Here is a 131,480-nt window from a genome sequence, read left to right on the forward strand (position 1 = left end):
GTCAGGTTCTGTACAGAGCAGTGCGAATTCTGATATAAGATATTTGATGAGCCAAGTAATTTCCAAAGGATAAATCTGTAAAACAATGTATGGAAAAATTGGAGATTTTCACTGTTACAGAGCCTGTTTTTAACTGGTGAATACTGCATCAAAACACAGTCCAGATAGCTCATGGAGGCCATTTCAACCACAAAGAAAAATTAATATGCTTTAAGATTGTCCTTGAGTCCTTGTCACTTACGACCTTCATAATTCATATATTCATGACTCCTCCCTGATTTGGCAATAATTTAGTGTTGTTACTTTACAAAATATTTCACCATTCCCTGTTATGAGGGGAACAACCCTGTACACTTAATACTTTTTGATGCTGTACTTCTACTGAATGCCTGTTGTTTGCTTAGCCACCCCTCAACCTGCCAAATGCGTAGTGCATGAGAAGCAGTGCATGTCTGTACAGGCTCCATCAGGCAAACCTGAGCTTCCCTGTATTCTGAGCTGACCAGCTGTGAACTAGAAGACTTCTGACAGCTTATTAGTTCAGGGCTGCACTGTGCTACTGAAGCTGTGTGACTTCTTATTCAGCTGGCTTGCCTTTAGCAAACTTGGAATGTGAGCAAAACAAGCTCAGATCTGTCTGTTCAGCCCAATCCACCCAGATCCACTGAGAGTAGGAATTACATAGCATCTAGCTTATAAATGTCTGAAGTCCCAGTTGTGGAAATCCCCCTCAGCTGTCACCCAGTGAGATAGCAGCTCTGTTCCATGTAACTTGGTTATTTCACCTGAACCAGGTATGCTTATGGCACAATCTGAGTGAGATCCAAAGTGTTTTCATTTACCCAAACCACTGCAAGACTCCATTTAATGAGTGTTTTTAGACCTACTACTGCCCCTTGTTCCTTCCTCCCTGCCTTACAAAATATAGAGCATATTCCATTCTCTTCTCTTTTGGGGAAGGTTGAAACTTTTCTTAATTCCCAACGGATTGCTCAGACAGCAGGATGATCCAGGTGGATGGATAGATTCCACTTTGCCTCCTAATAGCAAAAGTATCTCTGATTCTTTAACATCATGATTATTGCTCTACTGCTTCAGTTTTTCATCATGAGAAGAGTTCCACCATCTGTTTCAGAAATTATGATGTATTTTGATAATAGTCAATCGACAGATAAAATACAGAAGCAGATTATAAATGGTACTGGATTAGATTCCTGGTTCTTCAAGAACAAATCTTTTAAATTGAAGTTTTAAACGTGCCATTTCAAAATGTGACTGTTGATGTGGTACAATAAATACAGCAGAGCAAGGCTTGGAATGTTTCAGTTCTTTGCATCACTTTGAGGAAAAAATTAAAGCTAGTACAGTATCATTTTTGGTTTTTTACAACCCTTAACAAGCATTAATTCTATAGAAGTAATTTATTTTATATGAAAAGATCAAATTCTAGTCTAGTAACAGTAAGTTGTAAATGGCAGCTACTTAAAAAGACTAAGAACCAACTTAGTTCAGATTTAGGTCCCATCCAGAACAGGGTATGGAAGCTGGGACTCATGAAAAGATGCACTGCCCTCAGTCTGATATCATATAAGAAAAGAAGCCCTTATTATGAGGCTCAATCCCTACTAAAAATAGGAAAATGTGTGAAAACACCTTTTATTGGCAAAGTTTTACAAACACCTTCATTCACAAGTATGGTGTAAAAGCTTCATCCTTTGTGAAACAAAGTATATTTGTCACAAATTACAAAATTTGAGGATTAACACTGAGTGCCTGCCTGCAAATATCTGCAACTCTTTTCCCATGAAACATATGCAAAACACATATTTTGTATAAAAATTCACAGAAGCAGTAGAAAACTATTTCCAGCTCCATCTCTCTTACTGTTGATTTCAACAGAAAGTGAAGATACTTGGACTTGAGTAGTAATTGTCAGTCTTCAGATGACATCTACTGCTTGGCCTCTGCTTCCATCTGAGTTTCTTGTGATTCCTCAGCTTCTGAAAGTTTTTCATCATCTAAAATTCAATATTACTGTTAGTCAAATATGCTTGGCCATATATACAGACTATATTGCAGAACTTGTTCAAACAAACAAAATAACATTCTTAAAAACTGAAGGATTATCTCTAACAGCTGTTACTGGAAATATGGGGTAAATTCTATAGTGTCAATTGAAGCAAATGGTACCAGATTGCTTCTAACCCCTTCTTTCTCTTTGTCTGCTAATGGTATATTTATTTTATACTGAAGCTGTGCTTTTCACTAAACTGCTACTTCCTCCACAAAACCCTGAAAAGTAATCTATATATTCACATGAAAATGCATTTTCAAGAGTAACACTTAAGCAAGTGTTATTAACACATAATAACAATAACCTTCTGCTAAAGTGCACCTAGGATTAACAGTTCATTCTGCTTAAGAAGATCTAGATGGCCTTAGAGAATGAAAGTCTGCTCTTAGAGCCATCTCTGCATTTAATCAGGTCATGCTCAGAGGCTGTACCAATTGCTCTGTCTTTGAAAGACCTGGAAAATATACAGGAAATATTTAAAACAATATTACCCATATTAGAGCACAAAAAGTTAGTGCTGATTTGAAAATATTAAGCATTTGTATGAGAAAAGATGAGTACAACTAATTCCTGAATTTAGCTCTCATGTCTGACAGTTTTAGCCCCTGCTCTATCACAGATTCAGTCTGAGTAGGTTGTCATTTACCTTCCTTGTATTTACACTTTTTTTAGTAAAGCCTCAAATGATACCATGGTAGTAGTGACATGTTCAAAACTAATGAAATAGGAATTATAAAATGAAATTCAGAAATAAGCACAATAATAACTCTCTGTAAGAAATACTTTCTGTTTAAAAAAAAAAACAAAAAACACCTCAAATGGCTATTCTCCATCCTCACACTTTAAAGAATTCTGTTGCCTACAAATTAACCTGAAGTTAGTCAGGAAATGGCACAGTTGGGTAGCTTGTAGAATAAAAAAAAAACTCAGAGCAGTCTCAGGCTCTGGACTACTACTGGGAAAAAATTCTGCCAATTCAAGAGGTCACCAGCCTCAATTGCACAGAGCCATTCCCCCTGCTGGAAGTTGTGATTCCTTTTGATCTGCTAAAACACAACCCAGTTATATCTATTACCAAAGAACAGCACTTACTCTCCAGGGTTTGCTGAAGTTCATGGATGGTGCTCAGGAGAACATGGAACTGCTTCCTTCTCAGCTCCAACTGGAATGATAAAATACATGTTGCAAGAAACAGAGAGCACATACAGCCAAACAACTCATAGCAGACTCTACATTAATTGTATTCCTAATAGACTATTACATAACCATCTCTTTGAAAAACTTACCTTATCTTCAACATTTTCTTTAATGTGAGAAAGATTTTGCAGTTCTTTTCCCAAAGCTTCTAGCTGCCTGAAGAGAGATTGTCAGAGTATTCTTAAAAAATTCTGTAAAATTCTCGCAAAACAGATTTGCTTTAAGTAGAGGAGAAAGAACTAGAAAATATACTGTTTATATAAACAAAACAAGTGAAATGATTTAGGGGTAAGGTCACTTCATGTAATTTTAAACTATTATGTTCTCAACTTGTAATTTCACAACATTTACAAAAAAATTAGGCCTCCAAGCTGGAATACAGTTGTACCCTGGGCATTTGTAACAATTCAGTCCTGACACAACATGTTATTTACTTGACCCTACAATACAAGTCAAAGAAGCAGATTCATAGAATTTTAGAATATCCTGAGCCAGAACAGACCAAAAAGGAACATCAACTCCAATTCCTGGCCCTGCACAGGATACCCCAAGAGTCATGCCCTGTGCCTGAGAGCATTGTCCAAATGCTCCTTGAACTCTGTCAGGACTGGTGCTGTGACCACTTCCCTTGGGAGTCTGTTCAGTGCCCAACCACAGTCTGGGGGAAGAACTTTCTACTCTCACTTGAGCTCACCATGGACCAACCCTTTTTGAGGCCAAGAACAGCAGGAACCATAGTATACCTTTCAAATGAGAATAGAGCACCAACTCTTACAGCCAAAGCTCCAGTGTGGTCCTTCTGCTTCTAATGCCTATCATAATTTATGCCCCATGCAATGACAGCAAACTGCTCCTTTAAAGGTGAAGTGGATTGAGGCTGATCATCCCTGATTAATTAGCAGGCAGAGTCATAGAGGGGTCAGCAAGGAAATCAACCTTTTTTTCCTGAAGCCATTGACAGCTGCTGCAACTAGTCTGGGTAGGGAACCACAAAAAGCTCTCCAGTCCTAAGTACCTCACTGTGGATGGGACGAGGTTATTTTAGTGCTGCCTGAGGATGCTGTCTTTTTTTGAGCCAGCATGCTTGGTACCTCAATGGGAATACCTGAGAGAGTTGTGTGTGACATTACCCCTTTCTTCAGTTTATAGGCTCATATACTGATTCTGGAAGCATTTGGTTTCTAGCTTCTGAAAAACTTCCATTTGGCCAAATCTTGCTGTTTACACTGTGCTGTCAGGTGTAAGCAGACTGTAAGAGGACAGACTTTTTTTTTCCTAGTAACATCCAAGCTACATCTGGAATTTTACTCCTTCTACTTTACATTCCAGAGACTCTTTGCTTAGCCTTCTTACCTTCATATCTCTTTTTGTAAGACTGTGTCATTTCTTGGTTCTCTGAATAGCTCTTCTGATACAGCATCTAATTACACTGTGGGCAGTGTTGTTCAGTACTTCTGCTCCTATCACTTCCTGAATTGGCTCCTGTGCACTACTTGTGACGAAGCTGTTAACAGCTTCTTTTGTGCTGTATGACTCCTTGTTCCAAGAAACAGACTCTTAAAAGCACAAAGAAAGTATTTTTCTAAACTTTGTCCTATTGTGCCAGATAACCTGCAAAAGCTGTAAATGTAACTCTTGCAAGAAACCCTTCTGTTTCTTCTCACAAGAAGTTTTCTCAAGTGTTTTTAGTGATTAAGAGTTCCATGAAAAGTGTGACATTGTTAGTGAGGCTTCCTCTGTTCTGAATTAAGGGTGGCCTTTGGTTCATTGTATCATTTTCTGTGTACTTTCCTACAGACTGCACCCTTATCAGCTATAACTCACCACTCTTTCTAGCTTTCCTTAAGAAACTTATGCTTGGATGTGTTAAGCAAAATTAGAATAATCCCTCCAAACCTAAACAATCCAGCATCCTCGAAGATAAAAAAGTATCACTTATCACAGAATTACAGAATAGTTTGGGTTGGAAAGGACCATAAAGATCATCTAGTTCCAACCCCCTGCCATGGGGAGGGACATCTCTCACTAGACCAGATCGCTCAGAGCCCCATCCAAACTGGCCTTGAACACTTCCAGGAATGGGGCAGTCACAACTTCTCTCATTTAGTTGTTTCTATTCTTAATTGATTATCTGAAAAACTGCATTTTTGGTAGTTCTTTATTACAGCCTCACTTGATAAATATCATATGCTGACTAATGAAGTAAGAAGTAGTCAAGCCTCATGAGAATTGCCTGTAATAATCAAAGTTGGGGTAATGAAATCAAGGCACAGAAAAACAACATACAAGAAAGAAATGTGTGAAATATTGTCAGTGGTTTATAGCTATAAAAATGCTATTATTAAGGTAATAGTATAACCAAATAATTTCCATTTGCTATGAAAGGCTATGGAATATGAAAAGACAGCCTCCCCAGGCAATTTTACTGAAAGTGGGAAGAGGCTAGGTGCACAGCTGCACTTACATGGGAACAGTAATCCCACACCACATCTTCAATCAGTTTAACAAACTCATAGATGCAGTAAATCCTGGAATGTTTGTATGGCTCAATAATCTCCCCACAACTGCCCCAAAAGCACAGACAATGATGCAAACCCAGAATGTGACAAGCAGCACTGTGAGTTACACACAGGACGAGTTGGACAACAGGTAGGTCTGCCCTGCATGCCAGGGCACGTTATGTGTGGCACACCACACAGCCATTTATAACTGGGCATGCAGGAACAACAACCAGAAGGAAAACATAAAAAAGAACCCTAGGAGCTTTCTCCTGCTCTCTCTCATTCCACCTTACTTGCTTGTGTGTTATGCACTTTGAGTGACTACTGAATCTGGCTGGTGCAAGTTAAAGGACTTCCCACCATCTCCCTTTTCTGAGATGTGCATTTACATCTCAGTTCACTTATTCACCTTAACAGTGGAAAAATTTCAAGTACAGAACAATTAGCAATGCTCCTGACCCATACAGATGGGAGATTAAGGAAATCTCATAAGGACACAGAAACACAGGTTTTTATTGTGTCAAAGGAATTATATAAACATGAGGAAAAGTCAAACTGAAATCAAGGAAATGTCAAGTCTGGTGACTTCTAGTTTACTGCTATATTATAATTTAATGGAGTTTTATACTTACTTCAGTGTTTCATGTCTGTCTGGGTGATGCTGTATGACTTTGGCCAATGCATCATATTCTGAAAGACATTTAAATAGTTGATCTAAATACTTCTGAAAATACAGATTCAAGAACCCAAACTCTGGTATGACAGAATGGCAGATTCTTTTTCCTTCAAAAACTGTTTTAATGTTTTTCAAAACACCTTAAGATAGCTCTGCACTGCTGCATACTTAGTCTTTTGGGTCAAAACTATCCACAGCATTGATCAAACAGTTGTATATAAAAGCTTTTGTGTTATATTTCTAAAATTTTTGGCATTTCATTTATCACAAGAAACCAATTTTTTGTTTCTAATCAACTGCTCATCTTTTAGAGTGTTGTAGCTTTCAATGATTTATGAGCATACAATTTTAAAAATAGGGGAAAAGTACACCTCATAAAACAGGTGTTTAGAAAGGACACTGTTTTAGGTTTTCCTGATGCTGCATGTCATTGCGATTGGGTTCAATCTTGCCTATGTCATCCACCCAAAACTTTCAGTAGTCAGTGGAACCCACCAGGCTGAATATAGTAATCATGATGTCTTGCATGTTCAAAAATTTAGAATCTATTTTCCAATACAATGTATTCTAAAAGATAACAAACCAATGAAGCCCACCACTGTAAATACAGATGTGGCACCTTACCCTGGCGATTTTTTCGAATCCTTTTTGCTTGCAGGATTTGTTTTTTGCACTCAGAGATCTTCTCATGGGCTGCAGCTATACTATTTTCTTTAGGAAAAAGAAAAAAGATATGGAATTATATTGAATTCAAACAATACATGTAAATAAGCTGTTCTGCTAAACTACAGAAGAGCTGTTTGTGACATGGTAGCTTGTTAGCTCGTTAGCTCCATCAGCTTAAAAACTATATGCACATCAATAGGTTAAAAAAGGTCCTGTTCGTATGTATTCTATGTAATTACAAGATGCTTATAGCACATATACGAGTGCCAGCTAGTAAGAAAAAAAAAAAAAAACCAAAAAACCTCCAAACCACTCATCAGATGTATGTATTATGTTCATCAGGTTTGAGCTTGTTTGTAAGACAAACTGTCAAACACAAACAAGTAACATTTTCTCATGTTTACCTATATCCTTATAGATTTTTTCATAATTTTCCATCTCTCTCAGGTTCATGTCATACACCAGAAGAGTCTTTCCCATTGAAAATTCACATTGTGATAAAGTACTCAGCATTCGTTGGTACTGGCTGTATCTGAAAACAGACAAGACATTTACTGTCAAGCAGCATAAAAATAGTTCCTAACTTCATAGAGCAAGAAAACAAAACTTCATGTAGCATAAGGGACAGCTATCACTCAATAAAGAAAACAATCATTTAATAAAGAAAACACTTCAAAGATTCAGTGTATAATTTTTTGGAAGAGCAGCTAGAAACACTGTACACATTAATTCCAGCATCATGTCCTTATCAGTGTAAAGTGGGTATTAAAGCAGTGAGCAGTTTGACCCAGAGCTTATAAATTTTCCAGCTCGGGTTGGTTCTGTGACCACCAAATTAGTATTTTAATACTGCAGTGCTTCTCGGTCTACACACTAGTAATATTGTGATCTCTGGGAATTTATATCCATTACTAACAGAGACCCCACAGAAGGCTGTCACTCGTACCTTACTAATTTAGACTTAAAAAAAAAAAAAAAGAGAGAGAACGACAGCAGCAGAAATACCAGCAGTATTTCCCTTCCCTAACAGAACAAACGCAGAACTGCCAACTAAAATATCCGAGTCATGATCCTGTTATAAAGAGCGGGACTCCCGGCTGGATCACGCAGCAGGCACAGCAATCCTGAGGGCATTCGAGCGGTGCGGGCGGATTTCAGGACACAGCCCACAGCCCGCAGCCCTCAGTGATTCCTGACCCGTCTGTAGCCCTCCTCTCCCAGCACAGTCCTCGGCGTTTGTCCTGGAAACACCAAAGAAAAGCAGCTGTGCGCATTTTAACGCGGATCTCTTCCAAATGGATCGAGCCCTGCTTTCCACTGAGACGCAAGCTAAGCAGTTCCAAGACTTAAAAAACCAAAGCGAAACAACAGATACCCTTCCTCCTGAGATCCGGAATTGCACCACTTAATGAAACTCTTCACCAACAAATTGATCCGCCTGTCGTCGCCAGCTCCATCGCCATCGATCAGCAGCCGCTTGCGGATAACTTCATCTGGGGAAAAACTCCCGTTAAGCCCTCACGCCATGGCAGCCGCCTCCCGGCGCCGCGCGCGGGGCTCTCCGGGCCCTTCAGGGAACGATTCCCGGAGCCGGAGCGGGCGGATCCGCTGAGCCGCGGGGCCGCATGGAGGGCCGCGGTGCCGGGGCCGCGATGGAGGCCCGTCTGCGGGGTGAGCGGCCCCGGGCGCCGCGGCAGCCGCTCCCCGGAGGGCGGGCGGGGGGCGCGGCGCTGCGGGGAGCCCCGGCGGGGGTCGCGGCGCGGGGCGGGAGGAAGGAGAGGAGGATGGAGAAAGGGAGGGAGGGAGGTCTCACCGTCGGTCACGGCCCCCATGGCGGCGAGTGCCGGAGCCGGCGGGGCGGCGGCAGCAGCGAGTGAGGTCAGCTTCCCACAATGCAGCCGGCGAGAGCGGCGGCCATGGAGGGGGAGGCGGCGGCTGCTGGGGCCTGAGCCGGCGGGCGGCGGACGCGCGGCCCGGGGAGGGCGGGCGGGCGAGCCCCGCGCCCCGCGTGGAACCGGCCCCTGGCGAGGGGCGGCCCCGCCAGGTGAGCGCCCGACGGGGGAGGGAAGCGGCGGTCCCGCAGCCAGGCTCCACCTCCCCGCCCCCGCCACCCGCACCGGCCCCGCCGCCCCCCCGCCCGGCCGCCCCGCCATGCCCCCGGCACATGGTCCCGCGCCATCGAGGCCGCCGGGGTCGGGGGCGCCTCGCCTGCCCTCCCGCCACGGCCCCGGCTCGGGGTGTCCTCCCCGGGGTGCCGTCACCATAGCCCTCGGTGGTGCCGAGCTCCCCGCGCAGGGTCCCGCACGGCCGCGGCGGTGCCGTCCCACCGGCAGCGATGGTGGCGATGGCACAGGGGAGCGGGCGGACGGTCCCGCCGTGCTGGCCATGACCCAGCGGGCGGGCGGATGGTCCCGTCACGGTGCCCGGTGTCATTGACATGGCACTGTGAGGGCGGTGGGGTCCCCTGTGGTGGCTGTCCAGCCCCTGTGGGTGATGGAGAGGAAGCGCTGGCTCCTCGGTGCCTTTCCCTGGTGAGGGTGTGGAGGATGTGCCCATGGTGCAGGTGTCAGGGAGCTGGGCTGGCCTCCCCTGGGCTCATCACCACTCGATGCTGGGAGGACAAGCAGCAGAGCCTGAGGTGTGCCAAAAATTATTCTGATGTTTCCTGGTAAGTTTGACTGTGATCAGCAGATAGGAACAATAGTTGTTTCTTCCTGTCCCGGTAAACTAAGCTGGTGCTGGAAAAAGTGGCTAGAGGCGTCTGGAGAAAAGAGATAGAAAGGTGTTACCATGTGTTGAGTTTGAGGCTGTTGGTCCATAGGCTTGGATGCTGGGGCAGTGCTGGTAATGTTACTGCAGTGTATATCACAGTAGCTGAGGCGTTGCCAGAGCCTGACACCTTTCTATTCCCTCTTCATTTTGGTTTGGACAGTTAAATGCCTCACTGCCTTGTTCTGCTTAGCACTATTCCTTGACAGTTTTAGGCTGGTGGGGAAAATCAGGATGAGAAAAGAACAAAGTTAATATGTGCTGTAATCTGTTAGTTCCTGGTTTGAGAGCTGTGAGAGATTAAAAGGCGCTTTCTTGTTCTGGATGGAGGCATCTAACAGCTCTTTACGGATCTGTAGATTGATTCAAGTCGGTACTTTGTCTTCAATAGGCAACTGATCAGGCCCTTTGGAAAGTGCTAGTGGGGCAGCATTACTGGGAGTGGTCATTAAAACTCCGCCAAAACTTTTAGGAATAAAGCGTTTCCAACATGGGAAACTTGGATAAGTGGCTTCTGTTCTTGAAGTTTTTATGTACTCTTAGGTGATTGGTGGGTGATAGTATTTTATATGAAAAACTAACGACCTATCCAGTTACCCAGGTTTGGGCCAAAGAATGGGCCATGCGTTCATGAATTGTGTGAGCTGTACTGAAGGTGCTCCCTTCTGTGAACTCTGATATGTTGCCATTTAGTTGGTTTGACTAAAATCTTTGTTTTTCTTAAGGCTTTGGTCACTATGGTACAGCCTAGTATTTTGCTAAATAGGGTGAGGAGAAGACCTAGCTGAACTTCTCTATGCAAATTTTGTACAGTTACCGCCTTTCTCTCTTTATGTACTTATTTCCTTTTGGAAGTCTTAAGCATTTTGAAACATCCCATTTGATCAAGACTTAGTATTTTTCTTACACCTCTCTGAGCTGTTTTCATTTTCTGAGCCCTTTTGGTTTTTATCACAGAGAGAAGTTGGTCAGAACTGAAGACTATTTTAGGTGAAAATCCACAATTATTTATTTAATCATCTCAGAACTTCTGTGTAATTTTCTGTCATTTAATCCAATACAATCTTTTCTCACTTTTTGTTAATCATTCCACTCTTGGTCAGATAGTCTTATTAAGGTCTCTGAATGACAAATAGATAGTCCTTGAGTAATTAATTTAGAATACAGCAGTACATATGACTAGTTTATTATATTTAATGACTTTTGTTCCATTCTTCATGTGTTACTATGAAATTTTTTGTTCTGGGTCTTGAACTCCTAAGAACAACTTTGATAACAAAGCCATTATTTTTCTTTTTAAGACAGGGCTTTCAGGCATCATCAATCTTCATTAACTTTTCTCCTTTAGAATGCAAGTAGAACTTGGTAAATATATCATCAAGAATCTCACTAAGGCTAGATATTGATACAACAGCCTGTTCTCTCTCCTGCTCCAATTGACATATTAAATATCCATGGGATGTTTTTGCTTGGGAAGCCAGTTCCAGCTTGCTGGGTTCCTATATGCATTTGAGAATTCATTGTATCTTAGGAGTTTTTGTTTTGCTTTGCTCCATTTCCAAGAAGAATTCCTCATCTTGTAAGTGTGAAACAACCCTCGTTTCTCATGTGTGGAGGGTGTTGCACTGGGCTGTATACCCAAAGCCATGTTTTTGCCATCAATTCAGTGTCATGGTGTGGATCTCTGGAACAGGATTGACTTACTCTTACTTATTTGTCCTTCACCACTTTGGGTACTCTGTGCAGTTTCTATCAGCTACAGCCTTTTATATAATCCTTCAGCTGACCAGCAGAAGCACTGAGTAGCTCTGGACCTTCCCTAAAGCATCAGTAGTGGAGATTCACACAATAGGAAAAAGTTCTTGCACAGGGGATAGCACCTGACTCTGTGCTAGCTCTTTTGGAACAAGTACCTGTGTGTGCTTTCAACCAAGCTAAAATATCACAGTTTTCCCTCTTTCCTTGAATTCTTTTATGTGTGCCATATGGTAAGACCCTGGAGCAGCTTATACATAATAATTTGTGGCACATCTGTCCTTGTCAAAATGTTAAATAATCCTCTGTAATGTTTCCAGGTGAGTCTAGGTGCAAGAAGTATAACCGAGGTAAATTTAGTACTGCAGGATGTTACACGTGTGTGGAACTGGCTTTGATTTTTCATACATATACTTTTTTTTTCCTGAAAATATGGCTTTTAAGTGCACTGATGGTTTTTTTATTCAGGAAATCTGTTAGCGCTGAATTTTTCTTTCCTGAGAAACAATCTATGAGAGCAAAAGTTTAAAGTGACTGTATTCCTCCTCCCTTTTTCTTTAACTGTGTGTGTATATGATTTTTTTCCTGGCCACACAAAAAGTTGAAGGGGAAGAAGCTTTTTATAGTATTCCAGGCTACAATGAGCTGTGATTTTTAAGAGCTAAGAAAACAGCTTTTAACTATTGACAAGGTGGATTTAAAATATTTTTCTTTAGCCTCCCTAATAATTTATGAGGTGGTTTTAGATTCCAGGTTTTCTTCATGTTGACTAACTTCTAAATCAGACTTTTGTGTAGCACTAAATCTTACAGAGATCTAAGTATAGTAGGTCAGAAACTGCAGGGTATTTTTATCCAGTCCAACCTATATTCTTGTCAGAAAGCCATACCAAATTTATTTAGCGAGACCTATTTTCTGTAAGTCTATGTTTAGCATTACTTTTTACCACCATCCTTTATCTTTCTGTTGATTATATACCAGAATTCTGTGCAAGACTGATACCAAGCTAACCTATCAGACTGCTTTTCTCATTTTAAATTATGTTAGTTTTATTTTCTTTGCAGTCTTCTGTAGCCTCAGCATTTACTGAAAATTAGCATCAGTGTTCCAAGAGCTTGTCATCTTGTTCTGAAAAAAATTCTAAGACACTGGCTGTCTAATTCTGCAGATATTAAAATAGTCACTCTTGGCAGATAAACCTGAAATCTTTCAACCCAGAGATTGAGGTATAAAAAGTAGTGAGTGGTTCTTAGCCTTGTAGAAAGCTTTCCTGACATGGACCCTGGTGTTTATGCAGAGCCAACCCATTTTCATAGAGTTACAGCAGAACGGGAGAAGGGAGGGTGAAAATACTTGTTGTGACTGTAGTGACAGTACCAATAATTTTAAAATGCAACGTTTTATTATCTGAACAATAATCAATTTTGCTGTCTACTGCCTGTGATACCAAGATTGATTAAATGTACTGTTAATCCCATACTTTAAAAACCAGGCTCCTATCAGATAATAGTGTAACCACAAGTTGTGGTCTACAGTATGGGTTTTATTTGTTATTTTTTATTTTGTAACTGAAAAAAGCCTGTAAAATTCCAGAAGTTTTGATGGAAGCACCTTGCAAAATATTAGTCCTGGAAATATTTTGTTCATTAGAAAGACATTTTATCACTACTTTTCTCCTGAAGGGAGAAAAGCTTATTTTAGTTTAAAAAAAAATAGTGCTGCATGGTCCTTTGAAATATTTTTTCCTAAGTAAGGACTCTGTGTCTTAGTTAATCTCAATTACACAGGTGGCATTCTGATATTGTCCTCTTTCAGCTATCTTCACAGGAATTATGTAACAGCTTTCCAAATTTCATATCCAGATCCTACTGAATATTTATGAAGCTTGAGGATCAATTATTGTACATTTTAGGATGATCTGTGACTAATTTATTAAAGCTTGTCAAACTCAGCTTGAAATTTCATGATACTGGAAGTGTAGGTACTGAGTGTAGGAGCCAGAGCTTTCAGGTGCAGGGATGCAAAGGAAAGTGTGCCCTGTGTGTGTGCCGAAAGGGGCTCTGTTTGAGGAGTGGGATTAGCAGGAGTGGCACCCTGGCTCATGATACCCATTCCCAGGGACTTGGTAGATTCCCACTTGGCAAGAAAGTCAAGGTGTTTTAACAGGTGTCTCGAGAAACTCTGTGTCATGAAGCCACTGCAGGACAGATTAGCTAGTTAGAATTTTCTTGTAATTTAAAAATCATTAGCGCTGTAGGCTGCCTGTGCAATGGCTCAGAGATCCCACATGATGTCTGCATTCTGTGATTTAAAGTGACTCAGGTGATTTTGGGGTGGCATTTCATGCTGTTCTGTGATTCTGTTTTATGTCTTTTGTAAGAAAGCAGACCTTATTATTTTGGAGTTTTTTTCAGAGGATTAGTCAATCATCTAGCATTCTCTTAATTTGTTGGTAAGATGTTTTCACTTTATTTTATTTTACTAAGGAAAGAGAACATATTTTTGTTTTTTCCTTCCTCAGTCCATAAGTTCATGCCTGTGGTAGTGATCAGTGCTGTGCCAGGGTTTTCAGAGGAAGAGGTGGATGTTTAATGAGGTTTTACCACTGACTTAGAAGAATTTGTCTTTGCTGGCATTGGGCCAAATGGTAAATATTTTTATTTAACTGTGGTTTGAAACATTGGATGAACAATAAGAGAGCTGTGAATATCATATTGACTTGCATCAAGTTTAAATAAATAACTGTTAGTGCTACCAAGGAAACTTTGCACAACGCTTGCAAGGGAAGCCAGGCATTTCCTCCTTTGGAAAGAGCTCCTGCCCGACTTCAGAGCGGTGTTCTCTGAATCACGTGGCCACATGCTTTGACTCAGCTAAGAAAGCTGAATCAGAGCTCTTGCACAGCTTCTGAGTCAGCTTTTTGAAGTTTAAAAAAATTGGTTGGTTAAGTTTGTTTTCTTTATTTTTTAAAAAGCAGTCCCAAACTGTAAAAAAGACATAGAAATTTTACAAGGCTTTGAGCTTGGCTACATTATGGGGAGATGTTGAAAGAAAGGCTTCTGTCTCAGGAGATGGAGAAAGAGTATCAGGTCTATTGATAAACATCTGCTTCTTGTTTTAAATTGGGTTTATATTTTGCTTTGGATTATTTAATTGTTTATTTTCTTGTAATAGAGAAACTCTGCCAGTGGGTAACGTTCAAGCACAGCTAAAATTAACTGTTCCCATTGAACACGATACACTGACACACGTTCTCACTCCCAATTTCTGAGGTACAAGCCTGAGCAGAGAAATATAAATAATTGGAGGATGATTACATGCTCGGGTGATGCCTGCTCAGGTTTTTGTTTGTAAAATGTTGAATGAAATACAAGTGGCACTGGTTGGGCACTGGAACAGGCTCCCCAAGCCTGCCAGAGCTCAAGGAGTGTTTGGACAATGTTTTCAGGCACAGGGGGGATAGTTGGGGTTCAGTGATCCTTATGGATTTCTTCCAGCTCATAATATTCAGTGGTTCTGTGATTCCATGATCCTGTGAAAACACTGAACTTTGTTAGCCTCTCAGTAAGGACTGGAAATGGTATAAAACCCCAAAGTGAAGTTGTGGCCTTAGGAAGATGGTGTATTCTCTTCACTTTCTTTTCCTGGTGTGCCAAATGCAGCTTCTAAACTTGCTTCAAATGCTGTCTAAACAGATGGTTTAAACAAATATTTCAAGAGAAATGTGATGAGAGGATAACTGGGCATTTCTAGCAGAGACTGTCAGACCCAGAAGGGGCAGATCCAGGCTGTGGCTCAAGCTGGTCAAAAAGGGAAGGCTGGTCTCCCTGAGGCCAGTTGGGTCATGTTTCCATGAAGGTGGGGAGCCAAATTCTTTAGTGTTTGTTGGTGCTTTGTTAAAATTATACCAGCCAGAAAGGCTTGAAGGAGATGATGAATCTGCACATTTTCTATGCAGTAGCTGAAGTAGGAATGTGCTTAAATCCTGCCTCTTGCCAGGGCTAAGCACCTTTCTCCAGGGAGCATTTTGGATTCACGCTCTCTTGAAATTAGGATCATAAGCCCTTTCTTTCAAAAAGGGAGCAAAGGTCAATCTTTGCTTTCAAAACCCTGGAGGTGGTGGTGGTTCTGGTTCCCTTTTCATCATTAGCAGAGCTGTTATCTGCTGGACTGTTCACCACATGTGTGGGAGACTTCAACCCAGCTATCCTCCTTCCTGAGGGGATTAATGCCCATAATTCTTTCCATCAGAGTGAATTTTGAGCTCACCAGACTGTTGACTAGTACGAGGTGGTGTTGCTGTCAGAATCACAGACTGAACACAGCAGTGAAACCCGACACAAAAGATACTCAGTGACTGAGGACTGAGGTGTTTAAGGGAGTAATTCATAAGAGCAAACCAGTAATTTCAGAAGTGCAAGAAAAGAACAATCAAGATAATTTTTGCATTGCAGGTCAGATTCTATTCAAAGATGTACAAGTGTGTCGCTGGTGATTTCTGTACTTTATTTCCATCAGGAATAGAATTTGAGCTTGAAAAGTACAAAGAACAGGAAAAAAAACCCCAACAAATTGTGGAATAAAATAATCTGCTTCATAAAATGTTTTGGTGAGTTACAAAAGGTAAATAGACAAGCTAATGTCAAACATCAGGAAACAGAGGAATTGGACACAAAATACATTGTCTATAAAGTATATGTCTATCCAATTGTGTGTATACATACATGTACATTTTCAATTGAGATATGGAAGTGGCTATATGTGTACCCAAAACATTAAGCCCAAAGTGTTATTTCTTTTAGTAATAGTTATGAAAGTAGGTAACAGTGTATCTATTCTTTCAATGTTTTATTTCAAGCAGGTTACAAGATAACTTTTCCTTAAAATGTTTTCTAAACAATTATTCTGATTCGCTTGTTGCATGGTTTGTTTTTTTTTTTGGCATAACATTAGTACAGAATGCTTCAAAACCACGATTTCTTTTTCATCCTCTGCTTTTAGCTTTTATTTTAATAAAAAAAATAAATTTTGATTATAGATAGAGAGAATTGAACTAGTAAAACAGGCAAGGCAGATAAATTGGATTTTATAACTTAGATTAATAAAGATTGGCTTGTAGGAGATCAGAGTAAAACAAAGCCATGCTATTAATAAGTATGCACCTATGATTTTGTGGCTCATGGTAGATATTTTCACTTCAGTTTCATTCCAGTGTCACTTTGGCAGTTATGAGTTGGTGGTTTGGGTTTTTTTTTCATTTTTGAGAACTGCTTGTGGTTTTTGCTCTGTGTGTGTGTATATATATATAAAGTTAGGATAGTGTTGAACAATAATATATCCTGAAATAAAATTGGGCACAGATATATTAGAATGAAACATATGAGATTTTTTTTTAAATGTCATTAGTTTGAAATTCAATTTTAGAAGTACCCAAATTGCACTTGAGCTGCAGCCACTTTGTCTGGATTGGAAGAGGAGCATATTTATTGTCAGATTTTCTGGTGGTGCTTTTCTATCCTGTTGTTATATGAAAGGCTTGCACAAGGAATGACTGACTGTAACTGTAGTTCATGTCATCAGACAAATGGAAGGAAATAGCTCAAGAGCTGTTGTTTTCAAATGTGTAAAGAAGTCTCTCCTGGTCCTGCAAGCCCCTGAAGGGATTTTGAACTTTACTCATCTTCTCAAATGTAGAATTAGTGTAGATTTATGATGATAATACAGGTAACAAATTTCCCAATGACTGGATTGTTCTTATCAAATCTTAATTTGTAATTGCCTCCCAGTCTTTCTAGGACTAGCCTACTAAATTTGGCACAGAATTTCAATTCGAAGACAGCCATTTTGCAACCTGCATTTTCTTCTCTTTCTGCTAATAGCAGTTAGTGAAATTGCTGCTCTGCATCTTCTTTTTGAGATGGATGCTATGAGAATGTGTTACTTGTTTACAAAGGCTTCTAAAAGTTAAGTTGTCTTCGAATAAGCAGTTGTTCTCTGCTGGCTTCTGTGCAGGTGATGTCTTTTAAGCAGCTGCAATAACTGGCATGGCTTGGGGAAAAATAAGTAACAGGTAGCCCTAGCACAGGGCACCTTCTGGGAGGTGTGGGTAGGATACAGCACCCTGTGTTGTGGTTAAGAAATGTACAGCAATTCACAACAAAATGTAATTTTTCTTTTTTACAAAGAAATAGGAAAATATCACCTTAACTATGTGTGAGTGCAGTTAAAGGAATGGTTTGTGCTAATCCCAGACTTGGCTATGCTCCATTATCCTTTGGTTGAGAAAGGAGGGAGGAGTGATTGGAAATTCCATGATCTCTGGAGTCAAAGATCTTCCCAGGCAAGTGTCTCATTGAGAGCAATGTTGATATGAGATACTGTTGTCTGTTGTCATCAGAGAATTTAAAGCTTAAGGGTGATATTTGCCTTAGAAAAAGAAATACTTCAAAAAGAGAAAACATAACTACACACATAAATATAGTACTGGAGGATATATAAAAGAAAAACCTCACTTTCATGTGGTCATATTTTGTGAAGATTTACTTTGAAGCTTTCTGATCAATTTATGACTTTTTATTTACTTGCCATTTGATGAGTATTTTTCTGTGTTTCTGGTTTTTCACTGCTGTTCTCTGAGCACCATCTCTGATAACAATGGGGAACTGCATAGTTTTGTTGCAGGGCAGTGGGGCCAACCTCTTTTTTATATTTGTGCTCACACCATAATAGTGACATTTTATTAACTCATGAACAGGATTTGAATTTTTAAAGTAATAGGAATATCATCTATGCTTTTATTTGTTTTGCTTATATGTGAAATCACTGCATAGACTAGGGGTGTATGCTGTGTTCTAGCTGAGCTTCCTAGACTTCCTTAGACAAAAAAACCAAAGTAAATCTATATAATATTAAGGATCCTGAGTTTGTGAAAATAAGTCTGCTTGATCTGCTTTAGTTTTGAAATAAAGTATTCATTAACTACACACATGGAGGACACCAGGTCTGTATTGAGTGAAATTAGGAAAGAGGGGGTGTGGAGATGCCAGTGCATTTGCTTGAAGATTTAAAAAAAACCACGGTGCATAAACACTGTGTGCCTGCCACAAGAATGCAATTCCTTACAGTAAAAAAGAAGGGACTCAGAGGCTGAGAACACAGATCTGTTGAAGGGCATTGCAAAGCAGGGGGCTTGTGGCAGGTGGAGAAATAAATAGGTCGCATTCAAGCAATGAAGATTGATCACAGACAAGCACAGTTTCCTAGTGGAAGTATTGAAAGGCTGGAATAATCACCCGTGGGACAATGTCTTATCCATTGCCCCAGGTTTTTAAGAACAGGTTTGATTACTTGTATTGTTCCCACCAGGTAGCTTAGTTATCATGCCTTGGGGCTGAGGGATGGACTGGCTGACCTTTGGAGGTTCCTTCTGTCTCCCCTTTGGTTAACAGATCTCTAACTGGAGACATTTTAACAGGATCACGCTGAAAGCTATTCTCCAGCTCTGTGACCTGTTCATCAGTTCTATTTCAAGTGGAATTTGTTGTATCTGTAAGAAAAGCTGTGGTAGTTGTCAAGGAAAGGTTGTGTTTTTCAACGGGTTTGGGTTTTTTGGCAGTTCTTCTTTCATGTCATCCTCCAGGACAATTCTACAGTGAGTCCCTGTCATCCTGCTGTTTAAATATTCTTCTCTGCTGCAGTATTGCATCTAGGCCAGTTGCAGAATTGTTATTCTGCTCGGAAAAATGATGGGGATTCGTGGAGTGCCTTGTGGGGGAGAGTATGTCCTGAGTGTGGATCAGAATGAGCAATTTTTCCAGCTGGCTGCACTCAAACTGTTGATTTCAGTAACTACAGCTTGACATTCAGTTCATATGTAGGTAGCTGTGTTCAACAGTGAGATTTGTAATTCCATTTAATTTCATTTTATCTGTGAACATGTATCCCCTTGGGAAAAATTAATTTCTTAGTGGGACTAGCAGTAAAAGGAGGGATACTGTGGAACCTGGAGGTTGTGTATCTAATGGCATGATAAATGTGAGCAGAAATCCTCTGTTTTTCTAATGCTCTGTTACCAGTCTGCCTGTCCATGAGCAGCAGAGTGAGGAAACTGGAGAACTGATTTCTTCACAAGGCATTATTAGTCATAGCTAATAAATTATTTTAATAGCTAAAGAATATGCTAACACTCACACAGCTTTGGCTTTGCAGCAGTGTATAATTCACAGAGAAGGGAACTGCTACTGGGAATATTTTAAAATGCAAATTATTATATTCTCCAGGTAAATGATAACAAAAAATCCTTCCTTTTATTCTGTTAAAGAGTATCTAGTGGTTGTTTGACTAATGCTTGAGAATTAGGCACCTTATTAATAGTTACAGAAGTAGTAGTTAGAAAAAGATATTATTTTATACAGTATAATAAGCAGCTATAAATTAATACAGTTTATAAATATGTGTTAAGCTTATAGTGTGTCAGCAGTGCTGTTTGCTTGGGAGGGCTTTTGTAGACATTCAAGCCACTGGTATATTTGGGTGAGTATGAGTGTGTTTCTTAAACTGAAAATATTAGGGTTTTAAAATTAACTTTCATGCCACTAAAAAGATGTTTCTTGTCTTATTAATATCACTAATGTCATGAATGTTAAAGCCTTGTCAGCATTTTAACACAGGTAGTCTTTGAAATGTCACTGCTGCATCTTCAGCTAATGATGAGATTCTATCGTCAGTTTTAGTATGGCCCAGCACATTTCTTAGCAAAGAAACTGAAACAGAGGATTTACTTAAAAAGCAGTATAGTGCTATTTTATATATATTTTCCCACATATGTGAATTAAATATGTGTAACAAAATGGCAGTTTTCAGAGAAAAACAGGGAGGCATGAGCCAAATGCTCATTATTCAGAAGGCATGTTAAGAAGAGAAACCTAACTAATTTAATCTTTTCAATTGGATGTAACTTTCTAGAGTGTGAGTTCTTGGTTTTTTGTTTTTTTTTCTTCTGGCTGGGGCTGACGTTTCTGTTGTTGCTGTAACATTTCTGTCCTGCTTGGTGCACTCTGGCTCTAGGTGGCAGTCACTGGTAGGCAAAGGGAAGAGTCGTTCTGGGATGGATGCTGGGCTTGGTGCCTGCACTGATTGGCTTCTCCAGCTGAAATTTTTATGGTGCTGGACAGCAATAAAAGTGCCACTTCTGCTTCTTTCCCTTCTGAACTGAGACAGAGATACTATGAAGAAAGGGGAAAAAAAAAGAAAAAGAGATAGAAAATATTGAAGTGAACTATTCACAAAGGAGAGCTCTGACAATATGGAAGAGATTTCTTTTAAATCAGCACAAGTATGTCCTAGATTAACAGAAATAAGTTTGTTTATAATGGAAGAAATACCAGTTTTTCACTAAATTCGATTTCAAAGAGTAAAACACACTGACCGAAGTGAACTCAGGGATAATAGGAGTGGAGAAATGTGTCATTGTAATTTCATTTAATTGAGTGAGGACTTCTCCGCAGTCTTATGGGCCAGTGTTGAAGGAGAAATACTTCTCTGTTTTGCTTAAGACCTTGTGTCTTCCACCCTACTCCCTGCATCCCATCCTCCCTTTGCAGTGTCCATCCTTTCTCAATTTTCAGGCTTTTCCCCATCATTATACAGATATTTCCCTTCCTTCATATTTGGTAGCTGTCAGTCTCTTAATTCTCCACTGTGTCTCTTCTCTATAAAGTAGGATGGGCTTTAAGGGTTTTCTTTTTCACTCTTGGTGTAGGTGCTGTTTGCCTCCCTAACTCCTCCCTGCTAAGCATTTTGATAGAAAGTTGCTGTTTGGAAAAGGCAGAGGCACCCAAGCAAATAAACAACAGTTTCTCACGCCTTGCTGTGTAGGGCTGATTGCACTTCATGAGATGAATGCTGCTTGATAAGAAAGCTGCTGTTATCATAAAATCACAGTTCAAACCCAGCATTAGTCTATACATTTTATTGATCTCTGATTTCAAATACCATGCCAAATTACAGTCTTGTTTATCTGTGTGCAAATCCCAAGAATCTCTTTGGAAAGATCTGAAGTAATTCTGGATGTACAGAGATATACTTAAGATCGTGTTTTGGCTTTCAGTTTTAAAAATAAAGAAATTACTTACTATTATTTTGCATGTTGTATTAACTACCAGCTCTAAGTACTTTGCAGAAATTTTGCAGGATATTTTTGCCCTAAGGAAGAATAACCGAAAACCAAAATATCTTGATTTTTTGCTTAATACAAACCTAGCAACAAGCTTTTAATGTATTAAATACTAGTTTTAACTGTGGAAAACTACAGATTTTTTAAAATAAAAAAACCAAACCACAAAAAAGCCACCCAAAGATCTAATTAGTTCTATACTTTCACATTTATAATGAAAAAGACCATTTACATTTCCAGAGCTGAGTTTTACAGCTCAGTCAAGTGCATTTCCAGAGCTAGTTTGAGAAATATGGACCATCATTTGTGAGGGAAATCTTTCTGAGAGTTAGGATTATTAATAATAATTTAGTACAGATTTCTGTGTGAAGTTTATGTGTGAGAAACACAAGATAGAGATAATTCCGGTATTACGTCAAGATTATATATTCGAGTGACAGGTATCACAGTCCCTAATAGATTGCAGAGGACAGAGGTAATGAAGAGTGATGCTTTGTGTTCCCAAGCCTGCCTTAGGCCTGGTATGTAACTGTAGGCAAATCACTCCTTCCTCAGTTCCTCTCTCTGTAAAAATGATGATAATGATGAGGATTATTTTGTGTTTTGTTTCGAGATCTTAAGGGAATACATGGAAATGAAGTGGTAGGAACATGAGAGGAAATACAAGGTAGTAAAATATTCATCTGTATTGCAGACAGCTTTGTTCTGGCAATTGATTATAAAATTATTGATTCTGCTGTTCTTTCCTATTGAGGGTGTCACTATGTACTTGTTCATAGGATTGTAGGAAAAAATCTTGCTGTTTCTTACACTTGCCTATCTTTCAGCTTCTCATTCAGAATTTGTGATAAGGTTATTCTGCTTTTATTCTTGCCCATTACTACCCCCATGAGGGACAGTTAAAGCTGTAGTTGGTAGAGGATAAGGACAGCAAAGGTCTGTCTGTCTTTATTTTCTCTATCTCCTCCCTTTCTATCTCTCTGTCTCTCTTTGGCCGTTGAAAATGTAGGTCATATTGCATCACCATAAAATGGAACAGTCAGAAAGGTGTCTGAAAAATGCTGACATCCTTAGCCTGGGGTGCATGCTAGTGTCCTTTGTTTACATTGGGAATAGTGTTGTACCTGTGTAGGAACCAGCATCTCTGTTAAGGTTAGTGGTATGGTACCTGAATTATGAGTCAGATTTTTAGGATGACTTTCCTCTGCCTGCAGTAATTTAAAATTAGACAGATAAAATGCAGCTACTCAAAATAATGATATACACAAGGAGCTAATTTGAAATCCTTAATCTGCAATAACTGTGACGGTGTCATTTGAATAATGTTACCTTTAACAGAGAAGCTCAGTAATAAATTTTGCAAATCCTATTATTCATGTACTCTCAATTGCCTTGATTAGCTGTGCCTTTCTGTCTTGAAAAGTATGTTTATATTATATGTTTGTATATTTTTCTTAGCTTTTTTTACTTCATTATTATTTTACTTCATGCACCATTTTAAGTGATCCAGTCAGGGGTTTTTTTAATTTTAAAAAAGGAAAATCCTGATGTCCAGTGTCTTACTGCTAGCTACCAGGCTTTCATTGTTTGTGTTTCTGATGTAATACAAGTTGTAATTGGTATGAAATATTCCTGTGGCTTAAAATGCAGAACATATATTTTGCTTCTCTACAGACATAAATACCATTTTAAAAGAAATGTATAAATATAATTTCAACTGTCCATATTTATCTTAGTTTGCTGGAATAAGATAATGTGTTTTAGGGATTGAACTTTGAAATAAATCATGGCATAAATAATACTGCAAGATGTGGGTGTTTTGAAATATAGGACAAAATACTTGCTTATAGAAAATCTTGCCTTATTTCTGAAATGAGGTATGTTTTTTACCTTTCTGTTCAATGCTTTGTGTGGTTTTACTTAAATTGTTGAAGTGGAATATGCAAAGGGTTCTTATGACTTTGTTAATCTTGCTGCTGAAGAAGACTTCTAAGTTAAAAGAGAAATTGTTGGAAGATAAAATCAGTGATGACATGATTTGTTGAGGAAGATGATGAATGCTGGTCTTTGCCTGTTGTCATTAGACAAAGGAAAATTACAGTAGTCAGAGTTAAGACCCATCAAGTGCACTTTGCTGTGCATAATCATTTTGCAATTTTTGTCAGTTTTCCAAAAGGTGTTATTGCTTCTCCATTGATTAAGGTATTAGTTATGTAGCAACTAAAAGATTAGTTATTAAAGTTTAATCCTTCTCATTATTAATGAAGATACCTATGTTTGAAATAGTTTCAGAATAACTTGTATCATTATTATATTTTACACCAAATATTCTGTGGCATTTGTGTTTGCACAAATAATAGTAAATATTTAGGTAAGTCTGAGAAACATTTGCTATTGGTATGCATAGGAAATACATGAAATCTTGAGAAGCTGTAGTTTTGCACTTGGTGTTTATGGAAGTTTGGTATTTAATCTCTGAATGGAGCTGGTAGTTATTTCTCAGTCTGTGAAGATGTGAAGAATTGTGTCCCCTGGAGAGACTAGCAGGGCCAATTATGCAACTGGTGGTTCTGATACCACCTTTGACCCCCTGAGATTCTGCAGTTGGTGGGTTCAGAGTCAGTCTCCAGCACAGCCAGGATTAGCCTGGGAGCTGCTGGGGTTTGCCCTGGAGTTGCCAGCTGGCCATAAGAGCAGCCCCTGGGCTGCTGCTGCCCTGCTCCTGCTCCTGCCTCTCCAAGGGGCAGAGTGAGACCTCCTGAGGTTATCCCCAGACTTAGAACTGGGTGTGATTATACCCTGCATGTCCGCATCTTTATTTATATAAATATAGCCTTTGTGTTTTGAATATTTTGAATGAAATTTGAATATTTAGTAGGTAACATAGGGGAACCAAAATTGTGGCACATTCTTTGGTGCATGTTTCTGGCACCTAAAAAGAAACAGAGTTAAAGGACCTTGGATAGCTGAGGCATTAGTTTTGATGCTTTCAAAAGTTAAGGATGCTCCATCACATACATTTCCATTTTCTGTATTTTAATGAATTGATTTGCAATTACAATTTTCGTGTAAATGTGTTTCCCCTTAAATGGATAATATGCATTTGTAATTGTAACTCTGCCTATATTATATGTAATCTGTGTGGATACAGTTTTGGCTGGGGTATATAGCTTTTGCTCTGCCAGGCTGTGGTTCCCTGCCTTGCATGTCAGTAACTCCTCAAAGTAACAAACAGCAATTTTGTCCGAGTTTCTTTGATAGTCAGGCAATGAGAGTGACATAGTACTTCACTGGTTTGGAAATGCAGGCCTTTTTCCATTTTCCTGGATTGCTGTTTTGGCTTTTTTTGGTCATTTTTCCACCTTTCACCCAGCTCTCCCTTTTCCAGGGTACCAAGGAGAGAGCTCCACCTGGCTTGTTCTCAATCATCCCATGACTTCCTTGTGTTGGTCTCTGCTGACAGTTGTGGTTGTAATCGACCTGCTGTAAATTCTCAACAAGAGTCATTCCTGTTCTCTGTCACCCATTATCCAGAGAAAGAGTTCTCTTTAAAGGGTCATTAAGCTGTCAGTTTATTCTTTTGAGACTTACTCTTTTAGCTTCTTTCAAACTCAACTGCAGATGTAATCCCTACAGCAAAATTCACAGGTGGTGACATAGTATGCTCTGATCTTTCATACACAGGAATAAAATTTTTGCTGATCCTTCCTTCACCCTTGTCCATTTCTTTACTACCCTATTTCTAGATTTGTAAGTCTTTGGAGATGTCTTCTGCTTTATAGGTTTTGTTTTCATTTTTGCATGAAGCAACAGAACTTGCCTTTTATAAAAAAGTTACATCAGGATAAAAGAAAGAATGTTTTGCGTGCAAAGCTCTCATATCCCCTAAAGAAATTGGGGTAGAGATGGAGGAGTGAATTACTTCCACAGCAGGTAGGTCACATGTTCAAAGGGCTTGGGACTTTGAGGCTAAGCACTGAATTATCTGCTGGGAAGGGGATGATCCATATCAATTCAGAGTATCCTGTCCTAAACTACTAAAGGATAAAAAGGATTTTTGGTAAACACTGCATTGCATTTTCTTAGTTAGTGGCAGCAGGAGTTGAAGAGAAAGTTTTATACTGTAGTATTCAGTGAGATTTGTATGTGTAACAATCATTTTCTGAGACTTCTACTAGTGTAGAAATTTACTAAGGATCACTTCTATCACTACTAAGGATAAAGCAAAACAGTGCCTGCAGAGGGGAGAAAAAAATAATATTGGACTTGCTCTTAAGTCTTGTCCATTGAAAACAAGAGAAGTTTGGATTTTATGCAGTACTAGAATATAATTAAGTGGGGATGTTCTTCACAGGATCAGCTATGTCACTGAGCAATAATCTTAGAAATAGTAAATATATCTCTAGAGGATCTCAGTCAAGGTAATGTTAGCTGCTTTGCTGCAGTTTAAAGGAAAAGATGAAAAAAGGGTTTATCCTCAGTGCATAAAAAGAATTTAAAGATATAAACTTAGTTGGCAGACATCTTCTCAGAGGAGCAGCCCAGAAGGCAGGAAAAGCTTCATTTGGCACCTTCTACTGGAGCAGAGCCCTACGGACTGGAAAACAGCTCGGGTGCCCTCTTGGACTGCATTCCTCTTGTCTGGACTTTAGTCCTTTGAGAGAAAAGAAATAGTTTTCTCTGAAGTGTCATCCAGTCCCAGTGCTAGGTTGGCTAATTTATGTGTATCTTCATGGCTTTTTACTGATGAAAAAAAAATCAGTTTAATTTCAAAGCACTTGTAAAAATCAATTAACTGATCTTAAATATAAGTTGTGCACAAAAATAGTTGAACTTTTTTCTAAGTTTTAATAGGGCTTTGGTTTGGCTTTAACTGGTTTGGCATTGATTTATGCTAAACCAAAGCAAACTGGGATTTAGTTTAGTTTATATAAACAAGTTTATAAGCATTGAATGAAAGGATCTTAAAAACCTGAGCTTGAGATGATAAAGGTCCTGTTTGTGGGAAGGCCTCTGTCTGTACATTTCTCTAAATTCTTCATCGGTGGTGCAGTGATAGTCCCTGATGTTGATTACATGAGGGATCATTTTTACCTCTCCATGTTCTGTGGCATGGTGGTGAAGCTGAGCTGTCAGTGGCTGCATGTTGAGAACCCCTGTTGTTGGGGTCATGCTGTATTTTAGAAAAACCCTGTGCAGAAAGCCCAGCACTGCTGCATTTCCAGTGTGTGATACAGACACAGCCGCGTGCTCGGGAACCTGGGCAGCGGGAGTCGGCGCGAGTGCGGTAACTGGGCTGAAGATTGAGGTTTCATCCGATGCATACCTTTGTGGTAATGTCAGGCTGCCATTTAGAGAGCTGCTCTGGACACAACACACCATAACAGCTCCCTGCTTACCTTTCAGTTTGAAATCCATTGCACAAACTGTGTTTGTAAAATTGATTAAATGGTTCGTATTCATTTTTAAATGACACATTCATCGTTAGGAAACGGAGTTAAGGTTTCAAATGTTTTAGTGCTGTACTCTTTTTCTTTTCTTTCAGAATTAATCAGGTACAAGTTAGGAAAAGCTTCCAAAATCTGAACAGATGAAGATCAATTGATAAATCAACCCAGCGATTCACCATACTTTCAAGGTACTGTGACATGCTTAACCAAATATTTTCCTTAAGCATAAGATTCTCAGTCTCTAGATGTGAGAAACATAGAGAACAGAATATTAGCAGAGTTGCAAAGCATGTCTAAAGTGTTACCAGATGCAGTGGGGAGACTTTTAATGCAGATGTTTAATGTATGTTTCAGTGGGAAATAAAGTGGTGTTGCAGTTAACCTAGAAGGAGTTCAACTTGGCATGCAACTGCCAAACTTAAAAGATAAAACTAAGCTGGATTATATCTTTCAATCAATGAGGTGATCTGGAAAAGTAAATTATGCCAGATGGGAAATATAGTAGAATCAATATTTTAAATTTATTTATTTATTATATTTTAAAAGAAGTAATCTTCCTTTTCTGAATAATTATTTTTTTCTATTTACACATTTCCATGATATGTTAAAGCATTTGAAGGCTGGTGGGCTCTGGCATATGCCATAGCCTACCACCTGCATCAAACCTATTATTTTACAAGTTCAGAAAGTGGAATTGTAATCTGAGATAAGACTGTACAGTTGCCTAACACAGTGGGTTTATTCTGCATGACTAGTGTGTATTGCAGAATGTTAAGAAAAAGAGAAAATTATGATAATAAATTGAAATTTTGTCTGAAGGGCTGCTAGTGCAGATTATTATATCAGGTACTGCTAATTCATTGAAAGATTATCTGTTTCTTTCTCTGTTTCCCTTACATTTATCTTTACTCTAAATCATCACCTGCATTTCACCATTTTGTATCTTTTTGCTTAACTCCATGAAAAAAAAGACTTCGCTCTTATGCACAGATATGAAGAATCCAGGCTATTACAGCCTGGCCAGTATTTGCTGGGCAAAACATCTTTTAATATACTTTAAAATAGATTGCAGCAGCAGAAAGGGCCATTATGATTAGTGTGGATCTGGCCTGCAGAGCTTATTTAAGTGGCAGAGTTAGCCTGGGCTCAAGAATTGTGAGGAATGTTTGTTACTGTCTGGATCTTGCAATATGTAACATTTAAAACTGTAATACCTGAAGTTTTTATAGCAAAATGCTTCCCTGGATTTTCCAGCAACCTGAGAGGTGGCTGTCTTAGTGGACCCAGAGTGTCTGGGTGCAAAAACTGGCTTTGTTCTTTCTACTTCCTTGCTCCTCATCACTGAATAGGGTCACAACATCTATCAGGCTTTCATATAATCCTAGGAAAGTCTAGATTGGAACAATGTTCTGGACATCATCTGGTCCAACCTTCTGTTTAAGGCAGGTTATCTGAGGCCTGGTCAAGCTAAGGATTAAATATTTTTGGCAAGAGAAAGTTCACAATTTCTCTGGGCTGTTCCAATATGTAATTGTCCTCACAGTAAATATTTTGTTGCATCTAGGCAGAACTTCAGAACCAACTTGTGCCTGTTGCCTCTTGTCCTGACACCTTGTTCCTTGTGGAGAGAGTTACCTCCATCTTCTCTATAATTATCTGTTACTTCTTGGAAGACTGTTACATCTCACCTGAATCTTTTCTTCTTTAGGCTGAATGAACCCAATTCCTTTAAATTTTTTCACAAAGTTTTCCAACTTTCTAATCACTTTGTTGGCTTTCTGCTGGACCCTGTCCAGTTTTTTAATGTGTCTCTTGAAGTGGCTCAGTCTTCCAGCCTGTCACAGTCACTGTGCATAGGGACACTTTGGGTTGATCTGTTTGTTTTCCAAGTTTTTGTGTCACCTGCAAACTTGACAATGTATTTATTCCAATCATCCAGATAATTCTAAAAGATATTGGATATGAATGAGCCCAATATTGATCCCCAAAGAGCTCTGTTTGTGGCTGATTGCCATTTGATTTTGAGCCATTCCCACCCTTTGAGCACAGCCATTTAGCCAGTTTGCTGGCAATCTTATGGTCCCCATCTGACCCTTCAAACTCTCTTAGCACCCTCATGTGCATCCTGTCAAGTCCCACAGACCTGCCCATGTCCAATTTGTGTAATATTTTGTTGTTAACTTGCTAAGCATGTGGTCAGACCAGGTAGCATCAGCAAAGCATCAGCAGGCAGCAGTCAAAACAAGAGAAGAAAGTTTAAATTTTAATGTCCTTGTGCCAGGGCTCTTGGGATCCTTGGTTTGATGTTTAAAGCACATCAGAAGTTCTGGTCCCAGCAGCTTCCCTTCAAGAAACTCGAGTCCTGTGAGCTGTGCTTGGACCCAGAGTCTTAAACTGGCAAGAAACCAGGCAGGGTTATGAAACCTTGCATGGCAGTTATGTTCCAGCAGATCAGTAGTACCAAATTGTCCATATCAAGTGCTTTGGTTTCAATAAATGGAAATCCAGCGCTAATGTTTTGTTGCAGTTGGCCTGAACAGCTGTGTACTTGAGTAATTCTAAGTTGTAATATCATATTCTCTGTGTATAAATGAGAATCTGAAAGGTCATACCTGCTTGATTCCTCTGATTGAAATGACTCATCTGCGCAGTTAGGTTGCTGAAATAGTTTTAACATTTCCAAATTCAAAAGGTAATTTCAATACCTTATGTAAAATTAGTAAACATTAGTTTCATTTCCAGATCATTAACTGCATTTATTTTGTGTAGTTTTGCCTATTTACCTTTAACACTTGGACACTTTGTATCACTACAGAGTGTTTTCTCTGTAAATTTCCCTTCTAGAATTGACAGTATGTGGTGTCATTAAGCAGGGCAAAGATCTGTGCTCCTCTATTCTAACTAAAGGAAGTGGTTGTAGCCTTTTGCTAGGTTCTTATTGCATGGTAATAACATTGATTGATAATTTGGGTGTAAAAGTGTTATTGTGATATTTGGATGAACATATAAGGGCATCTGTTGCATTCTTGCCCTAATGAAGAATTCTTTGCAGATGTACTTATTAGCCTCCATTCCCCAATTCTTCTTTCTCAGAAAAGGATTCCTTAGGTTAGTCCTCTAATCTTAATAATATTGTTATTTCCCCTGGTACAGGTGGTTTGTAATAGATATGCACAATAATTTATATTCCAGCATTTAAAGTAGCTGTATTCCAATTCTTCTGAGCATCTCCAGTTTCACCTTTGAAGTGTTACTCATAAATAAAATTATACACATCAACCTGTTCCCAGGATCCATGAGAAAAAGGATGATAAACTAGCATGATTTCTTATATATTTTTTTTATTGTGTGCTGCTTATGATTAGTATTATTTTTGCAGGATCACAATCCTATGTGTAGTTGTAAAGGGAGAAGTTGCTGATTTCCTAGGTGTCAGAGTGAACTACAGATAACCATAATGTGTTTTTCTTAGTTTATTAATATTTTGCCATAATGGGGTTTAAATTAAATGGTCTGTTTGATATGGCTAGGTAGTTCTGTCTTCATCTGGATGTTTTGATTTATGTAAACTTTTTATCTCTTACTTCCATACTTGCCCAGTTATAGTCTTACATTTCTCACACTGGAGATACATTTTAAAATGTATAGAATGTGCTCCCCATTCCAGCGTTTTCAGCAGGAGGTGATGGGAGGGTCAGGACTTCAGCATGTCAGCTTCTTGAGTTGTCACTTCGTCCTAAATCCCACCTACCAACAAATAATGACATTTCTTCTTAGTTTTTATGCCCTTCTTGGTTATTTCATATCTTTGGCTAGAATTAACTTACTTGATTTCGTTTAGTGCCATAATGCCCCCCCCTCAGAGCTTCTGCTTGACAGATGTTTTGTGAATTCACTATTTTCCTTTCTTCTGAGTACTGATAAAGTGACAGCCCCGTGGATTCTCCCTGTCTCTCCCTTTGCACTTCAGCTCTCACATCCTTTCACTCGCATTGTGGAAAATCATCGGTGAATGGAATCATTGTACTTCTGCTCTTAAAAGAGTTCGGCTGCAGATTCATCCTTCCTTTTTCATTCCAGTTAAGAGTTGTCATATCTCAGGTTCTATACAGAGGCTGTCATACAGATTCTAACTGAACAGCTGAAGTAGGTGTTCCCTGTTTGAACGGCTTTCCTGGACCACCTGGCAAAAGAATGAAACCTGCTGGTACAGGTGAAAAAATGCCTGCAGTGTCATGCCATGAAATAACCATCCGCTGCAGTTTTCAGCAGTTGCATGCTGTTTGTAGGCATACATTTAATCATAGTGTTGCCAGCCATGTTTAATCTATTGTTAAATCTACCTAGTGAGCTTTAAAACTGTGAGTTTTCCTTTTCTGTATGTTTTGTTTCCTATTTTTGTCTACTTTCTTTGCTTTTGCAGGCTGTGTTATATGTTTTGTTTGTTTATGCTTTCTTCACGTCATTATTTGACTCTTTTCTCTACATCATATCATCCACTGTTTTCTGCTGTTTTCCTGCCTCATATTTTTTCTTCTCTACTTTCTCTTTGAGCTTAACTTAACTCCTCTTTGTGTTTTCTCTCTGTTCTCCAAATACTTGTTCTAATTCACAGGTATGAGCAGTCATGGTTTTTCACACATTGTTCAGTCCCAGTGCTACTGCTTGGGCTATTTTGCTTCCTCAGATAAGTCTTAGAACCAACTAAGGGCATTTCCAAACTCCTTTTTGTTGTGTTAAAGGGAAGTATTGGCTTCTAGGCAGTTTTACACACTTGAATGTTCTCCCCACTCCTGGCCAGGTTCACCCCACTTAACTCTGGATGTCTAATGCAGGTGCCTAATTTATGTGTGTGGTCATCCATGGCTACTTCTGTGGTCAGTGGGAAGAGAAGGGCTTCTTCAAATAGTGGTTTGCACCAGGAGGGACCAAACTGATCCCAGAAGTATCCCTTCCTCTCTGCTGCCCACCAAGGGAGCTTTGGATGACAGCTCTTCTAACCGGATGTCTCAGATTTCTAACAGCCACCTCTGTTAATAAAGTCATGTACATGTGTACATGTGTTTTCAATTCTGATCTCCTTCTAACATGATGGATTTTCAGCGGTTTCCCTATTTTTACTTAAAATAATCAATTCATCCATCTACAGCATTATGGAAACAATGTAAGAAAATTGAACTAGTGTGCTTTAAAGAGCCCAAACAACATATTCAGCCTAATGACTTTGTGGGGAAAGAAAGTTCTTGCCACTTCCAGTCCCTGTAAAATTAGTTTTTCATCTGCCCCTATTCCTGCTGTCTGACTAATCGGTCTTGTGCACTTGAACTGATGAACTGATCCTTCTGCTGCCACTTCCCTCCCTCTGCTGGAATACTGATGTACTCACGGCACAGTGAGAAAATATTGCAGCAGCGGAAGGTTTAGTAAAGGACAGCCCGAGGCCCAGACTGCAGAATTAGATCTTGAGTGGGAATATATAGGCAAAGAAGAAAAGCTGTGAAAGAGGGAGGCTAAAAATGCAACAGCCAGATTGAAAGAGCAGAGAAGAGCCATAAAGGGGATAATCAGAGCTGTATGAAATAAAAGTGGCATGTGCTTTTACCTATGTGGCTGGCACTTCTGAGTAGCTTGATGAGTGTCAGCTTTAGAAACTAAGAAGTTGATAATCTATTGGCTTGTTAATGTAGTTAGTTAATTGATATAGTTTTGCCAATTTTTGCATAATTTGACGTAAATACATTGGTAATGTTTAAAGAAAAGAATCATGTGATGTGTGAACGTGAAATTGATCTGCCATGGTCAACTCTGTCACTGTTAAAGGGTAGGTGATGGTGTTCTATGACTCTGTTTGGTCACTCATCACCATATTTACTTTATGATTTATGTAAAGTAAATAATAGAAAAACCCTTTATGAATTTGATGGATGCTTGGACATATCAAGGTTTCTTTTTCAAACTGCAGCTGAGGCAGCTTTCTGACAGCTTACTCCAGGATGAAGGAAAGCTGCATGAATGAAGTTTGTAATATAAATGAGAATATTTGACACAGAGAATATAGATCTGTCTGGAACTTGCTTTATCCTATGCCTGGAGTCTGCATTCAGCTATGGACACTAGCTTAGACTCCATTTGTGAAACACTGTTAAAGAGCTAAGCTTGAAAGAAATCAGGCATAGCCTTTTTTTCCTATCTGGCTTCTACACCACAAAAAAAGCTGAGGTTCTGTTCAGAAGCTGTTCAGCACCTGGCAGACATTTTTCTTCCAGTGATGTTCTTACCTTTAATTATAAGTAGTTTTCTATATTATAAAGTATGCTATTTGACAATTACTCAAACAAGAATACACTCTGTTCATCTTTATTCCATGAACACCTTTATTTATCCTCAGGCTAAGATGGAGAGTTTTGGGAAGCTACAGGCAGGGCAGTGTAACTGTCTGACACATCAGGGCCCAGCTCAAGAGGCTGATGGCCTTTGATAATTAATCCTGCTGCAAATGTCTGCAGTAGAAGTCAGTGTTGCTCTCTTTACCTAAATTTTATGGTGTTGGCCTTTTATGAAGGAGCTAAGTTAGACTTCAAGTTGATCAGGAGGAGAGAAAAATCACGCTAACTGCTCTGTATTAGATCTTCAATTTTACGAGATACATTCTGAGTGTGACATAAATTTTCAGTTGGGTGGAACACTGAAACTATTCTTATAATTACAGCCTATGCTATTCCATCTGATGAGCTTGAATTTATAGATCTTTTATATGCATAAATTTGGAAAGAAACATCTCTAGCTTGTATAGTCCCATACTTGAAATAGAAAATGAAATATAACTGTGTGTATATGCACCTCTGCAGGTTAAACAAATTTATTCACAGTTCTGATTTCTGTGAATTTCTGTCTGGTTTTGCAAATACACGTATGGGATCTGTAAGCAGTTCCACTGACAGTGCCATCGAGTACCTGTAGAGGAGGCAGCACATCAGATTTACATATTTTTAGCTGTTCTTCGAGGATGTTGTTACTGACAGTGGCATCGAGCGTGGCCAGAAGTCGTTGCAGATCATGGCCTGACAGTTTGACATTGGTACTTGAACACTCTAGGGGAGAAAACTCTGTGATAAATTCATTCTAAACCCAGGGGTTTTAATCAAAGAACTTGATTTTGCAAAGCTTAGACTTTATTACTTGGAGTTAGCAGGTACGACAGCATCCTTTAATCCTCGCTTTTGACACGGCACGACGTCATTGCAAAGTTTAGGCAAGGGGCAGAAAAAAAAAAGGCTGTTTAAAAAGAAATGTGAAATAACAATGAGAAGGCCCTCCCCCTGGGAGACAGGTTACGGGCATAGCGAGGGCAGCAGCGCGCAGGAAACTCGCTCGGTGTCCCCCCTGTGCCGAGGAGCGGAGGGAGGGGACGGGAGGGAGCCCGGGGGCTGGGGACGCGCCCGCCCGGAGCGCGCTTCCTGCTCGCCGCTGCCTTTAAGGAGGCGCCGGCTTTAAGGTGGACCGGCGCTGAGGGCGGGGCGCGCCCGCCCGGCTCCGCCCGCCGCGTCGCCCTCCGGTCCGCCCCCCTGGCCGGGGCAGCGGGTGCCAGGCGGGGTTGTGATGCGGCCGTTGTTTTTGTAGGGTCGCGGGGCCGAGGTAGCGAGGCGGCCCATGGAGCTGGGGTGCGCCTGGCAGGCGGCGTAGCCCCGCTCGCCCCCGCTCCCTTCGGCCGCTTTGTTAGCGCGAACACAAGCGCGCCTCACCTACACGGTGAAGAGGAAGGCAGCGCTCCCCGCACAATAATGGGCACCCGGGCGCTGCCCCCCGGGCCGCCGCAGAGGTGAGTCGGCGCCGCCGCAGGGCCGCAGGTTCCCCGCGGGGAGGAAGCTGAGCGAGCGGGTGGGCTGACAGCGCCGCGGCGCTGCCTTAAGAGCGGGGCGCCACCTTAAGCGGCCGCTGACTTTTCTCGTTACATTGTAGCAGCGGAAAGAATGTCGGCGCGGGCCGCGGGTGACGTCAGGAGGGAGCAGCGCGGCGCGGCCGCCAGGCAGCGGCAGCGGCGGCCCCGCCACGGCGAGGGAGGAGGCGGAGGAGGCGGGAGCGGCGCCGGCCCCGCCGCCACCGCAGCGGCAATGGCGGCCGTCGGGGAGCGCAGGTCCCTGCCCAGCCCCGAGGCGATGCTGGGGCAGCCCTGGAGCCACTGGGTCGATGCTGCTAAACTTCACGGGAACGACGGTGAGTGGCCGCCGAGCACCGCCACCCCCACCCCCTTCCCCCCGCCCGTCCCCGGCTCAGCCCGCGGGTGCCCCGGGACGGCACGGCGGGGTGCCGGGCCCGGCGGGGAGCTCGGGTCCGTTCCCACCCCCGGCGTTCGCGGCCGAGTTCGTTGTGCGGTGCGCGCCCCCCGGGCGGGCTCGGGAGCGGCGCGGAGCGGGCAGCGCCTGCCCCAGTTCCTGTAATCCGGGACACGGTGCGAGGAGGTCGGAGCCGGTCCCCGGAGCCCGGCACCTCCTGCCCTCGATACAGCCTCGGCGTGGGGCGGGGATCCCGCCGCAGGTGAGGCATCCCCGCCGCTGACAGCGGCTCCGGGGCCCAGGAGCCCTCGGTCCCTCCGGTCCGTGTTTACGGTGCCCACGGGAAAACGGGCTACAGGTCACGAGCGGGGGTCAGTCCTACCCTCTGGCTTGTCCATGGATTGAAATCTTGTGGCTTTTTTGTTTTAGGAACAGCATTAGAAGAAAGTTTCAAGGAATACGGGAGAAACCGAGAAGCAATGCGACTTTGCCGAGAAGGTGAGTGCAATTCATTCTTGAGGAAAAGTGCAAGGAGAAGTTTTCTTCTTCATAACTACTTAGCAGAGGGGCAGGCACAGGAAAGAGAAAGGGTCAAAGTTTCCTGTTGGTTTGGATTTAGGACTGGTGGCCTGTCAGTGACTGGTGTTATTAGCATCATTATTAAATTAATACGTATTTTGAAAACTACGAGTTAGGGCATAGACTGTCCTTACTGTGTTTCTATATGTTGTTGTTTGTTTTTTTTTTTTTCTTTAGACTATAAATAGTGCTTAGGAAGCTCTGTGACCAACACTGATAAAATCTTCTCTTGAGTTACAATATTTTTTATTCTTGGTATAATCCATGTCAGTATTTCAATACCAATCCCTTCCTCTGTCATGTCATTGTGTTATGTTTATTGCTTGGTGCTCTGCTAAATGAGAGTGACCTTTCACCTGTGATTAGCAAAAGCCCATTACGGCCTAGTTTCTTGCAAGAGTAACAATGCTACTTGGAGTTGTAAGCAGATGATGAATGAAAGCTATAGATTATTATTTACTTTCTAACAGGCAGTGGAAAAAATGAAGCGATGAGTGTGATTTATTATGTTAATTTTTGTTTGTTTGTTTTTCTAGTTTAATGATTGTTTTAGAACAGAGAAAGTTTTAGAACCTTTCTTTATATTGTTGGTTCTTGGTTCCCTCCGAGTGCCTGAGACATGTGCCAGAGAACAGGCCCAGCTGTTTTAAATACTGGAGCAGTTAGACTCAAGTCATTTATTTGATGTTGTAGAAATGGAAGGCTGAGTTTGTAGGCAAGGTTTACAATCCTGGGAAGCAGAACTTGCCAGCGACCTTAGGAGATGATCTGATTCAGCACTTACAGACTGGTGTGAGCTGCAAGCAGCAAATGAAACCTAAAGCAAGGTGGCACAGGCTGGCAGGATTGGGAGGCACTGATCCATGTTGAGTCTGAATCAAAATGGCTATTTTTTGTACAATTCCCAGTGTTGCTAAAATCTAGAAAGTGCAGTTTCTAGGATCAGAGTCAGTGTCAGGGGCTTGGAAGAAAGATGCAGTAGGCAGCTGTGCTGTAGCGTGCAGATTCACTTGTGTTGTTTTGCCATCTTCTTAAGTGTATCTGTGAGTTCTTAGGCACTTGAAAAATCATTTCATTACTTCATTGCCAAGTTCCAATCTAATCATTGTGCTGGATATGTAATTCATTTTTCTGAATAGGCAAATCATTCAAATGCTAAAAAAGCATTTGCAACAATAAGCACACACGTTATCCTAGTGAAGATTTTACCAATAAGGATTTTCAAACATTTGCTCTTATTTCTACCTTTTAAAATGCAAGCATCTAAGGTTTCCAGATTCTAAAGATTAGCTGGCAGGGTAAAGAATAATCTATCCTATTTTTTTTCCCACTGGAGAGAGATCATGAAACTGTTTTTGTGCAGGCTGATCACTGAGACACAGCTTTTCTGCACTGACTCCAACCATGTGAATGATTTGTAGGGTTGTGAGTTGAAGGAATTTCATAAAATACTTTTGAGAATTAAAAGTGAAACTTAGTAGCCCTGTCAGGCTTCCAGAAGTCTATTTATTTTGGTTGCTTTATGACATATGAATGAGACACTGACTTGGCATATACCTGTAGCTGACCTGTAGGGAGCTTGGCCTGCTACACAATTAAGCTAAAATAGTATTAATTGAGTTTAGATTAACTTAAGGAACTAGGGGAGCAGCAAACATGCCAGCGTATGTATGTGTTATCAAACAAAACTTTGAAAATGCTGTAAATAATTCATTTTCCCAGGAAGAATTTTGCATTCAAAATTGAGGAACAAACGTGTATAAAGTAATTGGACTTTCTAAACCTTGGCTCTTAACAGAGAACAGTGAACCAAAAGTATAAATTTTGTTAAATCCACATTAACCTCAAGACTTTTGTCGTGGTACCCCACAGTATTTTAAATACAAGTACAGAACTCCTTGTGTAAGAAAGTTATTTCTCTACAGATTGGGAGTTGACTCTGAGGCCCAACTTCACAAAAGGATTTCAAGGTTATTTAGGCTAATTTAACCTTGCATTGCAACTCTTCCAGTTTGCATAAAATAATTAAATATTCATGGCCTGGAGAGGGAGCAGAAGAAGAAACACGACTTTACAGCCCACATATTAGAATTAGGTTCAAAACCAAGAACCATTTTCTTTATTTACCAATTGTCACTCTCCCACTGGCCTGTGTCCCCACTGGGCTATGGGTGGTAGTTGTTTCTTTTCCCATGTACTGTTCTCTGCATCTCCTGGTGGGAATGGCCTCATCCTCAGCATGCCTGCTGGCAAGAGGTGGATTTCAGCCTCACAGGCAGTTGAGTTTGAGTCTCTTGAATGAAGAGTGAGTGTTCCTCTTGTTGTAACACTGTATTAGAAAGGGGGCTTTAACATTGCCAGCTTCTCATTTTGTTAGGCTTTAAAGGCAAAAATTATGTATGCTATTTTAAAGGAATAAAGGAGGATGTAACTGTGTAATTCCAGGGCAATATTTGGAAGCAGTAGAGAGAGGCAGGATTTCAGACACACCTTTGTCAGTGGCACTTTCTATTTGCTGATCAGGCAGCTCCTCTCTCAGCATTTTAGTGGTTGTGAAGCCTGATGAGTCCTTAATACCTGTTAATGATGCTAGTTCCATGCAGGGATCAGGAAACATGGGGGGTTTTTGTATCTAATCCTCCTTGTCATAACCAAGCTCACATTGAAGTAAGAACTAGAATTTGAGTTTGGGCTTCCCAAACTCCCAGTGGTTGTGTCTCCATGTACTTCCATGTTTCTTTTTTGCTGCTCTTACATGCTTTCTGTTCTGCTAATACATAATATTAAATCATTCCTACTGGGATCCTCACTGACCTTCATCAAAGTGAGAAACTGGCTGGATACTTTCCTATATGTTGCTTTTTGAGACAGTAACAATTCACACTGAGCTTTGATGTAGAAATCAGCTGCAGGAATAAGGTATGGGCCCAGTGGACTTGACTTGCTCTTGGTATGGAAAATCCCCAGGAGATGGAAGTGTGAGAGAGGGATACTCAATGGGATGGGAAGATTTTACTTTAAAATAAGCCTTGAACTTTACTTTGACTTTATACACTGAAACCTTCCTCTGCTGAGCAATCCTATCAAGGTAAGAACATGTTAGAAGCAATTGTGCTCATCAGTTATTTTCATATGTAATTGATGTGACAGAATCTTTTGGCTCATGCAGTCACTTAATTACTTATTGCTTTGTGAACCAGCTGAAGGTGTGAATCCCCTGCCACTCGCTTGTGCTGTGATGAAGAAAGGATAGCATGTTGCATTGTAATATGTAGATGAATTCCAAAACAGCAAGGCAGAAAATCTCATCCTCTTCATGCACTTTTCCTGTATTTTAAAATGAAACTTTGCTGAAGTGCATCTTCCAGACTTGTGTGATGGTGGGAGCAAGTGCTATTGGATGCAGCCAAAATGTTTTCAGTCACTCAGTTCATCTTGGAGGTGCAGTAGATCTTAAAAGGAGTTTGATGTGTCTGTAGTACCTGACACTGTTTGATTTGAAAAAAAATTATTCTTTCATGTCAAACCTCATAATCAGTGCTTGAAACAGTTTTTCTGGAGATCCTTGCTAACTTGTGCTGAATTTAGTTTGCTTTTAAGGATTTTTCTAGCCCATTGTTGCAAAGAGGATCTCTAAATAGAGCTGTGCCTGTGAGCGTAGAGTTCATGCGTGGTAACTTTGACAGGCTTCAACAGAGGCAACTGTTGCTTCTTGCAAAATTTAATGACAGGTTGGCTCATTTTGCTCTGTGAAAGAGTGGAGAAGCTGTGGATAGAAACAGTGAGCACCAAAATTGTTTATTGGGGCTGAGGGCCTAGCCCTGTCCCACCACCAAGGAACTCTTGACTCTCCCCTCAGCCAATTGCTAAAGGTTGTCATATATGTTCCTTTAAATTAAACAAAAACGTGGGGAAAAAAAATCCAAAATAGGAAACCCAAAACCAAGCCATCCCCACCCCCAAACCTGTATTTGAGAGTCAGAGGGATACAACCCATGTACATCATCATTAAATACACCATTATTTATTAATTTGTGCAACCCTTTTGAAGTGGTTGGGATAAAAGTCTCTTGTATTCTTATACTGACTCATAAAATAACTTTGAAATACTTAAAATTATAAGAAAAGAAACTATGGCATCTCAGATGGGAAAATAAAAGCATGGGGAACAGAAAAAGAGATTTGGCTAGACAATTTAAAATTGATTGGTTTTTTTAAGTTTATTCAGTGCATGCTGAAACTATGGTGTCTTTACTAGAGCTTAAGCACCTCATTCTTTCAGTTACACACACAGCCCCTTTTTTAGTTTGTTTGGGTATTTTTGTGTGTGTTACATCCTTTGAGAGGTGAATCCCTTGCTGTTGTCTATTTCAAGCACTTCACTCGTATTGTCACCACAACTTAGAGTTAACTGGTAACAAAGTAGAGGAGGAGGAAGAGGACAGAACATCTGTAACCTGGATCCCAGGTCAGAGCTGGTGTTGGGTGTGGGGTGACGCAGCACAGTATGAGTCTTACAGCTTTTAAAATATTCTGTCTTATAAAGCAAGCAGTGAGTTTTCTGGGGGAATGCAGATTGTCAGTTTTTGGTGGGCACCTTCAGAAGGCACTCTGGAAGGTTTAGTGACAGTAGGAATTAGTCAGGAGAGCAGGTGGGAGCAAACTCTGTTCAGCGTTGTGTCACCTGGTAACAGCTCAACTTCTGGTCTTTGACAGTTAATATATCTTGGGGATAAAATAAAAAAGGCTCTGTGAACCTCTAGGGCATTCAGCAGAAGCTTTGAGGTTTGATTATATTAATTACTATTAATGGAAGTTACCAGAGCTGTACAGACAGTACTAAGAGCCATGTGATGAACCCTTGTTCTTCTTCAGCTCCTTCTAGGCAGGGCTGAGCAGTGAAATCCAGGCCTGGGAGGCTCACTAGAAGCATCTTTATCACATAGACCCAAGGTCTAGAATTTTCCCAGCAACAGGTTCCATAAATAATTAAAGCACTGCTGAAACTTCTGTTCCAATATTAAGTTGTAAATACAAGTAAGAGACAGCATCTTATTTCAAAATTTAATTTTTTTTTATTCAGCCTTGGGAGGTGCTTAGTCGAGTTGATTTTTTGTTATGTCAGATCATATCAGAGAGATGCTTAGAGGGCTCTGTAATCCTTGACTACCTGCAAATACACTTGTGAGAATTTTTAATAATTTGAAATAAATATTTTAAGGTAGCAGTACAAGGTGCTATGCTTCTTTTTGACATTCTGCATAGCTCTTCGCAGTCTGTAATCAGATAAATCTCTTCTTCATTTCATTGCATTTTAATTGTCTATTTACACAAATTGTTTTAAGGTTTTGTGGACTGGTTATCATAAAACGATTACAGGGAGACTTTAAAATTGCATTGAACTGTTTAGGAAGATTGTGGAGGTTTTATGAGATTGCTTGAAAAACATGCAGTTTGAAAGGATGCTTCTGAAATTGTCTGCAGTGATTGGCCCTAATTTTTTACTTGGTTCTTTTTTTCCTTTAAATCTAAGTTCTGTTTACAATATTAAATTATTTCTGATGGGATGAGTCAAGTGTTATAAATAGAATATTGTGATGTTAGACTGGAAGTTAGAACTATGTCATCTCATATGTTTTAAAGATACTTGGCAGGTTTTAGGTATTACCATAACATTAGTGTGGTATTGCAAGGCCTTGGGGACTTTGGCTGGAAGTGCAGCCTCAAGACTGTCTTGGTCTGTCCATAATATGTGAGGAGGCAGGATATTTTCTTTTTTATAAGAATCTTTTAAAATAATTGTCTGTACACACACATAACAGTCAGGAATTCACTGTTATTAAATCCTTCTTACGTGGTATGTATGATTAGCTAGGTTATCCCTGTGCAGAAGAGGTGATGTCTTGGTAATACTTAGTTAAATATTGGTTTTTGTAGTGTTTCTGTGCTATATTTAACAACAAAAACTCAGTGAGAGAAGAACAATGTAATAAATATGCAGAAATGTGACTTTAATACAAGGTGGTAACTTTGTCATCTAAGTAGAGCAGGAAAGACAAAAAAACTTATTGAAGGATACTTTTAAATAAATTGGGTTAAGAGGATGCAGATTACTCTCTCTAAGGTAACTATTTTAAAAGGTATTTCTTCCATTGCAGCAGATCTATAAAAGTGAATGTCTCCAGTTCTTACAGCTCTCCTGGCTATGCCCAGCCTGTGGCTGGAGCTGCTGAAGGTTGTCTGGGGATAGGTGTGATCTTTTGTCTCTTACAAGACAAAAAAGATTTCATCTTTCACAAACTATTGTTATATTTGACTTGTAATTAACTATTCTAAATAATCTCTAGGATGCTTGAAAATTTTTTCTCTTTCTGTGTAATGAATGAAATAATCCACTGCTGTGGAAGTTCCCCATATGTACAATATTCAATGTTATTTCCTAGGCATTCTTACAATGTAGGTGACAGCACAGAGATGAATAGAGCTTTGTACTTACACTTCAAGTTTTTTAGCAGCAAGTGTTAAAATCTGACAAAGGGAATTCAAAGTCTAATGTAGCAGAGTAGCATGATTATAAAAGCAGTTGTCACAGAAGGCAATAAATTTATTGTAATCTGTGTTCCCATTGCTAGAAGGCTTTGCTCAGTGAAAAGCTGTCCCTGCTTGTGCAGGCTGTGTGCAGCTGTGAGCCAGGACTGGTGCTGGTGGCTCTCACACTGTTTCTTGTGGCAAGTCAGACACTGTGGAAAGCCCAGGTACTACAGGGTATGACAGGATGTGACTTCATCAAAGTAAACTGCACATGCACCTGCTCCCACATGGCTTGGAGTCATGATTGCTGGGTTTGGAAATGGCAAATACTCTGGGCTATTGGCTCAGCTAGATTAGAAATGCTCAAATGCTCAGTTAGTTGTGTGTGCACATGCCCATCAGCCCTGTGGAATAAGCTGGTTTGTGGTAACATGTTCCAAATGAGAAAGATGGTTTATTTACAAGCTCACCCCCACCCTGCTCTCCACTTCTGATAGCTTTGGCATAGCCCATGGATAAACTTCATTGATAATATAAAGGATAATTGGTTATGCCTTGTTTTTCTGCTGGGGGGATTATAATAGGCAGAAAACATGCAGTGTTCTTGATCTGCTCTTCCTTCTGTTGCTAAGCAGGACTTGTCTGTAATGCAACAGAAAATGCAGCTTTCTCAACTGGCACTGAAAAAATATGTACAAAAGAGCTGAAGGACTAAAATCCTGTAGGGAGCAATTGAGGTTAAGTCCATATTGCTTTGGTTCTGAAATCTAGAGCTCTCATTGTTTTCTTTGCAAGCAAGTTGGTTGGATGCTTTCTCACTGATATAGTTGCCTGGAAGTCCTATAGCAGCTTGCCTTAAAATGAAGTGTGGAGGCTTTAAAGAGTTAAATTTGAAAATCAAGTCCTATGATGAATACACAGTAAATTGGATGTTTGCTTTCCATGGACATCAAATTCTGCTGTATTTTGCCCTTCATAAATTTAACTTTCAGTCTATGGTTTTGTTCATTGACTGCATAAGTGGTGTAGTAGATGCTGTGAGTAGGAAGATGAGAGTTCTGATGGTTTATTAATTGTTACCTGGGGTCTTGCTGTGAGGCACTGAAGTCAGCAGGGTTTTTCTTGTGACTGGAAGGAGAATGTAGGACTGGAAGGAGAATGTAGGACCAGGTTGTGGGGCTCAGTGGGTGAGAGAGGAGACAGCCATGTTCAGTGCAACCTCACGATCAGACAGACACCAAAGATACTTCACTATGCAAACATTTAATTGTCAGTCCCTAGATATTACAGCCATGGCTTTGTCAAGGTGTATATACCCTAAATTACACCCTCTGGCTATTGTTTCAGGCAAAACTACAGAGGAAAATCTATATCAGTTTACACCTAGGGTGTGGTTCTACAATCTTTTTTTTTCCTCCTAGTAATGCTGGATTAAGCAGCTCCCGTCTCTGCTGAGTGAAACACTTGTGAAATGATAGTTGTATTCTAACTGTAAAGTTGTTTCCAAAACAAGGTGATGGCTGCTTAAAGGAGAACCTTAATTAGAATCCATTGGAGTGTGCTTGATTATGTATCTTTTCAGAGTGAACCTGATCCAATTTTTGCATATCTGCCTACAAGACTGTATAGCATGATAGATCTTATATCTTGGATATCTTGAGTGTTAAAGATGTCATGTCAGTGAATAACCACAGTGTAAATCAGGACCAGTTGCAAGTGGTGTATTGTAAAAACTAAACAAGTAAGACTAGTTGTTGTTATTATATTAGTTAGTATTCTTTTACAAAATTCCTTTTTCATAATTAGTTATGTCAGGAGGCCAGGTAATAGAAATTGGAAGCTTTTCTAACATTCCTGAGGTGGTTCCCAGTAACTCTGTGAACTGGAGAAAATGCTATTTGAATTTGTTACTGTGCTGAACAACACTTACAGCATCATTTATCTTTTACTGGAGGGCTGTTACAAATTATGGCAAAAGGAGAAAGAAGCATCATTTATACAGTATACATAAAGGTGTTCCATACCAAATACTCCTTTTATCCCTTCAGAAGAAATCTATAGTTGTGTGGAATATCCAGAAGCCTCAAGTGCTGCAGAGATTTGAGTTAACTGGCAGTATTTTTGATGGATATGTCAAAGGAATAGGAAGTGTTCCCAATAATCAGACAGTATGGGTGTTGGATTATTGAGACAGCCATATAAAATAATTTGGAAAGCACTTTTCAAAATAATACATTTTCCAAAGAATTTCTCCACTTTTCCCAGGAAATGTTAAAATCATCTATTTCATTCCTGTTCAATTAGAATTACTCTAGAAATATATTAAAGGAGTTTAACTTGCCTCTGACAACTAGAAGGCTTTGCTAGGCTTTGGTTTATAACAAATATAATTTTGGGATTTAGAATAGTGTCATGGTTTGACGCTGGCCAAATGCCAGGCACCCATGACAGTCAGTCACTCACCCTCCCCTGCTACAGCTGGGCAGAGGAGAGAAAAATTTAATGAAGGCTTAATGAGTTCAGGTAAGGATCAGGAGAAAACACTCTAAGGGCAAAACAGGCTCAACTTAGAAGTACAAAGTGAATTTACTACTAACAAAGATAATGAGAAGTAAAAGAAGTCCTTAAAACACCTTTTCTTCTCCCAGCCATTCCCTCCTTCCCACTAACAGCACAGGGGGACAGGGCATGGGGGATTTGGTCAGTTCATCACTGAGGTTTTCTTTTGCTGCTTCAGGAGAGGAGTCCTTCCCCTGTGAGGCTGTGAGGTCCCCCCCATGGGGGACAGTTCTCTGTGAACTTCTCCAGTGTGAGTCCACTCTGACGAGCAGCAGCCCTAGAGCACCTGCTGCAATGTGAATTCCCCCCATGGGCACACAGCCCTCCCAAAACTGCTGCAGTGTGGGTCACCCTGCCATGGGGTGCAGTCCTCCAAGGACAGGCTTTTGCCCCCGTGGACCCCCTGGGCAGGGTGGATCTCTCACCCCTGGGTCTCTCCCACTGGATCCCAGCCTGTGATTCTCCAGGGCTATCCACCCACTCCAGCATGCCCGGGCTGTGGGTGGATCTCTGCATCCCCATGGATTCCCCTGGGCTGTGGGTGGATCTCTGCATCCCTGTGGATCCCCAGACACTGCAGGGGCTCAGCTGCCCCACCATGGTCTCACCATGGCTGCAGAGGAATCTCGGCTCTGGTGCCTGGAGCACCTCCTCACTCTCCTTCACTGCCTGTGGTGTCTCCATGTTGTTTCCCTCACATGTTCTCACCTCCTCCTCTTCTCTGGCTAGGAAAAAACTGTGTCCCACTTTGTTTTGGTTTTCTTCTCAAATCTGTTATCACAGAGGTGTTGCCAGCCTCTGTAACTGGCCCAGTTTTGGCCAGCAGCATGTCCATCCTCAGGGACTGGTTCTGCTGGGCATGGTGGCAGCTTCCAGCAGCTTCTCACAGAAGCCACCTCTGTGCCCCCCAATACCAAAAACCAGGCTGTGCAAAACCAACACAGATGTTCAGATAATTTGTTTTTTAAAACGTAGAGTCTGTATTTGAAGGTGTCTGTTCTGCTCAGCTAAGAGAGATGGCAGTCATCCTTCTCTCACTGGTACTAAATAGAAGTATTTGAGAGGAAAGGCCTAAATTAATTTCCTGATAGGCAGCATTTGCTTCATGAAAGTACTTAAAGAGAAATTCCCAAAAGCAAATTTGTTTTTCATTTCTGTGAAGTTGTGTTACTCAAATCAACTGTCTAGAAATCCTGCTTGTTAAGGAGCTTCTGTTCCACATTGTAGTTTGTAATTTATAGAGGAGAAGTTTTGAGCCAAATTCAATATATCTGTGTTACCTACCAAAGGCAGTGTAATCTGTACTTATAATTCTTGTCCTAAATACAGGGTTGGGGCTTTTTGTGGCCAAGTGATTGAGGGAAGACTTTTTCTACCAGCTGTGTTGTGAGATTTTAGGGGGAAATATCAATATCTGAGCTGTACCTGCTACAGTTTGATTATGGTTTGTATCTAGGCTGGACAGAGCCCCCTCCTTGTCTGATATGTCTTCTGTAGAACCTGCTTTAACAGCAGCTGACTGTGCCTGGCTCTTTCAGCACCACTGTTTCCATGGGGTGTTTGGAGAAGTCCTAAACACATCAGTCCTTGTTTGGGAAGTTTCTTTTTGGTTCTTCCTGACTCCCACCTTGTGCCCTGAAATGTAGGGACACAGACCACTGTGTCATTTGCTGGAATAAAACTTGTAAGTTTCTTTGCTTGTTTTTATGGACTGAATTTAATGATCTGAAGTGTTAGCTTGATACTCTTGGAGATAAGAATACTATTTTTATCCTCAGAGTAGAGCACAGGAGTAAAATCTTCAGTGTGCTGTCAACATGTCTCATCTGAGGCTTGTTTACAACTGCTTGGGATGCAAAAAGGGTTCTCTGTGCAACAGTGCAATTCTCTGTCCTCCTGCTGACACCATCCAAAATTCTCATGGATAACCACAACAATATGAAGAAAGGGCCCTGTTCCAGGAAAGGGCAAAAAATCACAGCCTGGCTAGATGGTGCTCTTCATTATGAAATAGGAAGACACAATGTTAAGGTGCAGCATCAGCAGTTTTATTTATAATTTAACCCCTCCAGGACTTTTCCTGCACTTGGTGACCGAGGCCTCGCAGGGAGCGTGGTGTCATTTGTCATCACTGTGCCCGGGGTGATGTCACTGACTCATGGGAGCATTTGGGGTGTCCCTACTGTTATGGTGGCTTGGCAGTGCTCTTTCTTGGACTCCTTTGGCATTTTTCCCCACGTGTTCCACGCTGTTGCTGGAAGCAAAAGCTTTTGAGCCATTTCCAAACCCAAAGCAGTGCATTGTGGGCCAGCGCTGGGAGGACTGGATCAACAAGTTTGGCAGCAGCAGCTTTGGCTTCCTGCCTACCCTGGATAGGCACCAGTAGAGATTGCCTCAGTCTCCCAGTGAGTCTGAGCTGAAGATCCCAGCCTAGGTCCTGAAAGTCATGTGTGTTCAACTGCTGTGCCTGGCAGAGGATCTGCCTCTGTTGTAAACCGTGGTTTTGTTATCCTGGATATGTTTGCAGTGGTTATCTTTTATCTGCTTCAGGAAGGTGGATGTTCTATTTGTTTTCAGTGTACTGGAGGGTGGTAAACTCTACAAATTTGTTAAAATATCAAAGGATCCTGTTTACCTTTCAGTTTTCTGTTGTCTATTTAATCTAAGTGTTTTCATCCTGAGTCATCCAGGGGCAGTTATCTGGTGCTCTGAAGTGTCCTTTTCTGGGTGTTTTTGAAATACCAACTCTGTGTTCTTTGTTGTGCCTGTTCCTTAATACTTGACCCCATGTGTCTTCTGTGATTTCCCTTAGCAAACAAACAGGCTTAATCTTGTAACACAATGCATCAGCACCACCACTTGAGGTCTGGGGGTTCCCTGGGGGAGCGGGACACCACTTGCCTGTGTCTCATTGCACAGTTGTGCTCTGAATATGTCTAATGTTGAATCTGCATAAGGATGACTTTGTCATGCTGCTCATATAATCAGGTTTATTGGTTTTTATGTCCTTTTTGACATGAGATGTCTAAAAATTAAAGCTGGTGCCTATTTCAGTACCTTTTCCTAGGAGTAGAGCATTTTGCTCTCTAGCTGGCCTAAGAAAGGGAGAAAAATTCTTTTTTTCACCTCCCACTGTGTGTTTAGGTCCATTTGTACATATCCAATACCTCCTTCCCAAGTGTGATGAGTACTGTTATCTGCAGAGAGACCAGAGAAGGGAAGTAGTCTTAGAAGTATCTGTCAAAAATGTGAGTTGGACTAAACCAACCAAATCAAAACATTAAGTAGTCAGAGCAAATTCTTTTCTCCTTTCCTTCTATTCTGTTCTGCTGAAGTGTTACTTTCTCTGTACATCACAAGCGGGCTGGTGTTCTGGTTATGTTAAAGAGGTCCAGACCATGAAAGAGCAGAAAAACTACTTTAAAACAGTTCAGTCCTTTCAGATCTTCTGCATGTATAATATGATCTAAATGATCTTAATTTTTTAATACATCTTAATTTAAAAATATTACAAGTTGCAGTCCTTCCCAGCCTGTTTCTGTTGAAGAGTGAAATTGGTGATTTCAGTAGTGGAGAGCTAGTGCCAGATATGGAAGAATAATACCTGATGCAGATTTGTTCAGCCAGTGTTTTCAAAGTCTTTTTTTTTTCCTCTGTAACACACATATCATGTATTTTATGTGTAATGTTTAGAGATGGAATTTTGGAAGATTTTGTGAAGACAGGCTCCGAAAATAAGGTGAGTGTCTCCTAACAGTGAAGAACTCCATCTTGGAATAAGGATAGCAATGGGTTTATTCTAAAGAGGAAGTGACATGCAAAGGCAAAACTTAAATTTCTTCTTTAGAACAATTCAAAATTCCATAACAATAAAAAAATTCACTTCCACGAACATTTTTTAGGCTGAACTGTGTTTGTGTTATATCACAAATAACCAGCAGTGAAATTACTGACCTTATTCTGTGAATGTGTAGCCTTATTTTTCTTCCCTGCTTACCTATTTAATTCATATAACTGTGTGTCAGAGGGCAGCTAGCATGGGTTTAAAGCCTAACCCTTCTGAACAGGTGGCTCCCCTCTTGGAAGGAAATCTCTGATGACAGTGGCTCTGTATGTGCTGGAATATATCAACTGTAAGAAGTAAAGACTCAGGGTTTACCAGTTCCTCAGCTAGATAATTGAAATAGTCATATTTCTTTGTCTAAAGGTATACAATAGCCAAGTTCAAAATACTGTGTGTAACTACATGTGTGTTCAAATACATGACGAGTAGGTTAGTCCTTTTACTGCCCTATAACAACAAAAACACTGTTTTATTTTACACTTTATTTTCTGATCTTATTAACTATAACAGTGCTGTTGGAGGTTTTTGCTATAGTACATTTATATTCTTGTTGCTGTGCAACTTACATTATTTTTATTTTTTTTATTGTATCAAATCAAGTCCCAGTAAATCTGCAAAGCAAAGGAAGTAAATTTTACTGAAAAAATTAAAGTGCCTGCCAAATTGAGAGGAGTGAGGAAGTGTAAGCTGGTATGTGAAAATCAACAGGCATCAGTTTCCTTATGGCTATATGAGGCATGATTGAAACAGTCTTATTTTTGAGGTGGATGTTCCAGTGCATGGAGAAAATGGGAGTGGCAGGGGTGGGGCGGTTTTAGGTAGTTGGCTTGCCTAATAAAAGAAAATATTGATATACAATTCAGTTGACAGGTGTGTGTTGTTTTCCTTACCTTGTTTTTGTTGGTTTTTTTTTTTTTCTCTTGAATATGCTGATTTGCTCCCTCAGGTATCAGATGCATGATGTGAAAAGTGGCCAGAGTGTTCTTTGCACAAAGATGTGTTATCTTTGCACAGTTAAGGAATTAACACCTTGCTGCTGTCACATGGGAGTTGGGGCTGTGGCCACCAGGGAAGAAAGGGAAAAGGTGGAATGATGAGCACTGTGCATGTCCCAGGTAGTGGGGAAAAAGGTGTACTTTATTATTGCTAAATTTTGGGGTGTTCTCCTATCACAAGAGATGTAGTCATGGGCACATTGTGTTCCTCCAGCTCCCACTAGTAAGAAAATGTGTAAATGGAAGTGGCTGTTACTGCTGTGCTCTGTCACTTACTGATTTACAGCCAGCACCCAGTCACAGGGCTGGATGTGGACAGCCACGCAGGAAAGTGGCAAAAATGCCACACGTATGCCAGGTTTGTTTTCCCTTAAAAGCATGCCTAGGTAGGGAGATGGGAGAGGCTGAGAAGCCTGGAACATGTTCACCACTTGCAGTCACGTCGTATCAAAATACTTCTGCAGCTTTATGTAAACTGTGAGTTTAGGTTTAAATAAAACAAACTTCCTTTTTCCTACTCCAGAAGTACAGCTGCTGCAGAGTACACGGAGTGCTGTGTGTGAAACAGGAGAAAAATACCAAACCATGTTAGAACAATTCATAATTGCAGTATGCTTCAGGCTGTGACTTAAGATACATTTCAGAATATTCTATGGGTGATTTATTTCAGCTTAATTGAGGCTGTGATTGACTAGTGGCTTATCCAGAACTTTTCTCCTCCCCTCATGGTAGGTTTTCTGCATAATAATTGAGGTGTTTCTGTGTACACTTTCATATTAGCTTAGTCCAGATTTTAATTTTACTGTTCAAATTATAGGGTTTTTATTCCCTGAATCCAGTTTCATTTTTGTGTCATAATTGCAAAACTCAATTCATTTTTGAGGGTTCCTTAAGCTATTTTAGAATTGTTGGGGTTTTTTTACAGAAAAACATAAATAATAGTTTGTTGGCTTTCCCACAATACAGCGGTGGTGGCACTATGAGATCATGCCAACTAAAAATAATGCATGACTTTGAATGAAGATATCTTACATGACAAATTATGTGTTCAACATTTGTGTAATATACAAATTGGTTGGAGAAATTAAAAATATCTTTAGGTCTGAAAACTCATTAAAAAGTAAATGGGAATGGTTTTTGCAGATGACTGACTTCATTCAAGTTGCTGATGAAAAATTGATGTAACAGGATACGATGTGAGTGGGGAGACATAAAGCTTTTCAGATTCAAATATGCTACTTGTGTTTCATTGAGAAATTTACTCATCAGTCTTTCTACAGACAATCTTCTGTAAGCTTCTTCACTGAAACTATTTATTATTCTGTACAATCAACTTAGAAAACCTGTTTAATAGCTTGAATGAAGAATTTGACGTGCGTTTTATGTTCAATTTTCAAAGAAATTAATTGTGTGCAGATGAATTCATATACAAAGAATTTAACTAAATACTTAGATGTCTACTTTAATATGCTTTATATATAATTACAGGAACATTGAAATCTTGGGAGCCTAAAATTAGAACTCCCAGCTGTGCAGTAGGCTGCAGGTGCACGTGTGCATGACACACTTCTGTTTGGTATCTGTTGCTCAGTTTTCATCCTTGGGTAAAAGACACAGACATTTCCCAGAACTGTTAAATTTTAGAGAGCTAAAATTTAGTGTTTCATTCTGCATCCTGGCAGAGAGGGAGGAAGGGCTCTGGGGGAATTGCTGTGCCTGTAGCCTTGCACAAGGATGGCTGTTTGGATTTGTGCGTGCACAGAGGAGTGTTGCTGCCTGCAGCAAACCTTTCTGGTGAAGCTCAAGGGGATGGGGTTTTGGGAATGCAACACAGCTGCACCTATGGAAAAGAGGTAGGTCATCCCTTGCCCCTTCAGCAGGGCAATCTGAATTTGGAAAAAGCGAAGTAAAATCTAGAGAGCTGTAGCTTTGGAAAGACACACTGACCTGAGTTTTGAAAGGACACCAAACAGAGAGGACACCTCTTTTGGAGATGAACCAAGTGTTCTAACACTAGTAGAGATTTATGACAGTGATCAAATCTTGTAATGCAGCTCCTTGCCTAGTTGAACCAGATGGTGGGGTTTTTTTGGTCTTGAACTGAAAGTCATTTCCTGAGCCAAAACTTTGAGGTTTGAGGATTCAATAAAATGCTGGGTAATTGCTATATTTGCTGAAGTGGAAAACACAGTCAAAACAGTTAATCAAGTCTTCAGCTGTTCCTTCCTTCAGCTGATCAATCAGCAACTACTCAGTGAAACAAAGTTCATGCACTTGTGCTTAGAACCCAAGGAGACCTCTCCCTTTCAAATGTCCCCTCAAGTAGCTGGACTTCCAAAGCTCTGTGTGCAGGAAATGTAAGTTATTTAATGTACAGAGTGGAGTCGGCAAAGAATTTTAAAGATGGGTAACGTTGAAGAAAATACTTCAGCAGTGCTTCCCTCTGAACCTAAATGAAACAGCTCAGATATGGGAATGTGCATTTGGTTTGCTTTATTTTGTATTAAAAGGCTGTTTTGTATCTGAGGCAACATGAGCATAAAGCTTATGGGAGAGATTTTTTTTAAAACAGTGTTTCTGGGTGCAGATTTGATCATTTTATGTTTTGTTCGTTTGATTATATGTATGTTCTCTGCAGGCACAAATTGGTTAGGCCTGCACATATGGTTCATAAAATACTTGTGTTCTATTAATACCTAAGTGTTCGTTACTTGAAATTTTGCAGAATACCCTCAAGTATGTTTTGCTAGAATCTCTTACTTTGGTTCCAAACTTGTGTAAACCAGAGCACTCTATTTTCTATATGGGTTTAGTTATTTTGTTCACAATATGTGTTTAGAAATACTCTTCTTTTGTTATCATCTTGCATGGTACACAGTAAAAAAAGTGCAGTAGTTTAATTTTACGTCAGCATTGATAAGTATACAAAACCACATCTGTTCATGAATGATAAGCACTTGAGTGTTTCTCCAAAATAGTTTGGAAGATATTGTTTAGAAAATAATGGTTTAGTTGCAGAAAGTGAAGTATCTGTGTATAAAAAGGAAGTTTCGAGGACCTAACTTGGATCACTTAATTTTTTTAATAAAACGTTCATATCAGTTAAAATGAGGACCTATATTACTTTAAATGGATGAGAGCTTTACTTAAGATAACCAGGTTAGTTAAGATACATTGCAGTGCTGTTTGTAGGTGCGTCAGTTTGCAGCCAAGATTCTCATTCTGCCTGAAGAATACTTGGTATTGACACTTAATGTCAGTAATAGATTCGGCAGTGAATCTACTGCTTACCTGCTGTGCAGATTTCTTGGCAGAAATTTCATTTTTTGAGCTGACTCCAAGTTTGGTGGTAACAGAGCTGAGCTTTCTGAAATTTGCCTGGTTTTGGTACAGTCTGTCTCATGTGGTCCCCATTGCTGGTTAGTTGCCTTTCTTCTCCCTCCTCGTGCCTCTTCCTCAGATCACAAGCTCTTAAAAATAGTAATTTGGGAGGTTTTGTCTGCTTTCACATACTAAATTACATGTTCACCACAGCCATAAAGGGTAAAAAATATAAATATTTTTATTACTTTATCAGGATCGGACAGTACCTGAGACATGTGTTACAAGCAAATTATGGGAGTTATCACAAAATTTCTTTTCCTCCAAGATGTCAACTACTTTGTTACTACAACTGTGGTGGTTTTTACCCTTTTCAAAAATTTCTCAGATGTTAGTGGAGAGTTGTGTTGTCTTAAAAGTTCTACTACAAGTGTGCCTGTAGAGAAAGAGATCTACCAGTTAAAACAAGGTGTACTTGCATATTTTTTACCTTAGTATGATCAAGACTAATTACCTTCTAATGAGAAGACAAAACCCAGCTAGTACAGAGCAAATGTATTCAAGATAGCTGTTGGTGGACATAATTTAAACTTACTTGGTCTGTGAAGTAAATAGTTCAAACAATCCAGATTCTGGCACCATTTCAAAATAATGGGATCTATTTACAATTTCCTTATATAGTACTTGAAACAGTTCCCTGATGTCTTAATGTAAAACCTAGTAAATTGATAAAAGTTGGTACATTTACTGATGGTGGATTTGGATCAGACTCCACTAAAAACAAATTCTGTGTTTGGGAGGTTGTAAAGATAATAGGGAGTTAGATCTGGGCTGTCAGTATAAATTTAATAGTGTAGGGCATTGTGATTTTAATGCATCTGATATTAACTATAGTGATTAAATTTTTTCTGGAAATATAACCAGGTTGGTGTAGTGGTGAAGGCATGTTATGCTGTTCTGTGGAATCTTTGTAACCAAAACATTTTACTGTTCACATCAGGCATCAGCCTACAATGTCCATTGACAAATTACACTTAGTGGTGAATAGTATGTACATCTTTGTTGAAAATCAGACTTGAATTTTAAAAGCCAATCTTAATAAGCAGATGCTTATGCTGAGAATGGATAGGGGAGAATGAGCATTAGCAATGCTCTGGCTTAAAAATATTTCTGCAGAACTTTTACATACTCCTTTTGCCTTTTTTGATCAAGCTTTCTATTCTTTTGTCATAACCTTGATAGTTTGTTCTTTGCCCTTTCACCTCTTGGTAGTTTTGCTTTCTCTTCCTCTGATTCAGTTTTCATTCTCCACCTTCTTTGAACTGCAGTAAGCAGACTTCTGGCAAATAGGAGACTGCTGTTCTGGTCTCTGCACACAGGCTGCCTTTACTCTTTTCCTCCAGCAGTTGCTGTCCTGGAGAGGATCTTAACCTCACTTTTTTTGTTGATATTTAATTTCATTTCTAGAAGGGATGTTGTCTTATTAGATACTAGGATAGGTGGACTGTGCAATGGTCCCAGTCAGAAAAGGTACAAGATTTGTAGGAAATTTGATACATTTGGGGAGTTAAAAAAGAAAAATCCAATTAAAATAGATAGCTGTGGTAGTCACTGAAATCTAGTGAGTAATTAAATGCAAGCTGCTGGCCTGTTCTCTGAGGTAGTTTCAGCCTGTTTTATGTGTTCTGTTATGTGTGAGATTTAGTAATAGAAATGAGGGATTGAGAGTATGCAGGCACAGTTAGTTTTAATGAGCATGAGCTTCTTCAATGTAGCTGTCCTGAAAGAGAATGCTGAAAATACTAAGAAATTATTCAATCATTTGTGTGTTTCCACAATGTGTTTCAGAGAATAAAAGATGGCAGATCAGTGTAAGAAAACTTTCCAGATGAGGCATGCTGAGCTCCATTTTACTTGATGTACAGTATGCCAAATTATCCATTATTGGTTTTTCTTTTTTTGTTAGAAAATGATGCTACATTGACCTTTTCCAAGTAAGGAGCATTTTCCTTATTACATGCTGAGCAACTGATGCAGTTATCTCAGAATTGTGTATGGCATTGGCTCATTCTGGTCTTGGTACAGAGTGCAGTAATGCATCATTTAAAGTTGTTTTTCTAAAAATTCAGTTACATTTGAAAGGAGAAGTGAATTCTGGAGATCAGTGTCCAGCAGCTTCCTATTATGGAGGTAAATGAAGTTGTTTTTTCTTTCTGGTGTTAATGGAATTAATGTGACTAACAGCTCTTATAATAGTATCTTTATGTTGATACAATGAATACTGTATTTATGGAAAAATACATGGAAAGTTTGAGGTCTGAATTTAAATTTTTAGTTTGACCCTGAAAAATATTCCCAGATGGAGAGAGTTAAATGAGCCCAGCTTTGAAAGAGGAACATATGAATCACAGTTGCCAGGCTCTTCCTTGAGATGCACAGGCTTTACAAAGTGAAGTATTTCAAAAAGTAATCTTCAAACCCAGAGTAACAGTGCATTGAGATGACACTGGTGAAATACTAGAAACTTCGTTAGACTTCTAAATAGAAAATGTGCATGTCATGAAGTGGATCAGGTGTAAAGTATTAGATGTTAGAATACCAACTGCACAATAGATGTAAACTTTCATAAATGGCTGTCAGAGGACGGAAAAATTGGGCACCCATCACCTTCTCCTGGCACATACTTACTTACTATGTAAGTTTTGTTAAACTGTTCTGTATGTTGTTCTCTAAAACTTTCATGGTCAAATTTGTCACTCCCAAACGGTGCCACATAGGTACTGTTTGTCCTGTTGGAGCACAGAAAGAGAAGATTTCCCTGAAACCTGCTCTTGCCCTGCTCAGCTAATGGCATGAGGCACATTAAAGATGTGAGAGCTTACCTGCCTAAAAATGAGGCTCCTGGGTTGGGAAGTGTGGACTCAGGTCTCTTCCAGTTGCCTTTAATGATTTTGGTTGGGTCAAACTCCTTACAATTTCAAAGCCATTGTTAAATTGCATTCAGGCCTCTTACCTTTGCTACTCTCTCACTGGTTGAATCTTTATTCTGATACCAGTGCTGTAGGAGACCACTGTGGGGTACAAGACCTTTTGCATTGATTTGTGTGATCTGGCTGGAGTCTTGTGCATGACTTCCTTTGAAATCAGGTTGTGATTTGGTGTGTGGAGCAAATTCTTTTCTCTGTGTCAAATGGTTTTACTCTTAGAATGGTCCTTTGTGAGTTTGTGTATTTCCTGGCATTCTGTCATTGCTTTCTGTCACTTGGAGCTAAGATTTTAAAACTGAAGGTGTTTCACAGTGTAAAGGACCTTTGTAAATTATTCAGATTTCTTGGGATCCTCAAACTGAACTAGGAAAACACTTTTTTTTTTACATCAATTTCTGTCAATTTGTCTCAGTTACCATTTAAAACTGCAGTTCTGTATTGCCAGCAAATATTCATGGAAGGTTTCTTAGAGTGATGGCACATGGATGTGGTGTCTCTGACTGGTATGGAGTGCTTTATCCTTCAGTCCTTCTCTCCTGTTAACAATTCCCCCCTCCATTTAGTAAAGGTGATGAAAAGTCTGAGAATCCAGCACAGTCTGAAAGGCACAGCTATGGGAACAGGTTCCAGGCTGTGGATTTACAGTTGTCTGGGCATCACACAGGAGCAGCCTCTCTGTGGGCTGTTAACAATGTAAATATCAGGCAGTGCATGCTGTCACTGTCCCATTCATCTCAGCTCTTGGTGAAAGTGACCCTGGAGTATTTGCTTGTGTGTATAAACTTTGATACATAGGCATACCCAAAGGGAATACTCCTGCATGAAATATTAGCAATGACATTTAAGCCTATACTTCTTTTCATACATAGCTTGATATTACATCACAGAAAGTAGATATTGAAAAATAGAAGCTTATTATTCCTGTCTGATTTTCCTCCCCTCAGCATATATTTACTAATTTTGCTTGGCTTGCTGTAGTTGGGTGTGTCACAGGTTTTCATGCTTTTTTCAGTAAATATCATATAAATAAATAAGCAAGAGTTGCTACTTAAAGTGCAAATGAGATGATTTGTTTATTTGATGTAACCTCAGTTGTGAAAAGGTGTCTGTGATTTAGGTGAGGGTAGCTGTGATCTCAGCCAAGTTAGATGTCTTTGGTCATTGCATTTGCATCCAGCTGCAAAATCCAGTTGGGGTTGTTATTGCAGGTGTCGTGCTTAATTTTGATGTAGCACTAGTAAGATGTGTGGAAAATGTGGGATAGACCTTATGTCTTCTAACTAAAAGTATTGGTTTTTTTTATGATGAAGATACATACTAATTCTGGAAGTAGTTTTGGTGTGGATATATTCTCTGTCTGTGAGAAACAAAGTGGACAGGGCTGATGGTGTCTTCCTCTGAGCAGTTACCTCGAATTATGGCACACTTAATGTGCAACACACTCAATTTATTTCATAATTGCTGTTCTATTAATGAACAAAGCAGTGGATGTTGCTGAAAGTACACACAGGCAAATAGTAGCTGTAAAACAAAACTCTGGGGTCAGTTCTAGCACAAGAGTAAACAAGTTTAACTTATTTTCTAAGTTTCTATTAAGATAAATCTATTACTTGAGGGTTTTTATAAGAAAATGTTCACTTATGTCAATTTTTAACCTTTAAATAGTGTTACAGATCTGTAGCCACATATTATGTTTGCAGTTTCCATTTTTTTGGTCTTTTAATGATTGAATAACATTTTTAGTTATATAAATATAATATACCTTTAAGTTTTGTAGTGAATGCTGAATTTATTGCTCCAGTTGTCTCTGAATGCAGTTATAACTGTTAAATATATTCTTAACAAACTGTATTCTTCAAAGTAAAATTGTAGAAACTACTTTTATTTGTAAAAGTCTCCAAGTATGTGTGTTATCTCTGCAATCCACACATGCTCTGACATACTGTTATCTCTGGTTCTGTCTCCTGTGTAGCTGTTCCATGGATCTCTGGCAGCAGATGGGTGGACTATAATGCACTGTTAAACAAATAAAACCATTAGGCATGTAATTCTGCCCGGTGAATGACTGTGTGTTTAAAATGGTTTAAAAAAATTAAATAGCAAATGAAGTTCACTTTTGAATTCATTTAATGACATTGGAATAAAATCCAAAGCCCTTTTCAGAATACATAAAACATCCCCTCTTATGTTGTGTTTATCTCAATTGAAGTCAGTCTTTTTTTATTGCATTATTGCATCTGGTATAAAATAATCAGTCCTAAATTAGTTTTCTAATAGATGTTTTCTACAAGTAATCACTCATTTTACATTTATCTTTGTAGTAAGATTTTTGCTTTTGTAATACTCCAGCACAAAATTATCTATTGCATTATATGCTCTTTTTTCCTCATTTTCAAATTTGATACAAATGTCTCTAAAATTTTGATTCAACACTAGTGTCATGGCTCTGTAATTAAACTGTTTTTCTATAATTGTCAGCAGCTGAGAGATGCCATTTTGTCTTTTTGTTTTTAGATATGCCAATATTTGGTCTTTGCCCGGCTCATGATGATTTCTATTTGGTGATGTGTAACCACTGTAATCAGGTCGTAAAACCACAGGCATTTCAATCACATTATGGTAAGTGCTTAACTATTTTTAATAATTAAGGGTGAGGTTAAATCAGGATTAAGCCTGGCAATTTAAAAAAAAACTGATGGTAAATAGATCATTAAATTATAAAAAATGTCAAAGAACATAAACTGTATTTAATAATTTTATATACATTTTAATGCAGTTACATAAAGATCTCTGTTTTTTAGTTTTTTATTTTCTTGAAGTGCTGCATAGCTACAGTTCAGTTTCAAAATGACATATCTAGTGTATTTCACAGCCAATATGTGTAGTGTGTTTGTGTCTCTGTGTGTCATTTCTCTTTTTGTATTTACAGATTATTTTTACATGGGTTCTGGTACAGTGTGAACTAGAACTGAAAGCTAAACTTACAGTGAAATTTATAAAATGCAGTAAGCTTCCAATAGCCAGTAAGCTTATTTATTTATTTTCAGAATTATCAATTTGTATTTGTTTTACTGGTCTAGTGGCTTTGTATATAAACTATATAAGGAAGCTCTTGTTGTATTGGTTGGCCAGTGTTTAGAGAGGACTGAGAAAATGTGAAGTGCTGTGCCAGTTGAACTGCTTGGTTACTTCCTCCAAGCCTGACTGGGGGTGGTTGGCAGTTCTGCTTTTCCACTCTCCTCTCAAGACTAGAAATTAACCTCAAACAGTTTAATGTCAATATTTGGATAGGCGGTTTTTTGGAATTCAGCTTTTTGTTTCTTAAGAAATTGAGTTGTTTTCTGACCAACTCCTAATAAACATGATGGACAAAGCATCTTCTGAACTGGTCCTTCCTCCCCATGTGTGCATGTATTTGTACACTCTCTTTTCTCTAGGCCAGTGTCCCTACTGGTTGGCTTGGTTTATAGGATACAAGCTGGGTATGGGCAGGGAACCTCTTCTAGAGTTGAGAAAAAGTAATAACCTTTTGTGCTCCTTAAATAATCCAATGCTTTGGCAAGAAAAGATGACTTCTGCTTCCTCGAGACTGGAGAAGGGCCTTTCTTGACTGTGCAGAGGGTGAACTTCTTATCCTTTCTCCCTCTAACGTGGCTTTTTGTTATATTGCCTTATGGATTATATAGCCCTACCCTTGCTGCTGGATCCTGCAGTTGTGTCACACAGCGCGAGTCAGAAAATAACCTGAATAGGTTTTGTGTCATAATTCTCAATAGTTTGCTTGTTATTCTGTGGATGGCTGTACTAATAATTTTTTTTAAACCCATGGTTTTGTGGATATAAGTCTCCAGAGCTGTTGGGAGCCAGAAGAAGAAAAGGCCATCTTTTCTTGCTTTTCTTGCTCTGGTTGCTGTAAGCCTTTCCACAGGCCAAGAATGAGTCTACCCCTTGCCAGTGAGATTCCTCATGTGTCACTGAATATCAACTTAAGATGTCCAATAACTCCTTCTAAAATATCATATTAAACTGATTCTGATGGCTAAAAATAAATTTATGGGGGAGGACTGGATGATACCAAGTTCTGAGTGATGGCATATTCAATATTCCATCTTGAGGTCAGTAATATTGTAGTGATGGAGGGCTGTGGATAGCTGCAGACACTTAAGGTTGTCTTTATGAAATGAGCAGGTGATTTCCAAACTCTGTCTCACAAACAGGTGTCTGGTAGGAAGCAGCATTATGTTTGTCCCTGTGGACAGGTGGCAGAAGCAGCTCAGGAGCTGAATAGGTGCAGCATTGTGTCTTGAGCATGGACATGGAAACGTGGCATCTTGTAATGCTGCTTGGACTGCTGTTAGACTTGTTATGTGAAGTTAATTCCAGCTCTTTTGTAAGCACTGTTTGCAATTTAAAAGGCACAGGGTGAACAGGGAACTGCAAAATGAAGGTATGGAAAGTATTTTTTAAAGTCATAATAAATACTAACATAACATTTCCATTCTGTATCATTTTATAGAAGTGTGATCCCTAAATGTGAAAATTTCTCTAATACAAGCCTTATATCAGTGGCAGATTCATACTTCAGGAGAAGTGTAGAAGGAGTGGATAGAAATGATGAGGTTATTCTTAGTGTTTCTTAAGCCTGTTCTGAACAATGAAGAGTCTTGGCGTGGGCTGTGGCGTGCAGAGGAAACAGGCGGGGTCATTCTGATGAGAAAAACAGGCTTGGGTGGGGTGAACGTCATTAAAGGACCTTAGTTTGCCAATCTAATAGCCTCAGAAAGGTAAGAAGGCTGACTTGGTGATTTTGTGTAGCACTAGTTCTCAAAGCCTTCTATCAGCCTTCCCATTTTTTAAATCCTTTCACAGCTGTCCCTTAATTTAGAAAATTAAATATGAAAGCTGATAAATATGGCAGGTGATTGATTACCAGACAATGATCTATTTTTTTTTTAACAGTATAGCTCAGGAGAAGGAAATTGCTGAAGTCCTCAAAACATGGTTATTTTAAAACAAAAAGTGTGTTATCATGATAACAAGAAGGTAAAGCACTCTTTGGATTCACAACAGTCAGTTCACCCTGAATTAGGTTTTTTATTGATGGTATGATTTCAGGAATTGAAAAATTCTGAAAAGTTGCAGTCCATCAATGTATCTTTTTGTTATGTTCTTAGGATCTTTTATTTTTAATTGTTGCCAGAGAAGTATTAATCTCTTAAAATATCCTATAGCTCTTGGTGGTGTGTGTTGCTGTACTTGGTGTTCTTTGAAATTTGTCATGTGAAATTTTGTTTTCTGAAGTAGTAGAATATGCTCTGTTAAAATGTGACTTTTGTCAAAGGAAAGCTAAACAAACTATTAGTTAAACCTAATAAGCTAATTAATTTCTTTCAAAGCATATTTGTGATAAACTACTTAACTAGGTAGGCTGAAAGTGCTTTGCAGGACATATGCTGGCTTTTTTCTCTGGATCATAAGTAGTCAGAAATAATTTAAATGTAACCTTATTAATTAGAATATATAACCTTTTTAGTAAAATAATTTATTGATACAAATGACATATTTGTTTATGTAACTGACTCCTTTCTATTTCATGCATTTGACTAGAAGAGATACTAATGTAAAATAAAATTCTACTTGTTTAGGCAATCCAAGCATGTGTCTGGGCTATGAATTTCCATTTTAATAATTTATTCAGTGGTGTTGATATATGTACTATGCTTGATTTGTAAAGCTGGTATGCATAACACCACGTGCAGGTTTGTTTTTAAGAGCAATCCAATATAATGAGATATCTGAAGTCAGCTTGTGGCATTCCTTCCAGCCTGTGTACAGTAACTGGCAGTGCAGTCCAATGGCTTTAGCCCTTGGCTTAGGGTGGCAGCCCTGCTGGGGACATGGTGGGGCAGGAGTGAGCCAGCCAGCCAAGGAAAAGTTGTTTCAAGACAAATCCTCTGTTCTGTCAGATCACAGCTGTTTTCATTTGGGGGGCCAGACAAGTGATTGCAGCCCTTTATTGTTCCTGTTCCTGCTGTTGCTTTGTGAATGGCTGCACTTTCATGGTATCAGCATCTTCCTTAGATGAGTCAAGATCAGTTCAGAGGTGAAAGATGGAAAAAAGATAAAACGTTCAGGCACTGAGTCTTGTGGGTGAAGAACCTGGGATCACTTATCTTGATGACCTATTCCCAGAAAGTGTTTTTCTCCAGGAGTATTTCTCTACACCCTGGATGATGGTGTGCCAGCCGTCACACTCCTCAGGACAGCAGGATGTGCCTGTCTCCCTTTGATTTCCGTTCTTTCCTCCCCTAAGACATGTTAGATACAGTTCTTGTGCTGCACCCAAAGGTTGCTCTTTGAGGAAGCCATTGTGACAGTTATTTCAGGTTGTTCGTGGAAGCCCTGAAGTGCTGTGGTTTTCAGGCTGTGTGACCTTTTGTTGGCATTTCAGCTGTTCCACAGGTTTATCTCATCTCCCTGTGGTTATCACCCTCCTGGCTAATGAGAGCTGCTTCTCTGCTCTGGCTGCGCTGCTCTGTGGCTAAGAGAGAGCTCAGCACTGTGAAAGTAGCATCAGCATAGACATGTGTGGGGTTTCTTCCTTCTAACTTTGCTTTTTTTTTCCCCCAGAGGTTTTTTTCCCCCTCTGTGCCTTAGTTTCCATGAATACAAAGTAGGGTTAAACTCTCAGCAATAATAATGAAGGCTACCTGTAAAACTTACACTGAGAGTGCCTGTGACTCATGTAGTGATTGTGAAAACCATGAATACAGTACATGTTGGAAAGAGATGATGATAGTGTGTTGGGCTGTTGAGTCATTAAAAAGCTATGTCAAGTGTTTTGATTAACTTCCATGGGTTTGGCACAGTGGCAAAGGTGAGCAACCACTGGGAGCTTTGCCTGCTGCTGCTGCTGTCCTGAGAGCTGATGGGGAATTGCTTAAACATTTTGGTTGCCAATCAGTGCAGGTTTAAACCTGAAGTGTATGAATCAGAAGCACGGTTACTGTACAGGTATGCCCACCATCTGTTGTGGTTTCTAGGAAGTTGTGGAATTGGAATAGAGCATCACACAACCTTTTACTTGGAGGGCAGATCCTGACAGTAGAGAAAGAGATGTTTGCTGGTTACTTGGGTCCATCCTCTGAGTCTGTTGCCTTTTGTGATTCTCCTTCATCTGATTGTGTAACCGAAGTCCTTCCTCCCTCAGCCAGGGCCCACACCCACCTTTCATTTACAGGTCTCCACTTCGAGAGTCCTAAAGGATTTTTTTTTGTGTTGGTGTTAAGTGCCTGGATTCAGAGAGAACACGTGATACTTGTGATTTTAATTGAGAAAAATGATCTGTTAACTATCTCTGTTGGTGTGCTGATGTATTTGGGATGTGTATCATACATAACTTCAGTATTACAGTCCCTGCAGTGCTACATATTTGGGTTCTTCTCACACTGTGAATTGAGTATAAATTTGTCCTACTGTATTTTTGTTAAATTTGGCAGCAGCTAATTGTTCTGAAAAATCTGTCAATATTTAATCTTTTTAAGTTGTTGTGCATGTATTGCTTGTTTAGAGTAGAATAAGAGAGTATGTTTAGCATGAATTCATGGATTACAAAGTCAAAGTGTCTGTACAAGGCAGCATTTGAAGCTGATAAGAAAAGAAAGGAATGTACTGAATCTCGTTCCAAAGCCATTGGACCTGAGGACTGGGTTGTTGTTGCTTGGTTTTTGGGTTGGTTGGGGATTTTTTTTTTTGAGTGTGTGGTTTTTTTCCTCGTGGGAGATTGCTTGAGCTCATCCTCATTTTGGAGGGATAAGTCTTCATTGTGGCCTGCATACTTTTGGCAGCAAGCAATTTGTTTCAGTAATTAATGCCCACTGTTCACTAAAGTCTTTTTAAAGCAATGTGAAAAGGTTTTTTATAAATCGTAAGAATTTTCTTGGGTATCAGTGATCTTCTGTAGCAGTGTAACAGCCAAAATAAACCTGAATATTCTGTGGTATGTCACAGCTGTGCTGGAGCAATCTGCCAAGCATATTGCCAAACATGCACAGGTGGCATTTGGCATATTATGGCTGCAGTTAATGTATATGTTTTAACAAATTATCATTGGCAGCTTCTGTTCAGGAACTTCTGTTTAAATGCCCAGTCATCTCACAGTTCTTCACACAGTCCAAGTTGCAGCAGCTGGATCTTAATCTGTGGGTCCAGCAACAACTAGTTTAATTTCTTAGTAGTAATTTGTGAAATTCTTCAGCTTTTGCAAGAATCGTCTTGGCATATAGCAGGGAATGTGCTCAGAGGTCAGCACAGGATTCATTTCAGTTTCAGCTGGCTATTTAGTCATTTTTAAATAATGCATCATTAAATAAGAAATTATAATAATGTGGAAAGAAACTCAGTAAATATACTTTGAGCTTTGAAATGTGCACCCCCAAGCCATTAGCTGAATACCAAATGTGCCATGCAGATTTTACAGAGTGGTGGAGTTCGGTGCTGTGGTTACTTGTATCATCACAGACTGTTCACATGCAGAAGATTATTTCTGTACACAGAATGGCTGTGGTCTTTGTTTATTGCATGAAAGCACAGGGAGTCTGTTGGAGAAGTTGATGGCAGTTTTCTAGTACAACTTCCTCCTTTTTTGTGGGTACATGAGTTTGTCAAGCTCTGGTTGAAGATATAAAGCAATTTTTAAGTGTCGGCCAAGAAAAAGGTGATGTTCAGCTTCAGATTTAGGAGATACTGATTATTCAGTTTACTGCTTACCATGTAACTCACGTTACTCTCTTGACAGCACTGTGTGTGCTAAAATACTGCAAACTTCAAGTGCTTGATGTGCTTTAGGCTCATCTTACCTTTGGTTAATGTGAAATTAATTTTATGCAGTTCTTCCATAGCAGAAGACCTAGATGCAAAAATCCTTTTGGTTTAATATTTGCTCAAGAGACAGTATAGTTTTTCTATTCTATTCTTACTGAAATGTTAAAATATTTAAAACTAGTCTAACATACAAAATTATGCAAGGGTTCCATGAGAACCCTGCTCCTTTATAGTGATCTCCTTGCTGGGTATTTGTTTGGGCACTGGTACTGACTGCTCTCTTCAAAACAAATGGTGATGGGGAAGAACAAGTGGAAAGAAAGAAAAACAAATATTTATCTTTGTGGGAAAAGAAGCAGTGCCTTGTTCACTATCACAGACACTAGTTCAGCAAGAGGGAGAAAGCGTGTTGATCAATAAGTTGGAATAAGATCTAAAGAGAACAAGTAATTCCAACAAAAAGTTGCTATTGAGTGTATATGACTACAGCTTCACTTTGAAGGTAGCCAGGTGGGATAGTTGCATCAGGTCTACAATTAAAAATGACTTGTTTATTGACAAAAAAATGACAATGAGGGACTTAACCAATCTAGAATCAAGGTTGAGTTTCATCACTCAGAACTCATTTTGTGAGAGGAAACAGCACGAGCAGGACACAGCTCTCCCAGCCATCATTCCTGACTTTCTGCAGGGTCAGGGAAGGCCACTCTGCATCAGCTTACGTGATCCACATCCTTGGAAGGTTTCCTTCTCAGCTAAAAGGGTTCTTTCTGCTGCTTAAGCCACTCCTCCAGGCTGGAGCTCAGCCAGGGGAGGTGGCACACACTGAGGGCAGGCCATGGGCACGCAGGCTCTGGCACCCTGCCCCAAGCTGGGTGCAGGAGAACGGAGCTGCAACATGTGTAAGAGCTGGGGAGGCAGAAGAAGCCTGAGTTGAAATTAAAAAAAGACTAATTTCTGCTGTTCTGGAGAGATGGGAATGTGTCAGAGCCATGGAGATACAAACTTGGTTTTGGAGAGTGGGGTTAGTAGTTTAATTTCAAAAGCTAACCACATGCAGATGAATTATTTATAAGGACTTTCTCATTTGTTTTTTGGGGAGAAGTGTGTTCTCATGAACTGTGTAGATTATTCCAAGAACTGCAAACCTCAGTGAATACCACAGCGCTTTGTGATTCTAGGGAGGAGTATTCTGGGAAGCTTGTAAAATTGTTTTGAGTATTGAACTGTCATGAAGAAAATAATTTTTGGTTGGTTTTTTGCTTCCCCCACAATGGAAGTACATAGTTTCCAGTTGCACAGACTGTACCCTCTCATCCCAGAATCTGACTCTTGAACAACTGCTGTGTTTGGGATGGTCTCTTTTTCTCTGCAAGCACACCTTCATAGGTCAGATAGGAAATCCCATCAGTAACCATCACTTACATTGCTTCTTGTGAAGATACCAGTGCACCCAGTACAGCTGGCTCTGCAGTACCTGCCTGGGGCAGTGGTGCCCAGTTTGGCAGGGCTGCCTCAACACAGCTGGAATTAAGTGGTTTGCAGTCTGTGTGTCTGTGTGTCCAAGGAGGGGAAAGAGAGGACACTGGGGAATAGCTAAAAAGGGAAATGTAAAACAAAGAACTTGAGTAAAATACATGTAAAAAGAAAGAGACGAAGGCAATAAGAAAGGTAGGACAAAATTACCTTGGAAGAGAGAGAATAAGGAAGTAAGTACAGTGTTGGTTTTATTACTCTGTAACAAGGGGTAAAAGTGGTAGAAAGGAGGAGAGGCTAAACAGGGCAAAACAAAGAAAAGCTTTTTCACAAGATTTTCCTCTCTCAATGTTTTGGCAACAATACTATTAATGTGGTTTGTGTAATGCTATGATGGTCTTGGATTTTGCACATTTGCACATTTTGGTGGGGGGTGAGGGCAACAGGAATGTGTCCTGCTTGAGACACATCCCCTGGCTTTATCAGGCACTGAGCATCAAGGGAAGAGATGGATGCATGCATGTGTGTGCACCTAGTAATAGTTCATCTTTTAGTTTCTTTTTCATTGCCTTTACTGTTTCTGTTTGGACTTCTTAATGTTATTCCACAATTCTCATTTTCCATTTCTGAATAATATTTTTTAGACAGTAGGATGTATGTATAGCCTTCAGCAGCTTTTGCTATTAGAATCCCCCCCAGTGAAGATGAGGTGTAGTGTACTAGGTGGAAAAAAAGCTATCCATGCTGGACCAACATAAAAACAATGTTTTTCAGGAACTTCAACTTCCACCTCTGGAAAAATAGGCAGCATTTTAAAATCTACCTTCTCACCCTCAGCAATAGTGCACTGAATGGTAACCAGGTATTAGGCATGATCAAGCTTTCAGAAAGACTTGTGATGATATTTTTCTTACTAAATTAAGAGAAATCTATAACATTTTGGTTTTAGACACAGCTAAAAAGTAGCTGCTACTTACTTTAGTTGGGCATTATGTCAAGTAGTTTTCACCTGGTATTTATTTGGTTTTGATCACCAGTTTGCTGGCTTTTTAAAAAGAAACATGATACTGCCTTGGGGTTTTTTTTCTTCCAAGCAATATGATACACTTAAAACTAATATATGATACACTTTAAGTCTAGAAATGGTGTTTTTAAGATATAACCAGAAGAGGGAGTGTGTAACACCTTCTATACAATGAAACCTGCAAGTTTATTGATGAAGAGCAATCAAAAACCACATGTCTTTTTTTTTAAGTTATTTATTAACTGCAGGGTCAAATTCACTTTCAAAATAACACAATTAATGCCACCTTTTTAAGCTTCTCATTAGGCTTAGTTCAGTTTAACACTAAATAATTATATCCAAGTAATGTAAATGGCCTGGAAGGCAATTCAGATTTCTAAGTGGCGTGTTGAGTCTACCTGTAATTCAAACAGCTTTTCAGTGTCAGTCTTTGATTAGTTCATGCATTATCCAACTCTGTGAGAGCTCCACAACAGTATGGATCAATTAAAAATATATTTTTAAATGTAGAAAATAAACAGGAATAGATAAATATTATATGTCATTTTATGTAAGTTCGTGATAATATTATTGTCTAATAGGCCATCATTAGCTACCTCAGGCAGTAGCAGCCAAAATACTTCCAAACCTTATCTCCTATTGATGAAACAAATACAAAATGTAGTGCTTGTATAGAAAATAATTATTTTTACTCTAATTTGTGTATATATTCCTGTAATTGTTGTGCAGCTGGGAAGCGGGTTAATCTTTTCAACAACACCAAAAAAATATAGGAAAAACATTTGTGCCTTATGCAAGTTCTGCCGTGTCAGAGTGCTACTGGCCACAAAGGCAGCAATCCTCTTTTGTTTCACCAAGTTGCTTTAGAGAAAGAAGGACCACTGTCAAGAGATTCTTGTCCTATTTTCTGTTCTCTCTTCCCCTGATAACGAGTTGCCCAGGTTGGTATGACACTCTCCCTCTGCACTGCTTTGTAAAGGATGCAATTAGACCAGGCTCCTGCAGGGTTGAAGCAGTTCCTACATAACTGAGTTTTTCCTTGTTGTTTGGCAAAATTGTCACAAAACCTTTAATTCACAATTCTATATGAAGCAGCTTTCTGAAAGGAAGCCTTCTCTTTTAGCCAGATCACCTTCTTATGTTTTCACCACACAGGATTTTCTCTCTCTGCCAAGCCAGGAGTGGTTATGTGCTGTGTCCTCCCTGTCTGACCCTGCTGGTTGCAAAGAACCTGTTTGTCATGTCTGGCTCTTGGAAAAGCCCTGGTTTCTGTGGAGCATTGTGATGAATTCTGTGCATTAGGTAGAAGGTGTGCCCCTTTCAGGGCACCCTTCCACCTTTGAGCCCAAAACTTCCCGATGTTTGTAGATTATCTGTAGAGCTGGGTTGGAGCTGTCATTTTTATGTGATGTACACTGGGAGTTTTAAGAGCTGTTCATCACTGTGTGATGGTACATGTGGTACTCACATGGAATTCATGGCTCTTCTCCTTGCTAAGAGGAAAATTGGCTGGGTTTCTTTTGTTACTGCATGGCTGAAGCTGTCACCTGAGTTCTTAAGCATTTTGGTTTTCTACTGTATTAGGGTGGGCTTCATGAAGTAATTGTTTTTACTTCTTTCACTTTTCTAGAGTATAATGAGAAGCCCTATAGTACTCTGTAAAAGCTCTGGCCCTGCTCATCATTGGCATGGGACTAGCTAGCACTCATTTTCTTCAGTTTCCTTTTGCCTTGCAGCCTCTGACAAGCCACATGTAACCATGTATATGCCTGGAAAGATGCCACACTGGCTCTCTCCTGGCCTCTAAGGTCAGAGGAAAGGTTTTTAAACTGCCACAGTTCAGTCCCCTCCCCATCACAGTGACTGTGTACTATTTGACCAAAGGTCATTGTGTGGGTCACAAAGCAATCCACCAGCTAGCTTCTAAAAATACCTGGGACTGCTTTAATAGCCATAGAAATTATATAAACTTATACATCTGTGTGGTATTGCAAGGCTTGATGCTCACATCTTGCTTGCCACAGACTGAGAAGGACATGTAGGAACTGGTCAGTGCCAAGTTTGTATCTCTGTAGGATTCGTCTCTGTTCAGACTGAGGATGGGCACTGACCTTCAGGGCCATACTTATCTTTCCTAATTTTAGTCCGTGGAAATGACATAATTCTGTATAGAAACCTTTATTCTATGTGTGCACATGTGCTGCCTGAGTAGCAGTTATATTTTGTTTTTCTGGTGTAAACAAGCATGTTGTGTAAGTGGAGTTGATACTAAGGCATAAAATGCTGTCACTTGATTGTGCACCAACAAGCCTGTCAAGTTGTTCCTCTGTACTCAGTCATCTATTTTATTTTGGACTCACTCCAGTTTTCTGAAACCTGAGGAACTTCTAAGCTTGCTCACTTGGAAAAGAAAACATCAAAACCAGTAATCTTGCCCAATATATTTGTTTTGTTCTGCAGGATGTAAAACACTCCAGCTGCTAGTGAAAAAAATTCCACGTATTTCAAAATCTATTGCCTTTTGGTTCTAGAGGTTCTGGGAATTTGATTCATGCTGGTACTTCAGAGCACTCTTTTCCAAATACAAGGCAGTAGCGCTACTTTTTTTTCGTGATTTTGCTGCTCTTTTGCTAAGGCTGACTGTGTGGTGTCATGTATGCAAATCAAGGGGTTCTTTCCATGCACCCCCCACAACAGCAAAGTTGATTTTCCAAGTAACCACACTGGAGTCTTCAATTGATCAACTTTAAGATGTTTGATGTTGGCTCAAAGCCCATTATTCTCTTCCTTCCAGGAAGAATAATAATAGTAGCCAGTAACCAAACAATCTCTTTAAAGCAAAATATTTACAACAAAATCATCTTAGACAGTACTAAATGTAAACATAAGCAGGCTACAGTGTAAGCAAGCCCAGCTTATGCACTGTTGATACCAATCAGATGAAATTCCTTGGAAGTCTGATTTTCTTCTATGTACCTCTCAAAGCTTCTAGGAACTGGCAAACTTATCATTACTGCAACTCACAACCCAGTTGGTTTTTGTGCCCAGTTCTTACGCCTGCAGCCCTCTCCCTGGGATCAAGTCACAGTTTAATTCTCTCTAGTCCTCGCTCAGTTCACTGCCAGCTTTGGCACAAGCAGGCATTTGGTCTGTGACACTGTCAGGCTTTTGAGCGGATGGCTCGGCTCTTTGTTGTGGACAGAGCAGATGGTGCAGAGGCTCAGACTGAGTGGTCAGGACTGGGGAGAGGGCAGGAATGTTTTTTGCCTGTGGCAGTATTAGCTCGCACCAGCCAGTTTAAAGTGGTTGTGAAACTGGTGCCTGAGTTAGCTGAATTTTGAGAAAAGATAAGTGAGTCTTAATATGTGGTGAAGACAGTGAAGCCTGTTTGTCTGTGGCTTTGTCCTGTGTGTTTTGCCATCACTCTCCCATTGCAGCACCTCCTGCTCTGTGCGCAGACAGAGCTTCAGGTTTCATGTCGTGTTTTACCTTTTTTTTTTTTTTTTTTTTTTGCTGGCCAATTTAATAAGACATGTGCACGACTGGTCTGGAATGTGCTCATGGTGTCCAGCCAGCAAACATCTTCCTGCTTTCCTTCTGTAACAGTACCAAGAAGTCCTACCTTTGCTGTCTGAATGCTGCTTTTATTGTTAATGATAAACACCAGTATCTTCAGAACATCTCCCAGCAGGGGGTGGGAGGGCACCATCTCAAATCCAGCTCTTCAGTTTTACTACAGTCAGCCTGATTTTGAAATACAGAACACTGTAATGTAGACAAGTGGAAGGAGACGTGATAGACCTGCATTTATCTCAGTTTACAAAACCAGACAAGAAATGTAATGCAAGTAAAAGATTGGCTGGAAAATTTTTATTCTTAAAATCACTTTTCCTGGCAATGCAAAACATGCAGGATACTTCAACTTCTGGATTCTCTCCACTCCCCCAGTTTCATTCTTGTTTGTTTGTTTTCAGTTCCTTGACATTCTGCAGTACTCATTCATAAAAGGGACCTACTGTATGTGTGTGTGTGTAGTGATAGCATCACAAATTATATAAATATCTTTTTTGTGTTTCGTGTGTTCAGTGAGAAAATAAAAAAAAGAGGGGTTTGATGCTGTTCTTTATCTGGAGTGGTAGGAAGCAAACTTTCTTCCATTGCAATGGTTTTGGCACAGTTCAAGTTGTCCTTCTTGGGTGATTGTGTAACTCCAAAGACCTGGAAATTGGGTTCTCTGCAGTGATTGATATCAAAATGCTTCTCTCCCTCCTGCACTGTCCTGATGCCAGAGCAGGAGTCTCCTCTCTGCAGCCTTGTTCCCTGGGAGCGAGCGGCGTGTGCAGGTGGGTGTTCTTTGTGTATGGATCTGCGCAGTGCATTATCACAGCTTGCAGGGCTAATTTTAGCCTTGTAAACTCAGGTATTAACTGATGGTATGAGTGTTTTTATTGAATCTAATGTTGTTGATGTTTTTGGGGTTTTTTTTCAATGGCTTCAAGTATTGTTGATAGAAAATAAAACCTCTTGCACTATTTAGTACCAGGAAAAGAACGTACTAATTTCATTGCCATACATAGTGGGTTGCTTTTACTACATTAAGTAAAATTACTTCTGCATATGTCACAATACGCTGGCAGCACATGATTTCACTGTGCCACATGCACAATCCCTCTCAAGGTGAAACCTTGTGAATATTTACTGCTTAGTGTTACTCAGAAGCCCTTAGACATTGGAAAATAGTAGGCAAAAATGCCTGGATCGAGGCAGTTGGCATATATATTCCTGCTATAACATAAGCAGGCAAAAAATCCCATTGTATTCTCTGTGCCATTGTGCGCCTTCCCATGGGCCCAGGCTGCTCTGTCCCTGTGTGAGTGTCCCGTCATGCCTCTCCCTTCCATTCCAGCTCCTGCCTTGATGCCCAGCTGCTGGGGTTTCTTACCAGTTGGGTTCTTTGTCCTCACTCTTACCCAGAAGGAAGACAGCTTTCTGCATTGTTCTGTGTGGGAATTACATCGCCTGATCTTGGTCAGTTTATTTGTGGAACAAGCAACAAAATAAAACTTACTTGCCCTCTTGTCCCTAAAATAAGAATGGGCCAAATCAAAGACTAAGAATTCTAGTTTCTAACAAATGCATCAGTGCTGGTTCCCCACATAGTATTTTGAAGTCAAGAATTTTGTGAACCACTAAAATATGTTGGAGACTTACCCAGTTTTAATTATGGGTGTGAAGTAGAGGGGTGTATGGTAGAAACCAATCCTTTAAACACACACATGCCTCTGGTACTAATTTTAGTGGTGGAAGGAGTAGTGTTTTAAAAACAGCATAATCCAAGGAAGTGTCTTTGTATTTCTCAGTTGTCATTAACAATTAATGGGTAGGTGACATGAGCTGTCAACTTCTTGAAATTGGTAGCCACAGAGGAGCTGGTTGTTGTCTAGTATTCTGAGTGCATAAACATGGGAATGGTAGTATTTAGTATCTGTTTAGGATTTAGTATTAATTTCTAAGCTTGGTAATAGGAGCAGTAACCTCCAGGTTTCTGCAAGTTTCTTTAAATAAAGAAAAAAACCCCCAACCATAACAAAGCCCAGTCTGCTGAAATGGTACTCCCTTCTTCTGTTTAAACCTTCTTAATGAAGAAAAGTAGTATTATAACACACTGATGCTAATACGCAAATGTGTTTGTACAAGCCAGCTGCCTCTCTTCTTGGCAAACTTCTTATTTTAGTGAAAAAGTAATTTGCTTGGTTTTAAAAATGAATTTGTGTGTAATTTGATAAGTAAGGGAAGACCAAAAATTTCAGCTTTGGTTATGGTTACTTAAAATAAGAGCAAAAGCCACAAACTGGTTTTCCCTATTCCTTTTGTCAGCAGATATGCTGTAATTTTTATAAGTGATTACTTAGGAAATTGTTCAGAAATTAATCATTTGGTAAAAATTAGATTTTACTGTCCATGTGCTGGATTTGGGTGAAAATCAGACCTTGACAGTCAGACCTCAAAGCGTGGAGACAGGATGTGGAGACCCATCTGGAAGTTCAGGCCAGTAAATAGTGAGTTTTTGCTGCTGGAAAAGCACAGCAGGAGTCTCTGCCAGGGTGGCAGGGACTGTGTCCCTCAGAGCAGTGATACCCCAGGGAGCTGCAGCTCTGGGGGTGCTGGGTGCCCCCAGGCTGAGCTGTGTCACCCAAGGTGGGGTGGCTGCTGACAGGCACGTTTGGTGGAGAAATTGTCCTGGAGCCGCTGGCAAGGCCTGGCAGCTCTCAGTGGGAATCACAGGAGCATCCACAGAGCCTGAGGCTGGCTGTGTCTGACCAGTGCCGGTGTCGCCCCCATTGTGGCTGGCAGCAGGTTTGCAGGTGAAGCCGGGGCTGGGCAGAGGTCTGGGGGCACTGCTGGCCGCGGGGTGCCCGAGGCCGGCCCGGAGCTCCCGAGGCCAGGGGGTGCCCGTGGCCGGCCAGGGGGTGGCCGAGGCCGGGCCGGAGCTCCCGAGGCCGGCCCGGCTGTGGCCGGCGGCGCTGCCTGCGCGGCCGCGGGCCTCGGCGAGCTCTGTGTACGCCGTGGAAAATCCCACAGCGAGGGATTAAACACTGCAAGCGGCCCCGTGAGTCCTTCTGAAATGTCACCGGAGCCGTCTGGCACGGCTCCAAAAGCGGGCGGGCAGCGAGCTGGCCACGGACAGGGACAAACCCCGGAGCTGTGATCCTCAGGGCTGCAGGCCGGGCAGAGGCAGTGCCACACAGCGCCAGACGCTGCTGCTTTGAGTTCAGTCCCTGCGGAAACCTGAAAATCCCCAAAAGGCACAGCTCAGATGGGGAGACTGGCAAGAGAAAAAAATAGCAATCACACGATAGACAGCCGATTCCAGTCCCGTCAGCCTCTTAGATAAATTGGCAGCTGTTAATCAAAATGTTAATTAAAGAAAGTAGTAAGAGTGTGTTCGTGTTAGCTTGTTTTCCTGGGCGTGCTCACCCGTGTAATTTGTAAATCAGAGGGCAAACACACTGGGGTTACACTCTGCGGGTGGCTGGCTGTGGGCAGGAGGGTCTGGGCTCCAGGGGAAATGGGAAATGCAGGCACAGCCTGCATGTGTCAAGTGCAGTGATGTTTTTCATTTAAAAGGTTAAACTGCACAAACATTTTAGTTAGCACATCCTAATTACAGCATTGCTCCATTCTTTGAAAAGGAAGTGTGAAAAGGCTGGTAATATTTAATTTGAAAGACACTATTGTGCAGGCACAGTAGGTCTGTGCCCTCATTTGACTGTATTAGTGATTTCCCTAGGATTTTGATGCAGTAAATTTTTAATTAGTGTAAAGTTTAACGTGATCAATGTTTTTACACATGAAAACAGTTGTTTTATGCCAATTGTGATTGATCAGTGATAATGAAATAAGCAGCAGTGATCTTTTTTTATCCTTCAAAACTTACTAATGCCTAAAAATGGGGTAAAACTTAGAAATTAATACAAGTCCTGAACCACAGATACTAAATACTAATGTTCCCATGTCTGTGCATTTAATTGGGGTAAGTAATGTAAGGATTTGACTTAAAAGAAGAAACCAAGTTATTTGCTTCCCATTGATGTTGCAAATTGCGTGTTTACATTTCAAGAGATTTCAAATTTTGGAAATTTGAAAATTGTTGCAATACCACTGATTTGCTTCCCATCGTCCTTTTCCATTGTGAAAGAGTTAAACATTTTGTGCTTAAAACCTCAGACCAGAAAGAGGGGTGCTAGCAGTGCAGGCAGAACTCTGTGCTGTTCTCATTTCTTGAGTTTTTTCCTGCAGGTGGGCACTGCCCTCAGCGTGGAGTGCCCTCTTTGCCAAAGGGAAGCGCGTGGGTTGTCACATCTGTAGATGAGACAGGTGAGACATGGGTGTGACATCAGAGAGAGCCGCTGGAGCTCCCTCCTCACTTCCATCAGCAGAGAGGGGCTTTGAGGTTGGCCAGTTCAAATAGCCATGTATGTGTTTATATTTTAATTTTTACTCTTACAAAGCTCTTGTATCATGGCAGTGGATGTCACTAGTTAGTCATGCAGTACATAAGAAAAATATTTGTGCTCAGTGTCTTTTTATCCTCTAGTTTCTTAGTGACAAAATCAAAGAATGTGATTTCCTTAGCTGACATCACTATTTTCATGTACACCCTGTGATATTTCCTCCCATTTCCACTCTCAAAACAAAGTCAATTCCCTCTTGTTGATCTCTTTTGTGTGGAGAGCTTTCCATTTCAAGGCCTTTCTTTTATACCCATCTTCAGAACTTTGAGTTAGCTGTAGCCCCCTTTGTATTTTGGTTCACTATCAGCTTTTAAGCAAGTTTTCATTGTCAGCACCTTTTCTTTTGTAGCAGAACTGGGTCTGACAGTCAACATAAAACATATAAAGTTTGCTAGGTGTAAAGAAATAGCTACAGGGCAAAACATTTAATTCCCAATCTGGTGTGAATAGAAGCATTAGGAAGATGAAAGCCAGTCAGGCATTTGGATAGGTGAGCTCATCTGAAGTCATGACGATATTATATTATGTGATAAGGTCTTCTCAGGAACGTTGATGCTGAAGAGGAAGAACATGGTGTTAGAGATAGAAATCTAATTTCTGGGTAGAGAGTGGGCCAAGAACGAGAAAAGCAGAAATTAGGTGGTGGTTCTTCCCTTTTTTATTTGCATCTTTTAACACACCATTCTTTATTAATCTTTTGTTTACCAAAGTTTTTATTAAACTTTGCAATAATGTTGAGGTGAGGTATTTATTTTGAATTTGCTTTATACTTTTTTTTGGAAAACTGAAGCTTTTCTCTATTGTCATTCAGGGTAAACATAAGCAGCTGGAAAACTGTTGTCTTGTATTTTTGAGAAAGCTGACCCAGCGTGTCAAAGCTGACCCCCAGTGCATCTTGAAGCACTGCTGATCTGTACTGCTTACCTCTGTCTGTTTGATGCTCTTGTTTGTCATCACTGTGGCTTTTCTGAAGTTTATTTCAAATAAGATTTTTTTTAATAATGGAAGAATTACTTACTCAATACCTGCCTTTTAATCAGACAGGTATTGTTGTGTCATCAACAGGCTACAGAGATTAGTGTTCATAGTGTGGATGTTGTAATCTCTCCATGGCCCCATTACCATCTAAGACACTCTACTGTCCTTCCATAATAACTTTGCCATATTTGTGTTTCAGTGCCTAACAGATTTATAGGACAGTTACTGACCACACCTCTTGGCAAGTTCACTGGGGAACTGTACCAGAAGTTTGGGCTTGGATGTTAAAGCCCTTGCATTTGGGGTTGCCTGAGCAAGGAGGAGGATGAGGTGAACATCCTTCTCTGGGTGATGAGGGGAAATGTTCCAACAGTTGGTCTCCCTGGCTCCATTTTTGCTTGTGGTTCTGCTCCATGAATAATTTAGTGTCCTGCTTCTATCAGTTTTCCCCCGCTGTTCTGAAGAGTTTTACTGGTCTGAGGGGGCTCTGAATAGCTCAAGCAAAGCTGATGGGAGTGTCCTTAATTCCAGTTTGCCACTACACAACACAGAAAAGCCCAGTCTGTTTGCAACCTTAGGATGGCACTGTGCTTGATGCTTCAGGGGAAAAGCCATGTATTTTACTGAGGACTTTTAAATCCTGTGGAAATTGATTACAGAACTACTTGTGTGCTGAATACAAGGGGGTTTTGAAAGGATTAGTAACAAATAAGGAAAAATGAAAAAACTGATTGTGGAGGGGCAGCAGTTGGGAAAGGGAGATACTTGAAGGTTATTTATTGAAATACATTAATTTAGCATTGTATTACTAATAACTGTGTTTGCAATCTGCTCCTCACTCTTTCCTGTGGGGGGAATCTTGGCTGTCAGAGGAGGTGTGCTGGGTTTGGGGCCATTTTGTAGCAGATACCATAGACAAGATGGCATTCCTGCCCACGTAGTGTGTGTTACTAGAGAATTAAAACCCATCCTGGCTATGCTGTAGTTATACCATCAAAATCATAATTTAGCCTAAATTATAGATTCATAATTATCTCCTCTTTGAAATATTTCAAAGTACTGAAGTTGGCATTCAGAATCCTGCTAGTGAGGATGATCACTTTTTATTTCTCCCTGTCTTTTCTTCAATGACAGCAACAAAACTGACCCTACTTATACATAATTCAACACACCTTTATTGAACATATTTTGCACAGTGATCACTTGTGAGTGGATTTTAGTTCTCCAAAATAAATGTCTAGGAAAACGATAAACTTACTGTGCTGAATATTTCTCAAGTGGGGAAGTGCAAGACATAAGGTTGCCTCAGTATTGCTTGGCCATTATCTGTTTAAAAGATAGTATAAATGGCTGTTTCTTAGTGCCACAAGTATATGAGACTGTCAGTTGGCTTCTTCTTGTAGTTTTGCTAACCCTGATAAACTAATAGTATCAGCTGCCAGATGCAAACCAGTGGTTTTTTATGAAACAGTGAGGCAAAGCATCTCATGATGACATAGTACTGGTGCCCATCAGGCCTTGTTGGTCTGTCGTACTGGTTGCTTGGGCTCCATCAATATTCTGTTTTGTAACCTTCTTGCTGAAGTGAAGATGGCTTTGTTCAGCTGCTCTCTGTTCAGCTAAATGTTTAAGATCAAACACCACACAGTTGGAGTGACCTCATCCTGACTTAGAGTGTGCACAGAGTTGATGGCATGATTAAAGGGACATCAGTGGAAGATTAAGGCAGAATCCTTGATATCTAGGTCCCGTGATTAGAGCAGGATAATGAAGCAGCAATAAGTGAGTGAGCAGCAGATCAAGCTCCTGTACAGACCGAGCAGCAGATCAAGCTCCTGTACAGACCAAGCAGCTGCACACTGCCAGGGTGGCAGCAAAGGAGGAGTAATTTACCTGCTATGCCTGTGATTGTTATAGTTCCCAGTTTCTCCTGCAAAATCCTCATGGACCTAATTTTTTTTTTTTTTTTTATCTTTGTCATGGTGAGATCAGAGTGCTGGTGGACTAGAGTTGCAAAGGAGATTTTAGTTGCTTGCTGAGTGAAATCTGGAGCTATGTTGAGGCGCCCTGCCGTAGCAGTGTCTGTGCTCTGCTGTCATGTCATGGATCTGAGCTTCCTGGAGAAAGGCAATTAGCTCTCCATTATTCTAGGGATGAAATACTCTTACTGACAGAAAATAAGTTTTTTATCCTCAGGTAGAAGATGTTTGTTTTAATATGCCTGTCTAAATTTCTCAGATGACAAGACACACAGTAGCTCAGTATGATAGAGAAAAGGACAAGTTTAAGTTTCATGATTATTGTGCTTACACTTTGTGATACAGACATAAAATAACAATTACTTAAGCATAAAGGTTTTTTTATGCTTTGTTTCAATATACACATCTAATCCTATAGTTTGAGGAGTACTTTAACCCTTACTCTACACAATACTCTTATTGTGTGTTAACTCTTTTTCTGAATGTTCACTGAAGTTCCAGCATGTCTAGCTGAACCAAACTTATGTGTATGCTCCTGGGTGTGCTTTGTACTGCAGCTGCACCAGCACTGACACAGGGCACTTTGACTTTTTGCCCAGTACTTATGTAAGGAATCAGTATAAAAAAAATGGGTTTATGAAACTTGATCTGTACATCTTGTATTTGCTGCCCAAAGCTATTAATTGATGCCCAGAGAGAATGAACAGCACAAAATACTTGCTGGCTTTTTGGAAATAAGCATAAACCTGGGAGGAATGTCTTAAATTTTTAAGATTATTATTGCTCTTAAATTAATTTTTTCTTATTTTTTTTTGTCAGCATGCAGCAAAGAAAGTGGCGTTTTATGAAAAATCAATTTTTTTAAATAAAAGGGTATTGTCTTTTAATATAGCAATAAGTTATGAATCACAGTAAGTCAAAATGTTTACTCATTGATAGAAGAGTAAGCAGTAGTAGCCAAACACAATGGGAAGCTTTCTCTCTCTCTTTTTTTTTCCCATCTTTTTTCTTTTTTCTGCCCCTTCTAGGTTACTTTTTTTGCATTTTGTCAGAGATTGCTACATGTTTAGTAGGAAATAGACAATGGAAAATAGGACTTTTAAACCCAAGAAAATTGGTAGCCAGTCTAAGGGCCAGGTAAAGCTTTTTTTAAGCTCTGGAAGAGATCTATATTATCAATATCTATTTTATCAGGAAGTCCTGTGTCCCTTGGCCTGATGCATATATAATACTTGCTCAGCTATAGCACAGAGATGCTGTGTTTTTCCAACTTGATAGTTAACAGTTATCCTGGTCATGGAGCAGAGACATCATTTGCTGAGATGCCATCTCTCTTCACAGCTTTCTAACTCTGTCCAGCCCTTCTCCACAATGTCATAAACCTGTTGTATAAATGCAAAGGTGTTTAAGGAGGAGTTTATCTGTTAAAGTTTAGTGTTGAACACAGCTGTCATTTTAGGTCAGATTCTTTCCAGTGCTGTGGCATCAAGGAAGACTTTCAGGTTCTTTGTCCAAAGCCAAAACTTACTTTTTTTCTGATATTTAAAATGCAAAACAAACCAACAAAAAAAATCAACATAAAAACCCAACAACAACAATAAAACCCCTCCTTCCCCTAAATTTTAGGGTTTAGAACCATCATACACAGGCGCAAAAATGGGAATATCACTTTGATCTGCTGTATAAGCAATCATGACATTAAAAAATTGTTTTCCTCTTAAGAGTTATGTGAAGGGAAGGGATGTGATTGGCAGCCTTTAAAATTTGAAAACTGAACACCTGGAGATAATTATATTTTTAAATGTTTTTGGGCTGAGACAGAATTAATGACAAATGGGAACTATGTTAAATTGGCAGAAGATTAGTAGAATTTATTATTGTAATATGCTTAGCATAAAAAGCATGGTGGTCTTGATTATTCAGTGACAGTTTGTGTAGCCATTTTTCCAGTAAAAACTGTGGCAATCTGTCTGTAACTATATTCATGAGATCAAATATGCAATTCTTAACATGTCTGGTTTCAAAAATAATATTAGCTCTCTCTATTAAGATGAGACTTCAGTGCTCTTCACATGGTTTGCAAAACAGTTCTTAAGTAGATTTCATTTAAAACCATGAATGTTATAAAAAGACTAAAACATTAAATATAAGCAAATTGTAGTAGCAGCCCTACCTCTGTTTGTATGTATGTCAACAAAAAAGTAGGTCTAGCCAGGTTATGAAAAATGAGCTGAAAATTCTTCTTGTTTTGTTGATAGACAACATAAGTCGTGGTTATGCACAGAAGTGAAAAGTGAAGATTTCACAGCCCTGCAGTGTTACAGTATCTCTTTCAGAAACTGCACCAGAATTCTAAAAAAAGTTAATTTGATAGATTTTTTTCTGGGTGTGTCTGTCTGTATAAGGAAATCCTCTCTGACAGGTAGACTGTAAACTTGTCTGTGATCAGCCTTAGTTCTCTTAGGTTATTTTTTTTTTGTTATTACCAATTTAAACCACTTTCTATTAAACTCACTTGGTTGAGCCTGTAGAACGAACATTTGTGCAAATAGCGGTAGCATCTCAGTTTGCAGTTGCCAGAAGAGAAATACTCCTATTATCCAGATAAATTTCTGGGATTACTGTTTTGTCTAGTTTCTTCCTAATTAGTGGAATGCAAGGAGGTTGTCAGTTTTATTCTAGTCCCTTCTTCTTTTCATCTGCTAGGTTTTTTTTCAAGAAAGTAATACTCTCACTTCCTTCAGAAAGACAACGTCATCATAACAAACTCCCAAGGATTGCATTAGTCATCCACTAGCTTATTTGAGATTATTTGTAACTGTCATAAGCACTTGGATTTTGAATTTTCTAAGTGTACAGAATGTGGAAGAGTATTGAGTAATGTTTCTCATTATGTCACAGGGTGTAGCATCACTGAACTCTAATGGTCCTCAAATAGTAACTGAACAGAGCTGCTCAGGGATTCTTGCCATTGCTATAAAAAGCCATTTGGCAATAAGCACTGCGTCATACTAGAAGCACAGGCATTTACTGGAGCATAAATATGCTAAAATATTTCATTTACAGTCTCTTCAGTGGCAGCTGTTCTAGAAAACTAAGTGGATGATTTTGATAACTAATTGTTTTAAATACTACAATTTTAAAGCAGTTGTTCCTTGAGATGGATGCTAAGTTACTGAATTTGTTTGTTATTTTTGTCGGGCATTTCACACTTAAGTTCTCCACTTCTTGGTAATTACCAATCCAGAAGTGATGAGTATTTTGCAGACTTTTGCAGACGATTTGTTAGGTAGTTTGCACCCATTGTTGCAGTTAAACAGAGAAACACACAGGAGTTGGTTCAGTTTCTTTCTTAGTCCAAGCTCTGTATTCATTCATTACTTTTATTTTTCTAAGCTAATGAACACATTTCAAGTGCTACTTCCAAACAGGTCACAGAACGCAGATGTACTAGTTTACATTTCCCAGAGCGTCACAGGCTTCTGCACAGGTTGCACTGGACTTGGCTGTCACTCTTGGCTCTATTTGTAGCTTCATGAGTAGCCTGCTGCTTCCACAGTTCACTCGAGTCAAAATCTGTAAGGTGATCCTGAGATTGATCTGTGGTGGATTTGGGCACCTCTAACAATACTTGGCTGCAAAAGAGGTGTTACCACTGCCTTTGCTCTCCCCTGACAGACCTCTTTCTCATGTCTCTTAGATCTGTGGTTTTCATTTACTTGATTGCCAGAAGTGTCTCTTAAGAAGGTGTTGATAACACAGATCCTCGAGGAATCACAGGTGTCCTGTGTCAGTGGGCACATGGTCCGTGTGTCTGTGTAGGCAGAGCTGGAAGCTGCCAGGTGTTCTAGAAGTTCATGGTTCTAAAGAACTACCTTTACAATAGACACTGTTTTACCTGAAATGGTGCTAGCAACACAGAAGTTTTCATGGTTTGGTGTTAATTAAAAAACACGTCCAGTGACAGAATCTGACCTCTCTTAATTCAGATACTCAGGTTTTTGTAGAAGAGTATCTGTTGCTGCTTTTGGTGGTGCTGCTGCTAAATAGAAACAAGAGGGGAAAACCCAACCAAACAAAAACCAAGAATGCTCAAAAAGCCCAGTGTAGGTCAGTATTTGAGCTGATGTTCTCAGAGGTGTTCCATACTGAAGGTCTGGTAGATCATACCAGAAGTTTGTCATGAAGTAAAAGTGAAAATGTTGGATTCAATATTATTTTAACGATTAGGAACATACTTAGAGATAATTCTTATCCTTTAAGGGAATGTGATATTTAAGCTTGCCTGGCCTGAGGACAGGGCTGTCTTGGCTTTGTGTGTCTCTGGTCCAGAGCTGATTGTTTGAGCTGGAGGGAGAGCTAAGCTTTACTGGCTGAGATGTGCAGCTCCCAAAGCTCAAAGAGATTCCGGTAACCCTCTGGAGACCAGCCTTGAGTGGAACCTCATGGATTACAGAGAGACTTGAATCTTCTATGCTCTGTGTGTGGCAGGGAACCTCCCAAGACAATAAAGGAAGAATGCTAATGGAGTAAATGACATTAAGTATTTACAAATTCTTTCTATATGGGAGCTTAAAACCCCTTTTCACTCTTGCAGAAAGAAGACACAGCTCCTCCAGCAAGCCGCCTTTGACTCCTCCCTCCTCTTCAGTATTTTCCCTCATTTCATCTTTCCCTTCAAAAAACAAAGGTAGCAGTGGAAGTGGGAGCAGTCGTTCATCCAGTGGAGGTACTAGTGCATCATCATCAAATTCCAAGTTGTTGAAATCACCCAAAGACAAGCTGCAGATCAGCGGAAACAACAGGTTAATGCATTCGGTACAGCACAGCAAAGTTCCCCATGACAAAATGTGAGTGTGCCTTCTGAAAGCGAGTTAAATGTCATTACTTGCATAGACACTGCTATGTGAAGAAAGTTTCCTTTTGTTTCAGAGCGTTTTTGGTTTAGAAGATAATAATTTTAAACTCCTCCAGATCTTTTCCCACAGCTTAGTCAAAGATTATAGTTAATGCTCATATATATGTTGAGGAAGAACTCTTGCAAACCTGCATCTTAAATCATCATGAATAAAGGTCGTTTTACTAGAGGCTCCTAATTCTTTGATGTAATCTGCATACTTTGATCATAAGGAAGTTATAGCTCTGATTCAGGTGGTTTTCAACCTGCATGTGTGAGATGACAGCAATGCTGGTAAAATTTACTTCTACAGAATGGTGCATTTCTCACTGGATGTAATGGGTCCATTGCAGTTGCTTTGGACAGTTTCCAGTGATGCTCTCTGTCCATGAAAGCAAATAATGGTTTCTGAAGTCCCTGGACACTCTGAAGTGTCAGGGAATAAAGGACAGGAGATATGGATATCATAAGAAATGTGAAAATTAGAAATATAGTAGGAGGAAGATTTGCATTTATACTGGGAATAGATCAGAGTGTTGTTAAATAAGAACATATTTTAGCTTATTTTTTTCCAATTTTTCTCTCTTTGTTTTTCATAAATAACAGTATGACTCCATCTGTCAAAGTGGAAAAGATTCATCCAAAGATAGATGGTGCCCAACTGAAAGCTGCTGTTGGTCCAACTTGTTCTACTACTGTGAGTTCCTCAATAAAGCCTGGCCTTAATTGTCCCTCAATACCAAAGCCACCCTTGCCTTCCCCTGGACAGATACTGAATGGTAAAGGTCTTCTCTCTGTGCCTCCATTTTTGGAAAAGAAACCTGAAGAAAATACGAATAATAGGAAATTTTTACATAAAAGATTGTCAGGTAATTTTTTAAAATTATTATTAGCTATATTCCTTTTAGTTGAAATATATATATTTATGGAAATTAGTTCCAGAAGTTAATTAAAACTCCTGTAATACTGTAAATTGTAGTAAGAGTTTTGAAATATTATAATTTAAATCTATAATTTGGCAGACACTTGAAGGATGCAAACACCTTGAAATTGACTTTTCCTTTCAGAAACCTGTACAGATATCAAATGCCTGTCAGTCCTGACAGTTTTAAAATTACACTCTTACTATCTCCAAAGATTTTAGTTTCCTTCTTTCTATATGGAAGGTCCAAATGTACACAGAAAACTAGCACCTGATAAACTGAAAAATGCAAACCCAGTCTGCTCTTTATACCTTTTACCACAATTACTTTAAGTGTTAGTAGAATGGTAGAAAAGTTCTTGACACCAAAGCCAACAAACAAAAACCCACCATTTGTTTGTCACAATCCGTAATGGTGATATCTGCTCCTAACAGGGAGCATCAAATCCTCCTTTGAGGACACTTACAGGTGTTTGTGGACTTGAGATCTGTATTTCAGCACACCATAAGCTTGCTGAGAGTGTAGAAAAATTCATTTGTACAATTTTATTGTGCATTTTTATTTGTACATTTGCCTGTGTCATATTTAAAAAGTTTCCAATATGATTAATTTTTATGATGAAACTAAATGTAATATTTCAAAATGTCTTTTGCTAACTTTTCAATACTGTGTCTTTGACAGAGAGAGAATTTGATCCTGATATATACTGTGGTGTCATTGATGTGGAAACCAGGAAACCTTGTACTAGGTCTTTAACATGCAAGGTAGGATACCTGAATCAGGATAAGATTATCTGAAGTTTTTATTCAAATTCTTGAGGAACATGATAGAAAACAGAGAACTGCAAATTCTTGCTGTTGGTAGTTACCACTGTAAGTGGTACCTCTCAAAACATGTTGCTCAGAACCAAGAAGAAATTGTTGTTGAAGTTCAGTTAATTATTTATTTAGAAAGCATTTCTCAAAGTAACCTGGAGATTTGTATTTTTGTATAAACCCTTTAAACATGGATGTTGACATGGAACAAACTGTGTCACTCTACATGTAGGTAGCAGGGGCAGTGTGTTTCTCTTTTTGAGGGTAACCCTTGCAGTTGTAGATCATGAATTTTAAAATTCCTCATAAGCATTGAAAATATTGCTTATGCAGGATTTAAATAATTCAAGCTCTTCCTTTCTCACACTTTTTCCTCTCCCCCCAGCAGTCTGCAGCAGGTTCTTGGTAGGAATTTGTGTAAATGCTAATGCTGCTGGATGTACTGTTGCAGCCAGCTCCTGAAAGAGCCATGGAGCACGCCTAGAGGTCAAACTCTAAATTAAACAATCATAAAAACTTTCAGTCTGACAAAATGTATCCTCTGGCTCCAAAACCCTGAGGGGACAGAGGGCTGTCACTTGCTCCCAAGGAACCAAGAATCCAGATCCCCTGCACTTGTATAATACTTTGGTGCTTTCCTGCAAAGCAGCTCTACCCTCAGTTTGGGAAAGGTCTGGTAAATAAACCACCTACAGAACAAAGGTACATGAAGCTGGCACTAATGACCCAGAGGAACTGAACTTGAACACATTGCCCTTTTGGAATTACATAGGGGAGGAAATTGTTTTGCTAATAGAGGAGGGAAAAGCTGCAAGATTTTACAAGAGAAATGGGCAAATCAAAAGTGAAAAAGAGTAAAAACATTTCTCAGGAATTCTTTAGAATATACTACTCGTAAAATAATTTTTGGAATTGCTATTTGTGTCTGAATTATGTGACAAAATTTTTTACCTACTAAAAAGAACCAAATCAAACCCTTTGTGCCATATTAAAAAGGTACTGTGTATGACTTTAACAATTCAGAAAAATAGCTTCCATTTACTTCGCCTTACTTAGAATTGGTGCCATTTATACACATACACTTACACATCTTACTGTCTGTAGTGTGCAGGACATTCGAAGAACTTTGAGTCCTCGCTGACTCTGGATTCTGGTGGATATTTTGAATTCCTCCATATCTATTTGATTACATTAGTTTTCAAGGAATATATTAGTTTATAGGTGGCAGCACAGTACTTTTCTAAATATTTTTCAGGTCTCCCATTAGAAGTCTGATTTTAAACATTATTTTGTTGAATATTTTTTGAAGTGGAAGTAAATATTTTCTCTTCTTGGTTTTGCAGGAGTTGGCAGATGATGTAAATGTAAAAAAGGTTTTTGGTTCTAGTCTTAACCTTATTAAAAATTTGGCAGTTTGGTTTTTAAAAAGAAGTTTGAAAGAAGCCTTTTACCAAATTGCTGGGTTTGTTATTCTGTATCAGACAAGGATGTAATCATCCACCAAGCAATTTTAAAGTTTGTTTTCAAAGTCATATTTCCATTTGTTTACTAAACCAGGACCGTGATGATTTTCTCTGTTTTGGAGCTCTCTACACATGTTTTGAGTGTTTGACTTCCACAAATGTGATAGCCTGGGATTAATGATTTATTCCTGGTTCTGCAGACACATTCCTTAACCCAGCGGAGGGCTGTACAGGGTCGAAGAAAACGATTTGATGTGTTGTTAGCTGAGCACAAAAGCAAAACCAGGGAAAAGGAACTTCTTCGACATTCGGATCATCATCAGCAGATGCCCCCTCTCAGGGAACCACATCCCTCACCTACTAAAACTTCCCAGGAGCTGCACCAAAATTCTCATGGAGTTACTCTTACAGAATCAAAGCCTTTATTACCTAATAAACCCAAACCTCACCCCCCCAGTCTTCCAAGGTAAGGAAAATCTGCAGATGCAATGGTATGAAATGAACACTGGGAGCTTGATGAGGGAGTGATACAGATCTGTTGGATGGGCCAGTGTGTTTGCTGCAGGCCTGGTGCCTGTCTGCAATTAGCAATTACCTGCTGAGGGTAACTCCTGGTGAGGAGGGAGTAGTAAAACTACTGTTTAAAGTAGTAAAAGCTGACTTGCAGTCAGTGGAAGTAGTTGAGCAACAATTGGGCAACGCTGCTTTTCCAGGGGTACCACCATACTCTGTCCTTGCCCTTGGCAGGTTACAAGACTGTGGACCACACCAGGGATCTGTTAATGTAGATTTCTTTCTCTCAGTAATAATAAGCACTTAAAGGGTGGAGTTTTTAACTGTACTGGGTTCAATAACACCTGGTTACTGCTTGCCTTGCCAGGCCTCCAGGCTGTCCAGCCCAGCACAGTGGAAATGCCCCCAGCGAGTCTCCTTCTGTCCACGAGTCCCCACACCCTCCCTTGCCTGCAGCTGAGCCAGCATCTCGGTTATCCAGTGATGAGGGAGAATGTGATGAAAAAGAAGAGCCTGTTGAAAAACTGGATTGTCATTATTCAGGTCATCATCCTCAACCAGCCGCTGTACGTTTGCAAAGTTAACCTCAGTCTGTATCTGGCTGTAGTTGTGTAAACAAGTTACTTTAGGGTTTTAGGGGTGGCTTTCTGTGGGGTGTGTGATACTTTTTTCTTTTTTTCTTTTTTTTTCCCCTCCCTATATTTTGAGAAAATTATTTTGTGGCCTAGTAGGCAGTGAAGGTTTAACTAGTTGCAAAATAAACATGCTAAAAAAATGTGTTCATAGCTCACTTCCCCAGTCTAAAAGAAAACAAAATGCCAGAATACTAAAGATGAAATTGCTAACTGCTCTAAAGGGCTGTGGTTTTGGAATAACAGTGTCTTTTTGGTGCAATTTTCTTATTGGACTCCCCTGTCCACACCCACATACATTTTTTACTCAAGTTACCAACATCATATTAAAGATAGCAGTAAGGTATTTTGATATTTAAATTTTAACAAAAATCAGTTAGTATAACTAAAATAAAATTTATTGCCCTGGATGTCAAATTATATTCTTTTTAGAAACAGACTTCTAGCTGGGAGCTGGTAGGTCCTCAGAAGCAGATGTTACATAAATATGTGTCTGTGTGTATAATATTTATACATAAACAGACATACTGCTAACCTTCTCTGTTTAAAATCGTTGTTGGACCATAGACATAAAAACTCTTAATTTATTTTTTTACCTTCTACTTAAACATCTAAAAGCATATTTATTGTAAACAAATTGTTATTCAGAGAGTTGTCACTGAAAGTAGAAAACACCAATAAAAATCATGTCTTTTCAGTTTTGCACATTTGGTAGTCAGCAAATTGGAAGAGGTTATTACGTCTTTGACAAGCGGTGGAACCATATTCGATGTGCACTTGACTTCATGTTGGAGAAGCATCTTAATTCACAGATGTGGAAGTGAGTAGAAATGAAACAGTTCTTACTCTTCTTGGTGTTTGAAGAAGTATATGTAACCCTGTGATTCTAGTTAAAGAAAGTAATATTGTGTTCAGACCAAAGGTTGATGGTCTATGCTTGGCATTTTTTGCAACAATTAACTATCAGTTTAATATAATCAGAAGCATTAATCAACCCCAAGATACAACCATTTTAAGGTAGCATTATTAGTATATATATATATAGTCTGAAGAATGGTGGCTATGTGGGGATTTATCTTTGTTTTTCTGTTTACCTGCAGGAAAATTCCTCCAGCATCCAGTACCACAGCATCAGTCCGTGCCCCACATCGGACAAACCTGCTGCCTGCTTCTCAGCACGGTGTCAGTGCAGCAGGGTTCCTCTTGCCCACCACGGTTATGTCATCGCCAGCGTTGGTGTCTCCTTCCTGCGTGTCCCTGAGCAGCAAATCGGTACCATCCCACGGGACAACGCTCAACGCCAACCCAGCTGCTCTGGGCGCCGTGGATCCCGTCTGCAGTATGCAATCAAGACAAGTGTCTTCTTCCCCTTCAACACCTACAGTGCTTTCCTCTGTACCTTCACCTATGGCCAGCAAACCTCAGAAAATGAAATCCAGCAAATCTTTTAAACCTAAGGAATCTCCTGCTGGCAGTGGCACCTGTAACAGCACCGGCAGCGTCAGTAGCAGCGGCGGCTCAGGAAAGAAGCGTAAAAACAGTTCCGCACTGCTCGCACCTTCTCATTCCACAGAGTCCTTTAGAAAAAACTGTGTGGTTAACTCTGGAAACTCTGGGACCTCCTATCATCCCTCAGTGACAGCTTCGTCCCACAGCGTTGGCCTCAACTGTATGACTAGCAAAGCTAACTCTGTTAGCCTCAAACATGACCAATCAGGGAGGGGTCCTCCGACTGGGAGCCCTGCAGAATCCATAAAGAGAATGAGTGTGATGATGAACAGCAGTGACTCCACGCTCTCCTTAGGGCCCTTTGTTCATCAGTCTAGTGAGCTGACTGTAAATTCACACAGCAGTTTTTCACATTCACATACTTCCCTTGACAAATTAATAGGAAAGAAAAGAAAGTGCTCACCTGGTTCAAGCAGCATCAACAGCAGCAGCAGCAAATCAAACAAAGTTGCCAAATTGACATCAGTGAACAATGTTCATGCAAAACACACTGGTGCAATCCCAGGGACGCAAGGACTGATGAACAATTCTCTGTTTCATCAGGTAGGAAATCTTGTCTCGAACTAAGCCAGCATGAAATGCCTCCTCACATGCTTATAATTAATGTGTTCTCTTAATAATTAAATAGATAGCCAATTCCAGATCCTGCACGAGTAAAAGGTAGTTCTTCTTTTTGTCCAGTACTCATTTTGAGTGTTTTTATGGTACATTTATTCAAGACTTTTATAAATGTTCTAAATAAAAAAAACTTTGCTTTAGGAAAGAAACCTTGAATGGGATATTTCAAATTCCTTAGATGCTGTTGCCTTTGAATTGCTTTCAGATAAAATTAGTTCCTCTTATTTTTAAACCATAATTTTAAAAAAGAATCTTGCCAGCCTGCCATGGAACTGAGCTGTGTGCCTCAGCCTGACTCCTTGTTTCTGTGTCAGGAATACATATTCTACAAAGTAGAACATAATGATGCTGATAACAGAACTGTGATACTGTGATAAAATAAGCCTATTATCCCAAGATGTCATTGCCTAACTTCTTAGTAATAATGAGATTAAATGTAATAAATCAGATAATAAACTTTTTTAGTTGGTAAAGCAAATAGATATGCTATAAAGGAAGCAGATCTCATGCGTATGTAAGATCCCATTTTAAAAATTAGTTTAATGGTTTGATTTTTTTTAAAACAAATCTTGCTGGAAAGGTAGTGCATTCAGGATCAAAAATCCAAGAAACTTTGTTTTCTCTGCTGCTAAAACCTGAAATCTCTGTAGCTGGAGAGCCAGGAGGTCAGTAAAAACTTTTTGACAGTGGTTTCTTAATTTTCAGTTTCAGCCACAGAGGAAGATTTTCACTTTTTTGTGTGTTTACTTAAGAAAAAAAGCCTTCAGATGGCTGAATTTATTTTTGGACTTACCTAATAATTAATTACTATTTCAAATATGCAATATAAGTAAAAAATAAAAATTATTTGAGTGAACTAAGAAGGAAAGCATGCTTGAAACCATTACAACTTCGAAGAGGTTTTGTTGAGGATTTTCAAGTCTCAGAGAGGCCAGCCTTGTGTTATCAAGGTTGCTTTGTGCCTGAGATTTTCCCCCAAATTTGCCCTTGTTAGCCACAAAATAATTTGTTTTCAGTGCCTGCACTGATGGTTCTCTCTTTTCTTGCCCCCAAGCCGAAGGCCCGTCCCTGATAGCTGAAGGCACCAAGGTGAGAAACAAACTGGACAGTTTTCACTACAAGCAAAACCTCCATCTGGATTTCTGGACTCCAAGATGCCTTGAGTTTTCCCAACTTCCCATGGTCCTCAGGTGTGGAAATCTACTGGACTGTCACTTAAACAAGGAATTTCCCTGAAGCCATGTCTGTAGCAGTGAATATACTAGAAATGGACACTGGATGAAGTTCAGCCACATAATTGCTCTTATCAGTGTTAACAGTGGTCTGGACTGTTTGCTACAAATCTGTGAGATTTTCCTTACAGGAGTACATCATCTTGCCACTATTTGACATAGTTTGGCTGGGCAAACGAATGTTTTCTGGGGGGAAATAAACATTACTGTGGACTTATTTTTATACTGATGGTGTCTTTTGTAGGTGATAGCTAACCAGACAGACACCCTCAATGGAGAGGACCCCGTGACAAGGGGAAAAATGTGTGAGGCACAATGGAAAGAAGCCCTCAAGAAGGGAATATGGCTTTAGTGTTTTTATAGCAATGTTCCTTTAATGGAATATAAAAAAATAGCACAATTCAAAAAATAGTCTGTTTTGCCCAGCCTTTTGCAGGTAATTTGGGATAAGAAGCTATCAGGAGTTTAAAACAAAACAAGCCCAACAAAACCAGAAAAACTTGTTTGAGGCCACTGCTCAGAAAACAAGTATAAAAATGCCGTATTTGTGTGATACAAAACCTATTTTCTATTCTTTTGAATGAGATTTTATTGTGGAAGAAAAGTTAATTTTGTTCTTTAAAAATTCCAAAAATATCAAACAGACAAAGGCAAATAACCTCTAAAACTCTATGCCCAAAGAACCTATTTATTGACCTATACTGTATACCACAGGCCTTTGTTTTTTTTAAAAGAAAAACTGTATTGATGAAATTAGGCTGGTTTGTCTTCCTCTTCCAGCAGATAAAATTAGCCCTTTTAAAAATGAGTTTTTAAAATATTTAGATATTTTTTAACAACCATAAAAGTCAGTTTCTTTCTGCCTTGTTTGTGTAACAAAATTGTTGATGTGTGATGTCTTCTACCACTCAGTAAGATTTTTTTTTTTTAGTCAAAATTCTGGAATAAATGCCAATTTGACAGCAGAGTTCACTGTGAAGCACTGGCTTGTGCATCACAGTCATCCCAGGCCCACCCAGGCTTTTTGAGCATAGGGGGCTTTACAGTTTTGTATAACCCAGCCAATTTTAATGAAGTATTTTGTCTTGCTTCAAAACACCTCAAAAATTAATTCCGCCAAAGGGCTCATTGTATAATGGTTTGACTCATCTGGGTGTTTTTGTTAAGTTTTTAAACATCAGGTAAAGGCTCAAAACTGACTAAACTTTTATTAAGGGGGCAAAGCAAAGGAAGATGAAATCCTAACGAAGAAGATTTTTATTTTCTGCCTTAAAGGGGCATCAGCTATTGCTGAGAAGAGACAATCTGAGCCTGTCCAGCTGTTCACGTAGCCCAGCCTTCTCCCCGTTCTGGTGGCAAGTAGTAAGTACATCAGGGAATCCAAAGCCACTCTGAGTAGCAGTTGCTTAGTTGTTTACCTAACAATGCTTTCAGTTTCTCCTGAACTTCCTATGAAATCATTGTTATACAGCGAAACAACAAGAAGCCTCTATGCAGACACTTTAGCTTTGAATTGATACAAAAGATCACACTGAGAAAGCAATGTACTAGAGACTCTTATTATGCAAACTTAAAAAACAGTAGACAACTTTTCAGGAACAAAAGGATTTGTATTTAATAGGATGCCCTGTTGAAAGGATTGTTAGAACTGCAATTGGTTTAATGTAAAAGGAACCAAAGTGAAATGCTACAAAATGAAATCCAAGTGCATGAAATCCTGTGTGTTTGGAGAGAAATCCGTGCTCTGATGAAAGTCCCTGGGGCAGAGCTTCCACTTCAGGATAGCATCAGTCACAAGTGCAATTTGGCTCTTGGTAGAAACACAGGTAAAGGAAACAGAAATTTGGCAAGATTGGGTGCTGGCGAGATTGTGATTGAACTGTCCTCTGGTTTTTAAGGTTCTGTTGATCTGAAAGCAAAATGGCAAATTTGTGCTCCTTCAGTAGCATGCAGATGTGTACAAAGTGAATTCCTGATGGCTGCTTCTCCAGAGCCAGTGGGTGCAGCCACCTGCACCATGTGGGCTTGAGCCACTGGAGCAAAGAGTCCGAGCATAAATTCTGCCTGCCCTAGACCTGCTCTAAATATTATGATTTAGATCTTGGTTATAAGCAGAACATTGTTCCTGGAGCTTTTATTGTCACATAGTTCTTACTGTAAATAATTAAGGAAGCTTAAAATTAATTTTCCTTGCAAAATTGAATTTGCAGTGGCTGGGTTGTTTCTAGACAGATTTTGGTATTAATTTAAGAGATACAGTTTTTATAGTCTTTCCAACTTCTCGTTATGACTCCTGCAGTTTTCTTAACCTAAAAAATTGCTGCAATGATGAACAAAGAATTATACAAGAAAAAAAAACATACTTTTGTATCTTTATTTTGGAATTTCTTGTTCTATTATAAATATTGAAGTATCCCTATTTCAGAAGACATATTTTGTTAATTGATTGTACATATTTAAATATGTATTTTTGCACAGGTCTTTTTTTCTTATATCCAGTTTTGGTACAATTGAGATCATCTAGTATTTATTTATTAATTAATTAAAAAAAAAAAGCAAATACCTTTTTATAATTTGAAGTGGTTCACTGCCAAGCCAATAGTTAACATGCCTACTTTGCAATGTAAGGGATGCCTCCGTTTTGTGAAAGCTGTGTCCCTTTTCCCTGTCCTGGGAGTGGGTGGATCCACGCCGAGGACTGCCGAGCCCGGAGCCCTCGTGGTTGATGTGGCATTGATTGCTTCTCAGTTGCCTGACTCCCAGCAGATCCATAGTTAAGTGACACACTGCTTCTCTTTTTTTAGTGTGCGTGTGTGCGCGTGCGCATCCGTGTGGGTCTCATGTGGTTTAAAACTAACGGAAAAACTGAAAGTGCCTGATATAACTAGTTTTAAGCTTGGACTGTTTAGACAGCTTCTCCTTAAAAGACTTGAATGTTCAGTTGAAATTTTGGAGCTTGCTTTTTCCACCTATATATATATGTGTGTGTGTGTGTGTATATACACACATGCATATATCTATATATCTGAAATTAATGAGATGGGTTGACAAAAGAAAGCAAATTATGCTGGTAGCTATTGTAAAATCTTTTCATTTGAATACCTTCTGTTGGAGCAATCCCATTGATAACTCATATTTAGTATAATGCCAAGAGTTTGAAATATGGTTTTAACCAGCAGTTTATTTAACTGTCTCATTTTGGGAAGGGGGGGAGCAATATTCATTAGTCAAATAATTTACAAAATGTTCCAAATTGTTGGTATTCCAAAACAAAGAAAAAACCCCTAGTAAGTACCTCTTAAAACGATGAAAAAAATAAAGATGTGATTTCCAAATGACATTTCTAAGGCAGTTGTCTTCCTGTAAGAGTTCTCTTGCCAAGGAATCTCTCGTCTTTTACTCATTCTGTCCTGGAGGAGGGAATTGGGCTTAGAAAGATTCTTAAATGTTTCACTGTTCAGCAGAAAATAATCATTTCTACCTTTTGTGCGAGATATTTTATGTTTTAAAGATAATTTTGAAATGAGCACTACATAATGTCAATGTGAATGTAGGCCTTGGAACATCTTGCTCGGTGTTGAGCCTGGTTCTAAAAGCAATCTCCTGTGTAAAATGTGTGAATAGTTTGATAATTTGTATACATAATCAAGAGCATCTGATCAGCTGAACTCTGTGTTGGCTGCTGTATAGTACATGAACAAATGTCATGGGATAGAAAAATTACTTTGGATATTTAAAAGAAAAATAAATATATAGTCTATTTGTTTTGTAACAAGTTTCTGTAAATAAAATAATTTATACTATTTATAAGAAAAAGTTGTGCTTTGCTTCATGAAAAAGATTAGTTTGTTGAACAAACATGTTACTAAACAAGGCAATAAAATTAGGACTTTTCAATAAATGAGGTTGGTTGCATGGAATATATTATATGTTTCTGCTTCATTATAAAATCATTCGCTATTAAAGGAAAACATTATCTGTATCGGTGCCTATGTGAACTAATTTCAGAGAATTGGATGTGGTCAAATTCTGTCACTGTCCCTCAGCATCACAAGTCAGCCCGGTAGGTTTGGAGCTTCCCATCCTACAGGGGGCTGGTACCTGGTTTTTAGCAGTGCCTGTGTCACCTCTGCAGCATTTTCCTGTGCAAAGGACCTTCTGTTACCTAAGGTTCACACTTTATATTATTTTCTAATCAGAATAATGAGCAGCAGCCTTTACAGCCCCAGATGTGGTTGAGTCGTCGTGTTTCCTGGATTTTTTTTCCTCCTAAAAAAGTGTCTTCTGTATTTTCACAGTTTGAAGTTCCAGTGTGTGGATTCAGCAGGTTAAGCACTCCTGCAGAGCTTTTCTCTGCACGTGACTCGGGACTCATGTGTCGTGGGTGATTTCAGAGCAGTTTGTAAAACCAGTAAAGCTCCTGTTACTGGGACAGGACTTCAGAGTGACTTCTGTGGCAAAGCTTCCTTTGTTCTGTCTATTTTGCTTTGGTTTGGGTTTTTTCCCCTCTTAAAACAAGCTTTTCTTAATATTTAGAATAAATGCTGCAAGGTACAAACGGTTCAGACAACAGGCAAGTTCTTCTTGTCTTTTTATAATAAGCACCTTTAGTAGTTCTACGTTTACTTTTTGTGCTACTAAGTATTTTAATTTCTTTTTTTGTCTCACCTTCTTGCAAATCCTTTTCCTTCCCAGTATCAATTTTTACCACCTGTGCCATCCTGCCTGAGCTGCTGGCGCTGCAGCAGGTTCTGCAGAGCTGTACCAGTGACCACAGCCTGGAGTGTGTGGGAGTGCAGAGCTCTGAGCTTGGCATCGTGTTCAGGCAGGTTCGTGACTCTGGCTGCTCCGACACTGAAGGAATAACTGCATTTTACTGCATTTCATACAGGGTTCAGTGTCCTCTAAAACTGGCAAGGTTAAGAAAGGGAAAAAAGGTACATTCACCCTGTGTAACCCTGAGCTCTCGAAGCTCTGTGGAATTGGAGTGTTCTCCCTCTCCCCTTCCTTTGCTGCATTTGGTGCAGTGCAGTGCTAGGGAGCCCTGACCCTAGGGCAGAGCAGAGCTGCTCCTTGGGTTCTCTCTCCTGGTGACTCCACTAAAGGAGTTAGTGATGAAAAACGGTTCTGACCAGGTGCTGAAGAGGAACCCAGTAAGCACAGATGTCCCTGAACCAGGTGGAAAAGTTTCCCTCCATCAGTGGCTGTTTCATAGGAAAATACTCCAGTTTATATTGGGGACAGTTACTTGGCGATGCAGGAAACTGCCAATGCGTGCAATGAAACCCCAGGGTCAGAGGTTCCCTGTGTGTAGGGTTTGTGTATCTGTACATCTTGTCAGTGCCCTTTGCATTTAGTATCAAAGCTGGGGAGATGTGTCCTGGGAGCCCGAGGTTGTTTGGCTCTCCCTGGCCGAGCAGTGTTGGGCTCAAAGGCTGCAGCCCGTCCCTGGCTGTGCCGTGCAGCTCGGGATCAGGGGTGCGGGGTTGGCCGGCTGCCCTCAGGCTCTGCGAAGGCCAGAGCGCCGCTCCGTGGGCGCCTTGTTTACACCGACTACCAAAATAACCCAAAGGAGGGCTTGCCCTGGCTTTTTAAAATGCAAATTCCTCATGGTGCATTATTATCACGTTCTGCTGGAACAAATAATCAAACGCATGTGGCTTATAGGATCCACCGTGGGACTTTTTATTTTGACTGGATGCTTTTTTCAGTGCATTGGCTCAGAGCTGTGTTAGCCGCTGGATTCGTTCCTAACAAGCAGCATGGGAGCTTTGTCATGGAAAAGTGGCATATGCTTGGGGTTTTTCTGACCCAACAAACTTCAAAAACCTTTAAGGAACTTGTTCAAACTAATGTAGATTGAAACTTTATTGCTAAGGAGGAAAAACAGCCTGAGAAGTGCAGTTAAAAAGCTTTGTCCAAGCCTATAAGAAATAGCTGGTGTTGATATTTGTGCCCAAATTGATACAAAAAGGTTTTTTTCAGCATCAGCGGGGACTGTGTCGCTGTTTGGGTTTGGTAGTCTCTGACAGTGCTGGAAGATTTTTGTCCTCCCTTTTGCAGTTTAGGTCCCTTCACCTGAGTCCTTTCCTGTCCATGACAGGTGACTTTTCCTAAAGCCAGCCCCCTGTCCCTTGCCTACAAGGCTGGACCTTGAGCTCTGGAGCCCAGTGTTCAGCGAGAGAAGCACCAGAGGTGTTGGCAGGTGAGCCAGAAACTGCACAGAAATGACATTTCCACTGCTTTATATCAGAGCTTTACTGACAAATCCTAAACCACCCCATCTCCTGCCCTTCCCACCTGCTTTCCCACCATTAATGCAGGGAATGAACTGCAGAGATGTTCAAGCTGTGGCTTGAAATCGCTGTCTGGGTCTGGCTACCTTGTAGAGAGGGTCAAGTCAGCCTTGCAAAGCGAAATTGGAGAATGGCATTAGCTCAAGGAACTGCCCAAGCTTAAATTACAAGAGAGAATGTACAGCTTTGGCATGTGGACTATAAATCCATGGAAAGGTGTCAAAAGCAAGGCATGAAGGCCTGTGTCTGAAGTGCTGCTCACAATCAGAGTTAAATAAAGAGAAATTATGAGATCAGATAAACAGAATATAAAACTAACATGATCACAGGACTGTAAAAATCAACTTGAAATTACTACAGGAAGTAGAAATTCTAATGCTTGTGATTTAACATAGAGATGGAAGAAGGCATCTTAAAACAACATAATAGACAAAATTATGCCCTTGATCAGCTCAAGGTCTGACTACCCTGGACCCCTCAGCATTCCCTCTTTGGAAAACCTGTATATCAGATTGCTTTTTTTTTTCTCCAGAACAATGTGAACAGCCATGCTGGCTAAACTGTGTGCCTCTAGCTGTGGGCTTCAGGAGGTGCTGCCTTTCACCTTTCCCAGAATTTTATCCCACCACTATTTGGCACGGCTGAGACCTGAACTGCTGCACAAAGCCTTGAAAGGTTCAGCTAGAATTGCTGTGACTCTCTCCTGTGAGGCTGTGGCACAAAAATCTTTGTCCACAAGGTCTCCAGGCTCTCCTTGGATCCTCTTTTACAGGATGTAGGCTGGCACCAGGAAATGTGAAGGCAAGTTGGGAACTTCTTTAAAGGGGGGTCTTTGCTGTAGTAGGATTGTATACTTCTGTTTAGAACATTATTTTTCACTCACCTAAGCAGAGAACACCAGATTCTGAAGTGCTTGGCTCCCACAGGATGATGACCACAGTTAAGATAAAATGGTTGATAGCTCTGCACAAGTATCTTACAGCACTAAAACTCTTTAGCAATGCTTTTATTTTCCACATAGAGTAGGGGTTTCCATTTTCTTTCTGCTGCTGTTACCTACACTAAGAGAGCAGCAAGATTTCTCTGGAATGCATGAAGCCTCTGTTAGCCTGATTTTTCTCGAGTAGGTTTCTATTCCCTTTAGTTTAAAGAAATACATGGTAATACATATGCTGAATGGAAACTTTGATGCAGTTAATTAAGGCCACTTCATGTATAAATATGCTGGAAAGGAAAATTTATTTATGCACCAAATAGAAATTCCTCAAGTCAGTGAAGACATGAAGACAGTATGGTTTTCTGATAGGCCTCACACCTGCACCTATGGAAGGTGGAGATATTCCCAAAAGTCAGACTGATTAAAGCCTTCATAGCTAGCTCTACTTATCTGGCATGGAACAGATGGAGAAAAGAGGTTATTGCAGGTCTGAAAAGTCTGAATATTTGGTTTTATCAATTAAAACTTAATAGGAAAGAATATCTGTGTGAACACACAAAACAGAGACTCAGAGCTGAACACATGGTCAACTAGAGTTCTTGTTTATTATTCTGAAGAAAGAAAATAATTTTCTTCTAATTAGTACTATCTGAAATGTAAATCTTTAAACTCTGGCTAAATAGCTGCTTCTTGGAGAGGGAAACAACCAAAACAACTTCCAGTAAGTAGTAAAAAAACCCAAAATTGTGAGGTTGTATTTTGGATTTCAGAAGAGTTCATCAGAGAACAGAAATGGCCCCTCAGCACCAAGGGGTCCAACCTCAGGCAGGCAGCAGCAATTCCAGGACAGGAGACCTCAATAATCTTGCAATGGGAGGGCTGGACAGGGGAAATTCCAAGTCCTGTCTGTGGCACAGTAACTTCCAAATGCTAGGATTGCTCTTTGGGTACACCTACCTGCTGGGGTTCCTTCCAGCACTGAAGCTGCAATGCATACAGGCTGTAAATGTTCCAAATGCAGTGGCATCAAAAGCTCACAGGACTCACTCACAGGCCTTCTTTGGGAGGAGGGAAAACCCCTCAAGGCAGGCCAGCAGGGTAAGCAGCTGCTGCTGGAGGCTCTGCCACGCCAGGAACCGTGTGTCATCAGCATGGCAGCAGCCTAGTGAGGCATTCATTCCTCAGCAGCGGGGAGGAAAGAACTGTAACCCCTGCAGTACCTGATCAGCTCTGTCAGACTGCAGTAGTCCCTTCCACAGCTCCCTCCATCACTGACATCTGCAGATCTAACTCAGGCAGTAATTACAAATGTAATGCTTTGCTCACATGCTGGCTTCCTTTTCAACAGTTTGCAAAAAAATAGTTTAAAGAGAGAGGCTACTTCTGTTCCATTTGTTCCCAAAGTTTTAGTCCTGCAGTTTCTGTGGTTGTATCATTTCTTCACCCCAATCACATCCTTATTCCTTCTCCCTTAAGCTGTAATCCCTTCACTGCAAGACTCCCTCCTGTCTGGACAGTGTGCACTCTTCCCTAAAATTTCGGCCACTTTACTATTACGGAACTGATTGTTTTCACCTCTGATTCCAATATGAAAGTCTTAAGCATGAAGTGGCCATGAGCTCTCTGTGTTCACAGGTCGTGAGCCTGCTTTGCTGTTCAACATGGAACACTGGATATACAGGCAAGGAAAGAACAAAGTCTATTACAAGAGATCACCAACGGTATCATACATTTAATAAATGAACTGGGTTCCATACACCAGAACAGAACAGTGTGTACATAATGAAGTGGAAAGTAAAAACACTACCTTTCTTGCTAGTTATTTTTTTCCCTACAGTATACCAAGTTATGCAATATATTTATAGGTTACTTCCAAAATGTTTTAAACATCTAAATTTTGCATTCCCTTGCATTAAAAAAATTACATATTAATTACTCGGGAAAGTTTCTGAATTCTGTTTAGCAGCAAATCTCCTTTCTTGATGGTTTCTTGGTACTGCCAATTCTTGCTATCAGGCCTAGGAATCATGGGGGAAAAAAACAGGGGGTTAGAACTGAGAATGTAATTTATACCAAAGCATTAAACATTTCTGTAGTAAATGTCATCAGAATATACAGAATTTGACTGGTCTGTTAAAAAAAACCTCCAGGCTTGTTACGTACCTGTTCGTTTCTACAATCTCATTTACTTTGTCTATTTTGCAGTGCAATCGCCCAGCTGCAATAAATCTTGAAAGCTCCCTAAATAAAGAAAAAAAGTTAGTTAAATCCTGTTTCACCAGGGACTTGCAGACCTAAGAGCACTGAAACTGCTGTTATACCACGCTGTATTTCTGAAGCAACAGCCTATGGATCTTCATCAGGTATCTTATGCACCCTCATCTTATTAAGGCTTGGACATTGCACCCAAAAATAATCCTTTTAGTGACCTGAACACAAAACCTCTTAGTTCCTTCTTCTCAGGTCAAAGTGTTGTATTTGAGTTAGTGAAACTTATCACTGAGCTTTGTATCAACTACTCTTCAAATCTTAAGGCAGCAGTAATGCAGAGTGGCTATTTGGAATTTATCCTGAGGTAAATATCTTCATGCCAGTCAATTAATTAGAAAAGTATCTCAATAATATTTAATTTTTTAAAATGCTTTTTAAAATTTTATTATTATTGTTTTGTTTAATCATCTGGTGGTGTACAGCACTGATGGTAGAAGAAAATATTCCTGTGTTCAACAGTAAGGTAAGTTACAACTCATAATAAATTACAGGAAAACATAAGCATTAGTATGACTTAAAAAAAATTACTTTTGAATTAAATGGTATTTGGTTTCTCTTGAAACACTAATTTCTGATTATTTCAAGCACTTTCATATTTCTATAAGTTTTCTATGTTAGAAAATCTGAAACCTCTGAAACAAGAATAACTCTTGTGAAAGCATTTGAAAATAACATGCTTCATGTACACAAAGTAAAAGTCAGTTTCTCACTTCACTCACCACTTAGTTCTTATCATGATCTAAATCTGCTGGTTTTATTCTAGAAAATAATTTCAAATTGGGACAGCAATTGTTTGATTTAAGTGAAAAACATCAGATCCTGTCCATATAACAAAAACCAAGCAAAATGAGAGAGTGGCAGAGTACAAAAAATGTGCAGATCCCCAAAGTTGGAACAGGTCAGTTTTTGCATAGCTGTGAACTAAGCTGTCTAAAATCTAAAGTTCCATAGCATGTTGAGATCAATAAATAGAGCAATATAAAGAACAACAAAGTAATTAATAAAATACCAGCTTCTCACACTCTTCCACAGAAACGTAACTTGGCATATTTAGAATACAAGTGAACAAAGACTTTTACGTGTAATGAGATCACCATGAATATTTAAAAGGTATAAAGGGAGATGTCTGTGAACTGGAAAAGGCAAAGAACTTACTGATCTATGAACTCTACACTGACTCCAAAGGCTTCTGCCATGTACCCTAACGTCAGGGAGCGGTAGGACTCGAGGAGCTGGCTGTAGGCGTGGATCCGCATTTCCCGTACGTAGTATCGGTAGTGAGGTGCAAACAGCCAGTCTTTCTTCATCTCTTGCTCTACAATAGCTGAAAAGGAAAAGAAAGAAGCAAAATAAACAAAAGAAGTCAGTAACTTCTAAGAAATGTCATATATCAGTAATGTAAATAAAAGACATGGCACCAGTTAATAAGTGTGACCATAACTATGTTGTATTCTTGCACTCCTCAGGACATGAAAGGGATTCTGCACTAAGAGAAGTAAATTCATGTAATCTGTACCAGTTCTGCAACCAGGAGTGTAAGAACATGCAAATAATATTGTGGCAGAGCTAATGGGAGCCTGAAATAATGCACAGCATCCTTCTTTCAGGGGGGAGAGACCACCGTGCTGAAGGCAAGAGCTGGACCTGCTGCCTGCAGAGCCGGGTAACAAGCCGACTAGGTATGTAACTCCTTCAAGAAACATTGTTACCCACACCTGTATGAAGACACAACATTTATCTTCTGCTACTAGCTCTTAAATTAGTTGCAAGGCTTTCCAGGCACTGAAGTGATTTTTTTTCCCCTGACAGCATCGGTTCTCAGTTTGGGATGAGGCTGGCAATAGGAAGATGCTGCCCTTTAACTCAGTCTCATCAGGCCTAGTCTTCCACAAAATCAAGGGTTCTTCCTTGCTTTTTCTAAATATCTCATTTGTTTGTATTCTCTCACAGAAGAAAAACAAGCACTCTGAGAACTGGCAAGAATGAGAGTTTTCTGAAGAGCTTTTCTTTGGTGTCACCCTTGTACACAGAAAGTTTTCAAATCTTTCCTGATCTGGCACTTCAGGTAAGATGGTGTTTCACAGCCATTTTCAAAGTGCCTTTTCTCATAATCAGATATGACCTTTCACAAGGTTCATTGGATAAGAATTTTTTCTTTCTTTGTTTGAGAAATCAAAGCAGAAAATTTTAGGTCAAACTATTAAAAAAATCTCTATAGTTTGTTTTTTCTGCACATAGCTCTAGTTTTAGACTGTAGCTACTCCACAACAGCTGTGTATGATCTGAAACAGTGCTGAGGGACAGAACCCAGCCTTACCTAGGGACTGGAAAAAGGCTGCATAACGACATTCATAGAGAGAGAAGAGGTACTGCCGTACAGCTGGCAAACTGTGCAAGGCTTCCAGGATCTCTGCTCCTTTAATCACCTGAAACAAACACACATCTTTAACCACCATCCCCTTCAGCCTCCAGAAGAACAGGTTAAGGCTCTGTCACTTTGCACCAGTGCTTCCACGTGCTCCCCTTACCTTCTCCCTCAGGTCAGGCCTGTCCAGGGCAATCATGCTGACATAGACAGTGTATGTTACAAAGGTTTTGTAATCCATCAGTTCATAGGAGGTAAACGTGGAAACTGTATCAAGGAACAGCTCTGCTGCTTGTTTGAAGTCCCGAATGGCTACACAGTAAAGGCCCTGGTACACCTTGAGACGGTTTCTTCTGTCCCAGTCTCCTCCTTCTTCTATTAGACTTAAAATAGAACAAAGAATATTTACTTATTGTAAATCTGTCACGTAATTAGTTATATGAGACAAGTACAAATCAACTGATACCATGAGATTAGAGAAAGAATAACTTGGTTTATGTGAGAGCTTGCTGAAACAGCCCAGGCTTTGTACACCTGTTGGTATAGGAAAGTGGCTTCCTTGGGACAGGAGAGGCCAGAGGCTTTTACACAGTGCAAGTTTCAGCTGAAAGGAAAAGTTTACAGCCACTTCAGCTGTGACAACAGTCTCTGTGGATGTGTAGATAAATATTACTGTCAACTTGGACTGTGGCAACAGATTTCCACTGCCTTTGCTGCTAAAATCAAAGCTGCAGCATAGAAAAAAAATATTCAGGCTGCCTCTTTTTAAGGGTCTGCACAAAACTGGTGTGGCTGTAAGAAGAGCAGGGATGAGACAAAACTGCTGAGAAGGCAACACAAAATATCCCTGCCCAAGAACAAGGGAAGTGGGAACCTCCTCGGCCTTGGTGTCTCATGGCAGCAGCAGAGAGACTGGAACCACAGCTTTCTACAAGAACTGCTGAGGTTCAAAACATTGGGAGCACAGAGACACTGAAGCTACCAGTGTCACCAAAACACACCATGCCACTCTTGCTTCTAGAGGAAAAGCTCCCTCTTTACACAGCCAGCTCGGTGCCACTGGGAGCAGTCACACCCAAGAGGGAGTGGGAGCTGTGCTACAAATAAAAAATGAGCCAGCTGCTAGAAAACAGCTACCACAAAATCTTAACCTTTCTCTTGCCCCCATTAAAAAAATCCAGAAGCAGGAAGTGCTCTAAAACAAAGTAACACCCACCCATCACTCTGATTCTCTCTCACAACCAGTCCCAGTTATTTCTGCACAAAAAAGTATTTATCTTCAATTTCTCTTTTTACAGCTTGTTTCCAAAATGCTTTAGTGCACCCAGACAACCTCAGCAGTACCTTTTTGCCTTTTCAATGTTCCTTGTGATGAGGTCATTGTCCATGTAAAACAAGCCAATCCTGAGCAGATAGAACACGATGTCCAGGCGATGTCCCAAGGCCACAGTTTTGTCGTAAGTCTTGCGGAATGCAGTCAGAGCTCCCTCCTGGCAAAACAGAATTTGCTACTGTAAGAATGTTAAAGGCACCCAGAACATTCACAAAATGCCTGTTTAAGAACAGGTGTTTTCTCCCACTGGTAGTTGTGACTTTGACCTTATGCATTCTGAATAATCTTAACGTATCCAAGTTTAAATCAAGTTAGAAAAGCTGTTCCTCATGTATCTTTTAAAGCAAAAGACTATGAAAATCTACTCTGTAACTTGAAATTCAGCAGCATGATCCAAGGAGCTTGAAGGTGTAAGGAACATAAATAATAGTGTCTGCAAACTTTTCTCATTGTCAAGAAAAAAAAATGTCTTTCAAGGACTGTTTTGTTCCTAGATAATTTATACTTCAGTAAGACCCTCCCCTATCTGCCAGCCATGTGTGAGCTGTGCCATAGAGAAAATGTTCTGCAAGTCCCCCAGTGCTCACTGGGACCTGCCCAGCTAACAGGGCTCCCATGCAGTGTTTTCTATAAGTCCATAAAGCCTCTGCTGTCACCAACCTTGTCCCCAATCCTGCACAGGTACTCAGCCTTGGCCATCATTGCATCTCGGATTTCGCTCTCCCCCAAGATCTTTTCTGCATCCTCTAATTCGTTGTCAAGACGTTTCAGCTCCTCCTCATTGGCTTTCTTCATTTTGTTCAGCAGATCCGTGTCCATCTGCCACTCAAGAGACTTGCACAGGGCTTCATAGTACGGAGCCATGTCTGAAAGAGAGGCAGGAAGGGTTCTGCTGTTCATTGCTGCAACAAGAGTGTGTTTGTTCCTAAAAGGACAACACGACTGTCAACGCCAGAGATGTCCCTTCTGTGACCAGGTACCTGCTGAATCCAGACACAGCACAGCCCCTGCTTCTGCAGGCCTTGCCCCTCATGCTTCCTTTCACTGACCTCATTTGCACTTTCCCTGCCTTGCACTGGGGTGGCCTCACCTCGAATTCTGGGGGCAGTTTTGGGCACCACAATACCAGAAGGACATGAAACTGTTAAAAGGCATCCAAAGGAGGGACATGAAGATGATGAAGGGTCTGGAGGGGATGTATAAGGAGAAGCTGAGGGCATATGGTGTGTTCAGCCTAGAGAAGTGGAGACTGAGGGGAGATCTCAAAGCTGTCTAAAACTTCCTCATGAGACAAAGTGGAGGTCAGGGGCTGACCTCTGCATTCTGGAAACCCTGACAGGACCTGAGTAAACAGCATGGAGTTGTTTCAAGGGAGGTTTCAGTTGGATATCAGAAAAAGGTTCTTGCCCCAGAGGGTGGTCGGGCACTGGAACAGGCTCCCCAGGGCAGAGCTCATGGAGCCCTTGGACAATGCTCTCAGGCACAGTGGAGAATCCTGTGCGGGACCAAGAGCTGAACTTTGATGATCCAAGTAGGTCCCTTCCAGCTCAGGATGTTCCGCGATTCTCTTCATCCCGCTGTGAGCACAGCAGCCCGCGGTGCTCAGCTCCCAGCCCTGGCAGTCCCAGCAGGATGGAAGAGCGCTCGGAGCTGGGCACAGGGCCCTCGGGCTGCCCATGCCCCGGGGGAGTCAGAGCGATGCCGAACTGAGGGGGAACGTGTACACAACCGGATCGACGAGCACAGGCGGTCACACGGCTGTTCCACAGACACACGGTGGGAGCCGGGGCCGGCGGGCAGACAGACAGACAGACAGACAGACAGACAGACAGACCCCCCCCACACACACACACAGAGCCTCCCCCGGGCCCCACTCACTGTGCAGCCGCACCGCCGCCATCAGCTCGTCGCGCGCGGCGGGGTCGGGCGCGCGGGGCCGCAGGCTGAGCAGGAAGCGGAGCTGGGCGATGCGGAGGTCGGGGTTCTTGGGCAGCCCCTCCTCCTCCAGGTTCTCCAGCGGCATGGCGGCGGCGGGACGGGGGCCGCGGGGCCGGGGCTCGGCAGGACGGGCGGCGCTGGGCAGCGGGAGGCGGCGCGGCCCAGTGACTCAGCCGCGACCGGCGGAAGCGGTCCCGCGCTTCCGCCGCGCGGCGCCCCTGGCGGCCCGGAGGACCCCGGCGGCGGGAGGAGCGGGGCGGCCCCTGGCGGAGGGCGGCGGGGACGGGCCTGGTACGGACACGGCGACATGGGGACTCAAACACAGTAAGGGCTATGGGGACACAAAAACAGATAGGGATATGGGGACACAAACAAACACAGAAACAGACGCTAAATCACAGAGTCACAGCCACAAGTTACCCAGGGAAAGTGGCGTCCCCATCCCTAGAAGTGTCCAAAGCAGGGTTGGAAGGGGCTCCTGGTCTAGTGGAAGGTGTTCTTCCCATGGCCAGGGCTGGAACTGGGTGATCTTCAAAATGCCTTCAACAAAAATTCTGTGATCGGAGCACATTGCAGCGTGTTCGGAATCTTGTTTAGTGAGGATTTGTGTGAGTTGTTCACTGGAGTTTTTCCTCATTTTCAGGTGGAACCTGCCGTGCATCACTTTGTGCCCGTTGTACTTGTTGTTTGGACACTGAGAGAGCCTGACTATGGACCTCTGAATAAGAATTGGTGAGGACTCTGTTGTTCAAGGCTGAAAGGCTGCTTTTGTTTGAGCAAGGGAGAAAAGGGTAAGGAAAAAGTGGGTTTGTGGCCTTTGTAGTTTCAGAGAATTGTGGTTGTGGAGAACAAGTAGAAGGCAAATAATGGGGGCTCTAAATGGCTCTAGTTTCAGCTCTATTTCATCCAGGATGGTGTGGAAGTCATACCTGACTCTGGCCTGTGTTCATCTGCTTCTCCTTTTGCTTCTCTTGACGCTTCTCCATCTGTTTATTAAATATCTTTGATTTTGTCTTTCCTGACCTCACACAGCAAACGCTACCAGTGCTGGAGCATGTTCCCTCCCTTGAGAACATCAAGTGGAGATGGTGGCAGAAGGGCTGGGTGGTCCCTACATGTCCCCACTGGCCCTGGTCCTGCCCTGCTCTCCCTCCTCACCAGGGCTGCCCACGAATTGTCTGTGCCACATGTTACAGGTGGGGCATGGCCTGTGCCTCCATGGCCCTGTGTGTGGAGCCCTTGAGGTTCATCCCCCGTTGATACCTGAAGTCTAAAAAAACCCTTTTTTTATCCTTACAACTCTATCTATATCACCCACTGTATTCCCTTGGAAGCTGGCAATGAGATAAAAACAGAGTTGGTGCTTTTGGAGTGGAACACAGCTGGGTGGTTGGGCAGGTACAGGTGCTTGGCTCCTGCAAAGGGCATTTTTGGCTGCCCAGGGCTATCCTGTGGGATGGAGGATCCCACCCAACCTCCTGGACCATGCTTGCTGTACAGCTGAACTCCTCCAGACACATTTTGATGTTATTTGTTGGAACTGGGGTTTAAGTACAATGCTTTTGGCTGGTCCCTCTATTTTGGAGTTGTGCTTTGCATCTGGGTGATGGGAGAAACAGTTCCCTTGACTGTTTTGGCACTGTGTATTCCCAAGCTTGGCTTCTGTATATTGGGCATGAATTATTGAGGAGATGGCTGGAAGAAACAACTGCCTGCTGTGTTTTTGATAAGTGTTAGTATTTTTTACATTGATTCTGACTTCCCCCCCACCCCTTTCATTTATTGGCTTGTAGTTACAGTATTTTAGAATAAATAAAGGAAAAACTGTGTTTTAAGTTGGGCAGTTCCTTTGTTTCTTTAGGAGCAGTCAGTTTTTCCTTTGTCTTCTGTTTCTCTTTTGGAGCCACAATCACTTTTGTATCGATTGCGCAAGGAGCGTGGCTGTGATGCTTTGCAGGGAACAGCACGCTGATCTCTTGCAGCAGTGTTTATGTTCTTTGCCTCTTGGCCTTTGCATTTGCTCAGAGGCCTATTAATTAGTTTTATTTATGACAGACACTTTTAGACATCTTGCATAGTTGTTGTTTTTTTTTTTTTCCCCCTGCATCTTGTCCCCAGCTCTATTCCTTAGGCAGCGTGCTCTGGAGCTAAGGAATGCTGTTTATTCTTTGCATGCCTTGTTTGGGAAGAAAAGGATGGTTGGGGTTTTTTCTGCTAAGTAAGGCTGATGTTCCAAGTGCTCAGGCATTGCACACACGGGTGAATGTGGCTTGTGTGAGTGGCTGAGCTGGGATTAGCTCAGACAAAAATTGAAGACGGAAAAAATTGAACCAGCTCCAACATAGAGTTATTGCAGACAGTCCCTCCAGTGATGGGTGGAAGGTGGAAAGTATGTGCAGCTCCCTTGTAAGCAGATAACCTGGCTGTCACCATAGCTCTTTTCCTAATCCCTAATAAAGATTGGTTTGCAGCCACAGCTGGAGGTCTGCCCTCTTCCAAAATTCACATCATTCGTAACCGTTATAGCTCTGGCCATTCTCACTGTCCACAGAAACACCCACACCCTGTCAGCCTTGCTGGATTTGGAATCCTCAGCTTATTGTGGCAGTAAAAGCCACAGATTCATTATGTACTGTGGGAGAAAAATTTCTTCATTCTCCCATTTCTGGATTTGCCACTTTTTAATTAGCTAAAAAATAAGCTGCTAGGTGTGAGAAGAGTAAGAGAACCGAGTTTTAATTTTCCTGGGTTTAGTTATTACTGAAATGTCGTGTTTTGGTTTGTAACCATATGAAACACTAGTTAATTACCCCACACAGCATTTATTGCCTGTAAATATTTGCCTATATTTTCATATTTATGTGTAATTCAGCCATAATAGGGAGAAAACGAGCTGGGTGCACACATGTGACATTCACTACTAAATGTGAAAAAAAACCTCAGGGAGAATACTTATATCTCAAATGTTTAAATGATGAAATAAGGCCTTGTGATGACCATAATTTAATGTGGTCTTACAGCATTCAAAAGGATCCAATTTTTTTTTCCAAAAAGGATCTCAAATGATTGTTTCCTTCCTTACAAGATGCATCAGGGCAGTGAGGAGCCCTGTGGTGGCCCCTGGTACCTCTTTCTTGAAGAGTGACAGTGTGGATGTGCTGCAGGTGGGATCCAGACCCTGTGCTGCCCTGCTGATGCTCACAGCTCACAAGAGCTTTGTTTACTCCTTGCAGTTTTCTGGCTTGGACACATCTTGTGTGATCAGTGCCCCAGACAGTGATCATGGGCATGCCAAGTAATGCCACCCTCCTGGTTATCATTTTTGCAGCTGTGGGAGGCCACAAACAGGGCTGGAAGTGCAACTACAGATTTCCAGATCTCCTCCTTCCCCAGCTGTTAGTTACTAAATGCTACCCAGAGCAGGGTGGCTTTTTATGCATCTGGGTGATGTTGCTCCTGCTTGTGTCCTGGCTCTTGGAGCCGTGCCCAGGCCACCCCGATGTCCAGCAGGACAGTCAGACACGGCGTGTCCGTCTGGGGCTGAGCTGCCACAAGGTGCCAGTGTTTCAGAGCAGGAACTGCACGGTGTCTCTGCCTTCTGAGTGCTTTGCTGGGCTGTTTTACCCCCTCAGGGCGCCAAGTGAAGCCCTGCTATTGCTGAATGTTGGCTGAAATCTCTGGGGACTGCCAACCTTCTGCAAGGCCACAGACCGCCCAAAACCTGTTGTGTCCCCTCCCCAGCCACTGCCTGGGTTGCAGGCCCCTGTGTCCAGCCAGGCACCCCTTTGCTGCTGGCAGGGGTGTATAATATACCCATTATGCAGTGTCAGGAGCTGAGTATTTTGCTTGCCAGTGTCATCAAGGGAGCCAGGGATTTTGTCTGTCACTGATCCCTCTGCTTGTCCAGCCCTGCTGAGTGCAGGGGCTCCTCTCTCCCAGCCCATAAAGGGAAAAGCTCCCATCACTCAGGGTGTGTGGCATTTTCCAGCAGCAGGTCACATAGTGCTCTCCTTTCCTCTCCAAGGAGGTCCTGCAGCCCTATTTGGCTCTCAGGCTTCAGAGACAGGGACCACCCTGGCACTGTGAGCATCCTCTGCCAGCAGATCAGGATCTGCAGCAGGAGCCAGGATTGGACCCAAGTGCTGCTGAGTGCCTTTAATTCCCATTGCAGAAGGCATGAAGGGCCCTGGGAGCTGTTGGACCTGTCCATGCTCTAACAAAAAGCTCTTTGTGTGCAGCCACCACGCTGTGAGCTGCAGGCTCACCTCAGCAATACCAATTACGCTTTCATACCTTGCTGTCATCCTCAGGCATCTTCAAGGCCAGTGCATTTGTTTCATTTGCAGGGCTGGTTTAACTGAACTTGGGAAAAGATGGCACTTGAATCACAACTGGTTTCATTCTTCACCCTTCAGTAGTGGAAGTGTTGACAGCAATACTCACAGTGGCACTGTATAAGCATACAAGTGTTAGGCATTGATTTCTTCTGAATAAGCTCCTAGAAGCTGCCTGTTTTCCTAGGTAATTATTGTTGGCATAGGTATGGCTGTTGTCTCAGGAAGTCTGGCTCTCAGAAACTGCGGTCTGTGTCAGCAGGGAGTGAAAAGCGCAGGGTCGAGCTCTCTGCTAGTGCAGCTCCACAGGCTGGCTGGTGTTAAACAAGCCTTGGCACCAGCATAAGAACAGCTAGAAAAATGCCTTGGAGTGGGTTTTCTGTGTCTCTTGACCTTCTCTGATATTCTTTTGTCATCCTTTCCGTGTTCCCAATTGCATCTGATCAGCCAACTATTTGTTTCACAGCAATTAGTGTCTTTTCTTCCCTTGCACATTTTCAAATCAGTAAATCCTTGTTTTGAAGGACAACATTTTACATAATGTCCAAATTAAGTCTTTTGCAGCATTAGAGTCAGGGTATTCCAACAAACAGACATGTTGGGAGTTTATTACCCTGGGAAGAGAGGGCTCCTGCACTGTTACTTAGAGATGTGAAAAGCTATTAATGTGTAATGGCCATGAGAAATCAAACTGACAGGAAGGGGCAGTGGAGGAGCCTCTTCCTTTGCTCCACACCTCTGGCAGCCCTGGGTGCAGGGAAGGGTGATGGCATACTGCTGCCTGGGGCTGGATATATTTAACACCAGGTGAGAACCCAGTGGATTTGGTGCCATGAAGATGTGCAGCAAGTGACAGCTCCTGGGGAAAATGGCTGGAATGGGGAGTGGGAGAGAGCACCACTGGCATAGGGAAGTGAAACCCTGCTCAGTGTCTATCCCATCATCAAACCAAGAGACACTGAAATGACATTTATGGAGATGTGTAAATATACACACACATAAATGTTTTATGCTTGAGCCTTTTGTTTCAGATCCTGTGGCCCAGCTCACCTGTTACAGTGCAGAGAGGAGGGGGTGCATGGGAGATGGTAGCCTGTGAGCCTGAAATCAAAGTGAGGTCTGTTTGTTGCATCTTGTCTCCTAAGTATCAATTGAGTTTCAGAAAACAGATACTCTAGACCAACCCACTGATGTATTTGTTTCATACACAAAGCAACAGCACCCAGAATTTCCCATGATAAATGCTGTCAGTATTATCACAGGCTGGTGCTGGATCTGGCCCTCATGGAGCACAAATATTGATACCTCCTCCAGACTGATGTGACAGTTTTAGGGGGGTGCCATGCGCAGGGTAAAGTGTGCTGCTGTTTAAGGTATCCTATTATGTGTAGAAATCCACAAATCTGCATTAATTTGGTGGCTCCAGCTATGTGTCAGTGTCTGCCTTTGTTTTTTAGGTAATTTGTGCAGTACACTTTCACCCCATGGTTACTTCTATTGTATATGGATCCTTCTGTTGGGCACTTCTCTGTTGACTGTGATTACTACCACATCAACTGAAAATGCTCCTGCACTGTATAATTAACTTTATCTGCTTTGCTACAATGCCTCTCACTGGTAATTACACACACTTCAGCTTTTTCATTATATTTTTAAGAAGCTGATTACTCTTGCCCAGCCTCTGTCCAAACTGGAGGGGTTTTACATGCCTAAAATGATATCTTTTTCCTTTCAGCAGGCCTGGCATAATCTGGATATTGATTGTAGTACATATAATGTGATCTTTAAATAACCCATCTGTTTGGAATACACCGGGGTTTATATGTGCTGGTGGCAAAAAGCTTGTTTAAATCCTTAGGTTGTTGGTGGGTTGATGTGATAGTTATCAGTTTACTGACATAATTTGAAATGAAGAGCAAGGAATTTGAAATCTTTCAGTCACTTGGGAAGCTACTCCATTTTCTTCCTCCTTAGCTCAGTCCTCTCAGCATTCCCTGCGGTTCCAGGGTGACTTTTGTCCTTTGATGATTTTTTAAGCCTCTTTTTCTCAAGCAATAGTCTCATGTGATTACACCCTCTGCCATCAGCCTGTGTTTCTGTGCCCTAATGCCTTTGAACGCCTCGGTCAGCTTGAACCAAATCTGATCAATGTCATGAGCTCTCAGTAATGTCCAATTCCTCGAAGTTATGGGAGATCACGGAGGGCAGATCCAAACTGGGAGGATTAGCCATTCTGCTCACCCACACCATCCTGCCCTCATCCTGCAGTGAGGGGATTCCTGTGCCTTCTGCTCAGCTGGTGTTTAGGGAACGTGGCCAGCGGGGAAGATTGCTATGTGACTGTTGCAGAGTGCATGGAGGGATGGGAAATACATCCACAGGAGTGAGGAGCAGAGGAAAAAGAACTGGGAGAGTCACTGTAGTGGGGATGGGGCAGAGTGGGGAGAAGGGGTATGGGATCCATGGAAAAGCAGCCTTCATCCCCGACTGCTCACATAGCAGCAGCTGCCACTGTAATTGCAAATATTGATGTATTTTCCACAGCTTCTTTTCAAACACACAGCCTGGGGTTTTTTGTTTGGGCTTTTTTTTTTCACTCTTTATAACACAAGTGATTTTCACATCATGCAAGGAAAAGCACTTGGCTGAGAAGTGTTGTGCAATTTCTATTGAGATCTCACAGCAAACCAAGCTCACATCTATTAATTAAGGCAGAGGGTGTTTGACACAAACAATAGTGTGATGATTTAATATTGTGTTCTCTTCTAAAATAAACCCAGTGTTGAAGTGACCACAGTCTGAACATCCTGGTAAGTTCACAGGACAAGGCATTTCCCTAAAATATTTGGGAATTTAGCTCTGGCTGTTTCTGCAGACTGTTGGAATACCTGGAAAGTACCTGCAAAATGCCCATTGGCTTGAACACCAATTTAACTGTGGAATGTACTCTTATTTAACACCAATTTAACTGTGGAAGGTGCTCTTGTTTCCTTCTCTTGAGTGCACCTTTGAGTCCCAGAGTGAGTGGGATTTCAGGGTGCACACGGTGCTGTGCCCTCGTGCCCAGGCACTGATCTCCCTAAATGTTTTGCTTTTACTAATGGGCAAGTTGCTAGCCTGAGAAACTTCAGTTTTGGTGAAAATAGCTGGATTGTTACTTTAGGGGGTTTAATGTTGGTTTTAATAAGTGAGCAGAAAATTCAAACCATCTGGAATTGAGAGTCTGTCTCTGTGCAGTGCTAGAGGATCCTCCTCAACTGATGGAAAGAGCACTGCTATTGCACAGAGTGACTTTGGGAAGCAGAGAACTCAAGTGCCCCAAAAGATAAATACCTCCAGTGTATTTTTTTCTTTTATTTGCAAGACTAACTGTGCTTTCACTGAGTAGGAATATCCTTCACCCGGTAGAGGTGAAGAAAACTCTCCAGATGATTTACATCATGTCTGGAGATCAAGCCTTCAAAGGTCAGAGAGAAAGGCCTTACGCAAGGGAAGTGTGATTTAGCCCTCTATAAATGCTACTGTTATTAGTGGCATTACGTCAATGTAGGTGACTTCTGGTTGCATATTTAATCTTCCTGAGCTGTGACTTGACATTACTGGGTAAAAAATCCCATGTAATTAATTCCTTTTGGTATCTTTCTATGTTGCAACCTCTCAGAAGTAAAGAAACCTGTGCCTCGTGGTATTTCATAAATACCCGGTTCGTGCCCTGTAAAGCCCTGACTGCCTGCAGCATCCAGCCCCTGCTGCTGTGCAGTTTTCCTCCTGTCCCCACAGCACACTGCTCTGCAGCTGGGACTGTGTTGAATTCTCTCTCCCTGTGGCTGATTAGAATTGCCTCTTAGCTAGGATTACTTTTCTCTCCGTTTCCATTCTCCTTTCACCTCTCCCTTGACCTTCCTCTCCTCATCTTTTGCTCTCTGGACCTTTTTTTTTTCCCAGTTCCTTGCACTTGGGAGTAGCAATCACCTCTGGTGAATGGAATGGTTCTGCTGTTGCCTTCCTTTGGGGTGACACTGGAGTTACTGATAATTATATTTTACATGGTGTGGATATGACCAACTGTCTTGGTTTGAAAGACAGGTGTTTGCCAAGGAAGGTGGGAACCTCCCTTGAAATGGAAAATATGACCTTCTTCCCTCCAAATAACTTTGAAATTAAGGGACTTTCAGGCAAAGATATAGGTAAAGGAATAACAGTCCTTTACTAGTGTGCAGGTGTATAACAAGGCAAACAACAGCACCAGCAGCTCCAAACAGAGCCCCAGAACATCTCTGGTACTCGCCTTGAATTCTTTTTGTCTTGCCTGCTGAAACGCATTGCTTGGCACTTTCTAGGGCATATATACAATTTGCTGTTGCAGAGTTATTCCTGGTTAATTCACTGTTTATTCCAGTGTGGCACAAGAATTGGGGTGGGATTATCCTGGCCCTAGCCAGCAGCAAGTACTACTGAGTGATGTAACATATATTCTGCTGCTTTTCTTAGCTTCTTTCAGCTAACGCTCTTCTCTGTTACAACACAATTCATTCCTCTCAAGGTGCATAAACCACCCTTTAATGTTTTTCTAGTGTGGCCTGCATGACAGTACCTCCACACCTCACCTGCTTTCCTCTGTGTTCACACTGAATCCTGCCCTGTCATTCCCAGCACCATGACATGAGGCTGTACCTGCTGTTCCACTTTCTGGACTGGCACCCCTGCTCCTTCCCCTGTGCTTGCAGCTCCTTGTACCGGCAGTTTTGGCTGGAAGAATATCCCTGGATGTGTCACCATCCGTCTGGCACAGGGAGGTGTTCCTTGGAGCAACGAGAAGGCACTTTGTGAAATGCAGTTTGCTGCTTTTTTGAGCAGAGACGAAGGTGTCTGGTTTGTGGCCATCTCTGCTTGCTGGGAATTGCCGCTGCCTCCCCGTCGGCTGGAGGCTCTCTGGCACAAATCCGTTCTGCTGTCGGGTGCTGGATCTCACGCTCTCTGTGTGTTTTCTGGTCACAGCCATCCTTGGGCAGATGCCATTTAGACACTGCTCCAACTCATCAGACAACTTGCTTTCCTGCTCAAGACCTTGGACTTCAGTCAAGTTAACCTCTGAGAAACCCTCTCATCTTCAGTTGGATACAGGAAGGATTTCATTTGTGCTGCCTTTGCTTTTCAGTATTTTTTCCCCCATAGTGTATATATATTGTGTATACATCTATGTATGTATGCACACTCTATGTACTTAAAAATATGCACTCTGTGCTCTATGTAATCACACACACATGCATGAGTTTATCTGTCTGTCTATACATCTGTACGTATGTGTATTGTAAATCTTGTAGGAGTCATACTTGCACTCATTTTTCTCTCAGATTTTTTTTTCCTGGAGTGTTCCCTGAGCCACAGTTTTGTGGTTTGCCCCATTTTTCCCTTTAAAATCCATTTCCAAGAACATCTAAAATTACTAAGCTGTTTATTCAGTTGCCTTTTAATGTCTAGAACCTTTGCGAAGAGATATTTCAGAGCAGCTATTTTCAGCTACCTTTTTCATACCTTCTTGTGTTTTGTGCTGCTTTACTTGTAGTTTCCATGACAATTATCCCCAGAGTTAGAGGCAGCCTTGCCCTCCGTTGCTGTTTTGCAAAGCAGCCATTGCTCTTGCCCACTTGAGACTTTGAGTGCAGAAGTTCATGTTTAATACAAGTTTTTATTTCCACAGCTTCTCTATATCCCACTAGCACTGCTTGGGTTCTGCAGGTTGCTGTAATATATATTGCATCCTGCCTATTTGCCATGATAATGATTTGGAGGGCAGAGACATCCCATCCTCAAAAGGAGAAGCATATTCTGGCTGGTGGAAGATGGTGGAAGAAGACACAATGTCCACAGAAGGACTCACACAAAGGATTAGCTTCACCTGATGCAAGGTAACCCCTGTCCCACGGTGCAGTGGAGGCAGGTTTGGTTCCTGGTAGGATGGAAGAGGAGGGTGGGCACAGTGGGTTTGTGCAGAACCTGAGCCCAGGCTGGCTCCTGCCCCCATCCCCCAACACCAGCTCCCCATGGGCACAGCCTCTGTTTGGCCACATCCTCCCTCCTGGGCACAGGATGCCACTTTCTTCCTGCACAGTTGTTCAAACATGAAAATAATGTACTTTTAATATTTTGAACTGTATACTGTTCAATATATATTTCAATATCTTTTAATGTTATTATCATTTTGGTGTTTTTCTCTTGCTCATTCTTCTTTTCCTGTTTTCTCCATCCCACCTCCAGTGACTCACAGCAATTTTTGAAGTGCCCAGCAGCAATCCTTTGATATATTAGCCTTATACATTTCCTTATTATCCTTATCTATTCAGTCTGGTACATGTAACTGAGCTTTCTGTATGATCTACTCTCAATCCTGCCAGTACCTCCTCACCCTTTCTGTGCATCTTTTTTTTTCTTTAGTTGACTGTTTCCTTCCAATTTTCCATGTGCTGCCTCCTTTCATTCTTACCTACTTGCATCCTTTCCACTCACCACCCCCAGTTTCCTCTCCTGAATCCACTTAAGTGTAATCTAAAACATACTGCTTGAAAGTGGAAGCCCAGAGAAATATTTGCTCTGGCTCTCACTAGCACCTCTCAATGCCAGTGAGCTCTGGGACGGTGGATTCTCAGCCCTGCAGTAAAATGAGCTTTTCCTGTAAGTTTAAAATTTGATTCTTTCTCACAAGCTACAGTCAAAGTGATTGTCAGCTCAAAAAATACCTTTTAACTAAATTCAAAGGAATGCATCCAGAGCAGATTTTTGAATTTCCACATGATAAAATTAATTACAATTAGCAGCTTGTTACTGAAACAGAAAAGATCAAGAATGCCACAATATTTGAAGTTGCATTTTAAGGAAAAAACACAGATCAGAGAAAAAAAGCTTCAAAGTCCAAACTGATTATCTTCTTAAAGAGTCTTAATTGTTTATAAGATAAATGGGAATGAAGAACTAGGGGAAAGAGAGCTCTTGCAGAGAGAGTGTGATCTGCCACAGCACATGAGCTGTGAGTGATTCAGCACTGAACAGCCTCAAATTACCAACCCACACACCCAAATGCCACTGCTGACCAATGGACTGACTTGGCCTGTAGTGTGGCAAGGGAGACTGAGAGCTCCCATTTCAGGTGGCTATGGGATAATGAATGTGGCTGCTGGTTACTGAGAGCAGCTCTTCAAAGCTCCTGAAATGTTTGTACATCCTTGTATTTGCTGTTACTCATCCTTAGTCAGATGAAATGCAGGGTTTTGCAGTCATGTGGAGTGAATTGCTGGCTAAGTTCCTTGACTTGTTCCACTGGCTGCTGGAGGTGATCTGCATAGATGCATTTTGTCAGTCTGATCCTTGCTCTGTGGATTGCTCCCTGTGAGATCCAGCCCAGCTGCAGCACGGTTTGAGGCAATATTCCCTGTCTGATGTGCCTCACCAGAGACACCCCCTAGTGGGTACCTTTGGCAGTAAGGGGTTAACCTCCCTTTCCTGAGCATCACTGGTGTTTGGTGTTCTGTCCCCATGCTCTGCTGTGTATCCAGCCCCAGCTGCTTGGAACAACCTTGGTAAGACTCCATCCCCAAAATGCCCCGTGCTCAGGGCTGTACCCAGCAGCCTGGCAGCTGGTTGTGCCAGGATGCCCAGCTGGGCTCCTCCATGGGCAGTGAGTGGCTGGTTGCCTGATTTGACAGTGTCTATCCACACCTCTTCCCAGCTCAGCCTGGGTTCTTGGATGGGTTATGGGGGAGTACAAGTGGTAGCAGAAGAAATGAGAGGAAAGAAGGAGAGGAGGACTAACCTGTACATTGACCAGCCCCCACCATGCCCCACAGATTTGTCTCAAAGCATTAGCCAGGAGTGGGGCTGGGGCTCCTATAAAAAGGGCTAGGGTGAGTAATGGGGAGCCAAGGAAGAGAAGGGGAAGGTAGCCATGCTGGTGAGATGGGCCTGGAAATTGCATCTGGAACTGAAGCTCCCAGACTGCATCTTTCCCTGTGTGGTTGGACTTGCCACAGTGCCCCAGGGATGTGGATTTTGGAGGCAGTCATGCCTCTTCTCGAGCTGTGGTGTTTATGGCCTGCTGTGGTTTTGGCACACAGTTCTTGTTTCAGCCTCTCCCCAGATGCATGGTTTGGGTATGAGGGTTCCCTGTGCCACGGGGGGCTGCTCCCAAAGTCTGAGGGCTGCATGGGCATTGTCACTGGTGACTTTTCCAGAATCCCTTTCCAAAGAACATGGAGCCAAAGTGTGGCTGCCCTGCAGTCCCTTCTGTTGGTACAAGGCAGCTAATATTTTATTCCAAGTTGGACTAATGATGAAAATGTGCTGGACACTGGAAAGAGATGTCTTGAGCACACAAAGCAGCTTACAAGCCTGAGAAGCAAGGATGGAATTTTTCATTTGGCAGAATAACATGCATAGTGAGCACTCTTGTTTTTAATAAGCTCACAAAGCTTTCTTGAAAGCTAGGGATTTTTTTTCCATCCTGAACACATGAGGTATTTTCATTTCATAATGAATGTATGTTACGTCCAACTTCCAAAAAGCCTTTCACATGGAAAAAAAAAGAAGCAAAGAATATTTCAGATGCTGAAGTGAACAGGGTGGAAGTAATCATGAAACAAATGCTGGAATATTTGCTCTGTGCTCAGAGATTGTGTGGCATCTTGTCTTGTCTGAAGCAGCACCAGATAATAATCGTAAGTGCAAATCTCTCAGACTGGGGCAACAGGGAGAGGAGCCAATCTCTGGTCTCCATAGAGCTGGAAGAAATTTCAGATATTTCTGTTTGTCTGCAGAACAGCTGGGGACTTCTCAGACATGAATCTAATTAAGCATATTCCTTGCTACAAACACTTCAAGTCCTATTTCTGAGATCCAAATGTCTTTCTGAAATGAAGCTGTAGGAATATTGCTTTCATGCAGCCTGCTTTTTCTAATTTGGTCTGGGCAAAATTAAATTACAGTTATAAGCTCAGAGGAGAATTTACTGAAGTCAATAATATTGATTGATATTTGGGTATCAGCGTAATGCCATGCATTAGTGATAGCTGAATTTAATCCACAGGCCCAGAAGGGCTGCCAGCAGCAGTGTGGGGATTGGATTGGACAGGCTGGGTGACATTTGACATGCCTGGTCCCCCCCATCCAGTGATGGGTGTCCTCCCCACCATTTGGTACTGGTGCCTGTCCCTGCCTCCTGTCCTGGGTTGGCAGGTGGTCAGGCTAGGACCAAAACTCAAATATGAAATCTTTTTTTTTTCCTCTCTTTGCCAAATCCCAAGGTTTAAAATAAAGCATTTATTTTCTCAGTAGAGAAAAGGACTTGCCACAGCAAAGGGCTTAACTGAAGTCATTCCATTCTGCTGGGATGTGAAGTGGTGCAAGCCTGGCTGCCTGAGCACAGTGTGAGCAGCTGGGGCTGCAGCCTGTGGCATGTCCCTGCTCCCTCTGGCACTGGGCATACTGAGATCCTTCAGCTGTTTTCATGGCACAAAGCCCTCGTGGCACAAACTCTCCTGCATGGATCTGTGGGCTGGCTGCTCATCCAGTAACCATGCCCAGAACAGAGGGCAACTGTGCCCAAATCAGCCCTGCCACCCTTCTCTGAGACCCCATGGGAGCCCCAGCCCCACCACAGCTCTGCAAACCATTAACTTCCAGTCTGCAGCCACTTTGTTTTAAACTCTGGGTTTCAAACCAATTCAGAACAGAAAGAACATTCATTCCTGCTTGCTTTTTCTGTTTGTTTTGTTTTGTGGCACAAGATTGCCACTGACTTCTCTGCTGTGTGTGGAAGCCCTCTCTGGAATTCTTGCAGATTTGAAGGAATCTTTTCCTGCTGATATTGCAGGCAATACACTAATCTGAGCAAAAATCCCAGTATTGATGTATTCATTAGAGTTTTCATCTTTTTCTTGCTGTATTTATTCCTCTCTTAATCCAGTTGAAGCCATGAGGCTTGCAGGGGGCTGGTCCTAGGCTTCAGGTCCTGCTCTCTGATGCAGGTCACAGCCATGGCAAGGCTCATTGGCAAAGTCACATTTCCTCAGACTGTCTCATGCAACTGGAAAAAACAGATAAGCTTTCAGTCACATAAGCTTGGGTCTCTTTATATGCAAAGTTATTTGTCTGTGCTCCTCAGAGAGTTTGATTTGTGTTCATTTGCATGTACCAAGTATAGTGAAACCCAGTGAATTCTCCTGACATGTTTTCACTCCTGCAAGAAACATGATGGGAAGTGGAAGATACGATCATCTCCCTCCCTAGTGGCATCAGTAAGTATCACACATATCAGATTAAACCCTTGACATTTTTCCAACAGTGTGAAATTTGCTTGAAGATGCTGGAAAATGAGTTATAGATGTGAAAGCAAGTCTTGGAATATGAATGCAAACACGTTAACCCTAAAACCAGCGTAATTTGCTTTTTCTGAAATCCTGGTGTGTGGAGCTGGAGGAACTGGCAGGGAGAACTCCCACCATAGAGGCTGGGGGTGAGTAAGTTGTGGGCCATGAGACAGAAATGCCTTTTGGCTCCTGAGTAGTGATGGATAGCCAAATCCTGCCCAGTGATCCTCAGGGGTGCACCCCAGCACTGAGGGGGGACATCACTTGGGGTGCCTGGGTGGTGTCAGGTGTATTCCTGCCCCAATACTGGTGCAAACTCCTGTGTCATTGTGGCCCATGGGGAGAGCTGCCCAGCAGCTTTGCATGAGAAAAAAATACACTTTTCACTTAGCTGAAAAGATAAAATCCCTCAGGTGTTGTTGCAGTATGATCATCCACCTGTGAAAGATTTCCGGAAAGATGCACGTCGGTCGGGGATTTGAGGTGCTCTTGTGGGCAGAACTGAGACTCTGATGTAGAATTTAAGTCAGGACTCTTTTATGCCTTACAATGAGACTGATTTTAGTGTTTTTACTGCAAAAACTCTCCAGTAGGTTTTCAGACACTTCTCCCCCTGACATGCTGAAGCTGAAAGGCACAGTAGGGTAACGATTTTGGATTTTCCATGCTTGCATTTGGGATCTGTCATGTTCTGATGGTGAAACCTCATCCTGGTAGAGTAACCCCATTTGAGCATGGCACATCCCACTCAGTCCCTGTCTTGGGGATGGTTTATTATCCCATACAATTTTTGGGGTTTTTGATCTGTTTTGTTTGTGCCCAGGGTAGCTGCTGTCCATATGTCATATCATTCAGAGCCCCCCATCCTGCCTGGTCTGGGGCTGTTGCAATAAATGGGAGCTGAGCTGGGGTTCCTGGAGGGAGTTGGGTGCAGGTGAGAGGCAGCCCTTCCTTTGAGTGTTCTGTTCCATGGGCACATGCAGCTGGTACCTCTGACCAGGGATCCTGCTGTTCCTGTGGGCTTTGCCTGCTTGTTTTTGGTGGTTTTTTTTTTTTTGCTTCAGCACTGTGACTGAGCTTGCCAGCTTGGCTTCTTTTGCTGCTGTGCTGTAGAGAAGCCCAGAGCCAGTGTGTGCCCTGCCAGGACTTGGGAACATCCTTGTTTTCCCCCTGGGAGCTGCCCTCACCCTGTGCACACCCGGGCCCAGGGATCAGCTGGTGAGGAATCCCAAGCAGTCTCTCTCTCTCTGCCGTGTTTGGGAGCTGGGCTGCTGCTGCCCAGTCCCTGCCGTGCCTCTACTGCTGCTCTGGGGTTTTTTTGGTACACTGGACCTGTGTCACCCCCTGCCTGCCAGGAGGTCCCTCAGCCTGGGTACAGCTGCAGACTTTCTGCTGCCTCTTGCTTGTTGCCCTGGGGAAGCCTGTTCTGCCATTCCAGCTTGCTGCTCCAAGGTTCCTGCTAGAGCCCCTTTCATTGTCCAGAGGGGCACCAGGACCAGCTGTCCCTGTGAGTTGTAAAGGCAGCTCCTTCTCCATCCCTCTCCTGGCTGTTCCCACCATTACTGTGTGAGGGAAGCAGCCAAGAGAGATATTGAAGCGCTTTCTCCTTAGAGGACATGCTCATTCCAGGGCATTTCCTACTGAAATTTGTCTTGAAACTGAGACAATTCCCTTCTGCCTCCTCCATGGATATGTGCAGGGCAGCAGTGAGCAGGAGCAGCAGAACAAAAGCTGAGAGACACAAGAAATATTGTGCATTTTAAGGAGCAGATTAATTGTAATCCAGAGGAATTGTTGAGGCAATTACACTGTTCAAAGTGCTTTCAGTGCCTCTTAACAATTTTTTCTGCATTATCCTCTTGCTCCCTTGGAGATGACCAAGACAGAAGTTGATTGCAACTGCTGCTTGTGAGAGAGCAGCGGTTCCTTGGGAGCCATTAGGGATACAGCATCTGCTGGAGTTGCCATGGAGATGCCAGGACTGATTGTAAGCCAGGTGAAGTCCTCCTGCTGCTGCTGGCTCATCCCTCCTGGGGGACATGGCCACACAACCTGACACTGGGGTGGGAGGAACAGCAGCCTCAGCCTGGGCACTTGTGCTGCAGGGAGGGATCAAAGCCAGGTGCTGGTGGCTGGAGCAGGACCCATCACCAGAGTGGTGAAGCTGTTGGGAGCAGTGCAGACATGTTTGAGGTGTACATTTGCAAAAGGAGATCGGCCACAGGAGGGGTTTGCTACACCAGATCTCTGTCCCAAATATCCTGGGTCCAGCCTTTTGCAGGTTTTCTCTGGTTGGTCTCACTGACCGGGCCAGGAGTTGCTCCAAGGGAGCTGTGGCTGTCACTGGGTGTTCATACCCAGAGGAGGAGGAGGTAACTCCTTTTGGGGTTGTGTTGTGGCAGTGAGAAATCTGGTCTTTCAAAATCTGGCAAGCGCAGTGTGACTTGAAGTACAGTCTGAGCATAAATTAGCTGTGAAGACATTTGTCTGTGGCAGAGGGAAGGTGGCTCTTTGGCAGCAGGTGGCTTGGCTTGCTTTTATGCAACAGATATTCTGTCTTCACTTAATAAACAGATAAAAGGGTGATGCAGTTGACATCAGGCTCATCTATTCTGAGATCTGGCATTTGGGAACATGATTTCACTGCCTGGATTTGCCTGGAAGCATGTACCATTTCACAGGCACGAAGGTCCTTCACTGTTAATAAATTCTGACTGAGATTTCATTGCCCTCTGTGCCCCAGCTTTTCACTGCAGCCACTGCCTGCATTTGTGCTTTGCCAAAAAAATCAGACTTGCACCCAGTACTGCCCTCTCCTATCTATCTGTCTGTCTGTCTATCATCTATCTGTCTCTGTATATCTGCATATATGTATTTATATATCTCCTACTTTATAAATATCCTGCCCTGACACAATTATCACCTCCTTTGAAAGTTAAAACAGTTCTTACATATTTCAGTCATCAGAATGAAGGTCAAGAATCTTTTTTTTTTCTTCTTTTGAGAATGGTAATGGAAAAAAAATATTACTGGATATGAAAACAGGGTCAAAAAGTTGCAGATAAATGGGACAGAGCATCAAGTGAAGTGACAGGAGACCTAATTATGGGATTGAAGCTGTGGCATGAAATAGGTAAAAATCTCACAGGAATTTGTATCTCGTTTTCTTTCTATTTTTTTTTTCCGAAGAACTTTAAATGCTCTTTTCTTTTCTCACCTGAGCCTTTTAGAAATCAGTATATTTTTAGCTCAAAGTTGGAGACAAGGACCAAATGGCCTTGGCATTAAATGTTTCAGTTTTCCAAAAACAGTTGGAGAGGTGTTTGCATTTCCCTCCTGGTATTCAGGACTGGGTGACTGACCTTGAAAATGTGGGGGAAGTCAAGGAAAGCCGTTGGGCTTTTTTCCTCCCATTTTAAATTGGAGTTTATAATCACCACCACCACACATCCAGCTGTACTTTATACCAGCTACTCACTTCATGGGCTTAATTTAGAAAGGCAAAATTCTGTGGCACCAAAATATTATCCCATGATTGCAGCTGTCAGTTCATCCTTGCTGTGTGTGGGTGGGATGGGCCATGTGGACCTCTGGTGGGAGGTGTTCCCTGGCAGGGGATGTGGGACTCGAAGATCTTTGAGGTCCTTTACAGCCCAAACCATTCTAGGAGTGGCTGTTCACATTCGTGCTCAAGTGCTTGCCCATGCCAAGGTTCAAACTTGCTGGTGCAAGTGGCATTTGATAGGATGGATAGATAGATAGATAGATAGATAGATAGATAGATAGATAGATAGATAGATAGATAGATAGATAGATAGATAGATAGATAGATAGATAGATAGCCAGCCACAAACCTCAGAAATTCAGCTTCTGAAATACACACAGACTGAGGGAGGAAATTAGCCATCAGGTTAAGGTTAAGTTGAGAAAATGCCCCCTGTGCCTTGTGCTGTGTTGTGAGAAGAATAAGAAGTGTGTGCTCTGCAGGTGGGCAGAGGCCTGGGAAGATGCTGGTGGGCAATCCATTTGCACAGTCCTGTGCTCAGAAAGTGATGGTAATGCATCAGTGAGAGGGAAATATTACTTTGTGGGTATGTAGTGTCCTCCCACTGCTCCTGAGGCCCCTCATATCCCAAGGTTCCATGAATAAATAATACAGTATGAAAATACAGGCAAGGTGTTTATCAGGGCTGCTAGATGGAAGCACATCTGGAGCTGATTTGGAACTGGCTGTTCTGCCTATAGGTTAATGTAGTGGCTTTTGGGAGCATCACTGCTCTGGGAAAACGTGCATGCTGGTGGGGAGAGGGTATCATGCTGGTCCCAGAACATGCTTATCTTTAGGAAAGAGTGCTGGGAAGTCTTTCTTCACTTTGGTGAAATGATTACTGCCTTATCGTTCAGAGCTTGAGGGATATATCCATGCTGTTATTATAACATGTTATTTCTTCACAGTTCCTCATGTAAATGGTGGAGGCTGTGATGTCTGTGTGTGTATGGGCAGGAGAGAGAGAGCCTTGTGCCTCTGTTTTCTGTGCTGGAGGTGGATGCTCAGTGCCAGGCAGAGGCTGCTTGCTCGGCTGGTCACAGTGGTCAGCTGAAGCAGCCCTTTTTTGTTTTTATAATGAGCAAAACCTCAGCCTTCTGGGGTCCACATGTACAGGGACAATGCAAATTTCCCTCTCTGGACAGAGGGTTTGCCTCCTGGAGAGAACCCTATTCCCAAGCACTTGGTGCTTACAGCATCTCTGGAAGTGTTTGATCTTGGAGCCTCACTTGCTGCCTTCAAGCCTTGGCACAAACTCCTACTCAATTTTCTACTATTTTTGCCCATTCTCTAGCTTGTTTCATTCCTCATCCCAGTTTTCTCCTGTACATGTGATTGTATCCAGTACTGCTCCCTGCCCAATTATGGAGGTCTGGAATATTGCACTGAACTCTGATCTTAAAACTGTCACCTGTGGTAAAAAATTTCATTACACCTAGAAATAAAATCAAAATTTAAATTTCACTGAAAGGAAAAATGAGGATTGAGCAATTTTCATTGTAATCTTCACGTCTTAAACCAATCGCAATATTCTAGCAATAATTTTGGGTTGTTTTGACCTGAAAGAATCAAAGTCTTTCTTTTCTGACAAGGCTGACAGATGCTTTGACTGATGACAGCAAAAATCAGGTCTTTTAGTCTAAGAAATGTTACAACATGATTTGCATACAAATAGGGACTGAGACAAGCTCTTGAAAATCTCTTGCACTTGCAAATCCTGACATTGGAGATGAATAAAAGGAATTTTATTCCCTGAGCCCAGTGGATGCTCAGCAATTATGACATTGTCATAAACATTGGTTTGAAACTCCAAATTATGAAAGTGAAACTGGGAGATTTTTGCCTTTTTCCCCCTAGAAAAGCTCTCCCCACCCTCTCCCAGCTGTTAACAATCCAGGAGCATTAAAGGCAGGGATCTCTGGGGCTGCATGAAGCCCTGTGGGGAGCCAGCCTTGTTTGCTCCAGTTCTCTGTGCATCCCAAATCAACTTCTCCTCTTTGTATCTTTGCCGTAAACAATTATCTTCATAAATATGCAAAGATTTGCCTCCTCTGAGCAAAACCCTCTACTGTCACAACTGGGCCAGGTTGTGAAGCCAGGCACGCTTATTCCCAGCATTCTAAATTCTAAATTCTGTGTTAGAATTCTGTGAATTCTAAAATGAACTGCTGGAAGGCCAGGTGTTGGGAGAGGAGGCTGCTCTGATGCTCCTGCCCAGGGGCTGCCTTGCTGTGTGTCCAGCAAGGAGAAAGCGTCTCCCCTTCCCCTTTCATTTCCTCTTCTCCTTTGCCTTTCTGCTTTCCTCTTTCCCATTTATTTTTCCCTTCTGCCTTTCCCTTCCCCTTTTTTCCTTTCCCTTTCCTTTTTTTCCTTTCCCTTCAGGCAGGCAGACCCCACCAGTGCTCCCAGCTGAGCCATCTCCACCCCAGGCTGGGGCCACATCACCAAGGTCTCATTGAGGTTCCCCATGCTCAAATGCTGCTGTGCCGAGGCCTGGCCTTCCTGGCATATAAAAAAATTGCCATTTCATCCATGTGTTACCCAAGGATAAAGTTTTTAACTCCTCAGTGGTGGGTGAGAGCAGTGTAGAGCTGCAGGGGGGGCACAGGGCAGCATTGCATCTGTTAGACCAAAATATTGAAAATTTTCATCTAAGCCTCGAGGATTTTGCAGTGACTCTCCCTGGCTCCCCTTTGCTCTTGTGTGGTCACATGAATAGAGAGCAGTGTGAGATGCAAGTGTTTCACTCAACATTTTAAAACTGTTTCTTACAGGAGTCTATGAATTTAGTAAAACTTCCTAAATAATCACAAACTGCTCGGCAGGCACGTGATGAGGGATGGAGTGGATTGAGGAAGCAGGATTTACTATTTTGAAGAGTCATCACATAAATTATTCAGCAGCCCTAATGTGCCCAGCTGTGTTTACTGTCCTGGGCCAGGAGCTCGAGAGGCTGCTGCTTCCAACAAGGAGCAATTTTGCTGCTTTGGCTTTTGGTGGGGAGTCAAGGTCAGACCTAAGCCAGGCAGATGGGGCAGGAGGATGGAGGGGCTCCATCCTCTGACAGGAAAGCCTCTGACAGGAAAAATCTCCATTGAATGGCCTTTCCAACAGGCATTCTGTGCATTGTGAATGAGCAGTGATAATTACAGAATTGCAGCAGCTCCAGATGTTTTGTGTATGTTTCAGTCTTCATTTATTTGTTTTCTGTGCCAAGTTACTTGGGATACTGAAAAATGTAAATAATGAATATGTGATGAGCAGCGAGAATGAATCCCTGCCCTGCCTCCCTCTTCCAATAAAGCTAATTAATCCAAGTACCAAAATAAAAACGGCTTGAGTCTGCTCCAGCATCAGCCATGAAAGCGTTCTCACGAGCAGATAATTGACAATTAAGGCCCAACTTACAGAAAAGAAGAAAAAACCCCAAGTTTTATAGAGCTAAAGCTCTATAGCAGCAAAGATCTAAGGGAGGAAACAACTCTGATAGAAATTGCTGGCATGCAGTGCCAACAAAGCTGGCTCAAGCCCTGAGCCACTGGTTTAAATCAGAACTCCTTTGCCAGCCTCCTTCACCCCAGATTTTAAAAGTTCCTTATTGTTCACAGCATGATTGTGGTGGAGGTTTGGAGATGGGGAAACTGAGGCACAGGGCACACACAGGGCTGGCAGCTGAAGGGATCCATCCCTGTGTTTGGGGTGGCAGTGATTGCCTGGCTGGTTTGTTAGAGAGCAGGGCATGTGCTGATGTGTTCATTGCCTGATGCAGCCTGGCTCAGGGCTGGCTTTCTCCTGGCTGTTGATTTGGGATCCCAGTCCAGAGGGCTGAGCTTTGACTGCAGGAATTACATGGGATGTATGTACATATAGATATATACTGTGATCTGATGTGTGCTCTTCAGAGCTTAATGCTTTATTTAGACTGAATTAACTTGCTTCACAGGGCTTTGTTTATCCATTTTAATAAATCATCTCTTTCAGCTAAATCTTGCCTTAAGAGTTGATCATATCCAGAGCCTCTAAGAGCACAGCAGATATAAATATTTGCTTTTACAAGGGGAAAATTCTCCCGAGAATGCTCTAGCAACTGACTGGGTTTGCCTAGAACAAGGAAACTGGTAATTTGCTGAGTGCTTAATAAGAAGTGAAGAAGCAGAAAGGTGGAGCTGCCTTTGGTCCCTGACCTAAGGACCAGTGTCCCATAGGTGGTAAATCCTGTGACCTGGCTTCCTCTGCTCCTCCCTGCTGAGGATGCAGCCTGGCTGCAGATGAACCTCATGCTTTAACACATAGCACAACACTGGAGTCCATTGTTGATGGGCAGAGGCACCAAATTCAAATCATTTGAACTTTTAAATTTTTCTTCCTTCCTCAGAGATTCAGACAAACTTGTGGATGCTTTTGGAAAGGGGCCCCAGCTCTCCAGTGATTCCCCTTTGTACTGAAACCGAATCTGAATTCCTAAATAGATTTTTGAGGATCTAGGTTAAAAGTGTATTGCATAAAAAAAAAAAAAAGGCTAATCTTTAAAATAAAATCCTCTGGAATTGCTCTAAGTTAATGAGCTTTTCTGGACATAGAGGATGGTCATCTAATAGGTGGCAGATAATCTTGGAGAATGAGGACAGCCTAGATTTCAAGAATAGCACAATTGTATGTAAATGCAAGGAACTGGGAGCTTTTTTTTAGCCTGAAAGAGCAAAGTTCATCAGATACCAGGGCAGTTCAAAGCCCAGGAGCCCAGACTAGCTGAGAGCTGGGGAGGGGGCACAGCAGCAGTGCCAGGTGGGTGCTGCCAGCCCTATATTGCACAGGCATGGATTTTTGGGCTATTAAATTGTGAGGGTAAACATGTGTCTGTTTCTCAGGAGCAGTCAGTCTTTGCCAAACTGAGGTAATTTATTAACCCTCCACTCAGCAATGCTGTCCCTTCCTTCATAAGCAACTAGGTTTTCAAAGCCAGAGTGCTTTGGGCTATGCCAGAGTCACTTGGGCCTTTAGCAAATGTGGGATTATCTGTGGATGATAATTTCCAGAGAAGGTGCTGCTGAATATTTCTAACTTTACACTTCTGGTCTTTCTGCAGAGGCTTTGCTCATCGCATTATGCTGTATCTGCCAGGTTCAAGGCTGTGTGGCCTTTGACTTCCTGAAAAACAAGCCTTAGGTGTGCTAGAAGCTTCCCTGCACAGCTCTAGTGGTTTTTGGGCCAACATGTTGTCATGCTGGGATGTTTCAGGTGTTGCAGGGACCTTAGGGAGCCCCCCATGTCTGCTGGGGAACATGGATGTGAAGGATGCTGTGCTCCCACCATCACACCAGTCATGGCCAAGTATGTGATGCAAACCTGGGCTTTGCAATGGAGGTTAACACCAGCCCATCCCATGGTACCACTGGGTGGGTTTTGCCAAGGACTTTCTGGAGAAAAAAAAGGAACAAAAAAGAGATATTTTCCAGAAGAAACTTGTGGTAGCAATAGACCACAGCAAGCAGATTTAATTATTTTTGTAAGTGACAGTGACAGTGTGCCAGGCTGGCTCTGGCAGCACAGCTGTCTGGAGGAGCCCAGCAAAAAGCTTCCAGCTTGGCCAAAGCAGGGACACTGCAGGTGTCCCCAGGGGAACTGGGAGCCACTGACACTCACCCTGAGCTTTAGGTGGTGTCACCTTCAGCAGCTCTGGAGAAGCAAAAGCAACGTCAGCACACGGGCCCCGCTTCCATGGGCAGCAGGCACAGAGAGGGGAATCAGCAGGGCCAGATGGCAATGGAACAAGATTTTACAGACTTGTAGCTCCATCCCTCAAGCTCAGTGGGTTTGTCAGAAATGGTTAATCATACTCCAACTGGGCTAAGCAGAAAGAAAAAACCCAACTTCTTTTTTCTTTTTCAATCACGTGCCTCAAAGTGTATTGGACTTCTGGAGCCCATATGAAAAATCAAAAGGGTTTGGAAGCTGGATTTGCATTTATTGCTGAAATTTGTACCAACTCTGACTTTCCTAGAAAATGTGATCTGCCACTTTTCTGTGGTGCTGGTGAAGGGTCCATCAGAGGGGAACATCATCTGAGAGACTCTTTTCTCCCTGTTTGTTGCCCATCTGTTCCAACTCCAGCACTGCATTAAAACTGGAGTGCATTGCAGGGATGCAGAGATGCTCTGCAGTGAGAACCAAATTTTGAAGAGTTGCTTCCAGCAGCAAAACCATTGTGTGAACAGAGGCACTGTGCCTGGGATTTTAGTAGCCAAACTGCATGTGCAGAATGCTGCAATTCTGCTGCAAGGAGTCTCTAAACTTGTTCTGTTGCCCCTGGGGAGAGGCAGCAAGCAGGGAAAGGGGAAAGGCTGGGATTTGTTTTTTACCATTTGCTGAGCTACCCAAGCTCCTGCTGCACAAGAGCAGCTCAGCTGTACCAGAGCTGACAGACATTTGTTGTGCTTTTAATCACTGGCAATGAATTAAACTGTACATATTAAATTCCAATTATAGAATAACCTGTAGTTACAGTGTCATATTTGCTGCTGTAAGCAATACCCCTATCCAGCTTAACAGGTTTGTTTTGGAAAACATGGAAAGATCTGTGAACTTCTAAGAAAAGGCTGATATTTATACATTTTAGGTTGATAAGTCTCCCCCAGTATGCCAGAGGCCCAGCAGGGATTACAGCTGAGCTGTGCTGGCTTTTATCAGGTGAAGATTTCAAAAGCTGTGTGGATATGGCTCTTGGGAATATCTTTGAGTTGTGAACATGGTGGTGTTGGGTTGTTCTTGCTCAATGATTTTAGAGTTTTTTCCCAACCTTAATGAATCTATGATGTGGCTTTTTTAACAACAAATAATGGGTCCAGGTGTTACA

At 41.3% G+C, this 131,480-nt stretch overlaps 3 protein-coding genes across 7 annotated transcripts; 1 reads left to right on the forward strand and 2 right to left on the reverse strand.

Moving 5' to 3' along the window:
* Nucleotides 1-1,129: 1,129 nt before the first annotated feature.
* On the reverse strand, nt 1,130-9,187 carry THOC7 (THO complex 7). The gene is made up of 8 exons (XM_030956422.1): nt 8,928-9,187; nt 8,490-8,607; nt 7,519-7,646; nt 7,073-7,159; nt 6,405-6,462; nt 3,361-3,427; nt 3,167-3,236; nt 1,130-2,018 (listed from the first exon to the last, which is right to left on the reverse strand). The coding sequence occupies exons 1-8, from the start codon at nt 8,944-8,946 to the stop codon at nt 1,951-1,953; spliced, it is 615 nt and encodes a 204-aa protein (XP_030812282.1). The 5' UTR covers nt 8,947-9,187; the 3' UTR covers nt 1,130-1,950.
* On the forward strand, nt 8,256-95,459 carry ATXN7 (ataxin 7). Of its 5 annotated transcripts, none has more exons than XM_030956418.1 (12): nt 8,256-8,785; nt 27,358-27,450; nt 35,222-35,476; nt 35,965-36,033; nt 58,866-58,970; nt 83,244-83,496; nt 84,150-84,412; nt 85,148-85,230; nt 86,945-87,210; nt 87,625-87,823; nt 88,588-88,709; nt 88,990-90,720. In XM_030956418.1, exons 3-12 carry the CDS (start codon nt 35,233-35,235, stop codon nt 89,963-89,965), a joined length of 2,580 nt encoding a protein of 859 aa, XP_030812278.1. In that variant the 5' UTR covers nt 8,256-8,785; nt 27,358-27,450; nt 35,222-35,232; the 3' UTR covers nt 89,966-90,720. The 5 variants fall into 5 exon arrangements, with proteins under 5 accessions (XP_030812278.1, XP_030812277.1, XP_030812281.1 ...); XM_030956417.1 differs by lacking the exon at nt 8,256-8,785 and adding an exon at nt 9,078-9,158; XM_030956421.1 differs by lacking the exons at nt 8,256-8,785; nt 27,358-27,450 and adding exons at nt 34,855-35,081; nt 91,071-95,459 and having other exon boundaries at nt 88,990-89,941.
* A 4,724-nt stretch (nt 95,460-100,183) lies between these two features.
* PSMD6 (proteasome 26S subunit, non-ATPase 6) lies at nt 100,184-106,649 on the reverse strand. Its single transcript, XM_030956581.1, has 8 exons — nt 106,329-106,649; nt 105,111-105,316; nt 104,462-104,607; nt 103,281-103,500; nt 103,070-103,178; nt 101,908-102,076; nt 100,645-100,722; nt 100,184-100,499 (listed from the first exon to the last, which is right to left on the reverse strand). The coding sequence occupies exons 1-8, from the start codon at nt 106,471-106,473 to the stop codon at nt 100,403-100,405; spliced, it is 1,170 nt and encodes a 389-aa protein (XP_030812441.1). The 5' UTR covers nt 106,474-106,649; the 3' UTR covers nt 100,184-100,402.
* Nucleotides 106,650-131,480: the final 24,831 nt, after the last annotated feature.

Source organism: Camarhynchus parvulus, chromosome 12 (genome assembly GCF_901933205.1).
Source record: "Camarhynchus parvulus chromosome 12, STF_HiC, whole genome shotgun sequence".
In the NCBI taxonomy this organism is placed as follows: Eukaryota; Metazoa; Chordata; class Aves; order Passeriformes; family Thraupidae; genus Camarhynchus; species Camarhynchus parvulus.

Coding starts and splice junctions, on each gene's coding strand:
- THOC7 (XM_030956422.1), bottom strand. Junction 7,647..8,489: donor TCCGGATCTCAGGAGGAAGG/GTATCTGTTGTT, acceptor GTCTGTTTTCAG/ATACAGCCAGTACCAACGAA. Junction 6,463..7,072: donor GATTCGAAAAAATCGCCAGG/GTAAGGTGCCAC, acceptor AATGTCTTTCAG/AATATGATGCATTGGCCAAA.
- ATXN7 (XM_030956418.1), top strand. CDS start 35,233: ATGTCGGCGCGGGCCGCGGGTGACGTCAGGAGGGAGCAGCGCGGCGCG. Junction 83,497..84,149: donor AAAGTTCCCCATGACAAAAT/GTGAGTGTGCCT, acceptor CATAAATAACAG/TATGACTCCATCTGTCAAAG. Junction 85,231..86,944: donor CTAGGTCTTTAACATGCAAG/GTAGGATACCTG, acceptor CTGGTTCTGCAG/ACACATTCCTTAACCCAGCG.
- PSMD6 (XM_030956581.1), bottom strand. CDS start 106,473: ATGCCGCTGGAGAACCTGGAGGAGGAGGGGCTGCCCAAGAACCCCGAC. Junction 102,077..103,069: donor AGCCTTTTTCCAGTCCCTAG/GTAAGGCTGGGT, acceptor TTTCCTTTTCAG/CTATTGTAGAGCAAGAGATG. Junction 100,723..101,907: donor AGTGTAGAGTTCATAGATCA/GTAAGTTCTTTG, acceptor TTCTTTATTTAG/GGAGCTTTCAAGATTTATTG.